The 144,179-nt window shown below is 43.1% G+C and overlaps 4 protein-coding genes across 12 annotated transcripts; 2 read left to right on the plus strand and 2 right to left on the minus strand.

Annotated features, from left to right (window-relative positions):
- Positions 1-322: 322 nt before the first annotated feature.
- On the minus strand, positions 323-21,849 carry kcnj5 (potassium inwardly rectifying channel subfamily J member 5). Of its 2 annotated transcripts, XM_047594940.1 has the most exons (5): positions 21,674-21,849; positions 12,525-12,604; positions 9,540-9,928; positions 9,055-9,332; positions 323-2,654 (listed from the first exon to the last, which is right to left on the minus strand). In XM_047594940.1, the coding sequence occupies exons 2-5, from the start codon at positions 12,585-12,587 to the stop codon at positions 2,269-2,271; spliced, it is 1,116 nt and encodes a 371-aa protein (XP_047450896.1). In that variant the 5' UTR covers positions 12,588-12,604; positions 21,674-21,849; the 3' UTR covers positions 323-2,268. The 2 variants fall into 2 exon arrangements, with proteins under 2 accessions (XP_047450896.1, XP_047450895.1); XM_047594939.1 differs by having other exon boundaries at positions 9,055-9,928.
- Positions 21,850-30,184: 8,335 nt separating this feature from the next.
- Positions 30,185-34,339, plus strand: kcnj1a.1 (potassium inwardly rectifying channel subfamily J member 1a, tandem duplicate 1). Its single transcript, XM_047593522.1, has 2 exons — positions 30,185-30,571; positions 32,343-34,339. Exon 2 carries the CDS (start codon positions 32,360-32,362, stop codon positions 33,479-33,481), a length of 1,122 nt encoding a protein of 373 aa, XP_047449478.1. The 5' UTR covers positions 30,185-30,571; positions 32,343-32,359; the 3' UTR covers positions 33,482-34,339.
- Positions 34,340-36,029: 1,690 nt separating this feature from the next.
- On the minus strand, positions 36,030-65,529 carry fli1 (Fli-1 proto-oncogene, ETS transcription factor). Of its 7 annotated transcripts, none has more exons than XM_047593516.1 (10): positions 65,316-65,529; positions 63,566-63,677; positions 54,215-54,426; positions 53,800-53,951; positions 52,883-53,086; positions 46,598-46,666; positions 40,399-40,458; positions 39,917-39,976; positions 39,336-39,383; positions 36,030-39,226 (listed from the first exon to the last, which is right to left on the minus strand). In XM_047593516.1, the coding sequence occupies exons 2-10, from the start codon at positions 63,629-63,631 to the stop codon at positions 38,697-38,699; spliced, it is 1,401 nt and encodes a 466-aa protein (XP_047449472.1). In that variant the 5' UTR covers positions 63,632-63,677; positions 65,316-65,529; the 3' UTR covers positions 36,030-38,696. The 7 variants fall into 7 exon arrangements, with proteins under 7 accessions (XP_047449472.1, XP_047449474.1, XP_047449471.1 ...); XM_047593518.1 differs by having other exon boundaries at positions 63,593-63,677; positions 65,316-65,528; XM_047593515.1 differs by having other exon boundaries at positions 53,800-53,954; positions 65,316-65,526.
- Positions 65,530-78,088: 12,559 nt separating this feature from the next.
- On the plus strand, positions 78,089-113,959 carry ets1 (v-ets avian erythroblastosis virus E26 oncogene homolog 1). Of its 2 annotated transcripts, XM_047593951.1 has the most exons (10): positions 78,089-78,107; positions 79,462-79,538; positions 83,778-83,925; positions 103,247-103,366; positions 103,917-104,117; positions 104,394-104,471; positions 104,952-105,197; positions 106,475-106,735; positions 110,412-110,530; positions 110,779-113,959. In XM_047593951.1, exons 2-10 carry the CDS (start codon positions 79,470-79,472, stop codon positions 110,992-110,994), a joined length of 1,458 nt encoding a protein of 485 aa, XP_047449907.1. In that variant the 5' UTR covers positions 78,089-78,107; positions 79,462-79,469; the 3' UTR covers positions 110,995-113,959. The 2 variants fall into 2 exon arrangements, with proteins under 2 accessions (XP_047449907.1, XP_047449909.1); XM_047593953.1 differs by lacking the exons at positions 78,089-78,107; positions 79,462-79,538; positions 83,778-83,925 and adding an exon at positions 91,551-91,910.
- The last annotated feature ends 30,220 nt before the right edge of the window (positions 113,960-144,179 follow it).

The raw sequence follows: 144,179 nt of genomic DNA on the forward strand, positions 1-144,179 counted from the left end.
CAGTATTTGCCTCAGGCGTTGGTGTGAGACAAGATCGTTCTGTGCTGATAATTAAAGGTTGCTTAAGTTTCCTTTTCATGATTTGATGCACAGCTAATCCAGTTTTCAAGCAGCATGTGTGCAAGACACAGTGGCTTTACGCCGAGACACACGAGTTAAATTAGCCCTTTTGTCGCAGCGCAACACATAGAGAACCGTGTCTGCCTAAATGAGTGTCCCTACAAATCCTCTGTTGCAAAGTTAAGTGCAAAAACGACTCCACAGTCGCACAATATCGTACATCCGGTCATGCATGCACACATCATCTAAAAGGAACATGGTGTTCTTTGAGCCATATTATGTTTATTCCCATGAGAACACACAGAAAACAGATGACATTCCAGCAATGAAAGATGATCTCTCTCTAATGACAAACGTATTGTTAGCAGATGGTATACATAGTAAGGTGCAAAATGTCACAGTGAAAATAAAAACACTGAATGGACGAACAAAGTTCAGTTTTTTTTAAAAAAACAAACAAAAACAAATGCAATTTAAACATTTTTAATGACAGGAGGGAGATTGAAGTATCAAGGATCTTTTTTTCTTTCAACAAGTAATGACTTGATATGAATACATTAGCGGATAATATACTGTAGAAATCTCATAATTTGCATGCCTAGAAAATACCCTGTATTTGTTTCTGCATTGAACTGAACGAAGGGGGAGACGAGGGCTGATTTGTGCATGCAAACTCTTCCTTTAAATTAAAGTTTTAAAAAAATACTGTAGATCATGGCCCTTGTAGGTCATCTTAGAATTAGTAGTCAAGGCTAACAAAATACTGCATATCAAGCAAAATCTCAAGAGTTGGTTTGTGGAACAGGGCCAGCGTGCATATTCAACCAAGTGTATGTTGATAAAAGAGACTTCAAATCATAAGGCGAAAGCTAAAAGTGGTGATCGTAACCAAAAAAAGGCAAGTGTTGAGATGGCCGGATACTAAAATAAGACTGAAAACCTGTTCCTATCATCAGCCACACTCTGCTCCAAGTGAAAAATATCCACAATGAATCTCTTAAATATTTAAAACTAAAGCAAAACAAACATAAAATAATACGTGGAGGATTTCGTTTAGCTTGTGGAGCATTTGAAATATTCATCCGTACGGCGTATAAAAATCAAGAACGTTTCAAATAGAAGTTGAGCATAAATATTCCATATAAATATTTGAATCTACATTTGAATGCCACGTTTAACTAGGACTGACATGCATTAGCCGGTGGGTTGGTGGATGGTTAGGTCAGCGTTGGGGAACCCTCATGGGAAATTGTGCTTTATGTGCCAAGAAAAAGGGTCAAAATGAATATTTCAGCTGTGATGGGAAGGGGAATTAAATCTTTAACCAGCTATAAACTTTTCAAAAGAGTCAAGTGAGCCGCAAAGATATCTTTTACCAGCATTTGCCTAGTTCTTAATGTCAATTTAAAACCCTGAAAATGAGTATAAAATGAGGTACTAGCTGGTTTCTTTTGGGTCAAGGCTCCCTGTGTGTTGGGTACTCTATCAGACACACACAATGAGAGCGCTTACGACAGTACAACTGTGTGGAAAGGTGGCGGCAAAGAAAACAAAAGGCCTCTCGCCCTCTCTTGAAAACTAGAAGCCTTGTACATTTCCTGAATGGGTGAATGGGATTTTCTGACACAGAGTAACAACACCGACAGAGACAGGAAATAATAATAGTCTCCCACACTGAAAAAAGAAAGAAAAGGAACCCTTCAGTAGTGAGGCTCCGTTACCTAGCAGAAGCTGCTGTCAGACACATGAGCTGAGTTACAAGACTCTCCCCTAATGAAGCTGAATTAACACACTCTAAAATGAGAATATTGGAGTATCCATAATAAGCCCGTGATGCGCTGTCATGGCTACCGGTTTCAGCTCAAGTTTACATTATACAACTTGAGCTGCTGTGTTTATAGCAGTAAGTGGTCGTTACGATTATAAAAAGGCAACCCGAACCACGAACGTTTCAGATATAGATACTGTACATTTCTCTGTATGTGCACTTACTTGTCTACAAAACCAATCTATACTATAGATTGCCACTCTAGTGGAGGAGTATTGCATGAGTTGGGAGCTGGAGACAGGTTTCTTATATCTCCACGAGCTGCAATGGAACAAGCTGGCCATTGACTAAATGAAGCATTATGTTGTCACGTCCTCTCGTCCAGTCCTGTTTTTTTTTTTTTTTTGTAGTTATTCTTTTTTATTTGCTGACGTGGCCAGTCAAGCAGGCAGTCCGTCAGCAAGGGGCGGCTCCTCCAAAGCAGCTGCTGAGCCATTGGTTTCTCCTCTGTCACCCACTGAATCCCTCTCCTCCTTCTCCTCATCCTGGCTTAGCGGATCCTGCTTCGACAGGCGGTTCAGGGGGTCAAAAGTATGCATTTTAGGCTCGGGGCTGAGGAGCGACAGCTGAGGCAATAGCGGCCCATCTCGAAGCTTGGCTGCTAGCTCCTTGGCGCTGCAGGTGGGGGTGTTGGTCTCATAGACATCGTGGAAGTTGTTGTAGTCTACCTCATAGAAGCCCTTCTCCAGGGACAGAACCGGCGTGAAGCGGTGGCCCCACAGCACTTCAGTGTCAAGATAGGAGCTCCTTGCCTGACATGTCATCCCTGTCGCAGGTATGGGCAAGCATATGTGTCCACAAGCACACACAATGGGAGTGGACAGGAAAACACACGCACACACAGATGGAAAGATGTGTAGGGAGGAAGAAAGACCGCATCAGTTAATTATTCATGGCTACACAATAAGTACACACAGTGTCTTCTCTAAACCTTTCAGAAAATTTTAAACAGAAAAGTTTTTAGAAACTTTCGGCTGCTAAAATGTCACGTCAACTTTGCACACAAATTGTGAATATTTATCTCCTTAAGTGGCTCATTTGCCTACTCAGTTTTGCAGCTGCAATTGCTTTGCAACTGGAAAGACAGAAAGACTTTGCTTCGACCAATTTAAATCCACAACTTTACTGTTTGTTTTTCATTTCTACTTTTACATTTACCATTTACCTATGGGTGATCGCCATCTTTTAAAAGTAGTCTCAATAGTTAGCCTGGTTGGCAACTATGAACAACAGATCTTCTAACAGCAGACAGTTTGGCTTGAATTTAAAACAATTGCAGTCAATTTAGTGGGATCTAATCCAAGATCCTGGTATAGCTGAGCCACTGCCGTACTGGAACAATGAATGGAATGGTGCCACTGTTCATGAAGTTTGTATAATCCGTGCTTTTGAACATGCTGACCTAAGCGGACCCACAGTGGTTATCAGGGTTATTAGTTACACCTGTGTTTTTCCTGCAGTGACAAAATATGTGGTGCGTAATGGAGAATTGGTGAAGAAGCTGAGCTGCAGAAAGCCAACCATGTAGCTAATGGCTTACAGTGAAACAAATAAGCACAATAATAGCAAACGGTGAAAGAAAATGCACGCCATGAATCCCAAATAAATCCCCATTCTTATGTAAAGTAAGAATCTTAGTGGGTGTAAGAGATGCTCTCACTCTCTTCTGTGTTGCAGATTCAACATTAGCATGAATAATAAAATATTTATCTGGAAACAATCTATAACTTCCTTGGTACTTTGAAATGTCAGCCTTATTCCATTTCTCACTCCTTGCTTTCACATGACCTAATTAGATTTATAGCTCTCAAAGTCTCCACAAAGTTACCGCAAAAACAGCTTACACAGCTCTCACCCTTGCAAGTATTTAAAACAGTGTTTAATCACTTAAACTGCCCTTCCCTTAGATGCTTTATTCACCCAGCTGTTGAGTTACGTAATCTCCAAGTGCACAACAGCCCATATAACATCCAGGTCTTAAACAGGCGTAGATGCCAAATTGGTGTGGACATGAGTGGCCTAGTTTCCACTTTTAACCTTATCTTCCTAATGGATGTGTTTCGATGGTGTCTTTTACAGTTGCTGCCATTTAATCTAAAGTGTGGGTTTTGAAATTCTTAGTTTAACTGTCCAAATGCGTAAAGCTGATTCCATAGAGTGCTTATTAAAAAAAAAGTCCAGTTCCTTTTGACTTAACGCTTTTAAATTACATCCATATTTTGCGAATGCTTTGCAAAAATAAAGAGCTTGCTCAAGCCGCTGAGCCAATTCACAGTTATGGACTACAGGCTATCTTGCTGGATGCTAAATGTGCTAGAGATCTATAGTAGCACAGTTAACGTTTTTTTTTTTTTGTTTTCCCTCTGAGCAGAAGCAAACATTCACTGGCAATGTGTCCCTTTTTCCTTTTCCATTTACTAAGCTCTTGACTACAGAATAGTGGTTTGTCTCTTTCCTCTTGCATCCTTTGTGAAAAATCCACGTTTTTATTTTTGATTCATGCGGCCTGCTGCGGGCTGTTGTGATCACTGGGACGCTTGCGCCGTGATGTGTTTGTATGCTTCGGGATTTGACAGTTGGCAGATGTGCAGCAGCCATTATAATGAATAAATGTTACAGCATCCGCGCAGGCTTATTATTATATGTATACGTGTGCTCGACCTAAGTGCTTTTTTTTATCGCAATTGCTGTCATCAGCGGACGCAAAGCAAGGAACCACGAGCAAACAAGGGTGCCTTAAAGGAGATAATGTGTATGGATGCCTCTTGACTTACAAAAAGCTGGGGATTTCCACAGCATGCAAACCACACTGAGCTTATAGTCACCTATACAACCAGAGCAGCCAGAAAGCTTTTCTAGACCAAATGCAGTAAGCAGGATGAAGCTTACCAAGCTCAATACTTGTATGCAAATGAACAGTGCAACCATGACACAGTAGCTTTCTCTCAACATGCATTACCGCATGTCGAACACAAGATGTCTTTAATTACTCAAATAATGGCTGCTTTGTCACTTCCAGGATATTGGAACTGGTGCAAGTGGAAAGTTACACCCATGCTCTACGCATGTTGCTGTAGCAAAATGTCAGAGCGTCATTGCTGGTGTAGCTGTTTCCATAGCGTGCTGTTGCCACTGTCGTAGAATTTCGTAAACCCCGCCCAACGTCCACCTGTATGTGGTGACTAAATCCTCCTGGGGCAAAGTTTTGGTTGTCCCTCCCCAAGTTTTGCTGTGCTGAAGTTGACATGTCCTTGCAGATACTGTTGGGCCAGTCAGTGGTTGGGGTCTTGAAGCTTGGTATTAACTGTACAGAGTGTGAATTCATAAAGGGCCCCAGGTGAGGTGACTAAATTGCTCTTAGTCATTAACACCTTGGGATGTTCTGCTCAAAAATGACTGCAGAAGAAGAAGAAGAAAACCATGTTTTAATACTATTTTGTTTTTTTAAAAAAAATAGTTTCAGACAAGCACTCCATGAAAAACTTTAAATACTGCTGAGACCGGTGCTCTTTGGCATGAAGGAGACACAGACTGAAAACAAAGATTTCTCTCTCGTTTTGTCTCCACCACTTTTGTGAAGAGACATCTAATCTATAAAGGGCTAATGTTCATTTGTTGTTGGCTAGAGATGTGGTTAATGATTATCACAAAATAAAGTAATTGGAGAGGACATTTCAGGTCCTCCATCTGAAGAATCAGTTCATTTGTTCTTGCTTTATTTTGCTCTTGTGTTTTGTGGTGCCTTTTGTTATTTTTTTCCTCGAGGCTTCCTGTCTGTGTTTGCATGTCCTGTGCTGACTACGCATTGAATCTGCACGTAATCTGGCAGCCTGACACGATGCTGAGGGTCTGTAAAGTGACTTCTGTTTTTTTCCTTGTCTTACTGCGTGAACTGTAATGAAACCTGCTACCTGACTAGAAGGACAGCCTGAGAGGACAGAGGACACATAGTAACAAGTGTGAAGTCTTCTCAAAATGCACAGGAGTGACAACTGTTCAGTTTTGAATTGTAAACTCTAGACCAGCAGTTACCAGTGGTGATAGGTGGATTAAACAGAAAATAATCTAACCAGCAAAAAACATCTTTAACAGGAGTCATAATGAAAATGTATTGCCAGCATATTCACGGTTAATATTACGGTTTTAATGTTTCATTTTGATGGTAGCTCTATATGCATTTAGAAAATATATCTTTGGCCCCTATATATTGTACATTCATACTCGGTTTTCTTTGTGGATAAACCGTGGCTAGCAGCTAATTACAGAGCCCTGCATCAGGCGTCTGTTTGAATGGATTTTCCTCAAAGTTATAAAATAAAAAAATAAAAAACTCAGACAATCTTGTTTATACAGCAACTATACTAATGCAAGATGCGTTTTGTTTTCTGAGAAATGGCATGAAAAGAACTTGTTTCATATATAAATAACTAACTGTAAAAGAAAGCGGGCACAAAAGCTCAGTTCAGAGACACCTAAATAATGAAAACAAGGTCTGTTGTCAGCAACACTGGCACACATGACTGTCCCTGCGGAACAGCTGAAGAAGCACCAGAAATGTTGCAATAAACTGTAGCTTAATCATGATTTGCATAGAGCAAAATGTGAAACGTTAAAAAGCAATTATCCTCTTAAAGATGCCAGTGTATATGCATATACATCTAGAGTCTGTTATTTGTGGATGGCTGTGATATAAGAGAATTTAATTTGGTTGTTGCCAAGGCATCCATGGAGAAAGAACTAATGTTCTGTCAAATGCAGTGCAGCGCCTTGGCAAATTTTTGAGAAAATTGTGAATAATATATATTCTTCTTTGACTTATATTTGTACTTTATATGTGCCTTATATAAAAGGGAGTCAGCAAAATGAAGTGTAAATTAAATCAGTCTGAAAGATGAATTCTGTACATTGCCCTTTGTGGCAGCTGACTGCTACAGCGAAGGAAAGCAATTTTGAAATAAAACCTAAAACTAAACATTCAATATAAAGGTTTGATTAGATTCTTCTTATTATTATTATTATTATTTTTTATTTGTCTCAAAGTTGTGTAAGAGGTTTTTATACTGTGTTGCATGATGATAAATGCAGAGTCTATTAAGCACATGAATGCAATCTAACTGCTTAATTGATTGCATTGGGAAGTTTTATAACTCTTTCATTAACCGCGAACATGTAATTGAGTGTGTTGTATGTTGCCTCCGTCTGACTCCATGATTCTTCATTAGTGCAATTACAGTGTGGCGTCAAGTAGGAGGGCAGAGCGTTCTTTAACAAGTCATCCTCTTGTTTTACTTTTTTTTACCACACATGCGCTGGGAGGCCCTGTTGTTAGTGATTTCCAGAGTCACAATTATGTGGAAACCACAGGCTCTTCACAAAGCAGCAAACAAACAAAGGAGAGAACTATGACATTCACCACCCACTTATCTGTCACTACCCAAATATGTGACAGCATCCTGACTTTGAAGCAGCAGATATTTCAGCGTTTGCTTGCGACGTTTAACGCCCGGGAAATGAATAGAAATCGTCATTGGATGCAGTCCTGAATATTTCCCAGATGGCATAAATGTATGAGATCATTACTCACTGCATATTGAGCCATAGACGTTTATTCTTCACGATGTTTGGCTCCACATTTAAATATTTACAACCTAACATTATGATGTATCTATGATGTGATGTTTTGCAAGGTGGAAGTATCATCAGTTAAAGCTGAGGGACACTTATGAAAGTAAAATGGTATGGGAAACTGCTGTGAATAAATAATTCCAGGATTTATGCTCTTTTAATAAGTCTCATTGGGGTTAGCAGAGAAAGGAAGTGTAAGTGAACGGTCTGATGAGTTGCATTGCCCTCCGGTCAAGGGCGGTGACTACATAACCGCTGCACGATACCGTGGCCTCTGCCGGTAATAATAAATGCCTGAGTCAAGTATCTAGTGGCGTGAGCAAGAAGAATGATGACGACTGTTGCTCCGGAGGGAAGAAAAAAAAAGGAGTAAAATAATAATAATAAAAAAATAAAAATGAAAAAAAAAATGAAATAAAATAGAGCAGAAGTATTCATATGAATGCAAAGCCGTGTCCGACCATGTCAGGGAGTTTGGTGGTTTGGCTGTGTATATCTATGTGTCCGTGAGCCTGACAGCTTCTAATCGACCAGTGTTTGTGATTTACTCATGCAAAGTACGATGAAGTCCAGTAAAGTAAATTAATAGCATGTATAATGCATTGTATTTAAAATGAGAGGATTATAATTAGTCTCACAACAAAGACCATTAAACAATGCAGCTTAAGCATACAAACAATACTTGATTTAGCCAGTGCCACGCAGAAAACAAATTAGATAGCTGTGGGCCAACATGCTGTTAAGGTTTCTGTATTGAATGTTGAGGCAGTTCCATTTCTCTCCTTTGAAGCCTTGACTATAGTCGAAAGCTGGGAAACGGGAGCTTTGTGGAACTTTACAGAAACACCTAGTCATGTCTACCACATGTAAATGTAACCAGCCTTAAGCACTCTCCAGGACTGCCCTGTCTTTACCCAAAACACAGACCAGCGGTGTGGGTAGCTACACTTCATTCATTTGGAAATAAACAGTATCAAAGACATAACCTTGAAGTAGCAACAGTGGAAATGGGGGCACACATGTGAAGGTGGTTGTCTCTATGTCTCACAAGCCAGCCGCCTCGGATGATCTACCAAATACTAAAATATATATCACATTTATATATATATAGAAATAAAAAATGTGTAGCTGAAGACTGAATTGTAGAATTTATGCAATGAACTATCATCATCTTTCAAAAAGAATTTGCTTTAATCTGTCAGCTGTGATGGAATTATTAAAATAAAAATGCTCATTTAAATCTGCACTCTGAAGTGAAATGCATTAATATCATTTATGCCTCACTTAGTGCGTCACTTAGTCTTTTGTCTTTCCATCCATTACAGTGTTTCCAATCTGCAGCACTTACAAGTACCTCACCTTTACAAAATAAATCTTAACATGTAAACCTCTTTTGCTTTACCATCCATTCATCCATCCTCCATTGCATCTAACATTTCCTGTTTTCTCTCCGTCCATTTATCCATCATCTTTATGTTTTCCCATTCTACTTATCTCCCTCTCTTATCCATTTCCTTCCATAGTTTTAACCCTCTTCATACCTGTGGCTTCCACCATGCCCTCGAGGATAACCACGATCTCAAACTCCTCCTTCTCCATTTGTGCCAGGGACATCTCCCAGAAGGGGCTCTTCTCGTTGATCTCATGAGAGATGATAAGTGGTGACACCAGGAACAGTCGGTCGTCTCCCGTGTCGAAGCCGATGTTGATGTCAGTCTGGTTGAGCGGGATGAACTCCCCCTCCTTGGTCTGCTGCGAGCGGATCAGCTTTGCTCTGATTGACGCCTCCACAATGTGAGAGTTCCTCAGGTCGCCCACCCTAAACATCAGGCACATCTTGTTATCTCGTACCGATATGACGGCGTTGTGTGAGAACATGAGGGTCTCGGCACGGTTCTTTGGCTGTGAGATCTTGACAAACATGCAGCCCACCATCATGGCGTTAACAATGGAACCCAAGATGGCCTGCACCAATAGCAGTATAATACCTTCAGGGCATTTTTCTGTGATTACACGATAACCGTACCCGATGGTGGTCTCCGTTTCAATGGAGAATAGGAAGGCTGAGACAAAACTGTTAAGGTTCTCCACGCAGGGGGTCCAGCCCTCCTCGTCACCGTGTACCAGGTCTCCGCGGATGAGCGCGATCAGCCACCACAGAAACCCAAAGAAAAGCCAGTTGACAACGTAGACCAGTGTGAAAATGAAGAGACTAAGACGCCAGCGTAGGTCCACCAACGTAGTGAACAAGTCACTGAGGTAACGGTAGGTCTCTTGCACGTTTCCGTGGTGAACGTTGCACTTTCCATCTTTCTGCACGTACCGCTGACGTGGCTTCTTTGCAGGGTCAGAAATCAAGTGGGTTCGCTCTGTTGAGATCTGAGCCTCCCTCAAGTGTTTGGGAAGCTTCTTCACCTATGTTGGAGAAGAAAGATAAAGACAGAGAGTGGCACAGAAAGGGAGAGAGGGAAGGTCAAAAAAGTCGCTACGCAAAGAGGATAAAAGTATAGAACTGTAAAAAGAACATAAGGTTTTCATTTCTGCTGTAATGAATTTGTACTGGAGGATGCAGGTGTTAACCTTTTCTTATGTGATTTTTTTTTTTTTTTTTTTTTTCCAGACTTCACCAAATCACGTTGCTGTGAGTTGCTGCCAGGCAGGCAAATCAAATTATGAGCAAGTCACGTCTCTGTGCTGCTCGACAATGACATTGTAGGTGGCGGTGCATGTATTCATACATACAGGGCAAAAAAAAGGAAACACAGAGTAAGGACACAACAGGAACACAAGGACACACAGGTCTTTGTCCATGTTGGCCCTGCTCCAGCGAGGCGATCTGGCTCCACAGCTGTGCCCTGTCTCCCTGCCTGTCCCCTGTGTTCCCTCCCCTCGTTCGCTATGAGGCATTGGCAGGCCTGGATAGGAACACATCCTCCATCCTTCCCCAATAGATGCTATCCTTTAAAATTATATATATATCCAGGGATACACGATGCACTCCTCTAGAGAGTAGCTTTCTTGTACATACAGGTGTGAAAAAGTGTGTCTCTGTCCATCAACGACTTGAAGACAGTTTCTTTATCTTCTCTGCCATCCTTATGGCTGGACATGTTCATTCATACAGCCATAAAGGGCTAAACTACCGCAAACTTGAAAGGGACCTCTTCAAACAGTCCAAGGACATTGACAGTTTCCAGTCTCACTTGATAATTGAAATGCTTTGTGCCAGGGCAAGAAAACATCTCATGTGCCCTCCAAGCCTCTCGCTGCTAATCGGACACCTGTGATCCATTTCCCTCCGGAGTCTCGCTCACATCACCAGGAAAGGTACATCCTATTGTGCTTGCACTGGCTGCTCCTCTGCTTTATCACTAGCATGATCGCTCCCACAGTTCAGGAAGGGAAGAACATTATCTAAGGCTCCACACCACCACTGCCCTTGCACTGCCCTCGAATGTAGAGCTTGCACAGGACAGGTTTATTAACAACACAGTAGTTTCATTGAGATGTCAGGCTGGGTGCTTCTGCATGTACAGCATGCATCGATTTTTCAGATATTGATTTGAAGTGATCCAGTTCAAGAAACATTTTAACCAAGAAGAACTGAAAGACAATTCCTATTGACCTGCATTGCAATTAGTGGCTTGATGACAATGCATTCACTAAATGTCATCAGCTCCCTCATTACAGACCATTCTCTGGGATACTCGATCAAACAGAGATTCAGGGCACAGTTTGAATCACATTTGGAGTCAGATTTTTTCCACTGATCATGTATGTAACTGCTTTCTGAATTATTTTTAATCGCTAGTGCATACCTTTTAAATGAAAGAAAGTCAAATAGTCCCGTACGTTCCCACACTACGCCACGGGCTAATTGACTGATGGATGAACTGTCACAAGCAGTGCTGCTCGGCCTTTGGCCTTTGTTGTCAATACAGTCCCTAGGGGTGATGGTCCATAAACAAATTCATTAGCTGTCTGCATGGCAACAGTAAGTGGTGGGGGTTTTCTCTCATTGAGTCTTTCTGGTCAGGCTTGAGCAGACTGTATAAGTTCCAATCAGCAGGGAAATCAGGACAGATAACACGCACAACTCCACCATCTGTTACTGGAAGGGAGTGTGGAGTCTTTTCCTTATCATCTCCACTGCCATGCAAACTTTATTGTGCACTCATCTCCCCGACTGAAACAAATCTGGTCACGCCTTGTAGGGCTAAGATTTAGTCTGTAGATCTTATTTAACCTGTGAAGTTTCTCTGCCGCACATCTACTGTGTACCTAGCAGCCCTTTAACCAGTCGTTACATCAATTTGTCACTCACATGTTTGTCCCTACCAATCATTCTTATTTCTCTCTATCTTCTCCATCTGTTTTTCTATATATAGTCTTAGTGGAGACCCACCACTGCGCAACCTTTCATTCACCATTTCCCCCAAATGATTTGCAGTTGGTTCAGGTACGCGCCTCGGAGGAGTGTGCAGGAGGTAGGACGTGCACACACTCTCATTGTGAATTCTTTGGAGGATTACCTTCTCTATTCACACCAAGCAGCAGCCTCTGGTGCTCAGAAATTGAGCCACAGTGGAAATAACTGCAGTTTCTCAACTGAATAACTTATTCATGATTCGTTATTCACGATTCGTTAAAATGTCACATTTTACAGCAGAAACACACATGATATATAACACTTTGAGTGACATTTGCTTGCTGTGTGCTCAGGTGTTCCCTTTAAACTCAATTCCACATCTTCACTTCTTTTCGAGTGCTGGAGCAGAGGTTCAAAACCTCTCTTCAGAAAACCTATGGCTGGCAGTCCATGATTCACCCATGGTCTTAATCAGATATTAAATTAACTATTGTGTTCTCAGTTACAGCTCCTCTGTGCAATGTTGAAATGATTTCAGACCACTTCTCAGCTCTCTCATAGTTCAAATCTCGTCTCTCTTAGTTATGCAAATACTGTATTAAGTATTGCAGTTAGGTCAAATATATTGGCTACACAGTTTACCTGTTCAGGTGTCACTCCTATCTCCATGTTGTGGTCCATTAGGACTTGAGAGTCTCCTGCCATCCTCAGCTGAAGCTCACCTGTAGGACACAAGAGAGTATATTAGCCACTCAAAGTTAGGCTTTAAAATGTTCCCATTTATAATGTATTGCATGAATGAGGCCGACATGTGCAGTATTAGTTTATGTCTCAACAACATTAACCAATACAACAGGCACAAAGGTCAAATCTACAGTATTATCAGAGCACGAATGCAAACCTAATCCATTAGACCTTCAACCTTTTAACCCTCTGCCGTCTCAATAACAGGCTTTGCTTAAATAGTACACGTTTTGTCTGAACTACCTGTATTGTATTGATATACCATGTCACCTCCAAGCACGTTATTTTCTACCTGTCATTTAAATTGCATTAATTTGCCAATATGTCACTATTTGCCAGCCGGTATAATCAGAACTAATAGAAACCCGTTAGAGCTGACTGAACTGTGAGGTTTCAAAGGTCAGGTGTTTGACTTTGTGTTGGTTTTAACATTTAGTACAAATACACATTTCTGTCATACAGACCTTTTCAGGGAGTTTCTATTACGCCCTGACTGCCCCAAATCACGTGTTGAGGTTTAAATAAAATTTTCACAGCTTTAACCAAAAATCAGGTAGAGTCTGCAACATAATCTGACAAGAGACATTCATTAAAAAAAAATGTCCTCATTTCTAAAACTCACTACAATCCATTTAACCATGAATGACAGTCTGTATGTTAATGAAAGATCTGACTCAGCTCTCTCTTATAATACAGCTACATTCTAACTACACTTGTCAGTCATCATTTTTATGACCACCTTCCTAATCTAGTGTAGGTCACCTCCAAAACAGTTGTGTCTCCTCAGAGAATGGACATGGGTCTTCTGAGGTCTCCTATGGTGTCAACAGAATGTTGTTAGTGGGGGTCTTTGGGTCTTATGGGTTGAGTGGAGGTGAATCACCCCACAGATACATGATCAGTTTGGGATCTAGTGAATTTGGAGGCCAGGTTGACACTGTGCTCTTTTTCTTCATTTTTGAGTTGTTCAAGCAGTGTCCTCGCTATGGGGTTGGGGTGTCTGGTCTGGTCTAGGTGGCTGCTTCATGTCTGAGTAACATCCTCATGAATGCAAGATCCGAAAGTTTCCCAGCAAAACATTGCACTGTCATAGGATGGTCAATGTTATTAACTTCTACTGTCATAATGTTAACTGCCACAGTAACAGTTGTCACAGTCACATCAAAACCACATGAGTGGCTGATCATTTTTATCAAGACACGTTCAGGGACTTCTGATGATAAAATTCTCTGTCGATCTAGTCACTCTTTCATCCATTTTTATTTGCTTATCTGAAGTCCTGTTTTGGTGCCAACAGGCTAAGCATGGTACTCCAGATGTCCATCTCCCTAGCAACGCATTCTAGTTCCTCATGATGAATCCCAAGGCGTTCCCAGGTCATTTTAGAGTAATGTGGATTTTATAATCCCTCTAATGGATTCTGGGGTTTCTCCCAGTGGGCCATCCCTGGGAAACCTCCAGAGGTAGGCGTCCCCTTCAGACGTGTGAACTCAACTCAGCTGACCCCTTTTAACACGAAGGTACAAGAGATAACAAGAGGTTAAATATATTTATTTCAGCTTTTCCTTCAGCACCACCATCATCATTTCCTAAACTAGTATCTATATTTGAAAAATGCTGTACATACTGCTATCAATATGCTAGCTTTGCCACAGTGAGGAGTTAAGCACGGTGGCAGTAATCCGTAAGCAGTGCTGTGATATTTCACTTGTTCTCTGAACAGCATCCACAGTGGTAATAATACGTGATTGAGATTTTCACTGAACTGGTTCAGGTTAGGGAACGTTTGGCAGAACTGAATCAGGAGACAGAGTGAGAAATTGCGTTGCCTAAACCTAACCATGCGTGGGACTAATGACATAAACTTGCTCGAGGCGCGCAAATTGTTATTTCCAAGAGTTGCAACAAATTAATCAAAGTTAGTTTTTTGGAGATGGAGTTGCTGCTGTCTCACAATCCAATGCAAATAAGGTATTAGCTGACAACAACATATGGGAGATGACCTAGTGTCAGCTGTAATTTGCTCTGCAATGATGCAGGCTCCTTTTTTATGGTATAATGTTCCCAAAAGGCTCTTTATTTCCAGCCTTGCCTTGTTGCAACTAAATGTGCCCCCCTCACACATATAGACATGTAGACGCACAGCTCCCTGCATACAAACAGCTCTCACACTTCTCCAGCATGGCCACAGTGTCCTTCCAGTGAAAGGCAGTGATTGCAATCTTAATCATTTGGAAAGAGGAAAAACAAATACCCTGTCACAGCAAAATCCAGTTGTCGCGTACCTTACATTTGATCTAATATGAAACAAGTGTACATCTGAGGTTGTTTTTAGCTCCACTGGAGCGCCTAGATGGTGTGCTGACAGTCACGTTGTAGTGGGATATGAGTAGTTCTCTTCTCCTGAGTTTTATGCTGAAGCATGTATTTTTAAACATCTGTTATGTGAGGTCCAAAGTGACAGCAGAAGTAGAAAGGGAACACTTTCATTGTCTCCTGAATGACATGGGATTTAATAACAGCCACGGCTGTAGCCATAGAGGAGAGTGGGGGTGTGAGTGTGTGTGTGAAGAGGCTCAGATAAAGCCCTAATTTTAGCAGCTATCTTACAACACCTCTGGATCTCCACAAGAGGCAATTATCTTATAGAGCCCCTGGGTGTTGTTTGAAAATCAACTACTTTTAATTTACTAAAACAACAAGGGGATGCAGGGGGGCTTGAAACCGCCCAAGCGAAAGAGAGTGGGTAAATTACTTTTATCACTGGTTCCTGACCTCAACAACATCTGACATTTCTTTGTCATCTGTCTTTGATGTTACTCTATTTGATCACTGACAAGCGAGCGGAGGGAATTCAAAAGCGAGCGTGGAGAAGTGAGAGGACTGCGTCACAAATCAGATCCACACAGGAATGTAGTGTTGACATGGATGGTCCAAAGCAAAGGGCAGAGTGACGTGACAGGCATCTGAGCAGGGGGGGGAAAAAAGACAGACAGCAGAGGAGCGGGACGCACACAAAGCCTTCCACAAAACCTTGCAGAATACGTTAAAGGGGTCGCAAGGTCCCGCTTTCTGACTCGTTTTACGCTCTCTCATGAATTAAACATGACTCCCCGGAGATTTCCAGACCTGTGTGTATTTTCAGCAACGCTATAATTATGGTGTCTATTCGCGGTAGCTAGATTCAACAAGCCCAAATGAGAGGTGTTCGAACATGGGTACCAGCTGGGGTGGTTTATCTCTGTGCTTTAAGAGGATAACAAGCATTTATCGTGTTACCAGGAGAGTGACAGGACGCTTTGGCTGAATTGTGTTTGTGTCCTGATAACAAGAGCACTCTTCCATTGTGCTTAAAGCCAAGAGCTACTAGTAAACCAGCGAACTTGCATCCTAAGGGATATCTAGAGTACATATATTGCCCTTATTTGCTGACGCTGCACGCTGCAGACAATGATCTGTACAGAGCACAGCGAAATGTTCCTTTTTTCTCTCTAACCTGTGGCAAGAGCTATAATTTCCCCCCAGGGTCTCAGCCCTTGTAGTGAACAGCGCTCGCTTTGTGATTTAATTTTCTAATTTTCTGAACTTCCCGAAACTTGTGTCGTCAGCTCTGCGTGCAGTCCTGAAAACTCAGAGCGACCTTGTAATTGAGCCAGTAGCGGATCTTTTTATCAATACTAATCACCAACTCACCAATAAAGCTACTGAAACAGATTAATTACAAGTTGTGCAGGGATACTTCTTTCATTCTGTGAATTACTTTTCCTATTTCCCATTATATGGAGACTTTCGCTTCAGCTTTTCCTGTCGGTGGGGACGCAACTTCTTTCCTGTCTGTAATTTCCACAGAAGTGCCTCTTTTGCAAATGCTGAGCATGCTGCTTTCTGCCGCCGGGTATAACTATTCATCAGACTTTCCACTAAATATATCTAAAATATATTCCTTTCAGATACAGATGAGACTCTCGTCTGATGTTTTTTTTCTGTTCCTCTGTTTGGTGGTGACCCTGCCACTGCGTAAGGCAGGGTTACAAATGGCAGGACGATGCTGCACACTCAGCTGTATCCCTCATAGTTTACAATACAAGTCTGACTATTAGTGGGCACTCATCCATATATTTTGAGGTCATGGCTTGCCATTTTCTGTTGGTTCATCAAATACGGTGCTGACACTGGAAAGGCGGAGAAAAATAGATAGCGAGAGGGGAGAGAATAGTAAAAGATTTTTGGATTACTAAAATATCAACCATCTCTCCAAGTTCACTCCTTAAGATGTATATCTTTCTCCATGGTAGTGCTAGAACTTTCTGTTTCCTTCATTCCTTAGCCTCCTTTCATCCTTCCCTTGAGTCATCATTACTGGACCTGTCATGATTATGTCCCGGGCTAAGATTGTCCCATAAAATAACATGGCTTCATCCCTATCGCTGCTCACTTATGACACTTTGAGGTCGGGTGGGTCAAATGACTAAAAACGTCCCCAGCTAGTTTGGCTCCAGGCCCGGCAAAGACACACGCAGACACTCACGCACACACAACCTTAACATCCCCCCTCTCCCTCCTCTCCTGCCATTTTCCCATTTGCCCGATAGTGAGCTGAGTGTATCCAGTTGTGTCCTTCTCTTGAACGACCTTCTCTGGAGTGACACTGCCGCACCGAGACGTTTGACTCACACTGGAGAAACAATTTCCCTAATGATATGTCCATCTCCCCCTCTCTCTCTCTCTTGTTCTCCGTCTCGCACTCGCGTACATCCTCTTCCTCGCGCGCCGTTCAGTCGCAGGCTTACAGTGCATTGTGCACAGTTCCTTGGAGAACGCGTAGAGTTTTTCCAAGCCAAGAATTGCTCTTATGCATTTCGGGATCTTGGTTCGATGAAGTCTAAAAAAAGAAGCGGTGGCTATAATTTCCCATTTCTGATAGAGTGGGAGTGGATGGGATTAAAACCCAACACCTGCTAGGACTAAGTAACACCCTCTTCAAACATGCTGGCCCGGAGCGCGAGAGACGTGACGGAGTAAGACATAGGACGTGCGAGGCTGGGTGGGTGGACACGCTCGCCGACGCCTCATTTGTTCTCCTGAACAAACTTATCTGTTGATTGCTTAGAAATTAGATCCACTTATACAGATCCTCTGCATCAAACTTAATCCTGTTACGCCGCACACAGTTCATTAATCTGCTCCACCTTGATGCAGAGGACGGGAGAGCAGGGGAAGATGGGAGGATGGGAGGCTGTGGGCAGAGTGAGGCGGGGCTGCAGAGCCAAGCAGCGCATGGCGAATCCTGGAGGAGCCAAAGGTCAAATGATCTTGATTGGAATTCCTGACATGCTTCGCTGTGTCCCCGCGCTTGTCCCTTTGAGGACCCTCCGTCTCTATAGTCAGCACATACCACGTCAGACAGAAACGAGGTTATTATCCTGTTAAATTTTGTTAATGTTGTTTGACGGAGCAGCGGAGTAACGCGCTCTGTGTTCAGGTGTCCTGCTGTGATGAGCTTAGACCTCGGTTGCTTGCAGCGGATGACATGGTGCAAATAAGCCTTATGAGGTTATATAAATGTGAGGGGTTGAAAAAAGGCGTTCAGAGATCGCTTCACTTTTGGATAAACACGTCAGATTAAAACAAAACAAAGCAAAACAAAAGAACACATCTTTTAACTGGGAAGCATTTTGCTTATCCGTCTGTGTTAATGAACTGCAAATGCACGGTGAAGTGTTTCCCCCTGGGTGACAGATGTTCACTTTTCAAACGTGTCCCACACATCTTGTCTCCAGATGTAGCGTGGACCTGCAAGCACATGTGTTTGCATGTGTTATGATGCTGCACTGATTAGCAAAATCCTAGCTTAATGTGCATGTAGGAACAGGATGTTCTCCGCTGTTTAATGTATGCGGAGCTAAATCATCCACTTATAGTGATTTTGATTAATGTACATTGGTTCTGGGAAAATTAAAAAAAATGTCATTGAATAATATGAATTGCTGTGTACCATGACGTGAGTGGAGCTGTCATTCTGTCTCAGTGTATGCAAATCACGGCATTTGTTATACTGGCCAATTAGCGTGGTTGAAGTGTTTTTAATTAAGTCATTCAAGAAATTAAGTCATACAAGAAATTACACTGTATCCATATCTGCATGTGTATATGGGGTCTGCACTGCACAGTATGTATGTATGAATGCAGCACATCATCACGCAGTAACCCCTTGTGTGATTTAGTTCAGCTGGCCTGACGACTATGCTTATTAGCTGGTCATGAAAAATCACCGCATATCGGCCATTGTCTGCAGTGATTAACACTACAAGGGATCCTCCACGCTTAAAATAACTCCAGATACAGGCTGGTTTAGCCCCACCGGATATGCCCGGAGCAATGCTGAGATGCTGTAAAACTTTCATTCTGTGGAATAAAACCTGCTGCTGACAGATAAGAGCTGGGGCCATTGTGAACATTCTTCAGAGCCAGTTAACCTGTAGGATGTGATGTACTGTATATCCCAGAATGCAATTTCACATTTGTCAAAATGGAAACCGGGTAGTTTTGTTCCATGAATGCCATGCCTTCCAAACCAGCTGACGCACTGACTGGTGCCAAGACCAAGGTGACCCGAGACAAGCTTATTTTATACCATTACAAGTGCAGAATCTAGCCAGATAGTAGTTCATGGGCCTTTGTGGATGTGCGCGCATATCAAGCCCCCTTGTGTTGGTGAAGGTGTGGAGGAAAAACTAAAGACCAAATGTGAAACAAACATCTCAGCCGAACAGGAGGCGGAAGTTTGTTTGTGCTGCATGTAGGCCGGAGCAGAATCTCTCTTCACTGTATCAGCTCTATGTGCGGCAGGACCGTCGGGGGAAATACGTGCGTTGTTAAGTTGCAGCTGGAGCGGTGAGTGGGCTGCACCATAAATTTGGTTTGTAAGCATCGTGGGCGACACTTTAAAATACAGTAGTCACAAACCAATTTGAACTGGCTACAGATTTATGAGGGCATAAACAGAGTGATTTACCTTGGGGTAACACGAGGCTGCATAAGAAATGTTACGCTGCTTATCTTTGCAAAGCGCGAGATTGAATTGCGTTCACGGACGTCTCACAAAGTGCAAGGCTACGACTTTTGAACAGATGACAACTTACTCAATATGGCTGCATAATTAAGGGATTTGCATGTAGGCCCAACAGCCCCACAGCATCCTGTATTTTTGACATGCACATTTCCCGAAAGGCTAAACACAAAAAAAAAAAACAAAGCTTCACGCCTGGCTAAGCTCTTGACACAAACGTCTCGCTGCGGTATTAGCGAATGTGGATCTGCTTGAAGACTGGAGCTTTTCCTGAACATCCCCTAGAGAAAAACAGCCTTGACTAAATAAACAGATCCCATTAATTAGCCTCCATCAGGTCCTGCTATGCATTACACCTGCCCTTTGCCCTCCTTTGTCCACTTGTTAGGGACGTCAGAACGGCAGAGCAGGAGGTGAGCAGCCTTGAGGTGTGGCTACAATGGTAGCGCTGATAGTAAGGTCAAAAGGCCATCTGCCAAAGAGCGTTACGTGCCTTTGATTGTGTCAACACCCCCCGTGCACTCTTTAAATCACAGTTCAGCTGTGGGCACGGTCCCGTTAGATTACAGTGATAAACGTAGCGTGGCGTGTGGCAGACGGGCAGGTTTTGGTGCAAAGCTGGCATTAAGAAATCACCCTGTCAGAGGGGACTGCCCTCTTTTCTTTAGCTCTGCTGGCTTTGACTTTATGCGATTTGTAAAAATGTGGTTAACGATGAGAGCAGAGGTGGCTCGCACTTAGTCATTCCTCCTCCTGGTGCCCAAGAGCAGATATTAAAAAATGATGAGTGAATCCGCACACTGCCTTGACACCATCCTGACATGCCTGCGAAGAGGTAATAATAGGACGGGCTGGAGCTCTGGGGGAACTGCGCCCCGTCGACGCGGCCGCTAAGTCCACCGCATTGTCATCAAAGTTTTACAGCAACAACTCCGGAGACGTGCGTCCTGCGGAAGCGCACTGAACTGGAGCTACCGTAGTTTCACTGCACGTATAAGCGGGCGCCCCTAATCCTCAAGGCAGAGGAGAGTGTTTCAAGGGAATCAATACAAATGATTTTCTCTCAATGCTTTCGGTGTAGAGTACAATATTCATGAAAAGCCCGCCAGCAGCCATCATCACCCTGCGCCCGTCGCTTTGCCTCCCGCTTTTATTGAACGTAGGAAAACACACAAGGGTTAAAACGTGCTGCGCTGTGTGTCAGCGGTGCAGGACCCCCATCCTCCACCCATGCACTCACAGTGACCCGCGGATGCACGTTCACTTTAGGTTCGCTCCTGCTGCTGCTGCTGCGCTTGTGAAACTCCTGCATGGCGGTGAGGGAACTACAGCGCGGCGCAAACAGCACGAGTGTTGACAGGCTTTTCTCCGCTTGCGTCAGAGAAATTCATCGCCTTTTTGAGTGCCCTGCCCCCGCCGCGAGGGCAAGGGGATGCATGTTGATGATCTATGAATCTCTGCAGTGACATGAGATGAAAGAGGCGAGATGCGATGATATAGGTTGTGTGGCTGATGGAGGAGGTGGAGGAAGAGGAGTAGGAGGAGGAGGAGGAGGGCTATCCAGACACTTTTTCTCCAGCAACACTTTCCTTTTCGTTCTCTCTGGCTCTTGAAGCGCCTCGCATTATCTCACATCTCCTCCCGCTATCTGCCGTTGTGCCGTGGTTTCTACATATCTCACGCTCACAGTTCATGATCTGTCCTCAAGTAACGCACACTTTTGACTCGGCGACCCACTCCAAATGGGATCTCTCACTCTGCAACGACACACATAATGCAGTCACAGCATGCAAGGCAGTCCACAGTCAAATGGAGAGGAGGCAGCGTGGATGCGGTGCCACGGTCGTGTTATGCATCAGCGGCTTTGCAAAAAAAAAAAAAAAACAACCTCCCCTCTCCTCTTTTGCCTTCCTCTCTCTGTCTCTTCTTTTTTTTTTTTTTTTTGTTCCCCTCTCCATCGGCAGTGCACGAGTCTTACCTTCAGGTCTCTGCAGGAGTTGCTGGCGGGCTCCCTTCCAGGCATTTCACAGCTGCTTTTCTCCCCAGGACTGCGCACTCCTCTCCTGGCTTTGTTCAATCACAATCGGCGCTCCTGCCTTCCTCCTGCCATCCAGCTCCTTCTGCTCCTCGCTGCTCTCTATCTACTCGAGTGTGAGAGGGGGGTCTGGCTGTGCTGGTGTGTGAGCGAGAGAGAGAGAGAGAGAGAGAGAGAGAGGGAGAGAGTGTGAGAGTGGATGCAAGAAGAGATGGAAAGGATCTCAATATGCATGTGTTCTCATTTATACAAGAGAACCGATTTGCATAGAGCACCAGTGTGTGTCTATACAGTATATATGTGTGTGTGTGTGTGTGTGTATGTGTGTGTGTGTGTGTGTATCACATGTTTTTGTTTCTTTGCTACAAAGCCAGAGAGAAATTGTGCTCAGAAAATTCAAGGAGAGTGGTACAGTAAGAGGTAGGTAAACAGAGAGATGTGTGTGTACGTGTGTTGGACCTGCAGTCCGGAAAAGAGCAACGGTGGAGAGGAGTATGGTATAATCAATTGCTCTAAAACTGCAGTTGAAGAAAATCCCCGGGGGTTTGCGAGAGATATAAAGCGGAGGCAGAGGAAAGCACGCGGGGCGAGACAAAGAGAGAGCAGGAGGGGAACAAAGATGTACAAGAGCTGAGCGAAAGGGATGCGGTAAAAGAGGGACAGGGGACCTTTTGACCCAGAATATTAGTTCCAAAGTTTCTTGCAAATCGAGGGTGGTGTCCAGCTCCTCACAAGGCAGAACGTATAATTCACTAAAAGATGCCTACAGAAAAAATCTGAAATATACCTTTGCAGTGTTTTCTTTGTGGTTTTTGCTTTTGAATTTTTATCAACCAGGAAGTGGATGCAATCAGGTGTATAGTAAACACATGCAGACGGATGAGTACTTGACACTGAGATGTTATTAGCATGATATAGAGAAAAAATTATACTGACTCAACGTAACAGAGGAGGAGTAATGACAGTGAGATCCAAGTGGAAGATAGTGAGATAATGACAAGTGGGGGAGGAGTAACAGAAGCAGCCATCGCAAGAATGGCGCTTCGTGTGCTTCCTGCATTTGAGTCTGGAAGATTGATGACCGCGCAGGCCATCTTCTTTTCTGTTCCTATACGTTCTTGGCCCCCTATTGAGTCCCGGGAGCGTGGGGATATGCTTCTTTCTTTCACCAACCTCCACCAACCGGGGAGTCGATGACAGCGGATTATGGAACATCAAGGAGTGAGGCTGCAATAATGAGGAGCCTGGGATTTGGCCGCGGGATATGAGTTCTGGGCCACGCTCACTCTGGCTCCCTGTGGTAGCAGTGCTAATCTCAGCAGTGATCACAAAGTGTTGGCCATCTTTATTATGGAAAAATATATATATATATAAACACACATACATATATATATATATGTACGTATGTGTGTATATACATATATATATATATATACATACTGTGTATTTTTCAGGTTCTTCAGCAGCGCTGCAAGGATCCTGTCCGTGGATCAGCCCTGCGCGGCTACAAGTTGTTCAGATCTGGAGCATGTGTAATTATTTCCCCTCCTGAGGTTACGCCATTATCGATCAAAGTAGAGCCCCGTCCACCTTATTCCCACTGTCGTTCATCCTGTGGCGAAATCCATTCAGTTGACTGTAAACGCCCCACATAAATCACAGATCATACATTAATAAAGCTTCTTGGCACATTTATTATGGCGAGTGCTTGGGGTGTGTATTATAGATAGAATCATTTACATAATGCGAGCACGAAACAACATAATAATCTTTTCATTGCTCCTTGTTATAGATGATCCCAGAGAAGTTACAAACGACATCATCCTGCTGAGGTGAACTGCAGGATGAAGATGACTAATGTGAACAGAGTTGTGTTTGTTCCGGGTCTGGTTTTTATATTCATCAGTGCAGAAATTTCCATATGAAATAGAATGAGTGGCATCTTCTGTGCACACTGTGGGCATGTGCTATTCTTGATATTCTTCCAGCTGACTGAAAATAAATACGCAGTGCACGCCGCATGTAATCTGCGGCTTAAATCTTTACATTTCTAGAGATTGCAACAGTGACATGCATCGTGTTCAAATAATCGAGTTCCCCATTCCTCTGCGATGGAATGACGGACTCAGGGGTCGGCAAAGTGTCAAACCGCGAACAATCTGCCACAGCAACCTGTGCCAGATCTGCAATTTAGACCATCGCCATTGGGTGAAGAAATGATCATTCCAGGGGTCATAAGTGAGGGAAGAGGAATCGGTTCTTCCTCGCATGGAATGAGGAGGTGAGAAGGAATTGTCATTTTTCTTAATCCCCTCTCTGCTCCCTTGGCTCTAGTATTTATTTTATTTTTATTTCCTCCAGCAAACCGTACGCTCTCCCCCCAGCTCACCCCGTCCTCACTTCACCACCAACTCCCCTACTTCAGCTCTGTCCCTCTTTGCTTTTTCTCTCACCTCCTCCCAGGCTTCATTAGCTCTGATTGATCCTCTTGTCAGAGCGTATGGCACAGCGACGAACTGCATTGTTGCTATCAGCGTGGAACAAAAAGGAGCGGCAAAGAAAATCAGACGACCACAATAAACATGTCACCACAAGGGCGAAATGGAGAGAGCTGCTTGTGCGTGTGTGCGGTAGTCCTTAAGCAAATTTGTACAAAGTCCGTTACACTTTTGTCCTCAGCACTGGATGAATTAACAGAAAAGACAGAAATGTCTTCATAAAATATTGTGCTGCTCAGTCGAGTGCATAGTTTGCGTTTGATGTTACACACAGTGCAGAGTTGTAGGGCTGCGTTTAAAAGTGTGGAAAACTGGTGGATGCATAAAGAGGCAATGCATGTTCCCAGTGCTATACATGTAAATTATTAAATGAGCTAACTAGGAGAGCTGGTGCAGCTTTAAATTGTACAAATTCATTAGCATCATCATATCGGCCAAACATATTATTATGAAGACAAAAATAAAGCATTAGGGCCACAGCAGCAAATGTTTTATTTCCCTATTTTTCACATATGCAGTATATATACAGCATTAAGGTGCCATTCACTTTATGGGATGGCTCCATCTATTAGTGTTAAATTATAAATTATCAGAGTGCAAAAAAACTACAGCACAGCGCTGTGCCTGTTATCTGTGAATGCATAATTTAGAAATACTGTAACATGGTTTTAGCGTGTGCACAGAGCGGCCAGAATAAAGCAGAAGGCATGGTATACGAGTGCATTCAGTGACCAATGAACTGAACTCTGTCTCAGCATCCAAGACTGATACACTTAGCGTAATGGATCGGCTGCAAAGCCTTGACTGCTTCCCATCGGCTCGACAAATGTTGTGATTTACAACATACGAGGCAAATCCGGCTTCTCGGAATTCAGTTTCACATGATAAGAAATTCATCATGTGAAACAGTGTTACATTGCTGCTGGCTCACGCTTATGTTTTGCCACAAATATTTCCAGGTATATTAACATTTTAAATTGAGTCTTTGTTGTGTAGATGCCATTGAGCTCATTAGTGCAAAAATCAGAAATGCCCCACTGCTGTTTTATGTTCTTAATGAGGTGGGAAGAAGGTGATTGATCCTTGCCTCGAGACCACCGCACAGCCCAGGCACAGCGACACTGTGTGGAGGAAACGGGTATAGCAGGGAATGAATGACAGCTGCTCCGTGCTCAGGAGAAGTTCAGTCACTGCAGCCGTGTTAAATCCTTGCTATTATGGTAGAGGGAGGAACATAAGGCAGTTTGCTACTGTTTGATACAGCACAATCTTTATCTCAAGATATATTTGGTATATATGGTATACTGTCTTGTGATAAATCCTGCACGTTCCTCTGTATTGATGTGTCATGTCGCTTTTTTTGGTGGGAACCACGTCCTTCACATGTGTGGCTTCATTTTACCAATTAAAATATTTATGAGAAATCATTTTAATATCAATGTGAATTCTTGGAAGCAAACGCACAGTGAATACGTGCTGGAATGTTTGTGCCCAGTAGCCCACCGGTTGATATTTCCTGCTAAGCATCCAAGAGAGAGAGAGTCCAAGGCCATCATCATCAAAAAGCGCATACCCTTCAGAGCAGCCCTTGTCTCTCTCTCTAATGGCTTCACGATAAACAAATAAATATTCCCCAGGGAATAACTGTCAGATTAATTCAATTCAAATTAATTTTGAGACCTCTGGCACTGGTGCGGGGCTGAAATGGTGAAGGAATTAAAAGCAAGACCACCTTCTCTTTAAACAGGGCTGTACTTTAACAGTCAAGAAAGCCCTGTCAGGTCCTCATTATATGCACTGCATAGTGGAGATTAGTCTTTGTCACACCATAATCCGTTTTGTGATACAGAAAAATAATAATGAAGTAGCCGATGAAGAAGGATAAAGAACAGTGAAAACGAATGAAATGTGATACAGTCACTGTACAGCGTCCGCAAACGGATGGAGGGCGGAATTGCTCGAGTGGAACAATACTCCAGCGTTCTCTTGCGAATTTTGTCCCCAGGTGTCTTTTTACATTGTACGAGTGTAAATTCGCTCTTGTTCCTCATATGCCTGCCGACTGTGCTGTAGTGGAGTGGCGAGGATGAGAAGAATGGGTGAATGAGAAGAAAAGATTTTAGGCTCCTAAAAGGGGTTTTGTGTTTTCTTTCCCTTTCACTGAGTTTATTATTCAGGCTACTGCTTAATCAGGCTGAAGTCCTTTGAGTAGTGGGTGTATGACAGGGAGACAAGCCATAATGTGAGCTGAGAATATTGAGAGTGTGGACATTTTTACCCTATAATACAATTAAAATTGAATTCATCGCGTATATGCCTTTTATTGTGTTGTAATTTAGTTTGTGATTGGTGTTTATTTTCCACAGGACAAACTGAATAAAACACTCCGTTTCAGGGATACAAAGAAACACATATGTCAGAGGTATCATGCTGCACTCGATCACTTTAAATGTGTATGCCATGCTTTTCATCTTCGACTTCATTGCCTACATCCTGCAATCAAATCCCAACCATCTGCTGGAGCGGAAATAGGTGTTAGAGAGCAACTGTGTGGTGAAATATGGCACGGTGAACGCATACAGGAGTTCATTAGTTCATGGCTAAGCCCGATACTTTGTGGACAAACCACCGAGGTGTCCCAAACAAATGGAGTTCTGTAGTGGAAAATCCCCACGAACCTCGCTGACCTGGTTTCATGCTGTTTGTCCTGATTGAGGCCTGATAGGCGTGGTCCGCGCCTTCTATTGATATGCATATTGCACCCAAAGGCATCAATACTTGATGCACAGATCACAGCTGCTTGTTTTTTTCCTACAGAATTTTCCGGATGAGACGGTCTTGCACAAATGCGTGTTGATGACAAATCCAGCCAAGTGAGGTAGAAAACGCTCCGTAGCTTTCATTTGGGTTGTCACAAGAGGAAAACGCGTCGGCTTGGCATTTTTGATGGATGTGGAATACGAATGCTCGGTGACACGACGGCCCGGCAAAATGGCTGCCATCAGTGTGTCCCTCCCTTGTCCCCATTTCTGCCCACATGCACACACGCACAGTGCAGACACGCATAGTACACAAACACAACCATCGTCTCCAGAATGCTTCATCTGTTCAGACCAGGTGACATATGACGGTGCGCAGTGAGCATTAAAAGTGCGTCTGAATCGCAAATCAGAAAAGCAAAGCAACAAGCCCTTTATATAAGTTTTCAGTGGAATCAGTTAAAATAATTAAGCCTAGTGCTCACATCTACTTTCAGAATGTTGTCACTGAATTGTCATTAAACTCTAAACAGGGTGAATAGTTGGTTTACTGGGAAAAAAAATAGTAATGTGTGTCCTAATCAAATCCTTTCCTTTCACCAAAATCGACTCACTGACTTTTCAAAGTGTTGGGGACCCAACTTGTTGCATGAGTAAGGGAACCAACAAGAAGTGAACCAACCTCAAAGTGCTACACCAGCCTGTTGAACGTTTAACTGCCTTCTCTCTTCTTGCCTTTTCTATGTATATCTGCCAGTATGCAGTTTGTAGTGGAATGCAAGAGGGACACAATAAAACAGCTGTTGTTTCGGACCAACATAAAGTGACGGTAATGCGAACCGACTAAATAACAACAGATCACATAACTATACGTGTGTGTGCACGTATGTTTATGAACTCAAAGAATTATCACCCTATACCCTGCAGCCCAACCCTCCACTATTATCTTAAAGCTTTTTGTGTTTCTCAATTCACTGCTTTAGTTCTGTGACCTGCACCTTCACAGCTCTGGTTCAGTCTTAAACTTGGTTCATATTTCAAGGTTGAACCTATGTTGAGTTTACATCATGGTCTACGCAAGCGGCCTGTGTCACGCCTCTAGTCCGTAGCGTTTTCTGTGCTCAGTGTTCTCAATTTCTCATTAATTCAAACAATGGCAGCTGCAACTGAACAGGTCACGTTGGAGGTGATGAAGCAACCGAGACAGACGTTTTTGCATATGTCCGGCCACTGATGAGTGGGCAGATCTGTGCGTTGCTGTGATGTGAAGTTATTTCTCTGCAAAGGTGCATTTTGGCCTAAGGCACAGGCTATGCAACTTTATTCGACCACTGTAGTTTCTGGGTGCAGCACTCTAGCAACAACAAAAAAGCTTAATGGCGACTGCCTGGTTAGCAAAACGTAATATTTAGCAGCTGAAGAATTGGTCCTATACTACTCTGTGCCTGTATCTTGGTATATTAATATAAAAGAGGATAAAACCTCACCGCTCAAATGATTTCAAGAGTAATTATTTATTATTATTCAAGTTATAATTATTTCAAGTAAAATAAGGGACGTCTGTCATTTGATTGCATAATCTATGGGTAAAAGTGATATCAAACACTAAAATCTACTGAACACTTACATCATAATGGCAGAGCTGTTATAAAACAGTCTATTTACTTAAAATATATGTGTATATGTGAATGAGAAACAACATGTGGTGACAAATCTCCATTTTATCGGTTTCATCTTGTTGTTAAGTACTTCTCACCTTGTACACTGACTGGCGGCTGCTAATCTCTTTGATTTGCAGATACTGCCAGAGAAACCAGCATTGTTCATGTGAGTGTCCTAATTGATGCACACAGAAACTGCCATTGTCTCCTATCACTGCGAGACAAGCACTGACATCAGAAAACAAGCACAGATCCTTTAAACATTTAATTTCAATCAATCAAGGTCAATCAAGACCTGAGATGCAAATGTTGTTTTCCACTTCAGCATAAGTGCAAAGGTAGATGTCAAATCTGTCGTCACTGTGTTACTGCAGACTGCACCAGTGGATGTGAATGAGTAGCCACCAAAAATACGTACATTAATGCAAAATACATTATTGTCTTATGTCCTCACATATATTACTTGTTCTACACTTACATATATGTAAATAAATAAATACAAATAGAGTCTTATGTTTGTTACAGATTCATTTTTAGGTTTCATAAAATTACAGTATAATATATAATGTATATAGGGTTACGCCCTCGTATGTTGAATGACATACAATGTTAAAATTGTAATCTGATGATTGAAAGCTCTTACAGTATGTCATTTTGTAGTTTTTCAGTGGCACTTAAGATATCAGACTGCATCACAATTAACTAAATGTAACCTCCGCAGCTCTTAAGTTGCCAAACCAGCCCAACAATCAGTAGAGCTATGTGGCTATTCACCAGCCTTTTGTCTGAAATAAAAGGTGTAAAACAAAGGAGCTACTTAAACAAACGTTTTGAATAAGAAAAAAGTCCTCAAATACAACAAACCTTATCTTTCAGAGTTTGGACTTTGGAAAAAGTGATATAATAATGGTTAACATTAATATATCCATTTTTACACCTTGTAACGTAATAGTGCTGCATTTTTTTTTTTTACCAGGAACAATAGGATTGAAAAACGACTCCCATGACAATTCACACCTGTTCTCCCCTCAGCATTCAGAGCATCTTTGGCTCCAGAGCTCACATGGGTCCTGTCTGACCCTTGACAGCTATCTGTTTGGATCTACAGCATTTTCTTTGCAGCTTCTATTGTCTCCCTCTATCACCTTTTTATGTTCTACGGCTCCCCATATTTCATCGCAGCTGCACCGAGCAGGAAAAATGTTTGTGCTGTAGCTTCAAGAAAGAAAACATACAGGGCTCCAGGGTGAAGAAAAGGGGCTGCTCCTTCTTCAATATGATTCACATCGTCTTTTGTGCTAACATCTTTATGAGTGTCCAGAGCAAAAAAAAAAAAGATTTCACCAAGACAGCGTCAATAAAACTCTCTGTGTGTGTACATGTTTACACACTAAATAATGCCACACAGTCTGTTCGTCAATGAGACGCAGAGAAGCGGAACCACGTACAGATACAGTACACAGGGTTCGTAATTTACACTGTCAACATTCAGTCGACTAATTTTCTGGCCTGAGTGCAAGTTCACATAAGCTGAAATTCAAACCAGCCACTGTGCATCAAAAGCAATTCCTAAACTACCGGACTGGGAATGCGTCAGAAAGAGGTCAGCTCGGCCCTCGGTGCTAGGTGTCAATGGGTGAAAGAAAACCCGTGAAGATATGCATTTGTGTGTCTGTTTGTGTTTGTGTGTGTGTGTGTGTCTCGGGGCAGAGGGACGCTTGATGTGTCTGTGGGTGTAAACATCACCTGACTGATTCAAGCATACCGAGACAGGACAGTATAAAGGCACACAGGTGGCGGTCAACAGGGATAAGGGGAGGACACACCTAGGCTGCCTCAATCAGCTGTGAACAAGAACGGCAGAGACTGAGAAGGGAAGACTACCATTCACCAACCTTTGGAAGTGTGGAACTTTTCACTAGGGTGAGTTTGGGCTACATAAAATACTTTATTTTGAAATTCTTATTTTTTATTATTATTTTTTTTTACTCTGCAAATATTTAGGGGAACAGAAAATTATAATTTTTCATTGATTTTACCTCAGTGGATTTTATAATATTAGATAGAGTGGATCAATGGAACAAAAATAAACTGTAAATTTCAAATTAAAAAAAAAACAGTGAAATTCAATGTGTTCAAAATAAAACCAGTACAGAAAGACACTTTACTGTAATGGGTGTATTCTGGCTGTAACATTTTAATCACATGAAAAATGTCTCAGTGCTTTCAGTGAGTGCAGCAGCTAATACAAATTCAGAAGGTCTGTGCCAGGCAGCAATTTGCACATGGAGGCATTACAAATTTATTACATTTAAGGTGCGCTTTTGAGTCTGAATATTGCTCCAGTTGACGGAATTGTCGAGGCTGTAATTTATGGCAGTAAAACTCCCTTGATCTAACTTTAAAGTTACACATGTCCCTCAAGTCTATCTTTCCAAACGCCATCTCCATTCATTGATGTAGTTGTTTTCTAATGCAAATAATAATTTGGAGTCACTAATCGTGCGTGCAGTTCATAAATCCATAAATAACTGAAATTACTTCAGCACATACATTGTTACAACATAGAAAACATGCTGACCTAATTATTAGGTGTGGAATGACTACGTCCAAAGGGATTAAAGCTCGCAAACAGAAGGTGTGATTATCAGATTTCCTCTGGCAAAATAACTGCATGTGAGATTTGAGGGCTGCAAACAAAAACATAAAGTCACTGCACCGATCATTTTGTACTAATTCACATGCGCTAACAAGCACGCTATGATCCAAATGGCTGTCTGCATGACTTGGCGAGAACAGAGGCTATACTTATTTGGAAACCTCTGTACGGGTAATGCTGCCAGTTACCATCCATCAAGTACCAGACTTATGAGAACTTGAAGGCTGAATAAAGACAGGGAGTGCTATGTCTGTGAGCAGCTGCCCTTCTGGCTGGGTTTGTCCAAATTATTTTAATACCACATTTAGTGTTGCTGCATTGAAACACAGCAAGCAAACAAAAATGACCCTTGTGTTGAGACACTTGTGCTGACCAAAATTCCCAAATTATTTGGTTTATTTGGAGCACCTACAGTATGTGTGACGCTTCGGTGGAAACTTTATTTCTCATTAACTTGGACCCTGGATTATAGCCTTTCAGTGATAATTAAAACTGCCGTGGCACAGAGAGCTTGCTTGGAACATGTGAGACACGTATAAGCAGCCCACAGTGAGACTCAGCTATGTAACTACGGGGAGAGCAGAAACAAGAATATTAAGTTAATACAGAAGTGTACGACAACAAGACTTCACTGGAATTTGCTTCTGAATCAAAATACCTTTTCCTCTATAAGTGCTAAACCTTGTTGCATAAAAAGCATATGCTGTATATCTTTGGTATAAAAAGTTGTTGGCTACCATTGATTTTTATTTTCACATCAACCTTTTGTGCCTATCAGATGTTTTGAAGTAACATTTCCATATTTATATAAAATTGATATCCATTGTTGATATGCAGTCTTCCAAAGTGAGAACCAGAAGTGAGCTATGTGTCTGCTATTATGCTTTAAAAGTTTGCATTCTGTTTTTTTTTTTCATTTTGTTTTCATTTTGACACTAAATGAAAATAAAAATATTTTTTTTGCTCACTCAGCTGCTCTTTTTCTTACACTGCGTATAAATGCTAAACGTATTCTCCTGTTTTATTGTTTCACAGGTTCTCGACTTGCAAAAATGTGTGGATCCATTAAAAAACGCATCGAGGACCGTCTGGCAGAAAGAAGAAGTCAGAGGACCAGACTAGTAACCAAAGATGGCCGCTGTAACATTGAGTATGGAAACATCAAGTACAGCAATCACTTTGCCTTCCTGGCCGACTTCTGGACCACCTTTGTGGAGATCCGGTGGCGGTTCGTCCTCTTCTTTTTCATTGCCTCATTCACCCTCAGCTGGTTCATTTTCGGCCTTCTGTGGTACTGGATTGCCCGCAGTAATGGAGACCTGACTTGGCAAAACCCACCTTCAGACCACACTCCATGTGTTGACAACGTTGGAGGACTCACCACCGCATTCCTCTACTCCCTTGAAACACAGACCACTATTGGTTACGGTGGGCGAGCACTCACCCCTGTCTGCCCCGGTGCTGTGGCCCTCCTCATCATCCAGTCGCTCATCGGTGCAATTATCAACTGCTTCATGTGTGGAGTCATCCTGTCCAAGATCTCTTTGCCTAAAAAGAGGGCTAAGACCATCTCATTTAGTGACATGGCTGTCATCAGCCCCAAAAATGGCTCTCTTTGTCTGTCAATTAGAGTTGCCAATTTGCGTAAAACCCTGATGATTGGAAGTCAGATCTATGGCAAGCTGTTGAGGACAACCGTCACGCCAGATGGGGAGACAATCATCATGGATCAAGTGAACATTGAGTTCATGGTGGACGCCGGGAAGGACAACCTCTTCTTCATATGCCCACTCACGCTGTACCACGTCATTGACAAGAGCAGCCCCTTTTTCGAGATGGCCGTGGACACACTCCACACGCGAGAGTTTGAGCTGGTTGTTTTCCTAGACGGCACAGCTGAGTCCACAAGCTCGTCCTGCCAAGTGCGAACCTCCTTTATTCCTCAGGAGATTATGTGGGGCTACAACTTCTTGCCCATCATCTCCAAAAGCAAGGAGGGCAAATATAGAGTTGATTTCTCAAACTTCTCCAAAGTGGTTCCAGTGGCCACTGCACACTGTGCCTACTGTTTCCATAACATCAAGGGTCACCATCACTACTCCATAGATGGAAATGACAACCAGGGATTTGAGGTAATTGAAATCGGCGATCCTCCAAATGTCACAAAGATGTGAGATGGCGGAGTCACTGAAACTGAGACTGGTAGAGGTTTGAAACTCTCAATAATAAGTCCCTCAAGGACAGGTGCTGGAGGCCGACAGAGTTATGGCCGACTTATGGAATGGACTTATGGAATTTAAATATGAAGTAAAGAAGCCTACGTATTTGTTGTACTTTTGTGTTTAACACAGATAAGAAAGACGTTTGTGGAGTCAGGAGAGTTAATGCTGAGTTGTTTATATGTAAAAGCACACCTGCCACTGTGCTGACTGAAAACCTGCTTTCGAAAGGGAGGCCAGGTCATCTAAGATGGTGAATTCTCAATGGATGATGAACGGACACAACGTTTTCCCAATGACTTGCACATGAAATAGTCACAGATGCTGTGTGCTCTATTTTTTTATGAAGATGATTGATATATAGAGTATGCAAAAGTAGAAATCCTAAGGACATGTATTATCCTCTGTGTATATCTTACTTGAAGTATCAGTGTTGGGAGCCGTGCTAGTGTCATTGGTGAGAATGGGATTTGGAATTTTGTTCAGTGTCTTTAATTTAGCCTTAAACTGCTGTGAACAAGTAACACACTTGAACTTAACTCATTCTAATATGCTCAACTATTCAGATACTGAAGCACTACCAGAGGTCGGGCTGCGGGTCCAGTCTTTTCAAACAGTGTGATGTAAAGTGATACAGTTGCGATTTTGTACTTGAGTGGAGACACTGTGAGAGATCAAAGCCCTCAGGAAACACTTAAAATATGGCTGCAAGAACTACAGTATGAAACTCAGTTCTGTTTGTAAAGTCTTTGTTTTGTATCAAACTCAGGGTGGAAAATAAACTGAAATAAAAGCTATTTTTGCATTCAAGAAGATATGCCTTTGCTGTGCTGATTATTACTTTTTTGCATAAATGAAATGAAATTTCATGTGAGAACTGAAATCAGAAAGGTCAAAGCAACAAACTGACAGGTGCCAGCCCTTATCGGGGCTTTTCACCTGTAAACAAAGCGAAGTTGTGACAGTAAACATCTGACAACAGCATACGAAGTGTGTGTGCATGTGCAGATGAACGCTGATTGTCGATTATTAAGCCTGCGGGTTCTGAACATGAAACCAGAACTCTCCATTTGGAGAAATAACAGCACATACTGAATGCTAGCATGAGGCTTTAACAGGTTTCATTACAGCGGACCTCCCACTACGACCTCTCTAATGAATTGCATATGCTGGGAGACTTATGTACGAGCCTGCACTCATGGTTGATGCTGTGACAAGTGTAACAAACAAGGCTGCGGTAAGGGATCGTGAATATTATTATTGCTGTAGATTACATAAAGATGATGCATGTTTCCTGTGTTTCAGGAGGATAATTAAATAACCAACAACAACTGCATGTGCAGTTGAGGTAACATTAAGTATGTATATTAATTTGGAATGTGACACTTACGAACGGCATTTGTGTCATTTACATAAGACACATTTGTTAAATGTACCTGAGTGGTGCAAGCCAGTGCACGCAGTTTGAGATATAAACACATGTAATCGAATAATATAAGGTTTTAGGTAACTGTTAAGTGGTGATTGGTTTACAATCTGAGTGGCCTAAGTATTTGTCCAGCCTTTCAAAATGACTGTAAATATTATGAAGTCAAAAGTTAAGTCAAAAAATGTCTCTTTATTGTTCCTGTAACTGCAAACTGATTATTTGTTCACAGCTTGGGTCCTTGTAAGTTGATTCAAAGTTTGCAAAGTGTTTTTTTTGTTCTTTTTTTGCAGTGCAATGTTATGTTGATCTTCATGGCAAGAAAAGAAAAAAGACAGCCTTGGCAGCTTCATTTGCATTCCACATAAACTAGTTTGTTAGCTTATGAAGTACAGTCATCATTTTTCCATCATTATCCAGCCTTATGTTTCCATCCAACAGTCAAGTATGATACAGTTATTTAGCCATCCAGTTTAACAACACTACAAACTCTAAAATTAATCAAGGCCACACAACATATGTACATTATAACGTTTGTGAAGATTGTATTGAACTACAAAACTGTGCATTGTCATAGCAGGACACAAAATCTTGACAGTGCCTGTCATGATTATATTGCATTGAGACAGCAAGCCTTCCAAGAATAAAACGTAAAAAATTGGTTTGAAAATTGGTGATATCTATTTTAACTTTGCATGAATAATGTGATTTAAAGTAATAATAACAATGAAAATAGTTACACATAAAGGACTGTAGTCCTAGTGTGTAGTGTGATGTAATACAGAAAAAGCAGGAAAAGCAGTTATCATTAAATGAATGTAACACATTTTTACTGCTTTAAATGTGCAAATAGGCCACGGAGTAATAGATCTGAATGTGTGTAATGAGCAGTCACAAACTCAAGGCCGATTCATTTTCAGCCCTTTACACAACAGAGTCAAGCACCGTGCAAACTTGCACGTCACTATCGCGACAGTGCCCTGTTCTTTTGCACACCTGATTTCTTTGTTCTCTGTTTTCACTGGTGATGACATAATGGTGAAACCGAAGTCAGCGAGTGGATGAATGGAACATCGCTTGAGAGGTAAAAACATTTATTTTGTCACATTTTCCTATACAAAAGCCCTTTTTCAAAAGGTATTACTTCATACATTGCAGGATTGACAACAATAATAATAATAATACACTGGTTAATTGTAAAATTATACACAGACATATATATATATTTATATATTTATATATTTGATATCCAAAATACATTGCATATATGAAGTAGCACAGAGCCCTTTCCATTGATGCTTGTGAAACATGAACATTAAGGGTACATTATAATCATTTCTTTATGCTACAAATTAAATGTTCCCTTTTAATTTGTTCTTTTAAAGCTATAAATCTTCAATAGAAGCTGTTTGTGGATATTAATACTGTTGGTATCATTCTGCATAAAATACCTGAAAAAAAAAATCTTTAATGCACAGGAAAAGCAAACAATTCCAGGGAAATTTGGCATGAAAAGTGATTGACACGGATGGAAACGATCCATCGCTATCACATGTTGCATATAGAGTAAAGAGATCCCTGGTTATTGGATTAAAGCAGGCACGGGTGGTTTCGGGAATACAAGAAAATATCCTTTACACTTAGAGGCACTTAGCATGTTACAACCGAATTTCAGAAATAATAACAATAACAAGAAAAAAAAAAGTTAAAATGTATTGCCCAAATGTACAGATATAAAAACGCTTCAAATGCTCAACAAACTACTTAGCAGAAATGGACTCAAAAGGTTTGCATTTTTGACCGAGGTCAACTCGTATTAATTCTCTTGACTTTTTATACTGTGTCACATATGAAAATAACTCTGCATAATTTATACAGTAAGTTGCTTTAATGCCTAGTTGACTGATGCTTATAAAATAATAAAAAATAGGTCTGACAAACGCACAGCGCTTGCGAATCTGAGGATTTCTTTGTTTCATCTCGACATACTTTATTGATTTTGTTCTCTGGTAAACTACTTAGCCCCAAGTAATTCATTTTCAAGTGTCCATTTTCAGTTAGGAATACTTTTGATATTAACAGCTTTGAACACCTGAAGATGGATATGTTTTTGACATACTGTTACATGGTGATGATGAAATCCTGACTTGAGATTCATGTGCATTTTGTCGGGCTTTAAGATCAGTGAGAAACTAACATTCAAACACACATGCTGCTCTCAAACTAGGATCCAGCCCTGATTTAAAAAAAAAATGCAACTTGACTTACTGTTAAGCCACTTCTCTGTGCTGACCTAAACGGTCTGGACTGGCCTACAAAGAGGAAAGAGACACCGTGGCAGCCGTTATTGTCAGAGTGCAAAATCAAAAATTGCCAGATTTTTGGTGGCATAATTTATCGCATGTATTTTAAGATGTAGTGCCGTCTCATCTTTAATTAATAGAAATGATATGGTGTAAATCAGCAGTTAAGGCATGGCACTAAGTCTGTGTGAGTTAGGGCTTTTAATTCTTATTACAGCACATATTAAAACTCGATGGCTACTCACCCACCCACTAAACGACAGTAGACAATATCTACACGGGATCACATCTGCCAAAAGGCACTTCCATGTTTTAGATGAACATATCTGACAACTTTTGATTTCACTAAAGGGTGTCTCTTTTTTTTTTTTTTTTTTTACGCTTGTTTCACAAACCAGAAGACATTCACATTAATACTGACATGGTCGAGCAACAAAACATCTGGAAATGGCGTGGTTGAAAGGCAGCAACATGGCAGACATTTAATAGCCTAGTGTGTGGCCCACTGAACAACAGCCTGACCTGGGTAGAGTTATTGTAGCAAATTGCTGCGATTATAGCTTGAATAAGCCTCCCCGACTCAGTCGACTGTACGCATCGGCCATCTTGAACCCCGCAGGCAACACACAGCAAAAACATTTTAAGCATCTTGAGTTGACCCAGGTCAGCAAAACATACAGCGCTTCCTTCTCCGGCATTTACCTCTTCTCTAGCCTTCCAGTTTGGAGGATAAATTAAATGGCATATTGAATGGCATATTCCAGTTGCCAAATTTCATTCAGTGCTGAGAAAAGTCCATCTCACCGAGAGCTCCCCTTTGTCCAGCGAATTTAAGAAGACTCTCCACACACGCACATCAAAGGATGCAGATGAACAGACAAGCAGACAGAGACAGTGAGAGTGAGGCTGTAGGTGAGCAGAAAAGACAGATGCTTTAAAGCAAAAATGTACAGAATGTACTGAGAAGGATGTAGTTTGAGACCCATAACTAATAGGCCCATGTCTGGTACTGTAGCAGGGCAAGGAGAAAGACAGGCTTGGGTTCATCTCCTGTCTTCAGGCTTTGGTCTGGCAAGGTTTCAGACAGGACACCTACTTTCTTGCAGGTGCAGCTTTCAGGAGGGTGGGAAGGAGAGGCACAGGAAACTCAGACACATGTCTGTAAAACATTAACAAACAGTCACTAGTATTGTAAAGGTAAGTAGTATTCCATTTTGGACCGTAGCATCCAGTTGTTTATATAATTTTACAAAAAGAAAAAACAAAATCCTTCAATTTAATCATCCTTCATTCAGGAGCAGAATTTCTTCAGAGAACAAAGCACCTCTGTCAGTTCAGTCTTCATTGGTTTGGCATCATCTGAGTGCAGGCAAAAAACTGTGGACTTCGTTTGTTCGGAAAAGGGGCACTTTCGAGCGTGGATGGTCAGAAATGGTTGGTTTTAATAATAACTGCCGAGGTGGGATGGCACGTGAGTGTTAGGATGGCGGGGGACGTTTGGGTTGGGGTAGATGCCTGCAGTAGGCGAGCTCCAGTACTGAGCTGTGGGTCCAAAGAAGTTGGAGGAGGTGACTGGCATGGATGGAGGGTGCGGGGACACAAAGTTGACCTTCTGCTGGTGGGCGTGGTAGGAAGGCACATAGGCTAGGTCCGAGGGGTATTTATACATAGAGGACTCAGTGGGGTGCGGCTGTAGCGCCTGAGCGATGCCATGGAAGTCGAACTTGTAGGCGTAGCGCTTGCCGTGCACCTTGGTCATGATATTTTTGTCATAGTAGTAGCGCAGCGCACGGCTCAGCTTGTCGTAGTTCATGTTGGGCTTGCTCTTACGCTCGCCCCAGCGCCGCGCCACCTCATCTGGATCTGTCATCTTGAACTCGCCATTAGTGCCCTCCCAGGTGATGCAGCCTGCGTTGGCACTGTCGGACAAGAGCTCCAGGAGGAACTGCCAAAGTTGGATCTGACCCGATCCTGATGGTGGACACAAACGAACGATCTTGGTCAGTTACATTGCTCGGTACACACTGACTGAAGCTTGTTGAGGAACTGACACAGCAGCTGATTCGTTATGAAGTCTTACCTGGGTTAGCTAAGCGACTACTGGTGGGACCCAGAATCTGGTAAGGATCTGCAAACGACGGAGAGCATTGTTAATCTACACCGTAATTGCTGTGACAACACATAATATAACAACATGTGGCCCATGGTAATTAGTATGGGTATGGGAGACTGTTGTCACTGAGGGACTGTTCATGATATATTTTAATGCTAGTAATACGAGCAGTTAATTAAATACAGCTGAATATGCAATACACTGGAAAAAAAAAACAATACTAGAAGTTACAGTGCTGTGTAACCTCTAAATAATGAGGTGACCATGAAAATCAATTACACATGGCTGAGCAGTAAAGAAGAAAAGGCAAGAGTAAACATTCTGCTGACTGTATTATTAAATATTTCTAAATTAAGTTTTAGTAGAAACAATTGAATGCAACCAAATAAAAATAGTACAAATATCATACACTTCTATTGAGAACACTGAGCAATTTATACTCAACTGTGTTGACCATGCACAGACAGAGGAGGAAATCTGTCAGCTGGTGCAAAGGGAGCCCAACGGTATACTACAGCGACCAAGGAAAACATAGAATAAATAGTTACCTGGCTGAGCTCTGGGCTGCTCAGTGGACTTGGTCACATTCTGGGTAACCACTGGTGAGCCTTCAGAGAGAGAGAGAAGAAATCAGTGAGGGACAAGAAAGACAGGGAGAAAGAGACATGGAAAAGTTCAGAGAAAACATCAGTCGGGTGGCCACAGATAAGCGTGCTGCACATCTCAAAGGCATGCCAGCAGAGGTCCAAAGTAAACAAGGCAGTAGCTGTTGGCCGGACTGCCTGCTCTTGCCTGTCTAATCTTTAGGAGTCAGTCCCACACGTCTAGACTGTGGACGCTGGAACTGCCTCTAGTGTGATGCGGACTCAAGTTACACACATTATTGCACATTATTTGGTGGTGCTCAGCATACCAAAAATTTAAATTTAACCAAGTGGGGTGAAATGTGAACCCCTTCTCTTGGGGTTGGTTTCATTCATATTTACCAGCACTGTCTAGTCAAACAAGCAACTGATTTCTGTGTCCTCACCTTTGCCGCTGTGCATGTTGTTGGACCATCCTGTCCGCCGAACAGCATCATATGAAGGGTCTGATGAAGAGAAAGCACAGGCCAACTCTGAGCACCTTTGAAATGGTTGTTGTTTATTTCTAAGATAATATGGAATTCAGACAAAGAGCTAGTGGATGCTGCGTTTTGGTCTAATTACACTCGCAGAGTTTGCCCACATGTACGTGACTCCAGTAAATGTCTCATCTCATCGTGGGCCAACTCCGAGAGCGCAACCGGTACAGAGGGCCGGTGCCAAATGGCATTCATAAATCTATCAAAACACAACTGAAACCATTTTACAGGATATCTGGACTTGGTAATGTGGGTTTGTTCGGCACGCTGTGGTCGCCAACATGTAGATGGCACAATCTTTGACAGAGAGTGCAGTTGGCTGAGCAGCTTGCAAAACCCTCACCACAAATAAAAGGACTGATGCAAATGAACGCTCAACGGAGAGGCGCGCACTAAGACAACGCGTGCACGTGATATCCACTCTCGTCTCACCCACACACACAAGCTGCTTTCATGAAACCTTGACAAACAGCCAAACTGGCCCAGTTTGCAGGAGTCCTACCTGCTGTGTGTCTGCGGTTCCAACCTGACTGAGTGTGAAGCTGCCAGCTTCCATAACAATCAATCACTCTGACACAAGCAGATAAAACACACAAGCTGTATCGTTCCCCTGGCAATGTCTCAAAAACACCCTGGTACACTCACAGTGCACCTGGCCAGCACCCTTCACGGTTTGTATTATTAAAGGCTAAAACAGTTCAAACAGTTGCCAGAAAGCAGGGAAATATGATGCGTATTGTGGCCAGATATGCCATTCACAGTCTTATCATAATCTGCAAATCTTTTTTTTTTTTTTTTTTTTTTTGTCAGCAGTGTTGCTCCCAGAGGATAACACATACAGACAGTGATGACAGGGGTTGTTGATGCAATCGGCAAGCTGTTAGAAGGTCAAGAGGCAATTCCATTTCCCATCAGTGCGGCCTGAATTTTTGAGAAGCAGTCTAAGTGACAGTTGACGCCCCTGCTGTGGTTGGCATCGCGGGCGTTTATCAATACCAGGTTCAGTTCTAAAGTACAGACTCTGGTGGATGGTCACTCTAAACTTGCACAACAACCTATTTTAAATGCATTCTGGGAAGCCACACATGCTACCTCCCATCGCATCCTCAATAAAACACTAGGGAATGTCAGAGAAGAACAGTTCTTGGGCAGTGACCTTTTTAACAAGTTCACAAGAAGAAGAACCGGAGTACAGGCAGGGATGCACATTGATAAACGCCCCACGTATCATGACTGAATTTATTCACTGCAGTGATTGGTAAAGATGTGACCGAAGGCTGTGCCTGTGTAGATATATCCGACCGTAATAGTGTGGTTCTAAACACAGCAGCGGATTCTTACTGTAATCTATAACCCAGGTGTCTCTAGAAGATGTTGTGGCAAAGAGTCCTTATCTCGAGCACAAAGAAAATGTGTGGTTTATTGCATTTTCTTTTTCCACTTATGACTATAAATGCACTCTCACGTGTGCTTTTCATTGTAGGGTTTTATTCTTCACACATGGATACACATTATTTGTATCTGTCAGAGGCAGATGAGATATCACCGCAACGTAAGTCTTTGCATTAATTCAAATCATATATTCATTTCGATGCCAGCCACAAGTAAACAGTCGCTTATTGTAAGCGTGCCAGGCATTGTTAATGTATCCAAAACGTTGTGGTTGTTTTCACTCAGTTTATCTTTGGGTGCCAAGCAGGCCACCCATTTGACCTCATAGGGCCACACCAGACGAACGTCTAATGACATTAAATTCATCACCAGCTTCCACAACAGGCCCATACATTTTCTAAACATTGTGCAACACTGCCCTCTTGTGGACGAGAACCGGTTGACGTCTAGGTTTCCTTCTAATAATGAACAGATAATAAATTATTTTAAACCAGCTATTATTCCTTCTTTCAGCACTTCCAGTTTCAAATCACAATGCAACCATAAAAAATGAATAAATCTGACGGGAGACTTGCCCCACATAGTTTTTGGTTGAAAATGCAAAAATTAACTGACGCTCGGGGCTCCCTACGTTTCGTTCACCGATTTCTAACTTTACAACTTTTAACCCCCATCTCTTAAGAGTAGGCGTTTCTACTATGGAGGGAGCAGGACATGAGGAAAAAAAAAAGTGGAAGACAATACAAGTGATGGGGCTTGTTAAAGTGAAATGAATGCTTGTAACCCCCCCCCCCCCAAAAAAAAATCAAATAAATGAAAGAAAACTGCAGGTAAAAGGATAAAAAAAAGACAAAAAGAGGGAGAGGAGGGACAAATAACAAGCAGGCTGCCGTGGCTCAGCAGGGCTGTCAGGTTCAATCTGGTGTGGGCCAGCAGGATAGCCAAGGAGCAGTGACTGGGGGAGAGTCCTGGGAGACTTGCGTTTCCTGCCTGCTTTGCCTGCAGACAACCTCTCTTTGTTTTACTGGCCCTTTTTTCCCCTCTGCTCACCGCCAGCCAGCCCCCACCCCACCCCACCCACTCCATCCACCCTACACCATCCCCAAAAAAACACAACGGGGCTACCTCCATCTACGTGCAGAGTGGGGTTTTTGGAGACGGCGAGGGAGGGAGGGGGGCTGGGGAGCGAGATGAATGAAGGAGGGATGAGAGAGAAGGCGAAGAAATCACAGAAAGAGAGACAGAGAAGCTGACAGATGAAGGTACACGGATGGAATGAGTAAGTGCACAAAATGGCAAGAAGGCGGGAAAAAATACTGAGTCAGACGAAACACAACTTTGGAATTTGAAAAGAAAATAATGGCGACCAACTCAGCTACTGTCTGGTAATGGCGTTGGGCAGATGTCCGGTTATATGGACTAGATGCGCTCAACACAAACTCAGACAGGATTTCCTCCTAAAATCCGGACAAGCATTCACAATTTGAACTTGTCGACAATATAGCCTCTTTTTGTTTCTGATGACCGTGCTGGAGGAAAAGTGGGGAAGTGGAAGTGAAAGTGCGGAACAAGGAAGAAGCAGCAGCGCACAACGTACAAAGCCCACGCAGACACAGAGCATCGAATGTGCACACGCAGACCGGCCTCTATCCTCCCCACCTCTCCCCCAACCCGCCCGCCTTCATTTTTCCAGGCTTCGCTTTGACTGCGACTTGAGCCAGTTTCCACTCTGGTCTGGGGTGTGGTGCACGCTCCTGGGAGACTTCAACTGCAGGACCAGTTAGTCAAAACAAGGCCCGAGCGCTAGACAGAGGGGAAGAGAGAGGCAGAGAGACAAAGAGAGAGAGGAAAGACAGAGGGAGACAGAGAGAGAAGGGAAGAGAGAGCAAGTGAGCAGACAGGCTGAGAAAGAGTGAGAAAAGAGAAGGAGAGAGTGGACTGTTTTTAACCCAGAGTCTGGGCCAAGGAGAGAGACCCAGACAGAGTAAACTTTTTTTTAATACCTATAATACAGGTGCTTTAAAAGCCATCTGTGTGAAGAGGGAGCCGTAAGAGGAGGATGACGACGGCAAAACAGGAGACAGACAGAGGGGGCACAACAGCAGAGACCCACCTGAAAATAACTTTGCTAGCCTTTTTAAAGGGGCCGCCTTTCATTTGTTTTCAGTAAATGCACACAGCAGTTATATGTAAGTTCGTATTGCTCTATTTGAACCCACTTGCTTTTCACCGGGCAGCAAAATGAGCGCTTTCAAAAAAGGTGAATCATCATCTGACTTCATTCACGAGAGGCTGGAAAAAAAAGCGAGTGTCCTTTCTGCGAATTATGAATTTCCAAAACGTGCTAGTGGGACTAAAAATAATACATATTTGTGCCGCTGTTATGAGAAAATGTACAAAAAAAAAAAGAAAAGTAGACAACGGCCAGACCTGTCAAAAACCTTCATATATGTGTGTGTGTGTGTGTGTGTGTGTGTGTGTATTTCCCAGCACACCACCATCCAAACCTGTAACTTCTATACTCATGAATAACAGCATAAGCAGTCAAAAGAAACATGCGTAGTGTAATACATGCCGCACTAAGACATTCAAAAACCCACCCACACACACACAGGCCTATCCACAGGCACAGCAGACATACACTTTAGATTCACACAGACAGCCACACATACACACACACATCTGCACACACACGCACACACCCTTTCATAGCTGCTGCATTCCGTGTTTTATATGCTCTCTTTTATTCATAACATTGCATTTTACACCACAGAGTCTGGAGCAGATTAAGGGTTGTCTCCTGCTGTATGCTCGTGCTTACTCTACCCCAAAGAGCCTGTATGGTATTTGACTGTTCTCAAAAGGCAATATGAAGTTGAACATCTGGCAGCGCTGATCTGAGCAAATGCTGATAAAGGCTTCTCCTGAAGGAAGACACCTTTTATTGTCAAGTCAGAGACTCCCGGCTTCCAAGTTTCAACTTTTTCGCACTCCTCTTGCTTTTCTCTTTTCGCGCATGAGAGTAACACGTCGTACGCGTGGCGTGATTACGTTTTAAACAGATCGAACCGATAACATCGGTTCACATCCTAAATCTTGAAAAGTTAAGTTGTTGGAGGCACAAGTATTTTTTTTTCCTGTTTTTTTTTTTTTTTTTTCAGACAGCCACTGGGATCTGGGCCCGTTATAGAAATCACCTCTTGTGAAAGGGAAATGCTGCTGAAGGGAGTGACCCCTCTATTCCTGCCAGTCAAAATACCTGCCGCTGAGAACCAGGAAGACCAGGGTCGAGGGTGACGGAGCAGAATCTTATCTGGCCTGCCCATTGGTCTATTAGTTAGACGCTGGGCGAGAACAAGTACGTGGCCGGCTAACTCTCACCATAGGGGAAGATAGAGAGAAGCAGGGGTCATTCTCTGACACTTATCAGACCTAGTGTTTCCTCTGCCGCTGCCTTGATAGGGCCCCTCATCCTGTGTGCAAGGCTATCAATGTTATTGCAGTCCTTTCTCCAGTCTGTGATGGTGGCACCATATAGCCGACGAATGTAAAGAATGTTTAGCTTGATTTTTTCAGTCTTTTTTTTTTTGTCAGATACACAACCTTTGTCTGCTCAACTTGTGTCAGCACAAAACCCTGTTTGTAGAGTGAAAAGGTATCGAGAGGAAAGGGACAGTCATCCTGGAGCTTTATTCTTAGAAACCCTGCTTAGCTTCCTTAATTTTTCCCTATTTTACAGCAAATTTCATCATGTAAATATTGATTCGGTCATTAAATCGGATTCTCATTTTGGTCACACAACTTCCTTTGTCGAAAAGGTATATTGCGTTAAAGAAATAGTTACAAAAAATTAATTATAGTGGATTATTTGTGTGTATTTACTGCTCCTCTTGTAAGAACGAGTGCCTCGTGCTAGCATGATCTGTGTGTCATATGGTAACAAAGCAGCGCAAGCACAAGAGATGACATTTTTTTATAAAAAGTCTAAAATGACACGCAGCGCCCTGTCACTCCAAACAACATTTTCACCTCTCTTCCATTAACTCACTCACACACATTCACTCCTTTCCACTCCACTCTGGTCTGAAGCAGCCAATCAGCCTCCTTGTTAATGTTTACCCCACACATTGTCGCTTCTGCACCTGTCTGTGATGTCTGCCTTTCCAATAAACAGCCTCATTCGCGTCTCCTCTTTTTTTTTTCCCTCCCCATAATCGCCACATTTGCAGTCTCTTCATGCCCCCGCTGCGATGGAAACAACTCATCAGCGCTCTGCCTTTGTCTAGCTGTTAATAGGCCTCTATTCTCTTACTACTCCCCTGAGCTGCTGTGTTTTGTCACAGCTTTCAGGTACAGCAGTACTCAATCGCACGGTCTGCTGCAGCAGCTCGGCCTTGACTATCGGTTTTAACGGCACAAAGGGTGCACCTGCCCGTGGCTTTGTCAGGGGGGCAATCAGCAACTGCATATGCTTCGGTTTTGCGAGTGGCCCGTGTTCTCAAGTGTGTGTGCGCTTTGTGCGTATGCGTGCGCACTTGATGCTGGCCGGTATTTTATGTTTTTTTAAAAGGTTTTTTATCCTCTATTATTGCCTCTGTCTTCAGTAGCTACATTTTCCCAGTTGGCGTTTTTGCATCACCCCTAATGTACAGTACACACAGATATCTGGATAAAGCAATAAAGATGAAAGAGGGGGGAAAAAAAGTGTTCCTACCCTCTTTGGCAGCCAGGCGCGGGGATTGGTCTGTGTGAGATGGTGTATTGTAGGATAATGATGAGCTACCTGCAAAGAGACAAAAGAAAGTAGAAAAAGATGAAAACAAGAAAACAAGAAAAAGGAATAACAGCCATGATGAATTAAAACCCGGATAAAAGTAGTGTAATTTTACAAAAAAAAAATAATAATTACAATTTACAATGCAAGACATCCTTGCACTCTTATTGTTTGATTTATAATAAGCAGTATTTAAAATATATTGAAGCATTTGCAGGCTAATCATTACTAATTTACTGTCAAAGAAACTGTAATCCAGATTAACACCATTGTACTCAAGAAACTCAAATGGTTTAACAGCAGCCAGCAGATGGCAGTAGACAGTCCAGCTCAACTACTGTCAAGCAACCCCGTTTCATTTCTTGACTTGTGCTCCTGTTTTGTCTTAAAAATAATCTCAAATGGAACACAATTAATGACAAAAAAAAACAACAAAAAAAAAAAAAAAACGAATTCCATCCCAGCACACACACAGTCTTTGTCAACCCTTTTCACGACAGCATTTTGACTGCGAGTGCTACTCCAGAGTGTGGCAAGACTCGGAGGCGAGAGTCGTCGTATGGCTGCCTATTCATTTCACCTTATGGAGCAGAACTCTGCGCTGCATTCCTCCACTTACACAGGCATCCTGGGCGGCACCAAAATGCTCTCTTAATTTTAGCTGCCCCCAGGCATAAATCAGCGAGTGGAAAAACAGACCCAAAAATGCACAGAGAAAACACAAGGGCAGTTACTACACAGGGAGCGTGGAGTAGATTTAGTAGACGGCTACGGGAAGCTGCTGAGTAGGGAGGATACCTTTTCTGAATGGACCAGCTGGAAGACAAGCTGAAACGCAAATGGAACCGAAAAATCCTTATTTTGTGGAGTTTTCTGGTTTCTTACCTAACAAGCTTGGCGGCTGCTACTGCTGCTGGAGGGGTTGGGGCCCACAGTGGCAGACTAGGGGTCTGTTTTTTTAGGGGGTGGCTGTAGAAGGGGGGGGTGTGGGGTGTTCCACAAATGTATTCTAACCTCCCAACACCCCACCGTTTCCAGTTCTACCTTCTCCGTGGCACCCCCAAGGCTCTGGGCCTAGTTTAGAAAGCTGGGGGCCTCAGAACAGGGGAGCCATTGTATAAGGACGGGTCCCTGCACAGCAATCAAATGCAGCTCCCCGTACAAAAATAATTCCACACGCCGAGTGTAAGCACGCGGGGGCAAGCGAGCCACCAAAGCGCAATCTGTGGAATAAGGGTGAAAGTGTAAGAGGAAGATGAACAGACGGGGAACGGAGGAAGGAGAAAGCGGCTGTTAACCCTTTTCCTACTGTGTGCCACATATGTGGGCTGACCCAGACAGGCAAACAGGCAGCATTGCTGAGAAAACCTCAAACCATCCCACAGAGAAATTCAGGGCTGCTGCACGGGAGAGAGTGAGAGTGAGCAAGAGCGTAGGGGTGAGTGAGTAAGAGAGAGACACCACAGCTGATAGTTTGGTGGATGGAGTCTTGGTCGTGCTGCCTATTTATTTGGACGGCCTCTTCCTCCCTCGGAAAACAAACACGTCCCGGTAATCTGACAGCGCAGTGGGAGGACTGGCGAGTGCTCAGCCCCTAAGACCCTCACTCTCGCTTTCCCTCTCCGCTCACATCTGCTCAGAGTCTGTTAGATTACATAACGTCCACAAACAATTTTCTTTTCTCTCCTTGCTATGACTGATGGCTCTTTCAAAAGCTCCGTCCCCCCGGTTTGAAGTGCCCGTATTATTGATGGATAGATTTTCGGGGCTTGTTCCGGATCGCGATGGACCTCCAGCAGCGCCCTGCTGTTTATTCTGTCAAGCCATATGATACCATTGCCTCAAACATGTGGTCTGAGCTTTGTCAACAAACTGAAAGCACCAGTCACCCAGTTTTGGGCGTCCTGCCACCTAAAGGGGAGGGTGAAATGGGCTCCAGCTTCATTTCAGATCCATAGGATAAAGCTGCAAGTGAGAAATCCTCCAAAACAACAACAACAACAACAAAAAAAAAATCATCAACTGGCATTTTCCAAACTAAAAACCCTACTTTCAAAATGACATCGTCGGTTAGCAGTGTTGTTTTTTTGTTTTTGTTTTTTTTTAAATAAAAGTATGCATTACTCATAGTATGACTTCCACAGACTGCGTCTAGATTTTCAGCAGCGGCACTAAAATCTCACTTCTGCTGTTCCCTTCTTTGCTGCACAAGCTGTGCTGTTCGCCCACATGTAAAGACTGTGGAAGTGCTGGATTTAAACCATTGTTTTGCTGTGGACAAAGATCTAACTTCCTCCCCGCACCTCCAGCTTTTAGAACAAACTAACATTTACCACACCAGTCTGCCAACTACAGGAAGGCAAAAGGATCTTTCATTAAACCCTCTGCAAAACACTGGGTAACCCCACTTGCAACATGTTAAATCAACAAAGTAACAAAGAACAGCAGGTGGAATACAAGCGCTGAATTTTCTAATTACTGTGATGTAGTAGACTTTATAGACTTATAGTCTTTTTTCATATAGCTGTGACGCGTTCTGGAGTGGACGATGTTTTCACATAAAGGACGCATTTCTTTCCAAATTCCAAGTCGCAAAATTGTCCAACGCTAAAGGAATTCCAAAGTACACTGGCCTGAAAGCTTTCCATTAAAGGCTGCCTCCATCACAAAGAGAAACAACACAACGGCCTGTTTGTTTAAAGACATTAGTGTGATGTTGTTGTAGCTCAACAAAGGCTTTTGCGGTGTATGGACGGATTCACAAAGCGTTTGAACTTGGCCCGAAGGTTACATCCCATCTCCTACCGACAGGCAGCGTCCTTTTCACAGACCGAAACTTAACCTTGATCTTAAGACTGGACCTTACGATGCCTGAAAAGAAAAGTGTTGTCATATAGCTGTGAGGGTTTTCCTGAATAATGGTGCAAACATCGGACCAGTTGCTGTTTAGGTTTAGGTATCGGAGCGGTTCACTTACCCAATTAGCACTTCTGTTGGCCTATACTGACACCGAAGCAAAATTAGAACCATAGTTCATTTCCAGTGACCACAGCGGTCCTCTTTAACCATGTAGTTGCCATGAACAACTACTGCCTGCTGCAAGCTCAGTTATTATGCACATCTAAGCATCTATCTTCAAATGCAGCTCAGCTCATCTTAGTGTTTACATGAATAGCAACTGCTTATTATCCCCGTCCACTTATGCTAATGCTATATACATAAATTGCTGCAGAAGTATGTCTGCACCCCAGCAGTCAAGTGAGCAGCCGCAGACTGCTCCGTAATGGTGGCTAACGGCAGACAGCTAACAGTAAAGGGCGCGGAGCCAGGTCGTTGAGCCCCTCTGCACCAGTGATAATCTGCCAATAGAAAGGACTAATGCAAGGGGAGCTCAATAAAAATGTTGTGAGGGAAGAAAGGGTGGGGGGTTGGGGAGGGGGGGCTGAGAGAGAGAGAGAGAGAGGGAGAGAGGGAGAAAGAGAGCTCTCCAGACCTCCTTTTTCCCTACTCAGCCTGCGAGCCCAGATGTTTATGGTCTGTATAAACTATTGAGGGCTCGAGAATGTCCCCCACTCTGAAGCGAGCAGCAGCAGTGCAGGAGCCCAGACTTATCGCTCTCTCTCTCCCTCTCTCTCTCTGTCTTGACTCCCTTACTGTAAATCCATCCAGACACACAAGCAATGGCGACAGCTGGGAAACAGAACTATTGCTATTCTCCAACGGCACTCAATCACGACCATCTCGGCCCGTTTCCACGCACTTCTGAAAAATAGCTCAGCCCCCAACTTTTATTTTCAACTTCACACTCCCTTTCTATAACAGCTTCTCTTGCTCACACCCTCCAGCCCTCTCCCTCAAACAACTACTGCAGGGTCTATCTGTCATGGATGTGGATCACTGTTTCTACCGTGGCATCTCTTCAGATCGACTTATTCGTCCTCAATCCTCTTCCTCGGCACATTCCCTCCTCAATCCCTCCTTTGTTCCATTCTCATCTGTTCCATCTCCCCTGTCTTTCTCCCTCTCTCGTCTTGCATCTCTGTGTGTCTTAAGATACAGTGTCTCGTTGTCTGAGGTTTGTTGCTCTGCTCCGTTTCCAGCACATGTGGTATCAAACCGACCTACATGGGTGCGATAAAGCAAACAGTCCGCGGTCCCTCCCTGACAGACTAATTTGAACAAATTCTCAAATTGCACTCCAAATTGAAAGCACATTGGGGTGTGGGCGGCCATCACTTATAAAAATCTGGATAAGTGACCAACAATGAGGCCAAAATAATGCATGGGCAACTACCCTTGTTACCTCAAGCAGCTGCGTAGCCAGACAGATGTTCAGGTTGTGCCCGCCGTTTGCACCAGTGTGGGTGCCTGAACAATACATCAGCTCATGACGTGGCAGGAATGTTTTGTTATGGTATGGCTGTAGGGTGGGGAAGTGTGTCCCTGCCCTTCGCCAAGCGTACATACAAGGCTTAATGACTGCGAGGAATGTTAATCAGAGGTTCAATAAACAGAACGGAAAGCACACATGGCGCACACACATGTGTATGAAATGATTGCGCTACCCGCTCGGACCATTCATTTTTTGGAGGAGGATGGGGGGTAATGTTGGTGAGGTGAATGGAGTTGGAGGAAGACACCGCATGACCTGCAATCACTAATACTTCCAGGGCTTGGCTCAGCTTTTCCACATTTTTTCTCTTTCTCTGCATTCTGGAAACTTGCCCCAGCTCAAGCTCTCATGAGCGTAGCCAGAGGTCTATTTTCTGGACGGGGTTACTCCTCAACCATGATTGTGTTTGTTTGTGCTGTGGGGGGAGAAGAGAGAATGGCTTCAGTTTCCAAATCATCAGCCCTGCAGGGTCTATGCAGCCCCAACTCTCTTCCCCAGTGGTGGTTTTGAGCCTACCTTAGACCTCGACTCTCTAACATGGTTCTTTTGACCCTCACGTTCCCATTGTTAATAATTCACACCGCTTGCATCTCTAAGAGTGGCCCCCAAACAGGTCACTCACCCCGTGAGAGGACCATTCATCTTTCTGATCACTCGGAATGAATCCAAAGCAATTTCAATTGGCAAGTGGAGAGGATTCCCAAGACATCTTTCCTGTCTCCAAAACACACAAGGTCTAAATCAAAAGAGGACAGCAATGGGCAGAGTCACGATGCAGCACGCCTAAGCCGTGGCTAAGTCCCGCAGCCAGTGGCCATAATGAAAACTGCTCTGCGGAGTGTGCCCAGTGGCGGTCAGACAGATCCACCCGCTGCAGCGCTGCACAATGAGGCTGTTATGCTCATGACAAGCATCTCTCTCTGCCCAGACGCAGTGCATAGAGAAAACTGTTGACACCCACAAAATACAGTACCCATTACGTCACACAGAGGCCCATCACAATTTTTAGAGAGTAATGTTAAATATAGTTGAGCCATCAGTCACTCCACCCAGCGTGCTGTCATGATATTCTGCAGCCGCAGCAGAAGCAGCCCTCACTGTTCCGAAGTGCAGAATCCGATTAAAAAAAAATGGAATGATCTGTTTTCTGTAACTGTGCAACGATCACAGTTATGGTTTTTCTAGTAAACAGGCATACCCAGTGTCTGAACTGTGTATTCAAACCATAGCCACACCAGATGTTACATCTTATATTCAAATGCCATTTGCATACTGCCTCAGAAAATTGGCTTCGTCTCCCCGCAGAAACATATGAACCAGGATTACGCCGAGGTACTCTTCAAAGGTAAGAGGCTCAAATTTAGTTGCCTCCATTGCAGATTGCAGATCAACTTTCTGTGCTGCGCATACAAGGCTAGCGTGATTCCTGAGGCAATGCACCTGGGCTTCATCTTTCTGTGGACCATGTGGAATAAGGCACTGCAAAGTGTAGTGGGGGATGTAGTTGATGGTTATCTTGAGAGGGGAAAGAAACCTGCGTGGCTTGCACAGCTCTGCTTAAGATGGGGTCCACTTTATGGAGAAATGAGGTTCCACAAAGCGATTTCATTGTTTGTTATTGGTAATTTTAACATGGTGTGGTTTTACAGGTTTGTCAAAAAAAAGTATTATCACATCTTCAGTACAATCAGCAGGATGTACAGCAATACGGGCTTCGTGCAGGAACATTACTGTTATTTTCTTGCTTAATAACCACAAATGTCTTTGGAAGATTTACTTAACATGTGCCTCTTTGTTGGTTCCTACACTTAACAGGCACAGCGTGTACTTACTTTCCCTGAGGTAATTGAGATGAGAGAGAAGCACTTCTGCATTGTACATGGTGGTGAGCCGCAGGAAGTCGTCCTTGCTCATCTTGCACAGCTCTTTGCCGTCTGTGTTTTGAAACATCGCCGTGTCAATGTCTAACAGGCTGTACTCCTTGATGGCCCACTCAAGCCACTGGCGCACATGGTCCTGGGACCACAGCGACGGGTCTGCGGAGGGAAGACAGAAGAAGAGAGAGGAAGTTTATGGACTGCAAAATGCATAGCTGTCGACAGACGCTTGCAGGAAGACATCTGGGAAACTTGCATATCTCACCATGGTAAAGGGAGTGGGAGAAATAAAAATGCCGAAATCAGAATTTATTATCAGTATCTGATTCCAATAGAATAGTAAAAACTGGTTTCCCAATTCTTAATCGCTGGAGTGCCATTTTGCTAGAGTACAATGCCGCACATTAACGTTCAGGTAAGTCATCTGTTGCAAAGCAGTGTTCAGTTTCAAATTCCTCCCTGTGATTTTATATGTTTTGTGGCACTTCTATGACAACGAAACCAATAACTAGCAAACAAAGTACTTGTTGCTTGACCCAATCTGCACAGTCATATTGGAAAGTAAAGCCCACATCTCATATTAGGTTAACAGAGCAACAGTTTAGCACTGGAATAGCATGGAACGTGGAAAATTTACCAAGAGTCTCTTCAATTCTAATTTAAAAGAACGGCATGTGACTGTTTACAGTCACACCCTCAACCCTAAAACTGAAATTGTTAACCTGAACAGTGTGGCCAACATTTTGACCTGCACTGATTTTGGTAAAACACATGGTACATTTGAAATCTAAAATATTTACAGCACTGTAATTATACCAAACCCAGGAAATCATTGTGTAATTCTGTCAAAAACTGTAAAACTGTTGTTATACCTGCAGGTACAATGACTCTCCGCTCATTGGTGGTCATGTTGGGGGGAGGAGCGTTCTTCTCGTCCATGTAGTTTCCATAGGTCATCTGAGATGTGTCGTTACCCCCCACCAGCTTATTGCATTTACCCACACTGCAGTCCACTGGAGACTCCCTGCTACACAAACATGCAGACAAAACTTGTAAAAATATTATCAGCAGATAAATTGGGTGTTGTTAGTTTCTGGGCATTGACTTTGGCAGGGGACATTTAAGCCGTACACTTGCGTGGGCCAAGCATATCAAAGATTAGCAGCAAAAGTAAGTTGCTGCAAATAAATGGCCTGTTAAATGACAAGTGACAACAGCAGCAACGCTCTGTCTAATAAAGGCTGAAAAATGTTCATCTCGCAGAACACGACCTACGTTGTCTCGTACCTGGATCCGTTCATGTGCTCATATTCTCTCTTGACATTGACCCGCACTGGCTGGTTGATCCACTCCTGCTGTGGGGGCAAGGGGTTGATTTTGTGGGTCTGGCCGTAGTCCTGTGTGCCAGATGCAGTCATGTCTGTTTTGGGGAGAGGGGCAGCAGCAGCGTACGGAGGCTCAAATAGGGACTGGTCTTCACTCACCACTGATAGCGCCTCCTAGAGGGGGACGGAAAAAAATAACCCACATGTTGAGTCTTTCTTATGATTCTGAGAATATTTTAAAAATGACATACATTGTTAGATTAGACAATTATTAAAGTATGAACCTGCAGCCAGCATCAGTCCTGGCTCTGTCTGAAACAAGAAACAAGCGCCTGTGGAACTAAGACCCAATACCAGTCACAGACACTTATATCTTCATGTTAAAGAGATCCTTCATCTCATACCACTTTGCAGTGGACTAAGCTACAGCCATAGAATCTAGGGTTATAATAAGTAACCAAAGTTACAGGTAGGTAGGCAGCAACAGTAGGTGGCAGTAATGCCCCTGTACGCTGGTTTGCCAACTGCCAGCAAGAAAAAAGACAGAAGTAGGCAAGTAACCTGGCTGAGAAGTGTTAAAATAGCCGGGTATTGAGGCATCCAAGTCCACAATTTTGTCAGCTTTAAAGATGTCGCTAGGAGTGTTTTTTTTTTTAATGTTTAGACAGTGAAGCTGGTAACTTCCCCCTGCCTTTCTTTCTTGCGTAATGTTAATATGATAACGATCATCCGGCTGCGGGTTCATATTTATCCCACAGATATCACAGCGGTATCATGTAACTCTCACAAACACGAGCAAATACAACTGAAGTCTTTCATTTGACACTTCCCAGAAACTTGTGATGCCGATTTTCAATCTCTTGTGTATTTTTGTTTACAGCAATTATGTGCAGTTATGGGTCATATCGCAGTCTGGCATCCTCAGTAGTTTACAGCTCACGAAGCAACTTCAGCTTCCTGTTGATGTTAGGGTGACTTCAATCATGCCCACAGTGGTTTAAGACAGAGTTGTAAAACAGGGTGCTGGAGGAGTCGGTCGTAATTCACTGTAATCGAATATCTACAGCTACCAGATTCAACAATTGGTTTACACACACACACAAAAAAAAACACACACACAAAGGAGACTTCTTATAAGTCCATGATTCCTGATGTGTGTATTATATCTCATGACTCATATCTTTGTGATTTATAATTTTAAATTCCGCTGTCAGGCCTCGGTATGTCTGTCTGGTCTAAGTGTTGGGCTTCCCTCCACAGCTGAAGACTCAACAGAAGCAGGGGGGGTCACGGCTGCACTGACCTCTCTGCTGTGGCTCAGCTGGAGCAATGTAATTTTATTAAAGAAAACAAACGCAGAAACTCGGGGCCGGCCATGATATTGCGTGTTTTCAACACGCTCCTCGTGTAATGTCTTGGAAGTAAAACATGACTCATAATTGAGTTGTTACTTTTTAACATGCACCAATTTAGACCTGTGCCAGTCACAGACATGTGCAGAATGCTGCTTAACAATAACTTGATAAGTCCTGTTCCGTTCCCCACTGTTAAAAAAAATGGAGCACAAAGTACAAAAAAGAAAAGCAATAAGTCAAAATATTACGTGAAATCATTACAGTCATATGCCTGCGAGGATTAGGCTCGGGCCTGATGCACATCTGGCTCTGATAGGATCTGATGGCACAGCTTAGACCGAGACGTGTCTAATCCCTGAGGACTGAATTATTTCATTCCAACATGCCACATATCTGCTTCAGGGGGAAAATGCTACTTGATATTCACTGATCAATATTTCCAACATGTAGCCGTTGCATTCCCCAAAATGTTGCTTTTATGAAAGTGAAATCCTCATGATCTCACATAACTTCAGCGCTGTTCCCTTCTAAGACATTTCATGTGAGTGGAAGGTTTTCACTTATCCTTATTTGAACGCTTAATGTCTTTTTATAGCAGACACTTTCCTTTTCGGTGCGACTGGATAGTTACTTCGGTGTGGAAATGATACATACATATATTAAAGAACAATAAAATGACTACAAATGCAGCGTATTATGTTGCCAGCTCCATTTTAACACAGTGCTTAGAAAAGCAGCACATCTACATTTTCTTTACTTAAAAGTGTCTTGTACATGAACTGTAGCTGTGTTCTACAATACAAACACAAGTAAAATCTTTGTACTTTGTTTATATTTTGTATTATTATGTACTATGTAAAGGGGTACATAAATGTATTTTCTAGATATTTTTATATTCATCCACCAACTTTTGCTTTTCTAATTACTACAGTACACTGCAGTGGGAAAAATAGATATATTTCAAACCAATCCAAGAACTTTATGTGAAACGGATCAAAATGATGCAATATATAGTCAAAATGATTTTATTTGCACTATTGTGCCTTCTGCCTGACTACTGGCTGTGTTTACAGAAGTAAAGTACAATTTGGAATGACAGAGTTTCAGCTGGGAATGCTCTGGAAAGCTAAATAACTGCTTTTACACATTTGTTTGTACTTTGGAATGAAAGGTACAGTATGTGCGTGTATTCAGTTTTTACAGCAACGTGAATCTTTTTTTTTCTTTCTTTTTCTTTTTTAAGTTAAACTTCTCCATAAATGTTTTCTTTTCCTTACACGAGAACAAGTACATAGAAACTGCAAGGCTAAGCCCAACTGTTCAGGTTAAGAGGTGGACAAAAAAACCTGAACCTCTCCAGAGCGTTTAACCCTGTGCCAGAATTAGATTTTCCAGTGATTTCATCAGTGGATCCATCAAAGTCTGAACACTGGCAGCGAGACGCGATATCTGAGCAGAGCACAGCAGCTTGTCTGTGGATGATAAAGCGCAAAAGAGTGAGGGACCGTCTCATCAGGGCCTGATAAGGGGCTTTGAGAACTATTATGACTGTTGTACGTTATATTTACAGTGACATATCGGCCTGCGCAATTAGAACCATGACTGACAAGTGGTGTGTGCCTATCAAGATTGCAATGGGTTGCTTTTAAAAATAGGAGCACACCACTCTCAGAGAGGAGCCGCGAGGATGACAGAGCAGTGCCAATTTGTTTTTGTCTTTCCAGTATCTGCAAGAAACACACACATACTAGCAGTTACAGCCGCAGGCGGTTACACTGAGTTTTCTGTCTGCCTCAAAGTGTCAGAAGATATTTTGTGATATTTGTGTCACAGATGCACTTCTCCCAGAGATATAAAATCATAATAAACTTCAGAAATTATTATTTCCTCAAGCATGAATAAGACTCAGACTCTGGGTTTGCTGTATATCTTTCTGCAGTGCTCCAGACAAAGGGGAAACAGCAAATAACACATGGCTCAGTGGTGAATGAGCAAGCCCCACTATATGCATTGTGCGAGTGTGACACCTGCTGGGAGCCACCTCTGTTCTGTTTACATCAACCAAGTCTATCTCCCCAAATGCGTCACGACGCGTCTGGAGCGGGCTGGATATATGCAGTAGCTCCACATCCAGACTACACGTGTATCTGTTTGGCGTTCACACACAGCCATCTAGCAGGAGCCACCCAGGGGGGGCATTCCTGTCTTTTGTTTAAGGAGGAAGAGGAAACCTGTCAGGAAAAGATTGTGTAGAACAGGAAGCTCTCATGGCTAGAGAGCCCTTCCTTTCTTTTCGCGAGCATGAATGCAGCTAACAGCCAGTCATTTACACCCAAGTAGTCAATTATGATTACATTAATTGTCACAACTTCTTGCTTTGTTTCCAAATAAATAATCCAGCCATGCCCTGGGGCAGCATGGCATTCACCCCCCAGTGCATAACAAAACACAGCGCTGTGCGCGATGAGCGACGATTTCACTGGGCTATATGTAGCCTGACATTTTTGTCTTGCCAACGTTTACACTCTTCCAAAACTCACACCACACCCAGCCGCCACAAACCAGCTACTTTAAATTTCCAAAAGAAAACAAGTCCCATCACTTTTCAGCGACAAGAGTAAATACAGATGCTGTATTCTTCTGAGCTTACACTTGTTAACCGGAGGACACAGGCTGAACGCATCGAACTAATAAGGACTCGCCATTCAACATCTGGTGACTACAGCCATAATGCATCTGGAATTTAACTGTCGGCAGCCAGTAGCCAATGTAGACCAGCGCTCTGCCACTACCAGCATACCATTTCAAAATAGTTGTGTAACTATATAAGGAGCAAGCCAAGGTATCATTGTGAAGCTTTGTGGTTTGAAGTGTTGCAAACTGTGCAGTTGCCGCACGAAGTTACTAAATGACAGCTTTCCTTACACTTTGACAAAACTCTCTGCCTGGAAGCGGAGGGAAAAGTTACAACAATCAACCGAAACACACAGATAATGATGATTTCTTCAGAAAATACCCAACCATTAAAAGCTCGTTTGACCCACGACAGGATCAACGGACCGACCCGGGCGACGTGCCACACCGCTGTTGCGCAGCTCGACACATCGTATCCAGCGGTTCGTCACGGCTATTGCTCAATCCCAGGCTAAACCAAATCGTTGTATTCGCGGATTATTTTTACCTATAGGAAAATGAAGTCTACGCTTTTTTTGCCTGAAACAATTAACAACTCCTTTGTGCCTTTCCAAACGTGCGTAATTGTGCGCTTGGTCCCCCCCAAAATCCAAAACGTGATTCAGATTTAGGCTTAAATCCGCACCATAGCGTATCCTCTCGACCAGGCAGCTTATTGAAAAGCCTCGGCTTTCAAAGAAAGAATAAAAGAAAGAAATCGGGTTACCGCTTTCAGACCGAGAGAAAAACGCCGCTCATCGTCGCCAGATTGGATGTCCCAGCTCACAGACCGACACAGAGGGGCATTTCAACCCATTGCTTTAAAAAAAGGAGGCGCAACTCCGAAAAAGCAGTCTCCCACAAACTCATACACCCCGTTCTCCACCCTTACCTTAATAGTTCCGTCCATTTTGCGCAATATTCAGCGGACCCCGACAATATCCCAAACATGACACGCTCCTGAATTAATTCCAGTCCCCCGGTATGTGGCGGAGAGAAAGAGACACTTTTTACCGGATTGAGTTTTTTCTTTCCTCTAAATTTGGGAAGTGAAGTCACCACTGTTGAGAAGGTTGAGAAGGAAGCTGTGTGTCACCGAAAGCCCTGCCTTCAAAAAAGCAGGATACTGTCCCAGAGAGATAAGCAGGGAAAACAATTGAGTGTTCGCTCCGCTGTTATGTTTTTCTGCTCGGAAATATTTACAGGATGGCTGCCTGCGTTGTGCACAGCCATTGCTGTGTAGCCCGCTGTAGAATAGTGTTGTGTCTTTTGCTTTCCCAGTAATGTCACAGATGGTGTGGAGGGGTTTACTATTTGTCCGGCTCGTGAATTATTTCTGCACACATTTAACCGAGGTTTTCTGGAATGAGGTTTACTGTCGCAGGACACTCTCAACTTATGTGATCGCATGTTTTAGAACGCTTTTGGCTCACGCCTACGCCTCAGACTTTAATTTGGCCATGCCTCCATCCCTCTGCAAATCAGACTATTCACTGGTTTATTCTGCATTTTACAGTGCGGGTGATAAACTTTATCTCTGAGCTCGGACCCACGTTTCTCTCAAACCGGAGTTCTAAATCAAAACTAGGGAGAAACGTGAACACCTACAGACATGTTGCAACCTCTTTTCCTTTTTTTTCTCCTTTTTTTTTGTTACAGCTCTCTCTGAAGGCTATGAAGTGTTCCTGAGACACCATTAATAAAATCCAAGCATTCAGCTCCTAACCGCACTGTAATCTGAGGGTCTGCGCTACACGTGTGCGTCTGCTGCTCCGCACAGCCCTGACTGGATGAAATAGAGTCTGCGTCAACAAAAACGAACCAGAAAGTGGACATAAACGTTTTATTGACACTATTATGAATATTTTCCTGTTGTTGTTACCTTTACATTTTATATTCTTAGTCAAAGATTTCTCCCAGCTCTCTTACTCGATTGAGCATTGAAAAGAAATCCCCTTGCCCCCACCCCCACATAGGTATTTTTTTTCCTCTCTAAGTCTACCCTATGAAATTGCCCTCATCAATTCAGGCACAATTTTAGTGCAGATGCTAGACGTGGAGCCAGGGCTGAAAGTGAGCGGGACAATAACACTGCAAGAAAAGTCCACTTTCACGAACGTATTGCTTCATCCAGAATTTCTTAAGTCGCGTGAAACAAATTCAGTTGAGGAGATCATGATACTTTATGGCGTCCACTTGGGTTCAGACTTTAGTCATTCCTCAGGTGATTTTTTAAGCATGGTTAGCCCTGACCTAACAAAAATACAGCCCATTCCACCAATATCCAAGAATATGTATTAGAAAAAAATATGCTCTGGGTAAAACTGAATTCATCCCATTGATTTGAAATACCATTTAGTGAATGGTGGACACTTTTTGCAGTGTTAGGGTCCTGCCTCGGGGAATGGCCTCAGAGCGGCCGAACATGAGATTGCGCCGCCGTAACGACTGACAGCAGGGCCGGCCTGTCTGCTCTCGACTTGGGGGTCTGGTGGAGCCATGGGCCCCCACCCTTGGGACCACCACATCTGGATCCTGCTAAGGGTCAAGGCTTCTCCTGCCTGAGGCCAGTTGAGACTCGTGTAATTAAGGGAGACACCTTGTTTAACTCTTCAGTGACTGCCTTGGTTTTGTTTTTCTATGCATTCCACCGTCTGGGGTTTTCATAACGTTTTATTGTAGAGAGTGTGATAAACGGGCGAATTAGAGAGGGGGCCATGCTTGTGTTCAGCTTGAGTTGATGAGTTACCCCGCGGGCCTTTATGATCAACAATAGAAACAAGAACAGATCTCTTAAAACACTGTCACTGTTTCACCAGTACATGACACTGTTCTAATATTCTTATTACAAAGCCACATTTATCCTCCACTTATCTCTTGAGTTTAGGCTGTGTAAATAATCCAAAATAAGCTTGTAAAATGTGACTCCATATGCACCGGATGCTTATCAAATGACACAAAACGTGAGATTTTCTGATCTAACAATATCCCACTCGGACCGTAAGTGATTACTGCCCATCTGTATCCACGTACCTGCCAGCCCTTAAGTCATAAAGCATATCGGGAAGACTGAGTGGGCAGGATCTACCATGATCATAATGAATACAGTGGTAACAAACATTTTGGAAGGCCAATAAACAGATGCAAGTTGGTTTACACAGTGAACCACTGAACATCTGGCTCGACGCTGGAACTAGACAGCCAGACATTTCTTCTACACCACGAGCCAGTAGCTCCTCTGTCTCTCCGCTGGGGCATGGAGCCAGAGGTGGGCGGACACTATGGTGAGTTTATGTACAGCAGACTTTCAATTGTTAGGCCCATCCTTTCTTCGTATGGATCTGCTGAGATTGAACGTATGGGTTTACAGTATGCAGTAAGCATTGGCGGTTTATTTGCCATCAGAAGTTAGGGAATAAGCGTTTAACAAGAGGGCATGCCGTTTCAGAGAACAGGTTTACGTACATTGTCACAAACATATATTTGTATGTCTTATTTAAAAGTTTTTTTTCTTTTCTTTACAGTGGATCTATAAGTTCTTACATTTTTGAACACCCGCTGGTAACTCTCTCCTCACTGACATGCGCATGGAAACCTCATTCGGTGGAATTACATATCTAGAAGTGAGTGAAACTTCAGTGTTATTCCAAAGAAGAAACGGTCCCGGTCCATGAGGGCCTGCGTGCTGTTTATTAGATTGCAGACTTGTATTCTGATCATTCCTTCTCTCGGGCTAAAAAGACAGCCTGAGTCAAAATACTGAGGGCAAGAAGTGGAGTCTGCTGCGCATATAAGCACGAACTGTCTGGCCCCTCGCTCTAGGCCATAATTAATTTGAGATTTATTTTTATTGGAGAGTTCCAGTCTCGCCTGGCCTTAACCAAACAAAACCAAATGTTGGGCCGTGGATTCGCTTGAACGGGGAATATTTCTTTTAAATTTTCTATTGAGGCGTGCCACATTCTGACCAACATCTCCCTGAAAGTGAGTGCATGACTTGCGTAAAAAAAAAGAAGAAGAAAAAAAGAAAATACACGCAAAACCTGGACCCAGGCAGAAGAAAAACAGAAATAATCTAGGATGCATTTCCACATCAAATAAAAGAAACTACGAGATGTAAGGAAGGTGAAATGGAAATTTAACTCCAAAAATCGCCCTTGATCCCTTGATGGCCTCCTGCTTTTTTTCTTCTTCTTCTCCTCTTTTTTTCTTTTTTTTCTTTCTTTTTTTTTTTTTTTTTAGGAGCAGAAAGACTCGTTTAACACTTGTATTTTCTCCTTAAACATTCCCCGCTATTCAAGTCTCTCACAACAAATCAGGAATTGTTCTGAGCCCTGAAACGCAAGGGTCTCTCAGCAGTGCCACAAACGCTGCGCCTGGATGAAAGGAGCCCTTATTCAAAGGGGGAATAAGTCTTCAAAACATTAACAAGTCGCCCTTGGAAAATACCTTGATTATGAAGATATTACCAAAGCTCGCCTCCGCACAATGGCTCATTTTAATGAGGCACAATCAGAGCAGTCAACCTCGGCAGATTATTGATGGATGTGAGCGAGCGTCATGCACCCCCTCCGCCCCAATTCACTGACACTTGTTGACATTATATATTCATATATATATGTGCGTTATAAAAATATATAACAGAAACATTTAATGGCTTCACTGCCTCAGACATGCAGCAGTTGCAGGTATTCACGCTGCGCCATATGTGACGCGATGCAGGTTTTATGTGAAAACCAGATGTGCGCTGTTTGCTTTATTTACATTCTCGGGACCGTGGCGAAGAGAGAGGGAGAGAGAGAGAGAGAGAGAGAGAGAGAGAGAGAGAGAGAGAGAGAGAGAGGTTCATGACGTCAAACAGGATAATGAGCCATAACAGCAGCATTTTTGGACTGGAGACAAAAAAACCAAATCGATCTTGGCACATCAGATGGACCACATTTCAACAGTGACTTTAGACTATAAACATGTAGGCATTTCCAACCAGAGGGGAAAATAACACGGCGGCTATCGAATGCAATAAGCCTGTAGAAAAGCCACAGGTGTTGAAGTTACTTGTACTATAATATCGCAAAAAAAAATTCAGTAGAAAATGCCATGCAAAAAAAAAAAAAAAAAAAAAAGGCAACGAGGATAGAAAGTAAATACTGTTCTGATTGTTTCAGTCAGTCCCAGACGAGGACTAAATAGTCACAATTTAGATTTGTTAGAAAATCGGATCACACTCGACAAGGGTAACAAAAAAGAAAAAAAGAAAGTAAGTTTGTCCCTCCATCCAACATTACCTGATCCAAGAGACGGTGGTGTCTTACCTTTACGTAAGACGACGTGTCAGGGACAGTTTGAAACATGTCTACTTGACAGACAGGCCCAAGGGTGATCAGCGTCCAATGGGCCCTGAAAAGGAAAGATGATTAATTAAAAAACACATGGTTATTATATTATTTATATTCATAATATTATTATTTTATTGAGAGCGTACTATTTATGCAGCTACGGCTACTGCAAACAGCTACTGCAAATGTAACTGGTTCTGTGAACTTCCACATAGGGCAATCGTGGGTTACCACTTCCACCAAAATAAAGGGAAAGTCAACTTTGCTTAATGACCCCCCCAATACGGCACGCCAGACTCCACACAGGATTCATTCATAACCCCCCTCCTGTGGCATTAGATAAAGTTTTGCCCACAACACCAATAGATGGAAATTACACCAGTGACCTACTGCTAACATGGATGAATTGGTCCAAGTCGCCCAATAGGAACTGGGCAGCAATGAAAAAAAAAGAAGAAGAAGAAGAGGGCCCCATCCCAACCCCCATCACGTTTTCCCCCTAAAGCTTACCACATATTGAAACACTTTTCGCTTTAATAAGTGCAGCTTACAAAGTCTAGGGTGAAAGGGCACTTGGAGGACGGTGTTTCTAGTCCTTCCCTCCCTCTGCAATTATTAGGAAGGCAGTGGCACATCATCACAAATGTTATATAGACTGTGTGATAAAGCAAATGAATGTACCTCTATATTAGCAATTCTGGATGAAGCATTCAAGTCCAACGTGTGGGACATTTTTGTTCTCTTCAGCGCATAGCGTGCTCTGACCTGCCAGGGTTGTCAATATGTTCTCGTTTTTATTTTTGTATATTCGTAGTTTGTGATCTGAAGAAAATGCGCATAGAAATTCAGTTAAGAAAAACGAAAGAACAAAAGACCTTACTCGGAGGTTTAAGAGCACCACATATTTTACTGCGTAATTTCAGGTCTTTTTTTACGCATTTAATTCCTGCCCCGTGATAAATTATCCAAGGAAGAAGGGATTATATGTATGGACGTTGCACGGTTTAAGTGCATGTAGGGTACCACTTTTTCTCCCTCTTTCCCTTCTCGGCTCCTTCAGACAAACGCAGGACTCGCCTCATAAAGTTCCCCAAATGCATTCAATTTCTACGCGGTAAAAAGCGCAGAGGACACCGCATCTGCAGCCAATTAGGCAGAGGAGGACTAGTGAATAACGGCGTGAACCTTCCTCCGAGACAGCCCCGTGGGCCGGGACCCCTCTAGTGTTACATTTTAAGCATCTTACCTTGCTGTTATCCATCATAAACGAGAGTCAACTCATTTTCAGCTAATACGCATTCGGGTTTTTTTTTTCGTTTACTTTACCCTGAAGTGAGACAGAGGAGAAGTGAGTCGAGAAAAAGTCAGCAGACTGTTTTTTTTCGATTGCAAAAAACAAAATTAATAAGTCTTTAAATACGTTAAAACTTTGGACAACGAGTCTGATGCAATGAGACGCAAGCATTAACACAGCGGCTGAGAACAAGGCGACTGTTTCATTTCGCTGTCTGAGACATTTCGAAACGTCCACTCTTTGTTTTTGATCTATTGAGGTGCAAACCAAGACAACCCGAATGGCCACCAATAAAAGAAATAAAACGAGTTGCAGTAATTTATCGCCTCCTTGCATGCACACCTACGCCGCAGAGCTCGCAGCGCTTCGATAAACGCGAACCAGTTTGTTATTTTTCTCACTCACCTGTCGTTTCTGCTGCGCAGGTCGCTGGATCGATATTTGGATTTTTTTTTTTTTTTTTTTTTCGATTCTGGCTAATCACTCCTTCCTCAATTTTTAATAATTAGTCCCGTCCGGGCAAAGCCGTTTTCCGAAAGATGATGACAGTGAGTTATTTTTGAAAGGGGCGAAAAAATGAGCGCCTGGTGTATGAATGGAAATGTTAGTGAGATGGGAACGCTGCGACCAATGAGCAGCGAGAGAAAACCTCCCCTTGCCTGCAGTGTGAGGCCACTGAACCATGAAATAAGGGAAAAGCGTAGAGAGAGAGCGAGAAAGAGCGTCATAAATCTGATTTATAAACTGTTTTGTCGGAGAATTCTGTCGATAAAAATGCAAAATATATTTTGAGCCGTTTTTATTGTTTATTGGGATTAAGGCACAGCGCTATAAATGCCTGAGCAGCGGTGCGCAAACTCTTGTGTGACCAGAGGACTTGCAAAGCAACACAGACATCACTTCATACACGTTTTATTTTGGTCCAAGAAACCGTGATTGTGTGTTTTCCTACATGTTATCTCTCTAAATAAAAGGGTGAACAAAGCTTTATTGTTGGATTTAGTCCCCATCATTTTACCAGACGTATTGTAAGTGATAAAAATAATATATATATATATATATATATATAATTAGGATCAAACCTGGTGAGGAATATTTCAAGGCTGAGAATCTTAAATATTCACATTTTTCCTCTAGAAAATAGCCCATCACCAAGCCTTCCCATTGAATAAAGTCTAATTTCATGCAGAACGAATGCAGATGCTCTAAATGATCATTCCTACATCCAGCGGGTGTCCATGAAAATATTCATTCATGTTCCCGTCTGTCCTCGTGGTGACAGTTCCCGCAGGAATACAACAGCAACACAAGTTCCTCTGCAGCGGGGTTTGTCTTTTCCTGCTCCGCTGACCCCACTCAGTTCACTAACTTCATTTCCTTCACGTTGCAGCCCTCATCTTCGACCGAGGGTCCCCCTCCCCAAAGGATGTGGGGCAATTCACGGTGAGGAGAGTCGCCCAACCATGCCATTTTACAGCCTCATCAAGGTCGCTGTTTCATGCGGAGCAACCAAAGTGAAGCAGACAAGTCGCCCGTAACTTGTTGCATGGGAAAGCCTGCATGCAAATCGTGTTAAAGATCAGCATGAAGTGTGGGATCAGTTTGCTTCTGACATATTTCATATGTGCGTTTCATATGTAGAAAAACAATTCGTTCATTTTTATTATTATTATTTTTTGCATTTATTCCGAAGAAATTCAGTAGTTGCAATTTATTATGCAAAACAAGCACTTACACAAACAAAACATCCATAGACGCAACATACTCACTGACTTAACTGATTCTTATTTCTTTTACAGTGGTGGGGTCATCTGGTAAAAAGGTCGTCTTTCATCAACGACTAAACCCTCTGTTTGTTGCACCGCTTCCTAATGCAATGATTAAGAACAACAACACTGATAATAGTGTTCCCAGCACGAAACAATGGACGGAAATCCTAACATCCGTTTTACTGAAAAATGGCATTCATGCGCCTGCTGTGCTGCCTTCCTCAGGATACAGCAGAAGACGTTTTCTAACACATTTAAACAGCAACTATTAAATTCTCAACAAAAAAAGAACAATGTAATGTGGTGCTTGAGCTCAAAGCTATGAAAGGCAGAAACATTCGGCTGCGTCAATGACTCGCCAAGTCATAAGAAATATGTGTATAGATTCAACCAGAGACATCTTGTGAAGTTTAATGATATTCGTGGCTTTCTTGTCAGAACTCACCCTTGAATGAGCCGTCGGTGTGGAACACATCACATATTCGACCCGGAGAACTGACACCCAGCTTGTATACCCAGACCAGGCAAATTAATACCTGAATAAGTGGAATAAATCATAACTTTTGGTAGCAGGAACAATTCAAATGGCACCAGTTGCTTGAGGTTTCTACCACGTGGAAAACATATTCCTTTTTTTAAAGATTTTTAAAAAATAACTGAATATTCTTGCGAAGACTTTAGATCCTCTAACTGTTTCATCAACTCTTACATCATCCAGCGCTTCTTCTTTTTTTCCATGGCGTTGTCATTAAGATGTGGAATGTGGCCTTGATATGATTATGCCTCTTGTTGATCGCTCACACGTGCATCCTGACAGCCTCGCGTGTCTCGGGGTTCTTTAACGTAGCGTGCATGCTTTAATATTCTTGTGTGAGCTTTAATAAGCAGACATAATTTCACTCTGCAGCGATGCCAAACAATCTGCCATCAGCAGTTTGCCATGTGCACTCAACTGCTAGTCTCTCCTCGCTGCTATGTTAACATTTCAGAGCACCTTCTCTTGGGATTCCACTAAAAACACTTGTATTTGTGATGATGTGGGCAACCTACAGACATCTGTGATTACATCGCCTGGAGTAAATGAAGCTCCTTACTCTGAACTGTAATGAGTTATTTATTTAGTTGAAGGGGCTACCGAGAGATGATCTGGAGATGGCGAATGGTCCCATTCCAACCCTGTTTTTTTCTTTTTCCCTCCTCAGGGAGGGAGAAAATGGTAGTGTGGCACCAGGGAAGGCAGGGCAGAGTATCAAATCTTTTCACGCACGCTCCCAGGCAGTTATGACCCAGACATGGAACAGCCTGTGTTCAAAACGAGCCAAAGAAGTCATCTCACCTTACGAGCGGCAGCATTTTTCATGTACTGCAGTTACAGTTACAGTCTGAGCGATTTAAGGGAGGCACGAGGCTCTTGCATGAAGGCCGTAACCAATATAACCTTTCGGAAAACTTTCTAGGGGTGATTGATACGTTTCTGACCTAAGGTAGAGGGAAGCAATTTTAGAAAACCACGCGCATTTATTTGTCGACATATTTGAGCTCTTACTCTAATGCTTGTGGAGCAATTATCCTGAGGTCACGGTGGCCGACCTTCCACGACTTGGGGCGTCGTCTTTCCCGCAGCCCACTTCTTTGCCACGCTGCAAGAAGGGCCGTCATCCCCGAGTGTTGCCACCTTGTACTTGTGAACCCTCTTCGTGACAATCCCTTAAGACAGAGGTAGCGCACGACCATGCAAAGGCCGAGTTGTCCGTTTTCTGTTCAAACCTTTTTACAATCGCTCAAACAGTTGAGCTGCATGTGCATGTAAGAGACGCGCAACTCTTATCTTTGGCCATGAACTTCTAAATCACCCCCCTCTCACATACAGCAAACTGCTGCAACTGAAAGGGTTTAAAGTGTTTGCAAGTCTAGACACTGAGCCGACACTAGGATATGGAAAAAGGACTCCAAGAAACTCAGCTCACACAATGCGGAGAGCAGACAGCAGCCCGCTTGTGTGTGCAGTGATAATTAGCAAGGGGAAGTATTAAATTAAAGCGAGGCAGTCATTTTATGAGGGAAGCATTTATGAAGGTAATAGCATCCCTATAAATTAACGACCTCCCAATGCCTCCTGATGTGTTGCCACTCATCAGGTCCGGGGCAAACCGCTGATACGTCAGCTGACCTCATCTGTTCAGTCTCGGTATTTTTGCCCGCGGGGTATAATACTGAGATGGGGGCTTTGCAGAGTGGAGAAGGACATGTGGTGTCGAGACAAAGCGCAGGTTGTCATTACATACAATATGGTTTGGTATGCACTTAATCAAAAGAAAGAAAAGCGTGTTTGGGTCAGCGTCTGTGAGTGTGAGAGATTTATGCATCGAAATGTGTGTACCCACATAATCACTTTTCACAACACCGCAAAGGACTGGGAATTTTTTAGGGTATGTGTGTCTGTGTGTCTTCCAGCCAACCTATCTTATGTCAATTAAGTTCTAAGTGCAGACACACCCCGCCTTTTAGCCCAGACCGGGCATGAGAAGCCAAGGTGCTCCCTTTATATTTTAAATCAGTCTCCACTGGCAAGGGGAGTCACCCTTACATGAACAACACAAGGCTGAAATAAAGCACCCCGAAAATGACTGCTCCCGTGGAAAAAAAAGCAGTGAGAGCAAGAGCAGCAGGAAAGCAATGCCATTCAGAAAGCCTAAATCATCCCCTGAACTATAAATCCACTGACCGCTCATCATTCAGCAGCATTTTAAAAAGCCCTTAAAGAAAAACACAGAGTGAAATGAATATGCTGTCACCTCTCATTTGGGTCTGGCCTGCCGACTCAATAAGAAAAGTGTTGTTCCCTGGAAGGCTGCTAGCCCGAGCTGAGCTCTCAGGTTTAGGGTTTACCCCTGTCCTGCATTTTCAAGGCTTTTTACTTTGAGGCCAGAGTCTCTCTTTCCTCCCCCACGTCCCCCCAGACATGTCTGACAGGCTGAACTCGATGTGGGCTGCTCACCAGACTACAAAAATCATTCATCTGTGCCTTCAGACGGTCAAATCTGGATCTAATAAAGGGAGCCTGCCTATTGATCCTATTCATAGGGAGAGGTAGTGCCAACTCTCACCACTTGAGGGCTCTCTGGCTCAAGCTAGAGGTGGCTCATTGAGGACCTGGGTACACCCTTGTTAAGGTCTGAGAGAAGATACACTTTAACGATTCTAAATGTTTGTTTTCTTATTTGTGTTTGTGTTAAATACCAAGTCACATGTAAACCGGTTTTATTTTGTTTCTCACAGATGCAGAAGACAGTGACATCTGCAAGATAAGATGCTGGTCACAGGCCTTGTGAGGCCAAAGATAACAACTTCCGTTTTCACCTGTGGCACAAATGCATGACACAGGCACATGCTGTGCAATTGGCACTGTGGCAACCAGATGAGGGCAAGAGATTGTTTTCTTTTAAAGACAAGGATCGGGCAGATTGAAGGAGCAGGCCACAAAACAACCCGAGAACCATCCTTGCACGGGGCGGACAAGGCCATAGAAGCGCTGGAGAATGAAGGAGAGAAGAGTGAGAATGAGTCACTTTTAGGGTTGTGTTTATGTGTGGGTGAGGGCACTACCCCAAACGCCTGAGCAAACCACAGCATTCCACGCCGGGTCTTAAAGAGACAGAGCGACGCTGTCATCCCGGGTATCTGGGGAGTAAAGTGTTAACATATGGCGAGGGCTATTTGAGACAGCTGGTGAGGTGCATAGAAATCAGTAGGAGGCCAGTACAGTGTACCAGCTTCAACTATGTGGCAGGTATTCTTTGATAATAAGCATAACTATTCTTTTTTTATTCTTTTTGTTTGTTTGTTTGTTTCAGTTTTTCTAAGGTGACACAAACTAATAAAATGAAACAAAAAAGTTGCAAATTTTAATTCAAGATTTTTTATTTTCTGGTTAAAAGCTTAACACTTCTGGTTTGTGTCTTGCCACAGCTAAAAATGACATTGCACTGCGTGTGCACTTCAGACATCCAGTGATAGAGGGCACAGTTGAGCTGTGAAACAAGTGTGGCTCGTTGCTTATGTTGGAAACTTCCCTATGCAAATTGCAAAACCTCTGACTGAAGCAGTGCTTGCGTCAAAGTCTCCTCAGCGAACCTTCAGCATTGTTGTCATACTATTCTCTGGAGCTCCACAAAATACTTGTTCCCATTGAAACAGCTTCTTTTGAAGCAAGGTCACATGGATTATTGTTCACGGTTCATAGTTTTAATTACAGTTTTCTACAACTTGACAAAAGTGATTCCAAACAAACAGTGTAGCATTCAAAAAAAACAAACAAAAAAAACAACAACAAAAAATGAAGACTTGTATGAGTAGTTTGAAAGTTAATTCAGATTGTTACAACTGTTGCCTCATCATTTTCTTCTGGTTTCTGGACATCAAACACCTGCTGTTTTTAATTCGATACGCTATATAAGCTGCCACATCGAAAGTATCTCTGATCCGCCGATAGAGCGGCTGATTATTCTGAAAGATGACAGGCCTGGACCGAGTAGAGAAAGGAAAAAAAAACAAAAAAAACTCATTGCTAGGAAGAGCACAAATGAAGACAAGAAAGAGAGAATGAGAAAACAAGACAACTGTGTAGGTGTGAGGTGAGAGCACAGCGGTGGTGGTGTGCTGACAATCAGTTGGTTAGAGAGAGAGGACTAAGGAGAAAGAGAAAGTGTGTTGGGGTGGCGGGGGGAAAGGGGGTGCGTTGAGAGGGTTTCTGAGAAGGAAAGAGAGGATGCAGAGAAGGAAATGAATGGAAGTGAGCGGGCGAAAAGAGAAACAGCCTGTTTCCTCGCTGAAAATCCAGGGCACAATATGGACTGACCATCCTTAAACCATCAACAGAGCTCTAAAAATAACCCCCTTTCTGCACAGTAAGAGTTGGGAGTGGGGGGTGTGGGTGAGTAGGGGCGGCTGGCTGGCAGTAGGAAATGGGACTCAGAGCATGGAGGTGTGTGTAAGAATCTGGGGAGAAACAAAGAAAAAAAAAAGACAGGCTGCCAGACAGCAGTGGAAGAGGGACAGGTCAGCGGTTGTGATGCGAGTGTAGAAGGTAGAGACTGAAAGTGGAAGAGAGGAGACACCAATAAAGAGCCCATCCGAAACACTGTTCTGGAAAACTGAATTTGGCATGCATGATCATTCCTGTTTTCTGACATGGGACGTCCAAGTTGTTGACGTTGTATATGCAGAAATGTGTTGAATGTAAGAACCCCTTTGTCCAAACATGGCACATTTTAAACTTAACGTTTTGCCACTTGCAGCCTGCAACATCTATTGACCTTGTTGACTGAATGTTTGCACCATACAAACACCTTACATCTTGTTTCTAGGCCCCGCGCTGTTTCCGCAAATTTGCCAAGTTTATTCCAGCCAGCTACTGCTCTGAGGCGCTCCTTCCTCGTCGATGCGTCGTTAATTGAATGCGTAACGCGTATCGATAAGTTAATGTGAGTGAATTTCACCAAGCGCCATTAAGCTGGCGAGTTAAGTGACCCCTCGGATCTGTGTTTAGTTGAGCCGCGTGGAGGATTGATGGATGGGAAACATGTGTCTGGTTCCGTGCTGTTCCTTATCTGTCATCCTGAACCATATACAATTGTGTAGGCTATTGGTAATTTGCACAAGCCCGTCTCAGATGCAGTGCACTGGGGAATTTCTTTTTGTCAACTAGCATTGTGTCAAAATGCTAACGAAACCAATAGCGCAAAAGTCCTGCCCCTGGACAGAAGGCATCAGATATAGTCTGATCAGTCATGAAAGAAGTTATTATCAGTCGGCTCAGACCCAGTCTAACTATTGTTTTAAAAGAGCTGCTACCTTGTATAGGCTGATTGCATTGTTTCAGATTGGGACACGTTGCGTTGTCTGGTAAAAGAACATTTCCAGAAGTCACAACACCCGTGCTCTTATAAATTCATACAGAGGAAGTAAACCTTAACAACAGCGGCATATGGATTTTAAGAGCGAGCATACAGCAAATGCATGAAATCTTGTAGATGATTAAAACAGAAGGCTACTATGTTAAACCTATTTTGCCAGACTGTTAAGGTAGTCTGGGTGAAATTAATAAATCTTCATTACTGGAGCTCCATGTTCATTCTTCCCTTAATTTTCTGTAACCCCTTGCCCTCTGGAGGGTCGCGGGAGGGCTAGAGCCTATCCCAGCTGTCTATGGGCCGAGGGGCGGGGTACACCCTGGAGAGGTTGCTAGTCATTCACAGGGCTGACACAGAGAGACAGACAACCATTCACACTTGCATGTACACTTATGACCAATTTAGCATCACCTATTAAATTGAACCCACAACTTTCTTGCTGTGAGGCACCGGTGCTGCACCACTACACGGCCCGAGCTCCATGGTGTTAGGGGTCATGGCGTCAGTAAAAGCCTCTATACAGAAGCATTGAGTTATTTTCAGACTTGTTGTGAACCACCTGCCACTTGAATGGGGTGAAGAAACAAAGCACACAAAGGTGTCTTCAAACATGTTCTGACCCATATTTAGTGTCTCTATATATAAGACAGGAAAGGACACCAGACTCAAGACACAACACAGACTCCATTGTAATTCAGCCACTGACAAGCAGCTCCTTTTTTCCTCTCGTCGCTCTGATAAGCCGTCCTCTGTAGCCTGGAACCACACCTTGTCAGGGGCTGACTGGACTGAGCGAAGCCGACAGGTCCGCCCGTGGCGCTCATGTTGCTATCAGTGTGAACACAACAGGGATGTAAGTGGAGCTAATGATGCCCTTGAGTCACCGAAAGTGACCAGAGGAACATTGACTTTTTCACTTCCCTCCCGCGTTGGATGGAGCCTGATTAGGAGAGAGGAGTAATGTCAGGTTACGTATGTAAAAGGCGCATGGAAGGAGATAGTGACAGAGGACGTCTGACATCTTTTCCTCTTGAGAGGAGATTGCCATTTCGGTAAACACAAACACATTTCTGCAAACACAGTACAACATGTCAGCAACATATTTGTGTCTACCTTAAAATGTTAAGCAAAGGTCGGCCTGAATGTCTTTCACAGACTTTATGAATATTAATGAGAATACCAGTTGACTGAGGTAAAGCCTCGTAATTTCGTCCAGACAAAGTCATGTCTCTAGCCGGTGCACTCAAGTCAGAAATCTCGCCTGCAAGTTTCTTTTTTTTCTTGCTGCTCTAAACACTTTTTATTTTCCCCGTGGTCTCCCTGTCCCTGTGTCTTTCTCCCTCCCCATCTGTCTCGCTGATTGCTCTCCCTCTACGTGCCTCCCTGGCCTTGCCACTCCCGCCTCCTCCCTTCTCCCGTTCCAGCCATCTCTCACTTCTCTAATGAGAGTGTGTGTTACGCAGGCATTCAGAAAACCTCCTCTGCTAATTACATGACAAGCATCTCGTTCTGGGACTCTAATGAAGAGGAATAGCGAGCTGGAGACGCCACTGCACTGGTGGTAGTTGTGTGTGTGTGGGGTGGGGTGGGCTTGGGGTGGGGGTGGGGGTGGTTTAAGCTCACAGCTGGGTGGGGTGCTTGAGCTTGCGTTTGTGTGAGGATGTGTGTGTATTTTTTGAAGGGGGGAGTACTCTGGCGCCAGGCCAGCAGCTTATCAACCAGGGCAAGTTGGACTCAACATTTACTTCTCTCCCTCCATCCTCAGACTGCTTTCTCCTTTCATCTCTCACTCTCATCTTTTTTTTTCCCCCGTTCACAAAGGTTCAGTGTAAGAGTAAAAGATCAGTGTGTTTCCCCGAGTAATGTTACATTTACATTTATTAAAAACGCTACGAGCTTTCAAAAAAGCTTTGAAGTGTGACATAAAATACATGCAAATCCATGATCTGCCGGCTCACGACGTGCAGCGGTGGAATCAGCTGGTAACGGACACGCTGTTAATTAAACACAGTATTGGCTGACTGAAGCAAAAACTACAGTCCGCGCACACGCTTAGCCCACAGATAAACCCACACACACACAGCGGAGACAGAAAACAAGAAGGAAGAGAGAGGCAGAGAGCGACCCAGGCAGAAATCCAACGGCTCAGCATGTGATTTGGAGGAACTCGCTCTGTCAAGAGGCACACTCGAACAGAAGATCGCTGTCCCGTACCATCCCTCGTGAAACGCTTGAGAAACACAAACCATCTGGAGGCTATAGGGCTCACTCTCAACCCATCAAATATTGAGGATGTTTGTCTGATTTACAGGGCCTATTTAGAGCTGTTTGGACAACTTGGCTGAAGGATTGGTGCTTTAATTAAAAATAATATCAAGAGCTAATATTGCCCCCAAGACCTTTGCCTCGCAGTCAACAGTGCAACAGAGTCGCGGCTCTGTGGTTGAGGGTGAGGGTCTGCGCCACGAACTCTTCTAAATGAATATAGCCAGGGCCGATACAAAGGCCTCTCCATGTTCTTGATTTCACTGAGGTCACTGCCCCACACCTCCCCCTTTCTCTCAGCCAATGCCAATAGCAATGTAGACTGTTTCAGGCCCGGGCCCACCGCAGTGATGGCATATTGACACTGTCATAAAATATTACATCCTCGCTTTATTCATTAGAACTGGCCTTTAATCTAAAAATATCACGGGCAGCGAATAAAACAGAGTTTTCAGCAGCAGAAAGATTAGGCCTGAACTTCTCTCGCTGAGCGCCTCGGCTCGGAAACACAGAGGCCCAAAATAGATGTTCTTCTCATAAAGGGCTCCTTCTTTGTAGTCAGCATACAGCAACAACATCTGCAGGGCAGTTTCTATGGGGGAACAGATTCGGGCAGGCTATCAAAGAGAGAGGCGATCTCCTGTGAGAAGCGGTGGGTGGAGGACTTCCATATTCTCTCTCCCCTTTTTCCTTTTTTTCCCCCCTCCTCCCATTCTCCTGCTCTCTCTCCCTCTATCTTGTGCTTCCAAAAATCTGTAGCAATCAGGACGATGCTAATAAAAGACCATTAATATCACCTGTCAGCGCTATCTTTGGAAGATCCAAAATGAGAAAATGAGACAAAAGGATTCACGGTCTGGAGCTGTTCAGGGTGCTGGTGGTGGACAGACAGCAGTATGGTTCCGTCTGTTGATTTAAATAAAGCAATGGAGTGACAGCGATCCATCAAGAAAGGTGTTAAGATATTAAGAAGTGAAGTAAAACATTAGGTTTGAGGAATTTGGTCAGATGTGACAGTTCCTATTTGAGTGGAAATTCGGAAGTGTTTGTTAGGACTGTTAGATCTGAACCGATGTCAATTATAGAACATGACCACTACGTGACTCTTCTAAAGCAGTCAATGACACTTTGACCAAAAATGCTCTATAAAGGCTGATCATGGTTTCAAACTAGCACGTCTTGGGATGAGCAATGTGGTTGTCATCCACGAAAACATGAAGCGTGAAGATGTTCAAGCATCAGTTTAAATATTATAGATGCAGAAATAAACCCCACCTGAGTTTAGTCCGGTACTAGAAGTACAGTTTTTCGCTAAGAGGGCGACGGTGAGGGCCGTAAACCCCTTCAGGTCTTTTGACTGATGGTTTTTACAGGCTGTGATGGCAGGGCGTTCACTATCTGTTTAATGTAAAACATGAGCACAGGCTGCAGACGGACGGGGGCTCTGAGAGGAAAAAAAAAGATGGCACCATAATGGGAAAGGTGAAAGGCAAGGGGGCAAACGGGATGATAGTGGCTTCATGCGGAGCAGAAGTGTATCGAGGGCCTCGCCTTTGAACTGGTGAGCCAGCTAATTGAAACAGCATTGCCGGGGCATCGGCTGTGGGTCTGGATCGCATTTATCCCCGCTTTTATTCAATTTGGTCTCATCACAGGGGCGCGTCCCATGCTCTTTCTCTCCACGCGGCAATAAGTCAAAGCCTCGCCTTTTGCCCCCGACGTGTTGCCCATCTGTGTCCCCTGGGGGCCCAGGGTGCTGAGGCCCACGGAACCCAGAGGGTTTCAGATGATGTCTTGAGAAAACGCAGGCTGCCTGCCACTGAGCCCCTTATGGTACTTCTTCACGCCTCTCACCTTGGACTTGACCCCCCCCCCACCCCCTCCTTCCGCAGCTCTTCACTCACTCACACACACATACACACACACCTCTTTACCCCCAGACTTAAGATTTACTGGTAAGAGCAGTGGCTGTCAGGAGGTTTAAACCGTGCACTTTCTAATTCAAACAAATGCCGCGCTGGGGTCACGGAATTATCATGGAGCCACAAGGTGTTTCAGATGACTCGCAAGTGTTGAGTGTTAAGCTGATAGAGAGAGGGAGGGAAGAAGAGAGCGAGAGATGGTGCTCCGCGGTGCTAGGTAGCCATGGAGTGGAAAGCTCGTGGGGGCCTCCGGCGTGGAAATAAATAAACGATTAAAGCGATAAATAAGCAAATCGACGAGATAAACCTCCTCACTCTTACCTGGCTATCGCCACGCTGCATCAGAGCAGGTGGGTGTAGATCTTGCGTCGTACTTCTCATTTCGCAGAAGAGTGGTCAACGTTTTCTGTCGTCGGTTTAATCAGCACCTCACACACTGGCTGTTGCTTGCTGTTAGGATCCAGGAGGTGGAGGGCGATATGACAGTCAGCGATGTACGGTAAATAAATATGCAAGAGGGGATACTTCTCAGGTGCATTCGTATAAAACTTGAGGCAAATTGATTTGACTGGCACAGTTCCTTCAAGAGTTCATTTCAGCCTGGTTTGGTGTGCTTCAGGGGTCCAACATGTGGTCCACGCAAAGGAAGCTGTTAAGAATTTTGTCACTTTATTAAATGCCTGACTGGTGTTTTTTTCACCACAGTTGATACACGTTTTTATTTTTTTGTTTGTTTCGTTACAGATGACAGGATCACAGGAAGATCAGTCACTGAAATCACGCCCTTCTCCGTATGATGTTTTCCTGCTTCTTTCCTGTCGTTTTCCTGTCAGAGGAAATCAACAGAATAAAAAAAGGACAAATTCAGTTGAGCATTTATTGAATTCAGACATAAGATAAGAAAGTCCTTTAATTTCTCCCACTCCCTGCTAAATAATCATTACATACGGCATATATAGATCAGACACTGGCTAGTTTACCTGTAAACACCCTGCAACATTCATCTGTTTATTACTGGATAAAGGCTCTTGACTGATAAGATTTTGGGATACTACAGTTTAGTAGGAAGTCAAGTTCACACCTGCACTCTCTGGCTGCATGTGAAGCACATCTGCATGTGGAGTCCAAAGACTACAGGCAGAGGAAAAATGGGATTTGGAGAGGATCACCGTGAGGGATTGAGGGAGGGACTAAAAGTGTGCATAATATTCCTTCCTCTGCGGGACTCGCTGCGAGCAGGTACAGCATCTCTGCAGTCCACCGCTCAGCTGTCACACTCAGCTGTCCAGCGCTTCCAGCTCACAGGAAACTTCTCGCACACCGCAGTCGGTAAGTGTAAAGTTTTTATCGTACGCACATTTACTGCAAGTCTGTGATAGTATTAGATGGCGTGGTCGTAACATCTCTTCTACTTTGATGCACAAGGGTGAAAGTGTTGACTCTAAACTTTCCTTTAGGAATTCCCATAAAGCCTTAAGCGCCTTTTTTCCCCCGATGCGCTGTTTTAGAGCTCTTCCATCTATGCTTTTTTTTCTTATTTTGCGCACAAAACGCTTGAAGAAGGAGAAGCTGCATGCGGATCCTTTTAATTTCTTTTCAAAAATGAACTTTTCCCCCAACATTCCTGTCAGTTTCCTTCAGTTTATAGACTTCAAATAAAGCCCTCGGAATATAGCGTGGTATATAAATAGGATCTATTTATAGCTCAAAATGCATAATTAGGGCTATATGAATGCTTTTACTCTTTCAACCAGTGCCTTTTTTTCTCCCTCACCAAATCAGTTACATTTAAAAGGCTAAAGGTAGTGCACGCATTTGAATGAAGTGATTTGAGTATTATTCACTTTGTGTATGGGTACTTTTCCCCCACCGAAACAAGAGCGTCTGAATCTTTTTGAGCTGCTGAACATCTGCAAGCATTGAGCACTGGCGCATCTTCCCGCAGTCAGTCAGCAGCTGCCACAGACTGGATATGCCAAATTGCTTAACATATGAATGTGAGGAAGATGGGACCTGTGTGCGACGTGAAACTGCCCATGTACGCCGATTCTCCCCTCTATAATGTGACGATCGGCTCAGTTTCCACTTTCTTTTGTCAGTGCCGCTTCTAGTAAACAATGTTAAGTGACAAGCAAAGTGAGGAGAGGAAGGAGAGGAAGGGGAAGGAGAGGAGGAGGAGAAAGAGGAGGATAAGGAGAAAGAATTGAGACAGATGAAAGGAGGAGGCATAATGTGGAGGGAGGGAGACAGGGGAAGAACTGATGGAAATGTTAAGTTGATTCTGAGTGGATTTGCTTCAGCTCAAATAATTTTTTCTTTTCAAGTAAAAAAAATAAAAAAATACCACAAGCTCTGTTAAATAAATTAGGCATATTTCAGGTGTCACGTTTTTGTTTTCACCTTTCTAAACAGAGGAGCTGACGATTGCAGGTTATTGAAACCCACTTCAAATGTCTTCCTCTCCCTTTCTTTCCCTCTTCTATCCCTTCCCTCTCCCTCTTTCTCCTCTCTCTCACACCTACACATATATACACACAAAACACCACACTAACCAAAACACACACACGCACACAGTTTCTGCACACCCAAAGTATAAACAGTGTGTGATAGATAGGTCGCTCCGCCCCGCCTCGGCTGTTTGCGTGTTGATCCCTTCAGCAGGCCCTGCTTCTCCTGTCCACAGCCCCCGTGATGAGTTACTACATGGATCCAGTTTCTTCCTACCCAGCCCTTCACCCCTGTGACCGTCTGGGCGCAATGGTAAGACCTCCCTCATAAATAATCTGCCTCAGCTACCTACCACGCTGCTGTCCAGGAGTGTGAGGGAGTGAGAATTTGTGTGTGGGTACATGTGCTCGGATGCTAGGCTGTGAGGGAATGTGCGCAGGAGCACCGGAGTGGTGTTCTTGTTTTAGCAACTCTGGATTCCATCACCACACAGGAGCACACTTTTCCTGTTGAGCGCGGTCCAGCCGAGTTGCACTAATAATGCCCCGTATCTGTACATGCTGTTCTTCAATATTTCACCAAAAGTGAGGAAACAAGGCTGTTGAACAAGATCTTCTACAGGGCTGTGAAATCCTGACCTTCTCTGTGTTGCACAACCGCCCTACCGTGTCGTGCACTTCTCTTTAAGCAGTATTGTAAATAATGAGACCTGCAACTCTGCAGCCTCGCCACTAACTAGCCAAACTGTAGTCAGACAGTCCCTGCCGACTGATGCTTTCCTCAGCTGAGTTGCCGCAGTCTCTTAGCCTCTTAGCGCTTTCCAAATGAGAGAGCCGGGTACAGAATCAGAGGCCGTGGTAGCTGGGAACATTGGGATTCTTGTCAGGTGAGCGTTTGAGGGGTGAAGGCCAAGAAGCCGCAAAATAAATGCATCCATTTGTATGCAGAGCGCCGGCGCATTAGGATAATAGACTGGGGTTACATGCAAATGGCAACCCCACCCCAGCCTGGTAGAAAACACAGAAGAACACGGCTCCCTGGGTCCTAATTGGCTCAGGTGGTGGGGCTTGCCTTTGAAATTGAGACTACTGTACACCGGGGCAGCTCGGTCAAAAGGTGAACCGGTGTCACCTCGGTAGCTCCATTCTCGTGAATTTACATGAATTATTGGGGAAAAGCAGATGGTCTGGTGTGTTTTCTTCTTTGTTATGTTTGCCATGACGACCTTGTCCGTGTCTTATATGCTTCAAGTAAGACGGTGTGCAAAGAATAGTCAAATAGCAAAGTCAGACCTTCCAGTAGTCACTCCAAGCTAAAGGTAATTAGTTCAATTTATATGAGAAAAAAAAAAACAAACAAAAAAAAGGTCGGGCCTTTCCTTCACTTAATCTGCAAATGTTTAGCTTCTCCACACAGTTTCGGTTTGTATTTGCATGTTTAATAGTCTTGCATTGTTATACCTGTATTGAAACGGCTTTACAGACACACACACACCTAGCCATTTGTTGACACAAGCTCACACACTTTCACACAACAATGCCAAACACTGGAAGCAACTTGAGGTTCAAGGTTTCGCTCAAGGACACTTTCCCGTGCAGTTCTTGGATTGAACCACTAACCCTCTAGTTTGTGGACAGCCCACACTATCTACCTTAGCCACAGCGGAGCAAAAAATATCAAGCACAAACACCATCAAAGACGCCCGCATTACTGCAGAGAAACACAACAAGCGACTGCCTGTGAACAAAATCTCTCCCCTCGTTCAGTCGTTCAGCAACTGCCTCAATATGTAGATGCTCAAGAGTTAATTGGGTTTAGTTTAGTGTTGTTACGTTTTTGTTCTACTGTAAGCCGTCCTACATGTGTGTGCATGTATAGAACATTGGACCTATTGCCACACTGGAGGGCGAGGTGGGCTGCTTTATTTTGGACTATTTGTAATTTCCTTTCTTTCTTAGCTGAATTCAACCACACATCAGGGCAGTATTACTGCTAATTACTGCCAACCCCCTCCCCATTTCCCTCATTATACTATCTATATGTGATGACCATGATAAATGACTGTCCTAGGTGACGCCAAGTAATTTTATTTCATCCACCTGTTCAATTTGTGTTCCTCCTAATGAAATATTTAACTTTGGTTTTGTCTGTGTTGTGAGCCTAATACCACACACTAAATGTTTAATACCAGACTATTGTTTTTTTTTTTTTTATCCAATCTGCTACTTGTTGTTACTCTTTGTTGAGAGCCACAGACAAATCCTCCTTGGTAGTAAACTGTTTGACATTCATGAATCATAAAACTTTTATCTGAGGGGAAATGTTTACGTCCCCTACTGCTGCAAGTTGTCATTACAGAATATGTTTCTAAACCGTTAGGCTTGGTGGTTACTACACCAACAGTTGCCTAGCAGCAACGTTCTCATGCAAATGCTTGAACGGGAAGCCTTTTTGTGAGCACAAATTTTGCCATGTTGTAATCAGGAGCTCACGAGTTCCATTTCAAGGCAGCAGGTGTTTCCCTGTTCCATGAACATGACTTCCAACAAGGAAGTGTGTTGCATTTTATAAATTCAGAGATCCCAGTCAGTGGTGGCCGTAAGAAACCTCGCAATTACAGTGCTCACCAGCATTAAATGAACTTTAATGGTCATTTCTGAAAAATATTTGCATGTTACATGAATGGTTTTTATGTGGCCTCTTTTTTTGTGAACAGTCAACATATATTTAATTCTGCTACCTCAAGACACTGCAATTCCCCTTAAAACCACTAGAGGGTGGATATAGAAAACGCAACAGCAAACAAATTAATGACTGTCAATAATAATTCATTCATTCATACATTCTGTAATGTTCAATCAAATCAATGGCTTGCCATGCATGTGAATTTCCGTAGTTTTGACATATGCACTGTGCGTTTTGCGATCCCACATTGCAAAACATGTTCAGGCGATGATGAAACATGGCTTCAAAGTTACAGTATGTACCCTTCTACAGTTACAATTGTGCTGAGGCTTTACTGGAATTTTGAAACTTAATGAGCGGGGAATCAAAAAACGATCTGACACTTACACAAGACAGGACACACAATCTCTAACATAAATACTGCAGCCCATTCCACATTTGTTTAGTCCCACTGTTTGGATTTACACAAGAGGGGTCTGAATTATCATAATGACAAAACCGCGGTGCAATCAGTGTGCAAGCTGAGACTGTCTTTCTTATTCAAAAGCTGCACTATTACCGTAAAACAATCAAAGTTTCAACGTTAGTATTACCAGACAGATTTATAGTTCAAATTTTAGTGTGTTTACTGTGAATATATGTGAAATTCTGTGCTCGTACTATAGTTCAAAAGCCATACCAGGCTCCTCCAAATTGCAGACCAACCTCTGCATTTAATGTTGCTCCACACTTGAACTGATCAAAGAATATGATATGTTATCTCCGTTGTTATCTAAGACAGTCTATCCGTCTAATCCATAAATCACCCATGTGGCTCCTTCCCTGCCTATCTAACTTTCCCCCCTTGCTGACTGGCTTGATAGGAGCTGGCAGCGCCACATGCAAACCTCTAAAGAACCTCGTAAAGCGGCCTCCCTGATCCTGTGGTCATGTTAGCCATCCATAAAGCTGGACGGCTACTGATAAATGCTGCGCTTAAGCGGGGGGCTGCTTATCAGATCGGCAGTCACTCTGTCTGCCAGGCTGTCTCTTACACCTATGACACGTAGCATATAGAAGCTTCCATGAAATGAGCGTAGAGCAAATTTCAATTTTGTGATTGCATCTATATTGAGAATATCCACAGTCAGCTTGATATCAGTATCAAAAACTTTATCGCGAAAGGTTTTTGGACAGAATTTTACATAGTTCTAAAAAAAAGAAGTTTAAGTAGTTAAGTTTTATCTGTTCTTTGTTGTCCTACTGTGGCTTTACTAAAATGGCTATCTAAAGGTTCCTCCCTGCTCTTTCGAGTATGTACACAGAATTTCATATCTCTTCTGGCTCCACTGTCAAGTGCTGACTTCAGACTTCCCCTTCAGCGCAACGAGAACGCTTGTATGATAAGCAGAATAAAACAACACAGCAGAGATAAACCGAATGAGTTAAATATAGCTGTGCGGGTTATCTGCATGTGAAAACAATGAAAAACAAAAATATGTCCTCAAAATCCACGGTTACTCTTTCAGAAGCCAGTAGACAGTTTGAGGGGTTGTTTTCAGCTTTATCGCCCACGCTCGAAGACAGATGGTTTTAATTGGTTAACCTGTTTTGTTCAAAAACATTCGGTAAAATCATTGTTTTGAGGGTGTTCATGGTATTAACAAACAGATTCAAACACGTTATTTTTTTACTCTTGTGATTCAGTTGGAGGTTTTTGGTTGGAGCCATTTTCATAACTGTCTCATTGATTGATGCTAGTTGAGCTGAACTGGCATTATGAATCATCACAGTGTTTCACCAAGTGCTTACACGGTGTGCATCTATTAATCCATGCTCTTCAGTTCATTTTTTGACTCAGCCATGCGGTGTGCTTTTCATCCCCAGAGGCAGAGTGGAGGAGTGGCGGTTGGTCCTCAGACTCAGCTCCCAGGTGTGGTTCACCCTCAGCAGCAGTACTACCCATCACAGCCCCTTTACCCCCACGATATACCCCTGCAGGAGGTACCTGACGGACACGATGTGTGCCCTACAGGTAAGAATGACTCACCATGCTACTTATCATATATTCCATAGTCAGTTCTCCATATTTGACATTTGATAGATCTTTGAAACCAAAAGATACAAATCAAAGTACGGTTTCTTCTTTTTTACTCATACTATTCTTGTTTTGGTCATCCGTTATAAATAAACAACTCCGAGCGGATGAACGAGTTTGTGTAACATTGAACAGCCACCACTATTGTCACTCAGTCAAATGCTTGCATAAATGTCTGAAGTCAGTTTGCTGTCATAAACTCCCTCATGCACTCACACACACACACACACATGCACGCACGCATGCATGCACATATACGCACACACAGGCACGTACACACACACACACGCACACGCACACACACACACACACCAAATCAACCATCGGTTCAGATGACATCCCTCCAGCTTAGATTCATTTCCTGTAAACTTGCCTCAGCCCCAACCATAACTGCTTTGCTATTCCTAATCTTGACATAACAAGTCCTCACATTAGCCTCCATAACAGAGGTGAGTCCTCACATTGTAACAGATAAACCCGCCAAGCAAACCCACATGCGCACACAAACACCCACGAAGTCTCAGCTTGGCCTGCTGTTGTGCATGTGCTCCTCAAGTGTTGTTGGTGATGCTGACCCTGAGGGCAATGCCTTTACCAGACCTCTGTGTTTTTTTTCCCCTCTCTGACTCGCTCCCACTCCTCTTCTGGGGACAACCACATGCCTTGCATTTTTCTGCATACAGTCCACTGTTTTTCAGTTGCTCCTCGCATTGTTTTTCGAATAAATTTTATTTTAAACTGGAACATTCCTTCCAGTGCATTTGCCTGCGTTTGACTCTGGCCTCTTGTGGTCCTCAAAAGTGATTGATGCCGGTGGACTGGGACACACGCCACAGGAGTCGGGCAGGGGTGCTGGGGGGTACAAGCTCTCTTCCGTCACCTCCCCGAGCTGGATGCAGGGGGCAAGACAGGGGGCCAAAGGGCGGCCATCTTTTTCCCAAGCCTCCAGCTCGGTCTCTTGAGAGGTGGAGGGGGGCCTAAGAGTGCGTATTTTGCGTGTGTTTGTGTGTGTGCGTCTGTATGAGAGGGAGTCAGGATTTGATGGGATTTGCTGATGTTTGTTGCCAGAGACACACTCCTTTGGAGCCCTCACTCCATTCCTCCCAGCACTAACCGTTGACATAAACATTGCTGAGTGGAAAAAAATGACCGAGTGCTGACCTTTTTTTTTTTTTTTTTCTCATCTGTCTCCTAAATCCAGGCAGGCCACAGGTCTTAGAGCATGCGAGGCACCTGGAGATGTTGTTAGAGTCATTTAGTGCTTATCATATAGGGCTGCTGAGGTTTCTGTGCTAACAGTACACGCCTTTATGAGTTGCTGCTAACCTCAAAGGCGGCTAAATAAACTCTGACACAGTCTTCACACCTCGAGCCGTTGCTTTGACTCATTTCTTTCAAACAGTCTTCCCCGTATTACATTTGCATTTGCAATTTCAGAATAAGCTGAGGTACAAACAATTTTAATGCGGTGTAAGTAATTTTGCACTTTTGAGGTTTCTATCTTGAATACATACCTTGATTTTGACAACTGAGGCTGTGCAAATTTGAAACATCTATCAGTCAACTAGGAAATATCATTTCAACCAGCTGAAGGTTTGATGAATCACAAATATTTCACATCTATAGGCTCCTCTTTATGAAAAGCCATGAAATCAAATAAATTCAAACCGACATTTAAATACTTGCTTTGACTGACAGTAAAACTTGACTGAGGTTGAAATTCTGCCATTTGAATCTGCCTCTTTCAAATATTTTATAGTCCAAATAAATCCCAGCACGACAATCGTCAATAAAATCAGTTACTGTGCTCAGTTGTCATCATTGCCATTTATCTCCTGAACAAAACCGTCTTGGGTATATGAGATGATGTATTTTATTTACCTTTTAAAGTGGGTATCCTGGGAGTTTCCCAGCAGAAGTCACTTTGCTTCACTGTGGATAGATGGGGTGTGTTAAAATGAAATGTGTTAGTGTGAGAAAGAAAGAAGTGCACAGCAGATGTTGGATGTTACAGGACCATCGCATGTTTGGCTCACAGCCCAATGTCACACACAGTGCTTCCTGACAACAGCCATGCCATGGCCGTGTTTACACTAAGCCAGCTTTACTCTTCCCTGTCCTACCCTCACGCCACAGGACCTGTTGTAAACTCTCATTGTGGAAATTTGCTATATATACTGTATATAGTGTGTGTGTGTGTGAGTGAGTGAGTGTGTGGGAAAATCGGAGTGTGTGTTTCTGTGCGACCTCATTCAAATCCAGGGGCAGATATCACACACATGCATACACACTCCACAAACATCCTGGAGTGATGCACACTCCACATATTCATTCATTAAATTCACACCCAGCACTATGGTGTGTATTGTATTACAGCATCCTCCCATTCAATAAAACAGACGTGCATGCACACACGTACACACACACACGTACACCCACACACACACACACACACATGCATCCACTCCCAGGCACTCATGAGTTCACTGTACATTTAAACATGCACTCCCATTTAGTACACGCAGACACAGCTGTGATCTGGCACTCAGGGACCATTGGCCTGTGTTTTATTTGATGTGATTTGACAGCTGGACAGTTGGAAGAGGAGGGGACTGGGGTGGAAGGCAAAAGAGAGTGGGTGGAATACAGTTTGAGGAGAGAAGACGGATAAGGAAAGGGATAAGTCACAGGACTGGGACTGCGATGGTGGGAGGAGAGGAGACGAGGGGAGGAGGATCTGAGATGTGGAGCCTTGGGTGGGAAGGAGGGGGGGGGGCTTCGCCTCTGATGAGGGGCACGTCCTCACGGGCGCAGGCCCATTTTTTATTTCTAAAAGTAAACAGGCAGCCTGCGGGGGTCTGGGGGGTTATGGGAAAGGAGGAAACAGTGATGCTAATCAGGCCGGCGCACACTTCCCCCTCCAACAATAAAACAAAACAAGAGTGGAAACACGGAAAAGCGACAGACAACTGTGGAGGAATGGGCTACACAACAGCCATGGCCCTTTATTTGAACTGCATGGTATGATGATAGTGCTGAGGCAAGAGTTAGTCAATAAACAGAGGAAAGGGATGATCTGTTACTACGCCACTGTTCATTTGGAGACCTTATTTTTAGAGGTTTGAACTGTATGTTTCCAGTTTAGACTTCCGGGAGCTAGTTGAATTGTGTGTCAAAATTAATTTACAATAGGGCCGCTCTGGAATTTCTGCCCTATCTCAAAAGGCTGCTTTGGTGAACTTCTGTTGCCTTTCCTTTGATAAGCCATTTATTTGAGCATTTCTCTAAATAAATACTCTTGACCCTAAGAAATCCATTTTTTTCCCATCACTAACAGCTTCTGGCTGCATACCCTGCCTTATTTTCTTGTTAGCACATACAACACATGGTCCGTGTACCCAGTGTTTAAACTTCCCTTTCAGAGTTCGAAAAGCTTTACTTCTAGGAAGTGTCGTGGTAAGTTCCTCTTGACAGCCCGGTGACTAATTACATGCCATTTCATTTGGAGAACATACAGTTCTGAAAGAAACGCAATCAGTGATGATGCAACAGATGCCAACTCATCAGGAAAGGTGGCGATTTAATGAATCCTAGGAAAGGCCCCCCATTGTTTTAATGTTTGTATTGTGAGCTTAGCAATATTCACAGGCTGTTAACTGCGGTGACTGTATGCCAGTAATTGTGCTGATATGTCTCACTGGGTCCCGTAATTTGCGTTTATTGAGGTCAATTCACTGTAATCATTCAATATAAAGAGACTATATATAGACAAAAAACATTCCATGCCGTTGTCAGCCATTGCGTTTTTATTTTGAGTACACTATTCTTTGGAGTGGCGTCTGTACTGTCTACAACACACCGCCCTCATTTATTCAACGAGAAATGACGAAAAAAACATACTTGTGTATTTTCCCTTTTAAGCTGTGAGGACTAGTGGAGCTTTCTCCCGAGACCCTGGCGCTAACGGAGAGGAGGGAGGGGGAGAGAGGGAGGACAAGACGAGGAGAGGGAGGTCTGGGAGGCAAAGAGACTCGCAGGGGGGTGGGGATAATTGAATTATCTGCACAATGGAGTGATGGGGGGCACGTGGTGCCGCTAATGGAGGAAGAGATGTCCTTTTTAGCGAAGCTAATTGTTCAGAAAAGAGCTGAGCCTTTGTTCAGGGAGGCCCCGCTACTTTCCCAGTGCACTTACATGCACACAATTGAGTAAAGCGCGCACGCATGTACACACACAACTCGCTCTCGGAAGACACTTTGGAATGTGAGGCGCGGGAAGGAGGTGTACACATGCACAGGCACACAAGCACAGGGATACACCTCTCCTGTCCCAGCTAACCCTCTGATCTCAGCAGGAGTGCATCCAGCCTGTGGCACCTTCAGGCAGCATCAGCCACAGATAGAGCTGAGACTGAGCTGCTAGACAGAGGCCACAAGGACCCCACTGTTTTACTGTGTGACTGTCTGCTCTCTCCCTCTCTCTCTCTCTCTCTCTCTCTGTGTGTGTGTTTGTTTCCACCACCCATCTGTGCGTGTGCTTGAGTGCTTGTAAATGAGTGACTGATTGATTACGCGCTAAATGCCGCCTATTCAGGCAACATACCAAACCCGTCAGGTCATATTCACTGTCTGAGATGTATTCCACTCCGACTTTTCCCTTCGACTAAGTCATCATTTGAGGTTTTGTGCATGCGAAGGAAAGCATAATGTTGAAACGCTAAAGGCTCGGAGCAACCAAAACTCTCGCCGCTCTTCGCTGCGAGGGCGCCAACATCAAAGACAAATATCACTTGACAGCTGTATGGATTGCTCTAAATCGAATAACCTTTCAGTTAACTCTGTGAAAAGTAGCAGGTGCAACGGTTACATCTAAGGATTATAGACAGGCAGACAACACAGATGTGCCAGTGAGAGACAGACAACGAGCGGCAGAGAGCAGCGAGGAGAGAGAGAGAGAGAGAGAGAGAGAGAGAGAGAGATACTTTAGCTGGGTGAGCTATGCTTCGACACAAATGAGTGAAGCCAGCTAACTGTCAAAACCATGGAAACAGCATTTGCCAGGTGAAGGCAAGAAATACTGAAACCAAAACTTGTTTGATCTAGGACATGAGTCCTCAAGTGTACTGGTAACCCTATATACTCTGTCTGGTTGCTTTGTGAGTGCTTGACAATTAACAACGTCTCTGTCTAAAAGGGAAATTACACTTTACACTTGGTGTGGTGTGTGTGTTTTGAATGTATTTTTTTTTTTTTTGTATTCATATTGTGCAAAAATCTGACACAATCACTCTTTACTGGTGATGTAGAGATTTCTATGAAGATAAGCTGGTTCTTTAGTAACCATAGTTTTGTTGTTGTTTTGTTTTGTTTTGATGTTTCCCTCATGTTAGTGCTCTGTTCATAAGAAAATATGTGTTTTTCTTCAGGGTCATTGTACACCAGACTGCGCAAGGGCATTTGAAATGGTCACTGTTCTGAGAAACAGATAGTAATGTACTGAACAGAAATAGATGTGGGCTGTCAACAGGAATTTAAAGAAACACGGCCTTTGTAATCTCTTTTAACAAACTGACGGTTTACATTTGGAAGATTTTGGTTAATTAATGCAAAAGCAAACCTAAACTGAAATGGGCTACAGTGACTCCAGATATTAGTCAGTAACTAAACGGTTGCCCTCGGGCACAAAAGGACCTGAGCTGTCCTTTTAAGAACAGATAGGGGGGAGTTCATTAACAGAAAACAAAGAGGTTCAGTCACAGAGAGAGAGAGAGAGAGAGAGACTCTGGTGCTTTGTGACTGGCCGGGATGAAGCGAGAGGTACCGTTCCTCCTTCCATTCTCCTCCTCCTCCACCATCACCCTTCTACTTTGCCCCTGGTGAGGCAGCTCCTCTCACCGCAGAACCCACCAGCACTCCTCCCAGATGAGGCTCCTATCAGGCCAATGAAACCTGATCCGGGGCTGCTAATGGAGCCGGTGAAGTACCACCGGTTTAAAAATCCATGCGTGATCAATATCCCTGGCTCCCCGGCCTCCTTCCACATCATCCCATTTAGACGTACATGCATACAGAACATGCAGAAGTGCCATATCGACGTGCATCATAGGTTGTGCCATGTGACTCAGTCTAACTGGGTGTCTTATGACATGGTTGGATATACGGACAAAGAGATACAGTTTGCATAGTTTCATTCATGAATATATAAAAAAAAAGACATTTTTGCATTAACCTGGGTCCACACTGTCCCTTCAGATTTCTTGCTTTTGTTAAAGCAATAGTATTATAATCTGTTATTACTTTTTCTGTTGCCATGGGAGATGTTCCCTAATGGCAGCGGCTTGTACAGAGCGGGGTCTTACTGTGGCTAAAAAGCCCAATCTTTTCCTTCTCTTTGTTCTTTTTCAGTGGCAGAACAAATTCTTGATTCAATTTCCAGTGAGGCATGGTCATTGTCTCTGATTATTGTAGATAAGAAAGCACAAAAGCAAAAAAAAAAAAAAAAAAAAAAAAAACTAAACAAACAAAACTCAAAACCTGAGCTATAGTAACTGAGAATAAGACAGTTACTATAGTAAGGTGGGCTGGAAGCGCCTTTTTCAACTCACATTGTTAGCGATGGCCTTGGTGACGAGGGATACGGCTTTTGATTCGTTTTAAATATGTGCAACCAGACTATTTTAAACCTTGCACTATATACACACCTTATTCTGTATAATGCCACACCGACTCGACATCAGTTGCAAGTGCCTGACACAGCAGTGCAAAGAAAATAGACGTGGTAGATTTTTATTGATCAGCACGAGGTGAACAGGAAATACTCTGAGGTGTTTACGAGGGTGAGTTACAAGTTATGAGGAAACCTGGGCCTGCGGAATATAGGACAGAGACAGCCCAGACTGTCTTTTTAACTCCCTGTTGGTGTTTTTTTTTTTTTTTTTTTTTTTTTTACATGTAAACTACGTGTCAACTGCTCGGATAACTGCTTTAAACTCCATAACTATCTCGGAGTAGCTTTATTTTTAAATAGCATAATGCTCTGCCCCTGAAAGCATCAGATGGCAACTATATTGTGCTGTTTTCGTGCCCCTTTTATGCCTGAGACATTCATCTAGACGCTAAAAGTAATTCAACATATTATTTGGCAAGAAATGTGTAGTTTCGAGTCAACTTATTTTCAATTTTGACTGTGGCTGCCAAAAAAAAAAAAAGTGGTTTGCCGTTACATGTGAGGCTTCTCAGGTCTCACTTCTTTGTAGTGGTTTCTCATCCCTGTAAGCAATTGTCGGGAACATGTGGACTACTCGCTGCGTCTAATGACGCAAAGGGGTCTTGGCACAAGTAGGTTCTCACAGAGGAAAGGGAGGTGGTACAAGACTAGATGCATGACCGTGAGTGTGTGTGTGTGTGTGTGTTTGTGTGTACTGTGTGGAAGGGTGGGGATGGGGGGGGGGGGGGGGGGGGGGGGGGGCATTGTAATTGAATTGTGAATCAACTGGCAAGTCAGTCCCCCCCTCCCTAACGCCGCCCCTCGCTGTCGTCGCACTCTGCTTTGCAATGCAACGCCCATAACCAGAGATAGAGAGGAAGGAGTGAGTGTGTGAGTGAGTGAGTAAGAAAGAACGAGGAAAAGAGGGAGAGTGCGTGTGTACGGAGAGGGAGAGAGGGAAAAAGAGACACAAGTTTAGGACTCAGAGAATCTCAGCGGCTTTTTTTTTAGTGTGGGAGGAAAGATAGTCCAAACAGTGAATCGACCGGTTGAGCCGCGGGAAGAGAAGACGCCCCCTCCTCCTTATACTGTGCTTTTGGAGCGGTCAGAATTAAAGAGGGACGCGGCGTTTTTGACTCACGCTGATCTGATGGTCATGACGGCAGCTGTCGATATGAAACCGACGTTAACCATCATAAAGGCTGAAAAAATGGACGGTGAGTAGTACAACTCTTCTGTACGGGCTTCGGCGGTTAGACGCGAAACTGACATCATTCCCAAGTGTTTCCTTGTGGCAGAGCGGCGTTGATTTATTGGCGAGTAGATGCGCTCAGAGGGACATAGAGTCCTGAGCGCGTTCCGCCGTGAGTGAGGACGGCGTGGATTGCTCAATGTTGGACAACACGCACGCGAGAATATGCCGTCACGCCGCAGGCTACATGCATGTAATAGGCTTCTCTGTTAAGGTGTGTGATATGTACTTACTACTGATGAATCAGCCTCTCGCCGGTGTGCATTACGGGGTTGTAATACGATTTGCGTGGAACCTACGTGCCACGATGGAAGCAAAGACAAAAAAAAAAAAGTTTGTACATTCACCGAAGAAGTATGCTCAGTGATGGGTTGCAGGGTTGGGAAACTGTCACAGCGTCAAAAAAGTTTACACAAAACCGGTGTGATGTTTTCAGTTGTTACACAGCTGTCAAGATCATTGAGATTGTCTTATCCTTAAACTGTTGTGTAAGTTTATTTTTTCTTTTTGATATGTGTTGCCTCGGTAGACTGCTAAATTGACTTGTGGGTTTGTTGTGCAAACGCTATCCCTCTCTCTCTTTTAACCTTCTTTGATCTCAGTGGAAATCTGTCACCCCCTTCTCTCCCTCCCTTCTAATCGGCCATCTCTGACCCATATATTCCTTGCCATGCAGGGGGGAGCCGGGGGAGTCTGCCCATGGGAGACGGGCAGCGGTGCCCACCATCTCCCCTCCCTGCCAACCCCACTGTCTCCTCTGCCCCCCTTCTCCTTTCTTCTCCGCTCCCCCCTCCTTCTCCTCCTTCCTCCTCCTCCTCAGTCGCTGAAACTGACTTTCCAGGGAAGGCAGGCTGAGGTGATGAATCTGCAGTGCTGAGGCTTGCCTCTCTTAACTCTGCTGCCCGGAACACTTGGCTTGCTCCAGGGGTAGTCCATGGCACACACACACACACACGCAAGGAAGGAAGGCCGCAACTGTAAGCTGCTTTCGTGTTGGGGTTTAAACCTTTGGTTGGTTTCACTTCTCATTTTTACGCACGCCTGTGTTACACATGGTGGCATGTTTGGGTGATTTGCATTTGGCAGCTTTTCACATTAACTAATCCCCTGTGTTTTTGAAGCTCAGGTGGCACTGAGCTCGCGAGCAGATCGGCGAGCAGCATCGATGCGCTGCGGAAATTTGATACTAATTGCTAGCGTTGATCCGCTAAAGGGCTTGTGACTAACCACAATAACCATCTTCTCCTACCTGCAGAGCATAGATTCGTACGTGCGCATGTCACAGAACGCGCAAAATGTGCTGACAGCTGCAGTTGTGTTGCCAGAGCGTAGCTATATCTTGCAAAACCGTTTCGCAACGCTCGCTCCTGCTTACGCTCAATCCTGCGCGTTCGGGTCAAACTGAGGCTGCCAAGGAGCAGCTCACAACTTCACACAGCACATCTTTTCTCTGAATCTCTCTCTCTCTCTCTCTCTCTCTCTCTCTCTCGCTCACACACACACACACACACACATACACATAGAAACTGTTCTGTTTACTTCTTGGTATTACCACGCATACAAGATGAATGTGCTACCAAATGTCCAAGGCTGTTCCTAATCCTAATAAGACATAACAGACTTGCAGGCATGGGGAGCATTATAACAGGCCCATTCCTTACAACTCACTGAAAGAGATAAGCCCTCCACTCAAAGCCAGGATACATTTGTTGATGTGTTGAACTCTGACTAGCGGGACTGCCACTGGGAGAAGCAGCTCGCCTAGTGGATGTAGCTCTTCGCGAGCGAGCGCGGAGCTGTGCCACTGTGCAAAGTACAGCTGTGTTATTTTTTCTTTCTTTCTCCGCACACCTGCAAACACATGCTGCAGGATCACGCATACCCAGCTAACAGGCTTAAGTGGCTTCCAGCCCACCTTACTATAGTGTTTGTTTTGTTTTGCGACGGAAGTGCGGCTAGAGTCGGCTTACCCGAGGCCTATCCTCACTCTCCAGCTGAGGTAATTCCTTTAAAAGTGCTCACACCCCGCCAGGGTCAGAGGTGCTCCCAAACATAGCTTCTAATGTTCCACCAAGCTGTTATTTGTCTATTCAGTGTTACAGTAGTCAATTCTTGGCACAGTGCACTTAGTTCATTGTAAACCAGACGGTGCAGGCATATTGTTGAAAGAATTATGTAGCCATAACAAAACTCAGCTCTACAAGAAGTCTTAAAGATTAAGCGGAGGACATTACAGGGAGTCTTACTGTACATTCGCGCAACATTGGACATGTTTGTCCAATTAATACTCAACTAAGTTGCCAATTATTTACAATACAAGTTTGTTTTAGACTCAGGTGGGCTGTCACTCTTTCACTTTAATTCTGTTTCATCAGGCCTTAAGGTCGGGCTTCAGTGACTGACAGGAATGCTTGTGAGCATGCCCTGCTGGGTGGCGTGCATGGGAGCATAGAAAGAGCTTGAAGGGAGCCTGACGTTTATCTGATCAAAACGCAGCAGTTTGTTGTAACTGGCAGTTCTGGTGCATCTGCAGAGAGGCCTTATTTGGCGTCTCGTTCCGCGCCTGCCACGTACAGTGCACTCATACAGGCCGCGCCGCATGAACGACTCTAAGAAGGAGTTTCTTTTTAATTTTGCCTCCCATGTTGGTACAGAGCGGAGAGGGGCGGCTTGTGTCGGGACAGAGGGAGTTACATAAGCTTCAGGTTCTTGCTTTGGTAGGTTTGTGTCAGCACTGGCTCAGTAGTGCAGTGTAATATATGCCAATGTTTGAGTGCGCGGGGCTGCCTGGCAGCTGTGCAAACACTGTTTGGGCGATCCGGGTTTCTCTTGATGTGGTGTCAATGAATCGGTCCAAACAGGTCAGTGTTTCATCTGATGTGCGCCGTGTCAAATGGAGGAGGTGCTGGTCTGCGAGATCTAAACTTGATTAGTCAGTGCTGTGTTCAGTGCATCAGCCATGTGACATTAGGTAGTGTTTGACCAGGCCATGTCTGTGCCCAGAGGGCAACAGATACCAGCTTCCTCAATGGGCCTCCCTGTGCTGGACAGAATTGTCAACATGGGCAGACACCAATGAAGTGGATGTCTGTGAGTTTCCACAAGAGCCCTGTCTTCTTTCTTTCTTGCTTGCTTTCTTTCCCGCTCTGTTCAGTTATACCACTGTGTTACCTCAAATGGGTTTCCCCCCACCGTTCAGCTAACGTTTCATTCATTGCTCCTCCATTCAGCCTGTCATCTGCCGCGTTGCCCATATAAACGTAAAGCTAATATACTGCGTGGGCCATTTCTCAATGCTTTTCTGGTGACTACACGCCTTAATCTTTGCTTATAAAGCTTAGTCATAAAGTAAGGCGTGTTAGCACCAGATACAGCCGTCTGCTAAATAACAAGCATATGGTGAGAGAGGGGTTGAGGAAGGTGTGTTCAGCGTGGTGGTGGTACATAGTCTAAAAGAATATAGATGAAAATGATTGAGTGCCTCTCCTAGCTCTTCTCATTTTACTCCCATTCCCCAAAAGGCCAATGACCAAAACAATGGAAAATATAGTCCTTGGCCGGGAAAATAAAGCATTAGCTTGTAATATTTGTAACGGACTATTCTTTTCAGTCATTCAACCACCCACTCACACACACAGTTCCTCATCTGCTATTCCTCCCCGTCCTTTCCCTTTCTCCCTCTGTTTCCATGCCTTTCTGCCGGCCACATGGGCTTCTGTCATGACACCTTGATGTGGTGTATAGTGAGTTCGTGGTGAGTGCACTTTGTCCCATCCACAGTGATTCCTAGCTTGTAATTCCTGAGTCATGGAACTAGACGCCTGCAGCACCACACGCCACTGGCTGCTTGACTGTGTGTCTCCACAGGCCTCTCCCCTCCCTGACGTACCAGACCGTTCGCGAACCCTAACTGTTTTCACACTGCCCCTAAAATGGCTCCACGTCTGCCCACGCATCTCAGCCTAGTCTTGAGTGCTTCTCAAACTTTTTTTCTCCGTCCTCTTACTCTGTTTCTGTTTTATGGCTCCACATTTAGGAGCAGTGTTTCCTATAATGAAATGGAAACTGGGCAAGTTTGGATACACGCCTGCTTTGAAAATCGGTACACTGTCCTGAAAGGCAGTGGGGTCTGTTTCACCACGGATGTTCAGCTGTCCACAACGAGGTCATGTCACTCATTTTGTTCGGTGCACGTTCCAGATTTTCTTCCTTTCATTTTCTCCTTTGTCTGCATTTTGCAGCCCGCCACCTGTTTTTGGAGTCGGCGTGCATTGTGCGGTGCTTTTGTAATCAGGTGAACAAATGGAGCATAGCCGCCGACTGTCTGTGTGTCAGACCTACAGCATCACGGTCGTATTGATCTTCTGGTCTGCCAAAGGAAATAACGCTCGAGAAGGGTGTGTTTGTGTGTGTGGAGTCTACTGTGTAGGTGCAACTCTTAAGCACTCATGGGAGGCACATGTGCCAAGGAGGAGGCTGCAAAAGCAGACTCATTGTGCATTTTTGGCATTTGTTGGTGCTCCAAAAGTAGAAACAGCTGACTGACATCTGCAAATAATGAGACCTCTACTTTGACAACATTTGCTTACAGAAATTATGTTTGTGGAAGATTATCATTTGGCCTCACGTGAATGCTCATTAGTGAGACGATTTTGTTTGCGGCCCAGGAACATGTGTTTGTTTTCTGCTTGGTTACAAGGTAACAGTGAACAAACCTTGAGTCATTAAGCAGGAATTTTACAAGATATGGTCATTGCTTATATCATGACCAGTCACAGTGTCAGATGAAGCCGAACGATATCCCCTGAAGTCCAGTCATTCTTTGATGGAATGAGTCACAGCCTGTCTGTGCGTGCCGTTGTGTGTGTATGGGCAAGAGTGACGGAGAACGAAAACTACAGAGGACATTTCCATCTTTTTATTGCAAAACACAGAGTAATTTTCCATATCATGCTACCACGGCTTACACATCTTTTAATCAGCGCAGTCAGGCGAATTTAAGGTGCTTTCGCATCATGATTAGAAAACACACAGGTTTTACAAGATAAAGGCACAGAGATGTGGGCAGATGTTTGACGTTTTATGCTCCTATTACCCATGGTGCCGACACTGAGCTTAAAATAGCAGGGTAATTCATCATCCAGAGCTGAAACCATTTTGCCACTTAGACCACAAGTCATTTTTGGTCACATTAGAGGAAAACAAGAAAGCTGTGAGAAGCACATTAGTGATTGTAAAACAGAGGTGGAATGTGAGGCACGCAACATGAAAACACTGCGGTCTTGTGAGAATTTATTTATCAAGTATCCATCTGCGGCCCATAGCTTGCCTTCAAACAAGCAACAGTCTCTTTATATATGTATGATGTATAATTGGATCCAGCCATTACAAGGCTTACATACATACTCGCTGCACCAAAGAAGGGAGAACAGTTCCATCAGTGTGCGTGAATGTGTGGCTGCACATTGTCTCACATAATTCATACTCATATCAGGAACCTGATTGCGGAATGTATCAGTTTGGACTAAAAATGGGCCAGGCACCGTATTTCGTGGAAAAAATGCAACACAGAGAGTAAACTGTTTGTCAGATATGTCGTGTGTTTGGTTTAACAGCTAAACACTTCCCCCAGAGCATCCCATGTCTGTTTATAACAGGGACGGAGCCTGGGAGGGCAGCTAGCCTGAACACGGCTAGGCTAACACCACCTGCACACTCCAGAAGCGCTCGCCTGTCGTCTCCTTTTTTTTTTTCCTCGCCACTACGCGAGCTAGCACTGATGGATGAAACAAGACAGTCAAAGCCCTTTGGACTGAGTATGGCTTTGATTATAAATATTTAACATGTATGGATTCCGATTTCCCAGATCTCCGCTTCTATCTTGTGTCTGCAGTATAAAGCATGTTCCCAGCATCATTCATTTGCCTCCTCAAAGCAACAGATAACTTAGAGGTCGTGCAATGAGCTGTTGTGCATTGCAGTTGCTCAATCTTTAACACTTGAGGCGTACCTAAAAGCCAGATCTTTTCACACCGTTAAAGATCAGAGCGCAACAAAGCTCGCTGGCAGTTATAAAAAAAAAAAAAATAACAACAACAGAGAGCCAAGTCCTGCTGCAAGCGATTTGTCTTTGTTCCCCTCGTAGTCCTGGAAAAGGAAAGAGTTTCCATCAAGCTTTTAGCAAAAATATGTTTAGTGTCTGTTGCTGATGGCGCGGATCATTTCAAACCCAATGTCATATCAAGCGCTGAGACTTTGGCATAAACAGTGGAGTTAATGCACTTTCACATCATAAGCTAATATGATTTCAGAGATGCAGGGAGTGGGAGAAAGAAAGACAGAAAGACAGCTATGGGGTATTAGTCTGACTTATTGTCTGCTTCGGTAGCCAGTGTGTCTGTGGTGGTGGTGGTGATCCTGGGCAACTCTACTTTCATGGCCAAAGACAGATGTCAGCAGTAGTGGCTGCGTCCCATACAACAGCCTTACACCACCACAGGCTTGTGTTTCAGGAGGGCAGCCAGAAGTCAGCGGCGAAGCACTAAGAATAAAACCCATGTTTCAGCACTGTTGGTGGGATTGTCCTGGTTTGTGCGTTGGATTACTTCAGCTTAACGCAGCTTGGAGCATGCTTGGGCCTCTGTCTGGTTTGACTTCATCGCCACTCCTGCACTTCAGTTCCTCATCCTTGGCATCGAGATGGAAATCTAAACAGCGCGGCTGACTGAACAAGCAGTCCTCTTAAAACCAAACTGTCCGCCCGTCCTCCTCCTCTTGGTCCACTGCAGCCCTCAGTCACCACTTTATCACCCTGGGTGACTCTGAATGGACTCCCTTCATAGTGGCCGTGTTTATGACCCCGCGTTCCCAGACCAGGGGTCCAGATATGGATTTCCATCAAAGGCTCTCTCAGATACCACTGTCACCTCTGGTCTGCTGTGGTTAGGCCGGTCGGCCTTAAAGAACCGATTATAAGCCCTTGGCCAGTGACCAAGACCTCCTCTCATTTTCCCCCCACCTTGCTGTGACCCTGCTGATATGTACCTACGTGCGTGTATATTCAGGAAGAATATACGACTGCAGTGGTAGCTATGAAATGTCTGACCTTCACCTGAACCTACAACTCACCTCACTTCCCACAGGAAGTGGCAACCTAGCCGCAGGAAACGGACTATTCACATATTTATAAAAAGCCCACCATACAATCAGATACAGAGTGGCAAAGAGCAGGAGACTGAATTTGCCACTATTTGACAGAGTTGAAATAAATTACTATTTGATCCCTAACTAATTAAAAACACACCTTTTAATTGCCTTTGAAATGCCCCTTATTTTCATCACAGTCCACTCTCCTGCCTTCACAGCAGCACACGCCCACTCACAAACTCTATAGAGCTATTTATATCTCGATTGCATGATAGAAAGCATATTGTCCCTTATTTGTTGGGTCTGGTTGCCTGCTCTGCTTGTATCATTGCATCATTCTGAGTGGAGGCAGCAGTCCAGGCTTTATGAATGAACTGAGTCTCCGCCAGAGGCTGGGAGATGGCACCGATCCCACTGTGATGTCACTCCAGAGACAAGGAGAAGAGAGGGAGCCTTATGAAACCTCCCATTCATTTGTCTCTCTCCCTCTTTTTCTCTTCGTGCCCACTCCCCTGATCCTCTTGTCCTGTGATGGGCTCATATTACAGGCTGGTGACTCACTCCCGCCCTTGCCCACTCGAAATGATCCCTTTGCTATCTTCCCCCGGCCTTGTCCTGCCCTGCCCAGCCCTGCTTGTTCCAGCCCAACAGACTTTGGCCCTCGGCCGCAAAATTCCCAATTTCACACCCACGCTCTGGCGCGCAGGCGAAGACGGCTGCTAATTTAGTTTGTGTGTGTGTGTGTGTGTTTATATGTGTCAGTTTAACAGCCTAAGGTGCCAAACGGAACCTCCATCTAAGGTTTTGGGCGGGTCTTGCTGATAAGGGCAGGACTGTAAAGGTGCGCAGCATGTCGGTGAGAATCCCTTTGGGCAAATATTGTTGTCGCACTCAGCAGCTTGCGCATTACTCGCATCATGGCAAGAGGGGAGTGGCTAATCAATACCTTTTACTGTACACCCAGACTAAACATCAGTCTGACTTCATCAGTGATTCCCAGAATAGATGGACTTATTATATTTTCTATATCATTATAGAGATGCTCTCGTTTTATAGTTTTCAGCGCAGACATTTGTTTTTTAGTTTTTTTTGTTTTGTTTTTTTGAATCTTGTTAGCAAAATGCGAATGCCTTAATGTTGCCTATGGTTTACAACCACTCCCACATTTCGTGAGCTAAGTGGATGGTACTCATTTTGCGGACAGACCCACACTGTCTAATGTGGAAAGTGATGACTTGTGGATGCTCTAACTCTCGGTGCATACTGACCATGCTGCGTCTAATGGGACTCGCAGGCATTGAAATCGTATCAGGACTTCATCATTTACTAGAGATTGTCTAGATTCGTGCTCGCCTCTTCCACTAATGGATGCACATTGTACATTAGCACTGCCGCAGATAACTTTCATATGGATCATTCACCATGGATACTGCTCTATTATCGCTTCACTTTGAGTGTTTGCCTTTCAGCATCGCTGTGCCCTCTGCTTTTTTTTAAGATTTCAACTTGGTTCACTCTATATAAAGAAAGCCATCTATGTCATTGACATGGAATTGCACCTAACAGTCCAAACTTAGAACACATTTGCGGCGCTTTGAATTGCTGCTAGACAGTAAACAGAAATCCCACTTCAAACTGATTTTTAGCTGGGGAAACAAGTAATTCAAAAACAAAAGAAATTACACAAATTGCAGTGCACGTTTCTATTCCCACTATAATCATGGTTCATATATTTCTCTCTTCAGAGTGTCTCAAGTTCTCATGCACCGTGGTGTTGAGTGTCTTTGATGGAGGATTTAGTGCTAAAGTGGGTTCAAGTCTGTGCGGGCGGGAAAACGCTGGGGCCGGGTTGATAAAAGCGTCGCGGAGGGAGGGGCGTAAACGGTTCGAAAGTGCAGACAAACTCCACTCGATCCAGCTTAAATAAACTGCCACATTTTGCCTTTGCCTACACATCAAAGCACAGACTGTCTGAGCCCCGGCCCCATCTCAGTTTGCAGCCCTTTGCAAGGCTAGTGTCTGCAACATGTACGTTTTTGCACTACCAACGCGACTTGAAAAGAAAAATGAGCTCGAGCTGGAACAGCCTCGCTGGCAGGGGCAGCTTTGCTCAAAGACAGCTTGCTCAGGCCTTACTTTATTTTACAAAACGACACGGTTTATTTTGACATGCAAGCTGCATCTGACAATAGCTAACTGATGTCTGATACGACACTATAAAAGCATGTTTATTCTCTGCTCTTCGGCCTTGCTTTTCCTTCTGTTAACTTTATGTTTGTTCACCAGTGTAACAAGGAGCGATATATTATTACAGGCCTAATTGAATCACATGAAGAAGCAAAGGACTGTGTGTCTTCTGTGTCTGCAAGGTTTCTTTCTTTAGAGAGAAAGAGCAAGAGGGGGAAAAAAGAGGGAAAAACTCCTAAAGACAGTTTTAAAAAAAAAACTCGGAGACCTAATTTTGCTAACAGCCAGACAGACATTGGTTACATGGGCAAAGGGGGGGACAGCTGCTGTGCATTCCAGACGGGGTCGAGACGTCAGCGAGTGGTGAAAACAAGCTTGAACTGTACGTCGCCCTAGTGTTCTGCTGGCAGATAAAACCACCAGCCGGCGGAGATGCCAGAACATCTGGGTTCGGCGAGAAGGGAGCGACGCAACTTTTCCTCGCGGCTAATTTGCCCTGAGCCCTTTTGTGATCTGGCTGTTAATGATTTAAACTGACGCGGTGAAGAAAGATGAGCTCAGGAGATAGGCACGTTGCAGAAGATGAGGCCTGATTGAAAACTTGATTTAAACCTCTGGAGGCACAGTGTGACCCATTGCGGTCTGTAACTTCTGCCTTCCACACTTTGCCCTCCAAATCAGGCGAGATAACAATATCGCATCACGCTGCACACCAACAGTGCAGACAGATGCCAGCGTTTGCTGCGTAAGTGCGTATGGGCACTCTGCAGATTGAATGATAAAAAGCGCCGGTTAATTGGAGCTCTGTGGAGCACTTTTGTTTCTATTTACAAGTCATTTGTCGAGTCGTGGGTTTTTGGCCGTCTATTCTAGTATTAATTGCCCGGGGGGTCTTTTCCCCTTCTCCCCTAGTCATCTCCTCGGCTTTGCCCCCTTATCCCACACTTCTGCAGCCTGCTCAGTCTAATTAGATGAGTGCGAGTCATCAGGCACTGTTTAAAGTCATCAAAGGGAGCTCTGTTCCCCACTGGGTGCCCACTGGCTGTGAGCAGGGAACAGTAACTCTAGTGTGTGACCGAAACCCTCGAGACGGCCCACCCCCCCCTCCACCACCCCTCTAAGTCTCCAAGCCACCCGCCGGCAGCCGCGGTGACATCATCACCTCATCCCTTGACCCCTGACCTGCCAGAATGTTTGACCCCGCGCTCAGTCCAGTGACAGTAGGCCCACTGTGTAGGGGCAACATGGTAGGAGGGCCGGCAGGGGTCACGGTGTCGCTGATGGGCACCAGACGCTGCTTTCCCACCCAGGATGCGCGAGTAGGAGAGAGGGTAGTGTTTGAAGTGTTTGTAAATAAACTTGCACGTCTGTTTTAAAGCGGAGTGCCAGATGAGTGGGATTTGCCGAAGGGTTCCATCAGTGCTGGAAAGAAAGTGTGTTTGAAAACTGCTTTAACACCGAGCGCGTTTTTTCTAAAAAATATTAGAATTAGATGGAAACATGCACACTGTGTTTTACATCCATTGCTGCCTTGCTTTTTTTTTTTGTTTTTAAATTTTTATTTTATTATATCCAAAGCTGTGACAGTTGTTTATATAGATTGGATCTGATATGGAGACAGCATCTGTCTAGACAGAATGTAATTGTTGAACTTTATTGTTGATCACGGTGGACCTAAATGTGTTGATTTTGTTTGTGTGTGCGTGGCTGCATTTGTGTGAATAACCGAACCACATTCACAAGGCTCTCTTTCCTGCCCTCTCTCTGTCTCAATTCAATTTTCCGTTCAGTGAGCTTTATCGGCATGAAATATAATACAGGATGCATTGCCGAAGCTTGGGTTGTCAATAAGAATTCATGCAGTGTGCGATTTTGCCGTATTAGTATTTCAAATGTCAAATGAAATGGATAATGGTCTTACTCCGAATAACATTATAATCCACATTGTTTGTCTTTTGTGATTGGCAGATCCGGAGTGTGGAGATGTGCCACTGCTAACTCCAGGAAGTAAAGAGATGATGTCCCAGGCTCTGAAGGCGACTTTCAGCGGCTTCACGAAGGAACAGCAGCAACTGGGTATTCCCAAAGGTAACACTGTCGGGTTGCTTGTGTTCTCATTAGCCTCTGTTAACATTTCCAGCGTGGAAATCAAATCTCATCAGTAAACCACGAGTACTCAAATCCAGCTCTGTGTGTCACATGTCAGGCGCGCTCGTCCCGGATCCTTTCACACTAGCACCCTGCTTTGGGGCATTCGGCGAAGAGAGGCATTTCTTCGAAAGATTGGCTGAAAACAGTAGTAGAGCCAGACTGGCTGCCTGCAGCATCCAGAGAATCTAGACAGTGAACTAATGAGTTCGTAAACTGAAGCAACCACACCGCTTTGTGCTGCTGCTCGGGAACAGCAGGATTTTCAGAATCTCTAACAGTGGATTCGACTTTTCCTTTCATTACCACTTCTGTTAACATGCGCTGCCGTCGCCTCATTTGTTTGTGAGCGCTGGGAGTACGTTTCAAGGCTGAACAAAGTATAGCACATTAAGCCTTTGTTGTCATATTAGTCACAGGTTTGAGTAAAGTGTGTAGTACACAAAGATGATATATGATGGCAAATATTAACAACTGTAATCCTCCTCAGATCCCAGGCAGTGGACAGAAAACCACGTGGCTGCATGGCTAGCGTGGACAGTGAATGAGTTCAGCCTGAAGAACGTTGACTTTGACAAATTCGGCATGAACGGAGCCAGCCTGTGCGCCATGGGGAAGGAGCGCTTCTTGGACTTAGCGCCCGACTTTGTCGGTGACATCCTTTGGGAACATTTAGAAATGCTTCAGAAAGGTAAGGCCACGGAGCATATTCAGTGTACTGACTTAAAGATGATTTAAAAAATAAGAGACTAAGATAATAATAAAAAAATAGTTTAATTAACAGATACCTCATAGGGTGATATCATTCCTTACTCCAGTTTGATATTTGCTTTAGTAACAGGAGCTAAACAGGAAGACACCATTTAGCGCAGGTCATTAATTTTTGATAATGCTGGATGCAGTTACATGATACGTGAAATCAATGACGAGGTCACTGACGCTCGCTCTCTATCTATTTTTCATGAAGAGGATACAAAGCATTACCCCAACAATGGACTGACCTCCAACTTCCAGGAATCCCGCTATACCTCAGACTATTTTGTCAGTAAGTACTCACCACAGTCCTTCTTAGTCACTCTGTCTAATATCTCGCTTTATGTATGAATGGAATGATGGAAAGTGGTTCCGTGAATACAGTAAGTGCATACATTTGGATTTAGTAGCAGACTTAGTCATTACATTTTTGCTTTATTTTCTTGATATTGAGCCACAATGCACCTTTCCGGGTTAATATAGTACATGCTGACCATATATCCTAGAAAATGATAAAAAAAAAAAAATCCCAAAATCCTAGGCAAGATTGGGTATAATCAAAACTTGTCCTTAAAATCTCCAAAATTTGTCTTACACACTCAATGCTGTGTTTTGTTACAGGCTAGTCACACTCTAAGCACTTGGGCAGCAGTTCAGCACAAGAGGGATAATGACTCCACTTTTCAAAGATTGATCTTCCTCCTCTGTTTTGCTCCTTGTTTTCCTTCCCCCGCTCCCTGTCTACACCCCCCGTCCCCCTTTGTGTCTGCAGGCTATGGTGTTGAGCATGCTCAGTGTGTCCCTCCTTCTGAATACTCAGAGCCCGGCTTCATCACGGAGTCCTACCAGACACTTCATCCCATCAGCTCGGAGGAATTGTTGACGCTCAAGTATGAGAGTGAATACCCTGCAGTCATCCTGCGAGACACGGCCCTAAACTCCATGCAGGGCGACTATTTTACTGTGAAGCAGGAGGTGGTGTCCCCTGACAACATGTGTGTGGGACGCCTCAGCAGAGGTGAGGGCGTCATGTGCTGATTGTGGAGAATGTAACTGATTTAATGAGACGTTAAAAGTATAGCCCTGCAGTGACAAATGCGTTGCACATAGATCAGATTCAACAGTTTGTTCGTGGTGCCTGCGTACGGAGCACACCTACATTTGCATGCCTGCGTTCGTGTCAATGCATGTGAATGTTGAGGGTTTCTGTGGGTGTTAGTCGGCGTGTGATTGTGCTCAAGCTAGCAGAATCTTGTCATGCCACACCAGCGTGCAAGTATTAGAAGAGAAGAAAAGCAGGCCCTCTGGTTTGTGGTTCAAGCAAACCTGCATGATACACTCTAGAGTTAGTTGGGAAAAAAAAAAAAAATACATTGTTTTCGTCAGGGTGATATACTAACCAAAAGCCGCAGGGTGTTCTCTTCTTGCCGCCCGTCCTCCATGTAAAGCAGTTCAAGTGGCGTAACCTTCAAGAACATTTTTTTTTCTCTTGTTTTTGTTGGCTCTTTTTCTTGAAGGTTCTGCGTAAGGAGATAGAGGTGTCATCCTCAGATGGCGAGCGTTGGGTTTTCTCATGAAACCGTTTGCTTTTCTGAATGTGCGGGCTTGTTTTCCCTCCCAGTTATTGTTTACCGAGGAATTAGCAGCATGGTTTACATTTAGAGACATAAAGCCAGGGTTTTCTCCTCACAAATCTCCAGCTGTATAAATGAATAGCATGTGCCACGTACACCATACAAGCCTCCTTGCAGCATTTTGCGCGTTCGCCCACAAGGTCTGAGGTCCAATCTTCCTGCATCACGCATACCAAGCTTTCGAGCGTTGCGTTGTTCCCTCTCGACGTGGGAAAGTATTTTTGTAGCACTACTGATATCCACATGTGGCTTCAATTTAACCAGTTGTAGATTTCGGCATCAGCAGAGGCATTAGCTGTCATTTGTTAAAAGACTTGCCATTGAAAAGGCTCCTCTTATCTTTCACGAGGGCAAAAGAAAAAAAAATAACAAGACAATTTGCATGATTGTCTTCCATTTATAATCAAATCCAAATGGTGGTTGTAAAACCGAAATGAGGTGTGAAATGGAGAGAGATGCTGCACAACACGGATCACTATAGCTTAGCTTATGTCACTCACGTCGTATCAGGCGGTGGTGGAGAAACATGCCAAACTAAGTCACCTTCTCAAAGATAAAACATTTTAAATTCGTACGTGACGTAAATTTAAGCTTTAATAAAGTCTTCTGAAATGAGGTAGATTTTTTTCTAAAACAAGTCTTTCTTCCCATCTCCTCCCAGGTAAGCTCGGAGGCCAGGACTCCTTTGAGAGCATCGAGAGCTTTGAGAGCTGCGACCGACTGACCCAGTCATGGAGCAGCCAGTCATCGTTCAACAGCCTGCAGCGGGTACCGTCTTACGACAGCTTTGACTCGGAAGACTACCCCACCGCCTTGCACGGCCACAAGCCTAAGGGCACCTTCAAAGACTATGTGAGGGAGCGCTCAGACCTCAGCAAGGATAAACCCGTCATCCCAGCAGCGGCACTGGCAGGATACACAGGTAAGACGTCTGGAAAGTCATACTCCGTGAATAATAATTTTGTACGAGCTCACCTTGAGCTTGAAACGGTGGTTCAACATTTTATTGGCCATAATGTGGGATTTCTCTCAAACAAATGACACTTTCTAATTAGTTTCCAATTATTCCCTGTGGTTTCTGCATGCCATCGAATATGAACTCAGGTCTACGAGTAACGCGACTCAGTGCACAGCTGTAACACACTTGTTGATGCTCTGCAAAAGCCCCAGATGTGAAGGTGCCTTGATGCACCACTTTTGAGACCGAAGGTAGAAAGAAAAAAAAGAAAAAAAACGTCAAAAAAGAAACACCTATTTCACACAAGCAGCCCAAGTTATGCACTTCACAGGAAACAAAATAGATTTTGCTCATGCCTCCTTTTTTTTTCTTCTTTTCTCTCGCTCTCTTGTTCTGTCTCCACTTCTCATCTACCTCCTTGTTATCTGCTGCCCGCATCTCAACCTATTTTTTCCAGGTCGTCCTAGCAACGCTGGTGAAACATAGAAATTATGCCTGCCCCTGCACATAACACCAGAGTAAAATTATCTCTTCATCTCGCGAAGCGTCTTCGTACTCATACATGCTCGAGAAGCGGCACTGTGCGTTTGTGTGCGTGTGTGTGTGCGTGTGTGTTCTTCTCGTTGATTAAGATGTGGAGATATTTGCAGGATCTTCTGAAGCAGATGCACTGTTTTAGCATCTGTCATGGTTTTTTTGGTAAGAGGAAGGAGTAAAGGCTGCCACTGTTGCTGCTCTATTTGGGGGTATGCATTAACACACTGAGCCACAAGTGCTATGTTTATGATTATATGAGCTCAGGAAACTGACAAAAATAACTTCAAGGTTTTTCTCTCACTGAGTTAACATTAAACACTGTAGCAACACACAAAGGAGATGCCCCTCGCATCACGTGTTGCATACCTTTCTTGGTGATTTGTTTAGTTAAAACTGCTCCAGATCAAAGCTGGATAATAAGGACAGCTGAACACTGCAGACACTGATGTGAAGCCTAACAACGAAATGCTAGGGACTTTTTTTTTTCGTCTTGTTTAAATTATAGTCACAAGGCTGCAAGATTGCCAGCGCTGGAAAAGGGGGAACTCCGAGCATAATTTATAACGTCACAAACAATGCATACATCAGATCCCAACAGAATGCCCAAAGAAGTTGGTATGCACACATCAATTGGTCATCTGTGTGGTTATTAGTTCAAAAGCCACTTAAAGAACAATGACTCATTCATTTGTAACGATGTTGGAAAGATGTCGTAATGTATTTCTAATCAAATAATAGGGACTGAGACGTGGTCTAAAAGCCCTCTAGAAGCATTAGAGGCTGTGCTGCTGCTCCCTGATACAGCAGACTAAAAATAAATGTATGCAAACAGTATTATGTCTTGCAAACTGTTCTTAAACAAGCTTCTACCTCGATGGAGGTTCGGATGGAACTGTAAGGCCGAGTATTTGGAAAAATGTTACTCCCTAACCTTTCCAAATGAACATTTAGACCCTATTTAACATTTGAATCATGGCCTGGCATGTACTTATTACAACAGAGTGGACCTCCAAATAGCTTGTTCGTGATACCATGTCAACTTTTCAGCCTGATGCACAGTAATGCAGTCTTACTCAGTCTTACGGAGCTTTTTGCTGAATGGAAAGAGGGGAACATGAAAAGAAAAAAAGAAATCATCCTGTAACACCCCACTTTTCTGAATGAGGAAAATGCCCAACAGTCTGCTGGGGTCTTCTCTGTGTTTAAGAGCAGTGTAGTACTGCAAAGACACCGGCACTTTTGTGTGTACATGTAATTTTAAAAGCGATGTTTATGACAGCTCGACCTGCTCGGCTTCCTGTCCCAGTCACGGGGTGACAGGTGACGCTTAGCGAGGACAGGGAGCCTGATAAGGCTGCAGAGAGATAAGTGAGGCTCCAGTTGTCATCTCCGTGGTTTCCTGTGACAATTCAACATTTACACCTCTGTCTAGTCTAACATCAGACTGCCTTTCAGCAGCCTATAACTCTCTATTTGAATCATAGCACTTTGCTTTGCCACTTCTCTGTTTCTCTGTCTCACAAGTACAAGTCTATGCACACGTAAGGCTCTCTTTTTTTATATTTGCTTTAAAACTCTGTTTAGTCAAGTTGAATTTAATTTTAAATCGATAATGAAATGCTTAACATGTCCGTTGTCTTAACACGTCGCATATTAACAACCAACGTTTTAATCACGTGTTTAACTTGTCTTTTTTAGCTACATGTACCAAACGTTCTTCCCACCCTTTTACCACACTCTGTGCTTTTTCAATGAGGCCTATTGTGCATGAAGATTGAAACATATTTTTGGAAACTTTTTTGTGTGTGTGTGAGTTAAGGGGTCGCCTACATTCTGGCATGAGAGCACAGGGCGCTGGTATCATTCTCATGTGGGCTCGCTGTTACAGTAGCAGACTTTTGGAATGCAAGTCGTTCTGTCTGAAAGGGACCCAGTGTTGCAGAGCCACTTATTTTTCCAAACTCGGAGCGGCTGTTGTCATGCACCTTCTTTAGCGCTCGCAGGGGAAAAGAGGGCTCCGAAATGCCATTTCGAGTGTTCAGCCCACACGCCTGTTTCCCTGAAAGCTTTTGTTTGTTTTGTGTAAGGGTACATTTAGGTTTTCTGAGGCACTCGAGAGAGGTGACTTATGCTTAGCTCCAGTTTTGCTGAGGCGGTGCGCTGCATAGGCAGGTGTGATTTCAACATGCGAGCCTCAAAGGTGGGTGGGTTCGTGTATGCGCTGAGAAACCACACGATCAAAGTGCACTGAAGTGAATCTAGTTCAGAGATAAAAACCAACCTCTTTTGATTGTCTTTGTTCTGCTTTCCCCCATTTTCCGTGAGCTGTATTAAACTCTTGTAATAACAGTAGCATTAGGTTTTAACAAGTTATTCAATTTCTCTTTATTCTTAAAAGATGCGTGCAGTTTACAGACGACTTAGCAACTGCTCTCTCACACACACACACACACACACACACGCACACACACACACAGCCTGTATTCGAGTTCTAAAGATGTGCTGCTAAGGTCTAAAGGCAGCAGCTCTTATTTTAAAATGGTGATTTCATCAGTATGGAACTCCTACAGACACAGGCTCTAGATTCACATACTGCACAGGGCAACTGCCAGACAAGGGGATACATGATGAATGGGACTGTTGTATTTAGGAGGACATTTGGTTCCACTGCTGTGCTTCAGTCTGACCCATATTAGAGGGTTTACTTTGTCACCCTTCAGATACAAGTGAATAATTTGCATGAATATTTAACGCTTTCATATATAGCAGAATTGTTGCAAGAGACATAGTACTCTCTTGTCCTGTACTTCTTTCAGCTCTTTTCCAAACAGCCTGTTCCTCTTACACTGCTGTGCATTAACAAATAATGTCTGGTTCTAAAACATTTCAGTTTGTTGTCAGTCAGTTACGCAGAAAAGTGTCTCATCGTGCGTAACCTCTTGGGTTACATTTGGCATTAGATCTCGTTGCCACAAACTCCCACACCTCGAATGATTCCCCCACTAACCAGCGTCTGCACGAACAACAATGGGTCCCTCACAGTGTAAACAGCTCTTCTATAAATGAACACCTTCTCTCTCCCCCTCTTCCATCTGCTCTGCAGGCAGCGGCCCCATCCAGCTGTGGCAGTTTCTTCTGGAGCTGCTGACCGACAAGTCTTGCCAGTCCTTCATCAGCTGGACAGGCGACGGCTGGGAGTTCAAGCTTTCTGACCCAGATGAGGTGAGAGGTTGTGACCCTGCTGGTCCACTGGCACACATGCTGGGAGGTCCTAAGTAGTTAGCCAGATGAACAAGACGTCTTCTTTGTTAAGGAATAAATTCAAATGGTTGAATGCCTTTCACAAAGTGTATCTGATGTAGTTTTGCATCAGGTACAGCTTCTAAATATCTTTCCCAAACGCGCAGCTTGATTTGCCTTGATTTTAATCCTTGCAGCACATGTTGATTTTTTTGCCTGTGCTTTTTCAGGTTGCCCGGAGGTGGGGCAAAAGAAAAAACAAGCCCAAGATGAATTATGAGAAGCTGAGCCGCGGTCTACGTTACTACTATGACAAGAACATCATCCACAAGACATCTGGGAAACGCTACGTCTACCGCTTTGTCTGTGACTTAAAAAGCCTGCTGGGGTACACTCCTGAGGAGCTGCACGCAATGTTGGACGTAAAGCCCGACACGGACGAGTGAATGCGGAGGCGAGAAAGGAAGTGAAGACAAAAAGTTAAGGAGCCACACAGACTTGAGGCTCACAAAGTGGTCTTAACTGTTTGATAGAGTCGGTAAACCATTTTTTGGGGGGACCAAAATGTTTTTAATGACTAACTGTGGTCTTTGTCACCTTTGAGCTCCTGTCTCTCAGACCATATTTTAAAAAGAAGGCAGCAGCCAAAACACCTGTATTCAAACCCCGTTGCATTTGTGTGCGCGTGCATGTGTGAGTGAGTGTGCGATATGTGTGATATATGCCGGTATTATTTAGCAGCCTGAGGCAGACGAAGCGCTGCCGGGTAGAGTTCAGGTTCTGTTCTGTCTAAGTAGCAAAGTGGGGAAAGCCGGGGTAACCAAGACACAACGTGTGAGACAGAGAGAGAGAGAGAGAGAAATATAAAGGATTCACGTCACTGTTGGGTTAAACAGAAAGCAGGCGGAAAGTTCCCGCTCAGAAAGCGGTTGCCAAAATATAAAAACTGAATCGAGGAAGGTGTAACATCTTACATCTCTCTTTGTCTGGGACAGAGTTTTCAGCTAGGACCAAAAACGTGTAATTTATAATTTGTGCCAGTATTAAGACCCAGTGTAAACCTACTTGGTGGATATTAGAAGTAGTATTTTTGTCATGTTGTCAGTGAAGGTATTACAGGAAAACGAAACATTGGATGCCAAGTTTGACTGTTCTGTTCTCAAGGGGCCTTTAAGAGAAATGTGCTGATTAGTTATCAGACAACACTATAGACACTGGCCCTGTGCTTTGTAGTGTGTGAGGACCTGATGAGATTACTCATACGCAAAGTGTCTGAAAGGCGTCTGAAAGTAGCCGTTGCTTTTGAAACTGATGCTTTCACCTTTATGAACACGTTTGCCACCTTGTCAGAGACACATATTGTGACTGAAACTTATGCATTTTTGCATATACCACCAGTATTAGCAAACTGTAGACAATCTATGTGGGGAAATTCAGGAGTCTTCGGGTGAGACGAGACCTTTTGATGTGCAGATTAGATGCACCAATTTGTCAGTGCACTGTCCATATTAGCGTTGCTTTAAAAGTGTTTGAGTAGACCTGTTAGTTAATTACCCAAGAGAGTGACTTCGTAAAATCCGAAGAATGTTGGGTTTGTTTTGTTTTGTTTTACATATTGGCCACTAGGAAGCAGCTGCAGTGTAGTGTTGAGTGTTGGTACCGTGTAGGAAAGAGAAAATGTTCAGGCAATAGTAAATGTTGACTATAGAGAATCGGACTCTGTATGAGGTGGACGAAGGTGACTGAAAGGAATCTGTGGGCAGTGCAGGTGACGATCCCTTGTGAAGTATGACAGAAGTGATGCAACTCGGCTTGCTCGGGACATATAGGACTAGTGGCAAACGTACGGTATGTAGTTCAACATCGAGTTTGTGTGCTACTCATCTGTGAACAAAATAATATTCGGTTCAGAATGAGTAACTCGTGTGTGATTCCACCTATATTTGCTCAGAATACATAACAAGTCACTGGTTACATTTAAGCAAATTGGCAGCGGTTTCCTCCCAACAGTGGGAACAGTGGCTGTACACTGGCCTTATGGGAAATGCCAAAGTTGAATATTATCATAGAATACAATGTTATTGTTTACAGTGGCTGAATGTTACCCATATGGATGAAAATAGCTTTTGAGATGTCTATTTGTACAGATTGTATTTCATAATGCTTTATTGAGACCCGGATTACACAAATAAGCAAAAGACAAAGCAGGAATAATAACCAAAACCCAATGTGAGGTCTTTGGCCACGGTGCTTCGGGTATCGTCCACAATGTTAGAAGACAGGGACCAGAAAGCTCTCACGTATTTGGAAAGTGTTGTCTTTTATCTTTTGTTTAACATGTTGGAAAGCAAGCACACAGCTTTAGGACAAAGAGAAACGCCTTTGCTGATCTGGTTTTCCCACTGAGTGCAGAAAAGAGATGCTGTATATGTTCATGATGTCTAACTGACAACAAGCCTTTCTGTTGTTACTGAGCACAGGCCTATCTAACATCGAGCTGCACTGTACGTTCATTGACGCCAATGTTCCAAAACACTGTGTTTTTTTTTTTCCTCTAAAGTTTCTCATTTATTTTTCCTGTTGTCACTGTTTTATGTTAAAATGAGCTTTACAGATTTTTTTTTTTTTTTTTTTTGTCATACTTGGAATGAAACATTCTCTCCATACCCTGCCCCCCTTCCCGCCTCCACACCCCAAACACGAAGTCATAATGTTACTATGGTTAGCTTCATATGATTAATGTGCTTGAAGAAAACATTCAAATAGTAAAAAAAAATAAAAATAAAAATAAAAAAAAATGATATTTTGAAAATCATTTTATCAGGAAGATATACTGTTATTAAATGTCAGACTACAATCTACTGCAGGTCTTATGTGTTGATGAATCTTAGTCAGGCAAGTGTATACATACCAATATTTTGTGGCATATGCATATCTCAGAATGGATTCAGAAGGAAAACCTTATTGTTTTTTGGATGTTGTTGTTGTTGTCATTTTTTGTATATTTTATAGTGTCTCTGTATTTTTGTTATGAGATCATTTTTATTGTATTTAGTTCACAAACATTTGAATATTTTTCAATAATTTATATTTTATAAAAGACAAGAGACGCAGACAGCTGGTGCTTTCATGGGAATTTAAAGGTAGCGCAGGACAAAATAATGTAGCGATTTTTTTTGTTTGTTTGATTTGTTTTTCTTTCTTTTTTCATTCTTTGTTTCTTTTCTTTTCTTTCCTTTTTTTTTTTTTTTTTTTACATAGAAAATAGACCTGTCTGCTAGAGGAAAAAAAGGCTGATGCTGGCCCATCAATGATTTCTGCTGGAAAGGTTTTATAAACTGTAGCTTCTATTTCTAAAATGTACTTAATGTACTTCAAAATGTTATAAAATATATGTGAAGAAAGATTTTATCCCTCTGTGTGGTGTTTTGATTTGTGTCGGTTCATTAAGGTTATAATTATACTACGTAGTAAATTAGTGTGTACTATATGCTAAATTACTATTGTCCTCCATGCAATACTGTTATGTAGTGTTTACATATTCTTTGTCAGTTTTACAGTTTTGATTGGCAGCATGGCGTTGCGATGCAGAGCCATCAAACTGTTTGATATAGCTCTTCATAAGAGCCATCAGACATCCCAGGAGCCGCTGGCAACACACTGTGTGATCAATGAGGGACTGGGAACAGATACCGGAACCTATTAATTCATTTCTTAATAGAAAAACAGATTCAGGCGTGCACGCGTAACACTGATAAATGGTTTCAGTGAAGGATTGATTCTGCAATAATCTGGTTGTAATGATTCACAATGAATCTGTCCATTGTCCAGGTTGCCATGGTCCCTCCTAAAGTTTCTTTTGAAATACATACGGGCCTTGGTTTGTCCCGCTTTTAACAAGTGCGTCCCATGCGCACTGATGAGGTGATGTAAAAATGGAATGAGCACACTGGAGCCCATTCATGTGCTCCTAACCCCTCATATAAATTCCACTGCAGATAGAAAACATGCAGGGCCGTGGCCTGTTGCCCCGAACTGCACATCTGTTTGGCCCCGCTGCAGCGGACTAGCAACAAGACACAAAAATACAAGTCCAATATAACAGCGTGTCTTTTTATGTTTTAGAAAATGACAGGCAGAATGGATTAATAGAAGTGCAAGCCTACATGAAAGCATCTTTAACATACTGTAGATATTAATATGTCAACATGGTGTGTGTATTTAGTTTGGAGCAAGTTCAGATATGTAATATTTTAAAATGTAAAAAAAAAAAAAAAAAACATAAATTGATGCCGATCAAATAAGAAACACATACTATATAAATCACATGAAACAGAATACACTCATGACTGATTTAACTTCACGTGTAGCCCAACACAAACACGGGCTGTCTTCTGTCAAATTCAGGCACATGTTCTCATGTTGGATCTGTTGGTGGTGTTCTTGGCAAAGGGCAGGCTGAGGTTACCCAGGTGGTTCTTCTCCCATTCCACCTCCTTCACTCTGACTGGGCTGATGATCCAGACCAGACGTGATAGCTGGGCAGGTTTTAAAATACTTCCCCCAGACGGTGCATGTTCCAACAGACCTGGAACAAAATCCAAATCATTATGATACCACTCATACCTGCCTACTCCACGTCCAAACACAGACACAAAACTGGCTCGCGCAGACACACTTAGCTCATTTTTTTTCCGCCCTTTGTGCTTCATTGAGTGAAACCTTCCCTTGATTTAAATCATGTTGAAATGTCGAAGAAAAGAGAAAAAAAAGGAGAAGAAAAAAAGACAACGCGAAGAGGAAGTCTGTGCAGAAAGTGAGAACTGTCACACCTGCATTCGCGGATGATTATACCTCTCCTGACAAAAGACTATCACCTCCTGTCATCAGCAACGAGCTGCTCTCTTGACGCTGGAGTGTGGCAGATTTCAAACTTAAATATTTATCCGAAGGGTCTGACCAAGCTACATCTGTCTCCTGCATGTACGCTTTAACATGACTGAGAAAAGACACAAGGAGATTAAGTGATGGACCACTGTAGTGGCCAAAAAGTTGGGAACTACTGGCCCATTCAGCAACAGCTGAACTGTATGATTTGAAATCGCACGTAAAAGGTTATGATCATTGCACCCACACATTCATTTCATCTTTCTAGTGCACCAAATTATGTGCTTCGTAGGACAGGACATGCATTAAAAGACAGAAGTGTGTGGAGTATTCTCTACGCTGGCACATTTTTAACAAGAACCCATTACCACATAGTACGCAGATTAGGTGTATTATATATTTAGCACTTGTTCATTGTTGTTTAACACTTTTTTCTCTCTAAAACTCTATGACCTAAATCTTCATAGTAATACTAAAAGAGAGGTTTCCTAGCATAGGATGCAACCACTTAAACTGCCACTTTCAAAAGAAAAACGCAATTGCTTTACTAAGAAAAGGTAGCATGCAAATAGCTCTAATGGCACTTATCTGATGCAAAATTGACATTTGACTTAGCGCAATAACTATTTAAGGGTATTCCTGTGGTGCTGCGTTTAAAAACAGATGACAAAAGTGAACAGGCTCATTATAGATGTGAGACTAGTAGCAGCACCTCTACGTCTGATCAGATCAGATAGTTTGTCTCTGTGTGGATATACATTCTGCAGACGTTTGCCCTGACTTGATCATCTTCTAGTCAGTGCTGCCAATAAAGTCTGAAAAGAAATAAAAACATAACGTCGTCATTGTGCACGTGAAGCTATATTCTGGTTGATATTTTGGGCGATGCAATTGCACATATCTCATTAGATTGCTTGCATTTAACATCCATGATTTCATACATCGTCCATGCAAGCTCCACCTAAGATGGAAGGTCCGGGAGAAGCAACAGATATGGTCATTCTTACTTTCTAACTCATGCTTTTGAGAATCTGACAGAAGTATTTCATACAGTTTTAATATTTCAAGCTCAGCAACAGAGCATTCTGTAGCTCTCTGTTGCTTTCCAGACATGCACTCTGTGTGTCCTTTGGCGCAGATCAAGTTTTAATTAACAGCATAACATCTAAGTGAAATAATAGGCAGAACTGTGGCTGTACCGAATTATGGAATCAGTCTTAATAAATACTGAATACTAAAGTGCAAACATGTGACAGCTTGCAGCAAAATGTTTTGTGGTCCTCATAGTAATTTGTAATAGACTTAGTAAATCAGTCCTCGCGATTCCTAAACCAGTCACACTTGTCAGCTTTAGTGAATAGTAGCAGAGAAATCCGCTTTGTGCGTGTAGTTCATGTAAGCTGTAAATCTCTTAAGTTACTAAGTGTCCATGCCCGAGTATGTGTGTGTCATCTAAATGAGCTGTAAAGATCAGTGCAGGGACATTTGTGATACAAAAAAAAACTCACATTGGAGGATACAGTGCTACATAGTCTACTGCACATTATAGTAACGTTACACTGGAAAAGCTCTGTCAACTTGGAGCTTCTGCTATGGATGGAACATGTCTTGATCTATCCTGCCTTAAATTAACGTCCTCTTCATCAAAAGAGAATCCCTGTGACGCACAAGAGACTAACTCAATGGTTCCATTACGCAGAGAAGTTGTGAAATATGACCAATGTGTCCCAGAGGACCCCAATGGCCCAACTTAAGACGCAGTTGCCTTGGGATACATCCATGTTCAATTGTCCTTCATGGTTGGCCTCACTTGGGCCAGTATAGACTCCCGTGCTGTCTGGGGACTACCATAAACAGAGTTAGAGCTCAAGTGTCTTCCCATGTGACACACATCATGGGTTCGGACAAAGTTAAAGACAAACTCTTTCATGTATATTTCTCTACTAATTTGATGGTAAGCCATAGTTTTGGGATTCTCAACATTAGAACACTTGTGTTATCATTAACACTGAATGGCATGGCCTAATGCCCCATCTCTCTGGAACAGGGTAAATCTGGACTCGTCAGACCACATGAGTCCAATCTTTATACTCTCTAGCAAATTGAAGCCTTTTTTTCCCAGTTAGCCTCATTGATTAGTGGTTTTCTTAAGGCTACACAGCTGTTCAGTCCCACTCCCCTGAGTTCCCTTCACATCATACAAGTGGAAATGCTCTTACTTTCACTATTAAACATAGCTCTGAGTTCTACTGTTCTTTTTCCTTCACTTCAATTTCACCAAACGCTTAAGTGGTCGCCAATCACATGAATCAGGATTTTTTCCCCACCATTTCTTCCTGGGAGACGATGGTTCCCCACTATCCTTCCAATTTTAAACATGCGTTGTAGAGTTCTTAACCCAGTTTTAGTAGTTTCTGCTTCAATCCCCTTAGATGTTTTCTCTGCTTGATGCATGCCAATGATTTGACCCTTCTGAAACATCATCAATCACACATCTTTTCACCACGACATGTGTCTTTACACATGGTCGTTTAAAAGATGAGAAGCTACTCATTGCATCAGTTGGGGTTTAATAACTTCCAACCACCTGGAAGATAATCTTCCATGTAATAATTTTCCAATAGGTGGCTCACTATTTGCTTAGTAAATTCAGGTGTTTTTTTGTTTGTTTGTTTTGTTTTTGTTTTTTTCCCAATCAGCGTATTTGCTTTCAGACATTAGCCATTAGTTACTAGAGTTTACCATTTGTTTGGACACCATCTTTAAACAGCATAGCCACTTGTCTTCCATAACCTTCAGAAGACTGGTGGCACAGGAGACCTGATATTTCTATCTCACATTAAATATTGTCAGCCTGATGCCAGGTAACAGTCTCCATTATATGAACACAAGGATTTAAAGATTAAATTGTGGCTGATTTTCATGGTCCAGGGTTTTGTTGCATTTCTGAAGAGGTGAGCATCCTGTCGTATCTAATCGTTCATCTAGTTGCCCATTGTGGCATTCCTGTCCCACTTCTAAACAGGATTTTGCGTCATACAAAGAGTTTAAGACATTACAAATACTGTATACTGTTTGATAGCTTATATTAGTTTTTTTGTTAAACCCAAAACAAATTGAACACAATGGGGACTTTATAACAAATCACCAACAACTAACAGAGATAAAAACATCTAAAGCCAAAGACACTATGATCTTGAGGTTGGGTACATACTCTCTTGTCTCTCTTTTCCTCTCATTCATTGCATTGTTGTGTCTGAGATGTGTTGAACCGCATGTCTTGGCAGGTGTGGTGACTGTATTATCCAGGCTTATGAAGGGCAGATCCAGGCCATTCCCTGCTTTGGCTGGTAATTTGCATTTTTATTGCCGTTGTCACATCCTCAGTTAATACACCATTGACTCCCAGAGCCACCCTTGCACCTAACGGCATCACCTTGCTATCCCACCTGAAATGAGAGAGTCTGCTGGCCCCGGGATCTACATTGGCTGAAGCTCAGGTACCAGTCGACCTGGCATTCTGGGACGGAAATGGAGTGTCCTCTCATGTTAATGTGGACTTTCCATTAGGAAAGATGATTGATTTGTGCTGTGGTCTTGCTGTGAATAGGAAATAGACAGGCACAATGAAAGAGTGAGATGGGGCTTTGTGTGCAGGTGAGGCCATATGTGAACTAGAGTGTGACTGAATCAGGGTGCTGATGATGGGGGGGGGAGGGAAGAGGGGGCGGTTTGAAGACGGAGACGAAGAAAGATGAGAGATGGAATAGAAAGTTGAATGCGGGAGGGTGAAGGTTAGGAGGTGAAAAGGGGCAGAGGAACAGTGGAGGGTTTAGAAGTGTGAAGGGACGGGGAGATGAGTGGTGGGCGATGGCAAAGGTGTCGAAGCTCTTGACTGCAGTCTTTTCAAATGTTGACATTACACTGGATAAAAGAAAACCACACAAAAGAAAAAGAAGTCTGCTTTCTTACTAAATATTATTAATTTTTTGTGAAGTCGTTGAGTGAGTATATGAAAACTAGTCCGTCTGAAAGTCTATATGTAGAACCTTCAGAAACATGGTCGTATTTTAAAAGCAGAGGGAGTTCAGCTGGATTAAAGCAGGCTTTGGTCACTGTCCAGTTCAACAAGCAAATGTTTTCGCTTTTCTTTTACTGTGAGTCGAGTGGGATTCAGCAACTTTCCCAGGACATCTGCTCCCAACGCCCACGTTCGCCTCTCCATCCAATAGAAGTGCTTCTTCCACCCCAAAGACCAGTGGGTGCTTTGCAGCAATTGGCTGCCCGGGCCAGGGCCCAGAAAGGGAAGGCTGAGCCCTGAGAATTTTCCGAAACATTTTCTTCTCTGTCTTGGCTTTCGCCAACATCTGCTTCCAATCAATGTTAGTGAAAAGGCCGCTTTTCTTTCTCCCCGCTGTCTAGGTTACGCATACACACGCACAGACACACACACACTCAAGATAACCTTGTTTCCTGAAAACCTTGTTCTTGTAACATTGAGGCAATTTTATGTTTTAGGACATATTAAACAAAACATTGTCCACATTTATGTATTTTTTTGTCTTTGTAGATGACTAACTTAACATGCGCTAAGAGGTTGACATTTAACTGCAGACAGTGATACATTATTGTTCATTGCATGAATCGGACCTGACTGAGATAAGAGCCATGAGATGGGTTAAAAGTCAGGTATTTAATTAATATCCTTATAACGACTGTCCTCAGTACCTCAATCCCACCCTTATCATGAGAAAAATACTAAAGGTCAGCTTCCTTGTCCGCACACCCCAGTTTTTGTGATTGCTTCTTCTTTCTTTATTTCTTCATTTCATTCACAGCTCTGCCCTCCTGTGTGGTCATGGCTGTTGTTCCTATTGCGTGACTTTCAGCCACGACAAGTCAACAAACTGCAGAAAACCCTGCTTATTATAGCAGGTACTTTCCACACATATTCCGAAATAAGCATGGTGATTCACTGTAGCCAAAGAGAAACACACAATGTAAGCATCAGTTACCCCAGTTCTTAGCAACAGTCCGCTATTAGTAAAGGCTGCCTGTGTGGTTCCTGCCAGCAAACTGCTTAACAGGCTTTGGCCCCACGGCTAAACAATCATGGGAGAAATAACTTGGAGGTTATGAGGCTGGTCAAGTGAAATTTAGGAGTTATTACTAACAGTTCTGTGCGGCAGCTGGGCCAAAGTGTAGAGGCCAGTCATTCACAAATGTAAACATTTTTTACACATTGGAAAAATAAAGTGCTGACCATCGAGAATCCCCTTAGTTCCTGTTATATTTTGCATAACAAACATTTGACAGTGTCAGAAATCTAAATATAAGTCTGTTGTTAATATAAGAGCTGTTCATAAAGATGTAACTTGCGGCTGCTGGATGGGATTGTGAGCTTCCTCTCATTGACCTGTGACCCTGAACACCACTGACTTTGCAGTCCTGCTCCTGCTGAGTCGAGCCTAATTTACAGCGCAGCAGTGCTTCCTGGTCTTCAAAAGTAATCCTGGGTCAGAGTGAGATAATAAATTTCCAGAGTGCCAGTTCTTTCTGTGTTTCTCGTCATTTCTGATCCCTAAAACTTACTCGTCACTGTCTTTGTGTAATTAAGTAGCTTCATGTGAATCAGGAATGGCAGGATAACTTTAAGATGTTCTCACAACACTTGTGTTACTGTTACTATATTACCGTTATAGAGTTTAAGTGTCGTCTATAAATTTTATCTGCACAAGCTCAGTATAGATCAGCACCGTGGGAATATTTCCCTGTGCTGTTAATGTTCACAACACATGTCACTGACTGTGTTTTACACCAGACGCGTGTTTTAAAATAAGACTTTATCCTGTGAATAGCAGGGGGTGGGAATGGGAGGGATCAGAAAGAAAGTTGCATAATGCACAACACCAGCATGAACAATATGTGCACAGTGGAACACATTTTCAATTTCGCCATTGCCATTCACAGCTACAGCGGTTGCGGAAAAGGAGATCTTACCTCCTACTCCATAGAATAGCATATAATCATGCCAATTATGAATTGTATTTTCACTTCGTCTTTATTTCGCTGTCAGTCTCTCTCCAGTCTGCCTTGCATAAAAAAGATCAATTACCTTTGCCCTCACCAGGCATTTTGCAGATGAATACAGAAAGATGGAGGGGGTGATGATGGTGGATAATAAAGCATAAGTCATCAGGCAAGTTTGAGATGACCACCACCACCGCCACCACTGATATACTTAAGTTATGTGCTCCACTGATTTCCACCCATCATACTTCCAGTTCATAATTAATTCCCACTGCTACCATATCAGTGGTGTCAGTCTTGTTGTAGTTGCATTTATTTGCCCACTGCTTTTGACCGTCTTCTTTTCTGTTGGTGTCAGCTAGCCGTTCACTGGTGCGCTGATGGCTGCTCTAGAACTAATCAGGCATAACTCACACCAGTGAGTGCTTACTCTGTGTACTTACAATTGCTATTTTGAGGACTATGGTGCACTTGTAGCGGACAAAAATTTGAGTCCGGAACACTTGGCATTGTTACTCCTCAGTGGTTGCCATCTTGACTAAGAAGTGGATGAGGAGCTCATTTTCAACTTGTGTTTCTTTTGTCATTTTGTGGTTAGTGCACACTTGTGTGTTCTCAACTTTGTAACACTGGTCTGTCACACTGAATGAAATACATGAGTAAGTAGTGTACACCATGTACTACATGTAAGTATACTAATCAGACACTCTGCCGGCTGTAGTTGCTCCTTCTGACACAGGTTACAATACAAAAAGTAAATCTGGTCGCAGCAAATAGGCTGTAAGAACGGAGAAGCAGCCTTTGGGAGAAAAAAAACCCAAAAGCTGCACCTGCAGTTCCACATTTTACAGTGAGTCATGAGAACTGGCTGATGATGTGCTCCATGACATGTTGCATGCTCTGTTTTGGCTTACCTTTTGGTCAAGGGCGCAGAGTAACTGCCTCGCACGGACGAGCTCAGGCTGTGATTTGTACAAGATTAATTGGAATGGCACTGTGAAATGCCGAAACTAAAGGAAAAAACAGAGCAATTGTTTGAGTATCTTGTTCATTCCGTGGTTTGGAAAATTTAAGCACATCACCCTCCGCAGAGAGCACAGAGAGTGAAGTACGTTCCAGCCTTTGGCGCTTCAGAGGTCAAAGTTTTGTGGGAAAGGACAGAAACGCTCATGGTGTGTGTGAAGGGATGTGTATACAACATGAAGGAGCTATTTTTGTTGCAATAAAGTAAGGAATGGCGTAAGAAGTAAGGGTAGCTCCCCTGGTATGTACTCAGGCAGAAGACTGCTGAGGAATGCCAGAGAAGCAGACAGATCAAGACGTAGTAAGGTGGAATTAGAGCTGTTAAAAATAAAAGCCGTCATCAAGTTGTGAAAAACCTAGTACATTTTCATCAATAAATAAAAACTAAATCATCTCAAAGACAGATGAATGCACCCATGAAACTAGTGACTCACTGTTTCAGTACAGTCTTTATTGAGCAACCTGATCTTACGCGGTATCACGTGACTCCAGCATGTCTGCTTGGGGTACAGGCTATGTCCTATTAAGTAAAACTGTGTCCTCCTAGCATTAAAAAAAAAAAAAACATTCTTCCACTTCTACGAGTAATGTAAAATGATCGTACTAGTTTTTGGAAGAATGATTTAATAGTTTTTTAATGAACAGTTGAGCAAATTACTGTCAGAAGTAGTTGGCGCGCTAATGCTAATGAGTCCTGATTAAACTGTTTATTTATAACCTAATGGTTGGATTTAGGAGAGCCTGTCAGCAACTGCACAGTTACTGCAAAGCAGGCGCAATTGTTTGTGGTTTTTATTCCACAAATATAATCCTTGCGACAAAAGACAATGACGGCTGTACCCATGCTTTACCCAACAAAGATGGTGACAGCTGTAACCTCAAACTGAAACTAACATATATCATGTGACCAAAAAATAGAGCACATTTTTTGTCAAAAGATTCAGACTAGAAAAAGACTAAAAAGTTTATGGCTTTCAGTTTGGACCTTGTTAAGATAATTTTGCATTTGAAAGTGGTGGGTCAACCGACAGACCACCTGTCCGTGCTGCGAACAGTTCTGGGAGGGCCCAGGCAAAGACATATAAGCTAATTCAGTTAGTGTCCAAACCAATATTCACTCCAAGCTTGTGAAACTGGTCGGTCATAGGGTCGACGAAAGGGGGGCGTTGTGGAGTATTGCCAGTTCACTGTAGGGGCTTCATATGTTTAATTTTGTCACTACAAAATATTCCCAAAGGTAGCCATCTGGGGGCCCCCTTTCTCATTTATTTTGGCACTGGTTCCCAAACAATAGCTTGGTTTGCCTGTCCTAATGGGGCGCCCCTGCTTGGCACAGACATTTATATTCCCCAGAGGTTGAATTGGAATAACATCTCCGACTCTTGCATGGTTAATGGGATTCTGAGTGTCATGTCTAAACAGCTAGATAGTTTCTTGTCTGCTAATGTGAGTCTTTAAAACACTTAATTTAATAAATAGCCTCTCAGCATGATAAAAACGAAACTTCAATATTTACTTAATGTTAAAAAAAAAGAAAAATATAGAAGTCTGTACATCTGAACTTTTTGCTGCTAGATTTTGCTTTCTTGCTTTTTGCCCTATTATTTGGTAAGATTTTTTTTCACGAACATCAATGGAAGGAAAATTCGAGACATTCAGTCGTCTGGATCATAGCTGAACCGTAAAAAAAAAGGAACTTTCCCAAGCTAATAACGTCTAAATTATTTGTGTTCTCTGTAAACTTATGTAAGCATACTGTCTGATCGTGTTCCAGTGGATGATTTGGAACAATTACAAAGTTCAATGATTCACTCTAAGTAAATCTACCATGCTGACTATGCTAACTTTGAGATAAACCTATCTTGGAAAAGCTTGTGCATGATTATTCTTCATCCTGGAGCTTTTTATTTTGAGGTTTGCTATCAATGTTAAGCTTTTATAATGAACTGAATAAGCATTTTACAAATAATATTCTATTCTCTTAAAGTTCTCTTCAGCAAAAAGAAAAATGAAAATGTCTACTGAATATTAGTAATATTAGTAAGTGACATCACCCCTTTTTCTGCCTTAATCATGACCACAGAACAACATCATCTCTGTATTATTAAATGAGCAGCAAATATACTGGAAACCCACAGAGTCAACAGCATCTCACCTATATTTACATAAACGGGCTAAAAACTCTCTGTGGTTGCTATGTAATGTGTTTACTGTGACTCTGCAGCAGTGATATTTTTTTCCATAATAAAACAGTTGGTGTGCTCACATCCCCCTTTTCTCTCACAGTGTGAGATAGACTGTAGTCGTATGATGTGCCAAAAGAGACCCCGCTCACATAACCACAAACCAATCCCCCTTGCCCCACCTCGCAGTCTCTCTCTCACACACGCACACACACACACACACACACACACTGACTCTAGCAATCCTTGCTTACGCTCAGACTCTGACGTTGCATATATCTCGCAAGATCCAAGATGAAAAGCAGGCAAATAAACTGAAAGAAAAAAATATTTCACTCACGGCTGTTTTCCCAAGCGCCCTTCTCTTAGTCTGTATAAACGGGGTCTCCTCGTGACTCGGTGCTAATGTAAAGCAGGCACAGGGTGGTCCCATGCCAGCTGCTCACTACTCCACTGAGACAACGAAAACTTAAAGATGACTAAAGAAAACAATGTTTAGTATGACGAGGCAGAGGCTGTGGAAGAGGAGCGTGGGGAAACGGAGGGAGGAGAGTGGCTGTTCACACGCTGCGGAGCGCTCAACGGGTCACGGAGTTTCTCATCCAAAGATCAGCTCCCAAACACATGGACACTGATTCACTGAAGGAGTGCAAAAACTTGCAGCTGACAAAGGGTGTGCATGTGAACGTATAGTGATCGTAACCAAAAAATAAATAAATAAATGAATAAAAATTGCGCTGCTCTGCTTGATTTCGTTTCAGATAAACATACTGTAACAGAGGAGGTGTAAGCTGTAGAACAACATTCCCATTCCCATGCCAAGGACCATGACTGGAGACATTTTAAGGGTCTTAAAATGCACTATAATCCTAGATGAAGGTCAATGATCTCTCTTTATTTCTCTCTTTCTTCATACTTTGGCATTCTTATCTTCTGGACTGGTGTAAGGTTGTTTTATCTGTGCATGTGCGAGCATGTGTGTGAGTGTGTGTTTGACTCGCCACGGGATTTGACACTACACAGGCCCTCCTGCGTTTTATCAGCAGCACAAGGGAACTTGCTCGAGATTACTCACGAAGCCACCACGTGGTCCCTCTCGCTTACTGTGGACATTGTGTAATTCTCACAATTTGACCGCGTAGCTGGAGCCATTACACTTAAAGTGGTTGTTAAAGGACTATTCATTATGTCTGTGTAGGCATAGAGACAAAGAACAATTGCAAGTAAGACACACAAAAAAAAAGTATGGAAAACAAGATGTGTCACTCAATAGGTCACTCGTAACCGTTACAAAGAAGCCAAACTGATGTTTACGCACATCTTTTCAAGTGGCAGCAAAAAGTCATGACTTGCTGCTCCAATCCAACCTCACCAACTCCCACTGCAACTTGTGTGGCACGGTCTGTTTGGTGTGAGGTAAGGTGAAACAACACTGCAAAGAAAAACACCCGTGAAGTGTGCTACAGTTAGGCCCAGAAATATCTGGACAGTGACACAGTCTTCATGATTTGGGCTCTGCATGCCACCACATTAAATTTGAAATGAAACGACTGAGATGCAATGGGAGAACGGACTTTCAGGATTAATTCAAGTGGTTAAACAAAAATATTCCATGAAAAGTTGAGAAATAGCAACCATTTTTAAACAAAGTCTCCTCATTTCAGGGCATAGGCGTGTCTAGCCCATTTTGTAACCCTAACCCTAAGCCTTACCGTAAACTCTGTCCCAGCACCCCAAAAAATTATTGAATTGAATTGGAGAATGTTTTTTAAAGGTTTGTCTATGACACAATGACCAAAAAAAACAAAACAACAACAAAAAAAAAAAAACAGTGGAAAGTAAGTGGCCTAAATGTAGTGTGCGTGTGTGTCGGGGAGCAGGGTTGTTTTGCACTTATTCATCTTCTCATTAAAATGCAATTTTTTTTGTCTTCATTTTTTAAACCGAATGATTGTGGTTTCAGGGGCATGGTAATTAACATTACCATGAGTGAAATGTTTATTTTTAAGTATTGCTGAGAGTCCTTCTCAGGCAATCACTGCCTGAAGCCTAGAACCCATGGACATCACCAAACACTGGATTTCCTCCTTTGTGATGCTTTGCCAGGCCTTTACTGCAGCTGTCTTCAGTAGTTGCTGGTGTGTGAGCCTTCCTGCCTAAAGTTTTCTCTTAAGCAACTGAAATGCATGTTCGATTGGATGGAGATCTGGTGATTGACTCAGACATTAGAGAATATTCTACTTCTTTGCCGTAAAAAAACTCCTGGGTTGCTTTTGCAGTATAGTAGTTTTTGGGGTGATTGTCCATTAGTACTGAGAAGCACTGTCCAAGCAGTATATCTTTGAGCAGAAAATATATCCCTGTACACTTCAGTACTCGCCTTGTTGATCCTGTCTTCTGTCACATCATCAATAAAACACTAGTGACCCAGCGCAGTTGGAATCCCTGCATGTCCATGCATCACACTGCATACTTTCTACTTTCCATTATTCTGGCACAGGTCAGCCTTAAATTGATCTGTCCAAAAAATGCTGTCACTGGGCTGGTGTCTTTTGATGTTTGTTCACAAAGTCAAATCTGTTCTTTCTATTTTTGAGGCTGATTGATGGTTTGCACCTTGTGGTTAACCCTCTGTATTCACTCTTGTGAAGTCATCTCTATTTGATATACTTAGATGCTGATACACCTACTTCCTGGAGAGTGTTCTTCTTTTGGTTGGATGTTGTGTTGGTGTTCATTGTGTCTTTGCAATTAATAACATGTTACCGTGCGTGGGCTATCAAATGCATAATACCGATTAAATAGTTAACACAGCAGCAAAACAAACATCTCCTACAATATACAGAGTTACATCAGTTACAGGCACACTCTATTGTTTTATGTATATTATGCAGGTTTAGTTTGTCCCTTACTGAATGTATGACACTCAGCGCATGTTTCAGGTGTGATTTATGCTGCACGTCATGATCTCTAGTTTTATCTGACACATGTTTCAAATTCACAATTTCTTGTTGGGTTCATGCTGTATCTCCTCCAAAAAGCAGGCCAGTCCTTTCTTTCAAAACAAGTAGCACAAATTGTGTCGTTTGTCCCTTTGGGTTATTTGACCATCATTTGGTCAGTGTGATCACAGTCTCTTAATTTCCAGCTTTTCCTCTAAAGACTTTGAGAAAAATGGATTAGAAAGCCAGTAATCCACCTCGTTCATGCTAACGCCGCCATAGCTGAACTTCCTCTCCCACCTCTAACTCTGGCTGACTGGATTTAGCCCAAATGGTCAGTGAATGAAGGGGGGTGCAACATGATACCGGTCAATCACTTACAAGAATTAAATGAATGACAGCAGACTCTATGCGCTGGTGCTGTAAAACAAACAAACAAACAAAAAAAACTGCTCATTTATTGATACTCTACGTTTTTCTTTTGACTTTTTGGTGGTGTTGCTAGGGTTCCGTGGGTTCACCAAAGCTTAAAACAATCTGTTGTAAGCTCCTCTTTTTTTATGTGTGCTTGGGTGGGTTCCTTCCTTCCTTTTTTGAGACGCTGATTTATTTGATAAGTGGACGACGTTACTTGTACCCTGATATGTCTCGGTGGAAACATGCACCTTCCTCGCAAGTGCCACTGATGGTAGGGGACGTGATCTTATCAGCTGATGTTACTGAGGCATGACCATCCTGTCAGTTTTGACACCTGTCAATGTGACAAGATGCTCACGCCTCCCGTTGTCCATTCGGACTCTAGGACGCTGCTCCACGTGTGCAAGAGCATGAAGACTCCCTCGCCTCTCCTCATCGTCTGCTTAAAATATGAAGGATTAACAAGGAAATAGCTCATGCAGCCCATGAAACAGCTTTTGAGTCAACAACCGAATTACTTTTGGTCCCTGGAAAAAGAGGCAGCTACACATTAAATAGCTTTAATACATGTGGACTTAACTGTATTTTGAACAAGACTCAGCCTGGCCAGAGTGGTGCTGTGAATGGAGAGGGCGTCAGCGCTAGGTTTGGAGCCTGGGACGAGTGCCTGAGCACACTCAGTGGGACACCCTCCCAGGCTTTTCCCACATCACTGGGGGCCAGGGGGCTGAGGCGAGAGGTGGGCTCCTCGCTTCACAGTAATCTTCTGGGCTGTGGCTGGGAAAGGCAATGTCCCACTGTTCTCAACCCCCCTCCCCGCACCAACGAGCCCAGCACAGAGAGAGAGAGAGAGGGAAAGAGGGACAGAGAGACATGGAAGGGATGACAAGTGACATTGCTCATAAATTTGGGGTAAATGTTTATCGTGATAGCAGATGAATTAGATTAACATGGATGTTTTCCTGTTGTTGAAATTGTGTGTGTGCGTGTGTGTGTGTGTGTGTGTAGTTCTTTCCATATCCAAAGCTCAACTGAAGTCATCCATTTCAAATGAATCATCAGACAACTGCTTAACATTAACAAGTCAACGTGCCTACGCAGCATGTGGAGCTCATGCTTACAATTTAGCATGCATTCAGTGTCTAAGCATTGTTTAATTAACACCAGAAACTGATTTTGTTTGACTTCGTCTTAATTTACTCTCTCCGTTTGCTTGCATGTAGTGTTGCACTACAAAATGTAGCGGGAGAATAATATATATACTTATTTACGACTACTGACAACAAGAGACAAGTAGAAAGGTGCAATTGAACAGCTGTATAACATTTTAATACCATTTGCTCCCAAACATCTCTTTTAGTGGTTCACAAAGACATGAAGTTCACCTTGATCTGAGGAAACTCCCAAATTTGAGGTCTTAATCCCTATTACTGACTTCCTGTTCTTATTCAAAGCCCTACGTGACGTCCAGTGTGTGGATTGAGTAACTGAAAATAGTGGAAAAGTTAAAGTAATAAATACTTTGAGAAAGACGTCAGATAGAGAGAGGACAGTCGTACTCTTGACATCTTAAATGAACGTGTAAGCCGCAGCACTTTCAGTTTCTGCACACTCAGTCATCCCTCCTTGTTAGCGGATGAGAACGAGTGGGCGGCAGTGGCAGCAGAGATAAGGCCCAGCGAGCAGGAGGAAGATGGAGGGAGGCGGCCTGTTTTGAGGGTCATTGACCAGGCAACCATTAGCAACCCGTTTTGCAGTTGTAAACACAGTGCATTAGAAGTGGAGTGGTCACACATGCATATCAGCATGCACATGTCCCTCTATTCATGGACAGACAGACAGACAGGCAGACAGACACACAGACAGACACACACACACACGCGCGCGCACAAACACACACACACACACACACACTAAAATGACCAAGAGGATACACTCTGCTGATTTGACAGTTCTCTCCACTTTCCGTTTAGCTGGAACTGCTCTCCTCAATAGTTTTCTTTCTCTCTCACTCACACATACACACACGTACACTCACTTGCTAAAAGAAGCAAACGCAGGAAACCACCTTTATCAGAAACTCCACCCCAGAAGTTTTTTTTTCTATACCCGCAGTGCTAAACACCTTCAAAACAACTTCGCACCATGTTCATCACTGAAACAACTGCAGAAAAAAAAGAACTGTTTTATCTTTTATTGAACTTTGACTTATAAAATCTCACTCTCACTCACTGTCATACAGCATGTTGAGGCACTTAAAAATATTGAGGCTTCCAGATCATTTATTTCTTTATTTTCGCAAGTTGATGAAATGTTGAACTAATTTAGGAACAAAGTTCCAAAAGCTGCGTTGCTCATTACATTCAGCAGCGAGGAAGACGGCTCACCACAATTATGTCTTTACTTTCAAAAGAGGTTGCTTCCTACCTACGGGCCCCTCACAGCAGCTGAACTGAAAGTAAGATATGAGTCCCACTGACAATACGGGGTGCATTTATTAACACATAATATTACTGATGACATATCTACTGTCTTTGCATTGCTCTACTAAATGTAAATCTATATTTAAATATTAAATCTAAATGTTAAATGTTAAAAATAAATGTAAATGTTAAATCTAAATTTAAATGTTAAATCTGAATGTAAATATTGAATCTAAATGTAAATGTTAGCCTAAATATTAAATGTTAAATCTAAATGTTAAATGTAGTGCTTGGCGAAACTAAATATTTAGCTAATATGACGCTTATTGACGCTGCCGTTCAGCCAAAATACCAAAAGCTTCATCCTGAACAGTGTTGTGATGGGGCCGCACCTCTGTCGGAGGTTTCTCTCTCCGTGCTGCCCTTCCCTGGCTGACTGACTGACTGCATGTCCCTGATTCACTGGAAAATGTTGCAAGAGCAATTTTTGACTGAAATTCAGACTTTCATCAATGTGTGCAGCGCAGTACTGTCTGCTGGACATTTACAATCCACATCATCACCCTCAGGGCGACAGATTATGACCATCTGCATAATTTGCGTAAGTCTCCCTTGTGTTTCCAAAACAGTTATCTATTTTCTTCAACTTCATAATTTGACTCCACTACATTACAAAAACAAATATTAAGTGTTTAGTCACAATTGAGAGTTAGGTACTTTAACTTTATCCCCAGGCGGAAATTCACAAGTCCTCTAGCAGTGTATGAAACTGTTGAAATTACCCCTATAGAATTATTATTCATTATTTTATGGTCTTGGTCTTGCATTTTTGTAGCGCTTTCTACCCACTGCTATGCAAAGCACTTCACAGTCACAGTGACACATCTACCCAAACTCTGGAGCAACTTTGAGCAATTTTAGGCACACACGGTTTTCAGTGTCTTGTGATGAGCAAACTCACTTGCTGTACTTTCTGCGTGGTGAGATGATGAGATAATAGATTGACTGCAACTTTAGTGTGCTTGAGGAAAATTTAAATGGGACTTTTACTTCAAACAAGCTATTTCTACACTATATTATTTCTAAGAACTCTTAATTCTTAAGCCAGGGTAACAAGCTTGACAGCAAAGCCTGAAGAAAACTCCAGACTTATCAGAAAGCATATTTTTGTTTTTGGCAGTGGCTGATCGTCTCCCCCAACCTCCATCCCCTCTCAAGCACAACACGTCTAGACCAGTGTATCCTATGAGTTCATAGAAATAACATTTATATAAACTTCCCACATAATTTCTGCTAAGACAGCTAACAAGCCAGGCTTAAAAAATGTGAAAGAATAAGAGCAGCTCTATTAAGTGTCCCAGTAACTACAGAATCACTGAATTACACAAAACCAGAAATTTTGAAATGAGACCATGTTGCCAGGCAAGTATGTCCGGTTGACATAAATACTCATTACATGTGCAGTTTTGTGTGGGGCTGTGTATAAGTTCGAGGAGTGAGTAAGAGAGCAGCATTGCCCGAAAGGAAACTCGCTTGGGGTTTTCAATGAGCTGACAAAACAGGGCTCTCACATTGTTGCATGTTTCATACCTTGTTAAATAGAATTAGGTGAAGAAATCTGAACAGAATACATTCGGCACGTCCAGTGAGTAAATGTTTTAAAAGTCCCAGTGTTGATAGGAGTCCTAAAGAAGCCTATGGAGACATTGTGAGTTTGCATGGATGTGGAGCTACTTGAGCAGCTGTAAGTGCTAAAATGTGTATTTTGAATCCTGATGAGATCCTGTCAGATGGCCACATGTGAGTGTTTGCACTGACAGAAGTTTGTTACTAAGAGAGGATGTAATAGAAAGACAAAGAGCTTAGCTTCTGTTATTCAAACTAGATTTAAATACATCCAATGACCTTTCAGTGAAAATATTTTACTAAGGTCTGTTTGGAGCTTGGTGCCCATGTACCAAATTATTTAGATATGCTATATATGTTTCATAGAATGACTGTATACTATACTCTTAATACAGAATAACTAGACGCATACACATACAACTGCAACACAGATAAAAATCATCCCTCGGGTCTAACTGTAGAAGCAGTTTATAAATTATTGTGTTACACTCAGGCCAGGAAGACATTAATGCAGAGCATCTGTGGGTGTCAGGGAGTAGATCTATGTGTTTCTGAGAACAGCCATGTTTCTTTATTTATCTATGGATGAATAAAGAGATGATTTATCAATTCACCTCTTGTGTTCCCCACTCTCTCACTCCACTCCTCTGGAGAATGAATCATTCCCTGGGAGAGAGGGGTCGGGGGGATAAGGCTGGCACGAGTCAAATTGGAAACATATCCTTTCAACATGTCCTATCTGAGCATTTTATCAGTGAAAAGAGGCACTGGGGGGAAGACCTCGCTGGTTCAAAGGCATGACTTAGTTCAATGATGAAACTATGGCACACTCCTCGGCAACTGAACCAACTGGATCGGTTATGCGGTGATGGAGGTGTAGGGCAAAACTGGTTTTGCAACACCTTCAAACTGTTCAAGATTATAATACAATTCAGTAAATGAGCTTGGGTGAGTCTCAAGGACATACAGAGCTAGGAGCCACATATCACTGGTCCCCCTTTGAAGAAGGAGAAGGACTGGTGAGCCTATCACCCTGCCTCTATTTTTATCTGGGCCCAGGTGGGATTGAATCCAGATGGGGCACCTGGACACTTCTCCCTCTCTCTCTCTGTCTCTTTCTTTCTCTTCTTCCCTCTATCCTTTGGGCTGGACTTGCTCACGTCTAACCCTTCCAATGCCAGTCACACTTCATGCTTTGGAAACTAGGTGAAGCTGAGCTACAGATTGAATCAATATGTGTGCATCTGAACAAGTGTATGTTCCAATAATGATATGGAAATTCAATAACTGGGTGACATGTGTTTTCAGGCTACAAACAAGACATTAACTAGCTCAGCTTGTTTGGAATAAGATCTTCCCAATCCATCTCACAAATCACCTGCTCTTTGCGACTGACAACAGTGGTAACCACGGCGTTAAAATGACATGGGCTCTGGTGGCTCATGTTTCCATGTAAGTATGAAAATACTATACTGTACGAAAAAAAAATGTTTGGTGGTGATTGTGCAGCTTGGCTGCATTATGGGCCCATTCATTTTAAGTGTTAGGGCAACAGGGGGGTCATGTCTTATGATCCACTGGCAGGCTAGAATACCCCAGACCCAGTGGGTTAACCTAACAGGAAACCTGGAGGATACACCCTATTAGGCCTCTACTTCCTGCTACTTCGAGGCATGTACAATTTATGAGCCCAGAGGTACGGCGCACCACTGCAGATCTGATGGATTTCCTCTTTCGTTCTCCAAAAAAGACTGAGCCGGTGCGTTTTATGAAAGAAAAATGGGAAAAAATAGAAAAGAGCCAGATAAGGTGAATAAAAGAACCATCTGCAGGGCATTCTGCAAAGCCATGTGCCAAACGGTCTGGAAAGAATCACACATCCTGGCAGTACACCCTATAAATAAGCTCTGATCCTTATAATTCAAAAGAAATGTAGGAGGATATTAAATAGATCCTATTGCCTGAAAGCCAACACACATCAGTGCCAATGATGTGAGTACAGTCACACATCAGAAAAAGGTTACTTACTAGAAATAACTCAAAATTGATAACAGATTTGCATAGAGGGCTTTAGATAGGCTGTAACCTCTGATACACTGTCGCACACATATCTGTCATTTTGACAGTTGCTCATGTGCGTACACAGTACTCATGGCTGAGGTAGTTTTTTCTTTGTAAATGCTTCAAATGAGCAAGCAGGAGAAATGACATAACTCCAGCATCACAGTGATGTAAGAATGAAAAACCACAACGCCAAACAGAGCCAAACAATGCAAAACCTTGGTTACCCAGTGGCTTATTGCTTAACATTTACGTGCTAACGTTCTACCACTGCAAAGGGACATCAGTCCTCTTGAGTACAATCCCTCTGCAGATCCTCTTCTGAAAGTTTTTGTAACCTGCAGTGAAGAAAAAAAAAATCTGCATAAACCGCTATCTATAGGGTTCAGGGTTTGTGTGTGTGGGTGAAGAGTAACTTAGTGGCACTTACGCATTTACAAAACCATCAAAGACTGTCTCTGCTATCTGTCTGTAGGCTTCAGACACTTTCTACATGACATAATGCTCATTTCGCAGGGTAGCAGTCTGCTGTGGCAGACACATTGTGCATTGCATTCATATGCGTGTTATTTTCCAATCACAGAACTGAATGCGCTGTACAAAAATGTCACAATTCATAGAATGGGGAAAGGGTGGTTGATTAAATAGTCTTAATAAATAATAATAATGATTGTTTAAGAAAAAATAATAACACGTTGATTAACTTAATTACACTATATTCCACTGAGAATAGACGAAGAAAAGAAGCATGAGAGAAGGAAGTGCGGGAGGAGCGAGGTTAAGATGAGTTCGGGGTGGGATTTAACAGGGAGGACAGCTGAATGGAGAGTTGTGAAAAGAAGCATATCGGGAAGAGGAGGATGAGACAGGAGATAGGCAAGCAGTCTCCACAGCTGTCAGAGATGATAGAGCAACTCAGCATCTTCCAAGAGGCTGTCTCCCACGGTTATCTAGCTGCAGTAAAACACTGATCCCAGAGTTGTTCTGATACAAACCCTGTTTCCTTCTTGCCACTGAAGTGGAAGATCAAAGACTGGGACAGTCAATGGGGGCACTTTAAACAGTAACTAACAGCCCTCATTAGACATTCTTCAAGGAAGACATTTTGTCATATCGGGAAAGTCCAAGTGCATTGTAGTGTTGTGCTGACTCAGCTCCATTAAGTGTCCCAGTAAGTGACATCTTTACTGGCATCCACAAAAGTATCTCCAGGGTGCTGCTTTAATAGGGCTGTGATTTCCCTATTATGACAAAACAATATGCCTACTATGGGAAACACTCAGTTACTCCAGTGCTTATACATGCACATGTAATTGTAAACTGCAGAGTTATCCTCAAAAGTGTATTGTAACAAGGGTGAAAAAATCCAAAAAGCAGTGCAAATATCTCAGAAAAATACTGCAAATCTGTTAATATTGTTGGGTGATCCTGTTATTCAGAATTAGGTATCATTAGGAAAGTGGACCCATAGACTGTATATAAATGATAGACTTGACCACAGTCACTTCTGCTATTGCTTTGAAGCCTCAAAACTTCCAAAAGTTTTTATACTGGATGGGGAAACGGGTGGTGGATCTGACCAAGAACCATACACAAAAAGGTTTCTTTGATGCCTAATAGTTACTTAATTATGGAATAACTTTCCAAAAGCGAGCTGATCAAAAGATGTGAATCTAGCTAATGTTATCATAATGACATGTGGGAAAGAAAAATGTATTGAAAGAAGTTGTTGATTTTTGGGTCCTCTCTCAGCCCTCTCTGGTTAGGTTAGCCTAAGAAATGTTCCATGACTGGGTTTTGTGGGCAGTCACAACTGAATTAATCAATATCAGCTTGACATATCAGCTCTAACTGGTACAAAACTGTTTACAATATGAAAGAAAGAAAAACATGTCTATTCTATATTTTCTACATTCGCTATTACAATTTTATAGTTGCTGAATCTTCGTGCAGTTGCTTATACTGGCTAAAAATATTAGGCAACTAATAATAACTGGGGACAGGAGGAATTAAAAATGATGCATTCTTAGGACACACTGGAGTAAACGTACAGAAACACTGCTAACTCACATTATTGTCCATATGTAATCACCTGTTTATTATCATGTGTGTTGGTGTCCACCAGCTCTGAACAAAATAGGACTTTTGAAATATCCATTATATATCCCATTATTTCAACCACGCCTGCTAAATTTGTCTTTGTAAAACAGATGTCTTTTATGAATGACTGACACTGATGGGAGTTGTGAGAATCTACCAATACGTCAAAGTGGCAGGTTGTAAAACCAACACAATGAAATGAGGAAACCTTTAAAGGTCCATAGACCTGAGGGCAGCTGCAGGGTTGGGTGACAATGGAGGGTGGGTTTACACGACTAACAATAAAGCCTTAACTTATTAAAATCATAAAAAAAAGAAAAAAAAAAGATTTTTTCAACTGGCTCAGCAGTCATTCCTGCTTCACACTGTTTACGTAATTACTCTTTACTGGTACCTAATCACTTGTCCAGTTTCTCTCCACCCTCAACAACAAAGGGGGAAGTACAGACAATCAAAAATAATACGTCTGTGTACGTGTATCAAATATTACATCAGATATAACTGTACGTATGAAGTAATTTTCCATGTTTCAGTGTAAAGGTGGCTTGGCTGTCATCCAAACTGTCTCTTAAAAAAAACAAAGGACATACTTAGGCACTCAAATGAGCGAATAGTGATCATAGTCACGTAGGCCTGAATGTCTAAACTGGATCTGGCTGATGATCACATTTGACCGTCTATTTTAACTGCACCTTGGTACACCATATGTACAGTGTACAAATGCATAACATCCTTTGGATAAGAAAGTTCTCAGTGAAAAATCCTCCCATTTGTGCCTTTTGAAGGCCACAGCGCTTGCCCTGTATCAAAAATAACTCGCCTCTCCCACTAACAGATGATGACATTTGGAATACGATTTAGCCCTGTCGCCAAGTTACTATCAGCGTGGGGCCTTAGGTAAACACATTTGATGGGACCCAAAGGTCTAGCACCAGCGCTAGGCTGGGAGGACAAGCAAGTGTGCAGGCCCTTGGCCCTGCTAAGAATCAGCAGAAGCCAAGCAGGAAACATCTGGAAGACCCAGTGCAAACAGATGTCGGAATGAGATAAGAGCCCCTGAGTTAGAGTTCAGCCTCCCATCTCTGTATGATGAGGCTTTGTAATATCCAGGTGGGCCGTAGCCGTGGCTCCAACAGCTCAAAGGTCCAAATAATCAAACTGCAGGGTTTTTTTCTCACACTAGCATCTGGTCGAGGCTGTGAATGTTGTCAGTAACTTGTGTACCATTGTTCTTAGCCTCATTTTCATCCATTGTCAACCAGACTCTCAAGAGACTCCCTTTATACAATGTTTTTGCTTCTCCGGGTCACCATTTACATCATATCCTGCCATAGTTTTAACATCGGTTGGGCAACAAAGTGAAGTATGCATGAATAGTTTGCCATTCACTTAAAATGCCCACACTTCAGCTCATTGTTTGATACCAAATTGCAGTGTCAACTGTATTGTTTATTTTCAATTGCTCATCTAAACAGTCGAGGCCATGGTTTGCAAAAACAAAAAACTGGCACCAAATTTGCAGAGCTGTGAATGCATGAGATTGTAAACTAGACTTTAAGATGTAAAGTATCATTGTGCTCCAGTTTTAACCCTTTGCCCCGCCGTCACCGCAAAGATATACTCACCCTTTCCTTATGGATGTTGATTACTTTGCGCAGGGGACATAAAACAGAAGAGAAAGTAACAGAGATAAATTATAAAGAAAACTATGTCATTCGCACAGATGAGTAGAACCCACAGGGGAGGACTGGTTCCTGTTAAACTATAAAAAGGTCCCTCTTGGGACATGAGATCTGAAGTGGAGCTCACAGATTGTTCTGCAATCAGAGGCAAATGCACACCACCCGCCTGGATCTTCATAAACTGATAAATAATGGGCCCTTGGTGGCAGAGAAAAGTTATAGAAAAGTTACCCAGAGAATGAATGTGAAAAGATCATTTCATATGGATATATTATAAAGTTAACATTAACCTTTTTTCTCCATACCAAATTCCGCTTATAAGGATAGCTAAATATATTTAAAAGAGGAAGTAGTTTCAACTTTAAAAGGGTTAGAGATTTTTTTTTTCCATTGGTAAGGCCTCACATTTCTTGTATCTCTTTTAAGATTGTATGACTAACTGATCTCTTATGTATAAATAACTCATCAAAGACATCAAAACCCTAACCCTGTGATAGCCTTATAGTAAACAGCATTGATCCGAATAGTTGTACGATTAGTTGTTTCGCAGGAATATGTTAAATGTTCTATATTTTCAGTACAGTGAACTTACTATAAGTAAGCGGTTCACCTTTCGCGGCTTCGCTGTTTCGCAGATTTTTTTTGCAGCTTTTTCTCTGTACAGCTTGCCAAATTTACGTTTGCAGATTTTCTCCATGACTAAACCCACAATGTCGACAAAACGTTTTGCACCGATAAAGGCACCAGCGGACGCGCCCAAAAGGCAGAGGAAGATGCTAACTATTGCAGAAAAAGTTTAACTTCTGGACATGCTGAAGAATGGAAGAAGCTATGCGGTTGTAGGGCGCCATTACGGAATAAATGAATCTTCGGGTCGTTCCATAAAGAAGGAGGAAAATAATAAAATTATTATTTTACAGTATTTCTAAAAACTATCAAGGTTATTTGTAAAAAAACACGTTTATATTTTTATTTCTTAAACAAATGCTTGGGCCTGAAAACAGGTTTTGATCTTTGGTTTCATTCTATAGTGCAGTACTGTATTGTATAATTATTGTAAAAAATAAAGCTGACTACTTCACGGATTTCGCCTATCACGGGTTGTTTTTGGAACGTAACCCCCGCGATCAACGAGGGTTCACTGTAAATTACGTTTCTACCAGTAGCTGTGGCTCAACTGTGACTCATCATCCTTTCCAGAGTCATTGAGCAAGACTCTGAACGTCAAGTTATTCCCAATGGACACTGTGAGAAATCAAAGGCACAATGAACAAAAGCATCATCCAAATGAGTGTATTGTGCTTTGATCCATTTACGGGGCTGTTGTGACTATATAGGATACAGACATGACTCAGATGGTCCACTCTGCGCTGCCTCAGCTACTCCCTTTTACCCGCAATAATTAAGAGGATTTACCAACTATCCTCGGGATGACCACTGGCCCGCCGCACAAACAGGAAGTAGAGAAGAGGTCAGTGAATGAAAGGAGGAAGCGCTGGCAAACAGCAACAATACAAGAGGAGGAAACCCCCCCCCATTATAAATAGGAACAGACCCCTGCAGTGCCGTGTTCGGGGTCACGACTGGGAGGGATGAGAGACAATAGGGGAACAAGGACGCTGGCTGACCAGCATTGGACTGATGTGTCTGTGCAGCTGAGATAGTAGAGCGTCAAGGGTCATGGGAGACATAAGCAAGCAGTGGCAAAACAAGGCCGAAGGGCACAATGATTTAAGACTACAGTGTTGGGAACAAACATTGTTTGCGCAGAAGCGATCTTATTGAAAGACTGCAGTGATTTAAATCTAATGCCAATTCTCTTGCAAACATGAACAAAAATAACTGTTGATGTAGTTAAAGAGTTTAGACATGACATTCATAAAGTTCAGTGGTAAAATGTACATTACATCTTTTGTCTGAATGGTCGCACGCATAGGGAATTTCACTCATCCAGTTGGCTCCCCAGTCTGGCATGTATGTGTGTGTGCCCATGTGTGTATATACATGGGCACAGTCACAGGGAAGAGGGCCTTCCTGCTCTTCCCCTGAAGCAGTCTGTTAAGCAGTTAAGCAGTGGACCTCCACCCAGTTTCAACGAAGCATCATCACAACTGCAGCCAGACACTTCCCAAAGGAAATCCTCTGCCAGGGCAGACACAACAGTATAATTATTATCACAATGTACCATCTGCCTGGACTTTTTTTTTATTTTTATTTTTTTACACAGGTTGAGTCAGAGTGAGAGTATATTGGGGGAAAAAAAAGGTACTGCTTGTGGTGGCAATTGTTGCCCAAATGAGGGCAAAATGTGGATCATGAGCTCGGTCAGACCAACCTTTTCTGTGTTTTCCGTGCTGATAAGGCAAGATTAAAGTGGTTACTATTCTGCCTGCTTCTTAACTTTCTATATGACTGGACACATCTACTGACATAGCTTCTAACAGTTAGGCATCTGAATTCTGGAGAATGTGTTAGTAAGAAGAGACACAGCCTCTAAAGAGAGTGGATTCAGGTTTTTCTTCCACCGTGCCAGTTGGCAGATGTGAAACAATGCAGTTTTGTAAAAGCTGTTCACAGAAATAAACAGAAGACACCCACACCAAACTAGTTTTGGGACCTAATCCTAAATTTAACAGCGAGTGAAAATAAAACTCAAGTCCAAACATTAAAAGAGACTCAGGAATAAAGTAATGGAAAATGGATGGAAAATTAAACCATTCTATTTATCAGTCAATTGCAAAGTTGGTACATAATGGCATCTACGTCAAAGCAGTTTTGACAATGTTGTTTCTTTTTTTCCCATCATGACTCAAATTAAAATATGGCTCTGGTTGTAGAGCATGTTGTCCCTGGACAACTGTAGACTGTCCGAAGTCTGCTTGTGCAACACTCTACACCCCAAGTTGCTCCAATTGGCAGGCGGGCACCTTGCATAGCGGCTCCCACCACAGTCTCAGAAAACTTTGCAAATCCATGGCAACTAAATGGGTGGCTCGCAGATTCAAATGTCAACTGCTCACGGCAACTGAGCTCAACCTAAATTTGCAGAGGTAAGTGGGTATTTGGGTTGAACCCCACCCTGACAGATATAAGGCTCCACCAAGATGAACTGTGCCTCGCCTAGACAGCGAACAAGAGCAGACGTCAGCACCAGTGGGCTGTGGCAGAGTTGGACAGTTTCTAGCAGTCGCACATGAAGTCCCAAAAACACACATCCTCTTAAACCAGTCAGACCTATATATCGATATATATATATAGCCAATCTTTAGTCTCTAATCACAGTGCAACCTACATTTTATGCAAATTCTACTGTAAATTAGCACTGCATCAGTTTGAGGCTGTATACACAACCTAACTTGTCACTGTCACAGATATTTAAACTGGGCTTCACACATGTACAGATATTATTTTAACAATCCTCACATCCCACTTACAATATGAAGTATAACTCATTATTTCAATACTGTAAGTATATTATACTAATTTAAAGTGCATTAGACCAGAACTGTGACATGTTCATGATCTGTTCTGGTGTATGAATGCATTCATTACACATTTATTGATGATAAGATAATATCAGGTATTATCAGCAAAACTTTCCACCACAAATGAAAAGTTCCGCACAACGTCATATTGTTGAGACAACATCTGGATCATCTTTCTGATTGCGTTGCTGTGTTTCAATGGCGTCAGAGTAAATTACCGTCAAGTAATACAAAAATCTAACCAGCATGCATCGCACTGTTCTCGCCAGCTTTCATTTCTTGACGATGGCTAGGTTAGCTGGCAAATTAATTCTTGATTCAACTGCTCTGCCTGCTTGCACTCATTTGTGATGAGAAATACACATAAGTGAATCTGTGTATGAAGATTATTCTTAATAAAGTTTTCCAGCTTTGCATACTAGAAAATGTAATTATCCTGAACAGTGGCTCTGTGGCTCTATGGTTAGCACTGATCCTCCCACCGAGGAGGTCCGGGTTTGAGTCCATCATGGACCTTTCTGGGTTTGCATGTTTTCCCTGCATAGGGTTTTCTCCAGGTACTCCAGTTTCCTCCCACCTCCAAAGACATGCTCGTTAGGCTAGATGGTTGTACCCGACTGTACCCCCACGATCCTGGTAGAAGATGGTATATATATATATGTATATATTGCATGTCTTTAAAACAAATGTGATCAAGTCAGTGGGGGGGTGAGGGGGCTGATGAGTCAAATTGAACTGACGGAGGAGACAAATCGCTCCTGTGGGAGAGGAACAACTGTTATCTTGAGAGACAAGTTCTCGGATAGAAAATGACAAGTGTAATTTTGACTAAAAGAGCACAGGGTCTTTGGGCCTGCAACGGATCACGCATCAATTACCACATTCGTATCGACATTGACAGGTTTAAATGCGGTACATAAGCAGATAATGATTTGAGAGATAATGGAAATTTCTCTGAGCAGAACACTGCCACACTGTCAAAAAGATAAATTGTCGGGTCAGGAAAAGGTCTTAAACAAAAGCTGAATATTTAGTTGACGAGTGTGCATATATTTGAATGATTAAAAGCTCACTTCCTCTACTGCAATCCATCATTTTATAGGTGTGTGTGTGTGTGTATGGGGGAAGGGTGTGTGGGGGTGGAGGTGTGTGTGTGTGTGTGGGGGGGGGGGGGGGGGGGGGGGGGTGTATTGATGCTTGAGACCTACTTGACACATGTGAATCAAGTAAACACTGTTGATGAAGTCCCTCACAAGAAAAGGTGTTAATTATCAGCAACATGTAAGATGTGTTAAACCAACTGCAAACCCCAGTTTCATAGTGTGCACAGGCAGTAATGTAATACCATAGCATACCTAGAGGACGGCATAAACTAGGCCTTGCATGCTAACGAGAGAACTGAGGAGGAGACTGAAGTCTCCAAGGAGTTGGCTAAGCCAGGGGAGTATGTAACATGGAGGGCTTAGGGCAGCGTCCGAGGCCTTTCACCTTGGAGCTGTTAACAGTCGGGCCTGTGATCCCAAGGCCCCAGTTAAAGACCCCCTTGAGTTTAGGACTGTAACCAGAGAGTTGGAATAACAGAGGAGGAAGGCAGCGCCATGCAGCGGAGCCCCATGTGGTGCAGTGGGCTCAACCCTACTCCCTGCTCGGGGCCTGGAGAGAGGTCACAGGGTAAGGGAACTTTTTTTTTCTCTCTCTCTCTCTCTCTCTCTCTCTCTCGCTTCCATTCCATCTCTCCTTTTCCTCCTTTTTCCTCTCTCTCTCTCTCTTTCTCAAACATAGATCAGCCAGGAGGAGGTCACAGCGAGGTGGGCTCCCTGGGGCTTGTGGTGGGTGGACACAGTGGCTAAGGTCAAAACAACCCCCCTCGTTGCAAGACATTTATCACCGAATGCCTTGCATGTGTGAAGGAATAGGCGTGTGGTCCATTTGTGTGCGTAAATCTGTATGTCACTGTACACGTGTGAGTGTGTGTACAGGTATTTCTGTATGTCATGTATGGCTTTTCTGAGAAAAACTCGCTGCACAGGCCTCTCGCTTGAAGGAATTGGTTAGTATCGCAATATGTAATATTCTTGTAGCACTTAGAAAAATGCACAGCCCTGTCTAAGCAGCTCTGTGGTGGAAATCCTGCCGTGCCAAAGTCTGCAGACACCCAGACTGAGTGTGGATGGCCAAAATGCTGAGCCACCCAAAAGCTGTTAACTCCTTTTCCAAGAAACTATTAAGACAACTGTCCAGTTACACTAAAATAACACACACCACGCACGCAAACACGCACACACGTGTATGTGTGTCTGCCTGTCTTTTTATCAGACTTAATTGCACAGGCAGGACTGTGAAGAACATCCTGGAGGACTATAAACCTAGCAGGTCCCTTAGATCTTCGGAAGAAGTCAGTTGGTGTTGCCTGGAGTCAGAGCCTCTAGCTAATATGCTGTTTCAGGTTTAAATTTTTAAATAAAAAAATAAATAAATAAAAATAAAAAAATGCTTGTTCTTTGGGGCAAGTGACCGAGCTTCTCTATGGTGTTTATTTTCTTTAACAGATTAATTCATTACTTGCCTGTAAGATACTATTCAAGATACTTTATTTTATTTCATTGTGAATTTAATCTTTTTTATTTTATTTTATTTTATTATGCTCTACTGCACTGCACTGCCTTTTGCAAAGCACACCATATGCATGTCTTGCCTTTTCTGTTTAATAAGTAAATAACTAGATAACAGAATAACCACATAAGTGCTACAAACCTCCACAGAACACCTACA

Source organism: Mugil cephalus, chromosome 9, assembly GCF_022458985.1.
Source record: "Mugil cephalus isolate CIBA_MC_2020 chromosome 9, CIBA_Mcephalus_1.1, whole genome shotgun sequence".
In the NCBI taxonomy this organism is placed as follows: domain Eukaryota; kingdom Metazoa; phylum Chordata; class Actinopteri; order Mugiliformes; family Mugilidae; genus Mugil; species Mugil cephalus.

What these genes read in the sequence shown, in the direction of transcription:
- kcnj5 (XM_047594939.1), bottom strand. Translation starts at nt 12,587, where the DNA reads ATGGCAGGAGACTCTCAAGTCCTAATGGACCACAACATGGAGATAGGA. An exon ending in TAGGAGTGACACCTGAACAG is followed by an intron (nt 9,929 to 12,524) that starts GTAAACTGTGTA and finishes TCTCCAACATAG; the next exon opens with GTGAAGAAGCTTCCCAAACA. An exon ending in GGGCATGGTGGAAGCCACAG is followed by an intron (nt 2,655 to 9,054) that starts GTATGAAGAGGG and finishes TACCTGCGACAG; the next exon opens with GGATGACATGTCAGGCAAGG.
- kcnj1a.1 (XM_047593522.1), top strand. Translation starts at nt 32,360, where the DNA reads ATGTGTGGATCCATTAAAAAACGCATCGAGGACCGTCTGGCAGAAAGA.
- fli1 (XM_047593515.1), bottom strand. Translation starts at nt 63,631, where the DNA reads ATGTTTCAAACTGTCCCTGACACGTCGTCTTACGTAAAGGTAAGACAC. An exon ending in GCGCCTGGCTGCCAAAGAGG is followed by an intron (nt 40,459 to 46,597) that starts GTAGGAACACTT and finishes TCTCTTCATCAG; the next exon opens with ACCCTTCATATGATGCTGTT. An exon ending in TAGTCGCTTAGCTAACCCAG is followed by an intron (nt 39,227 to 39,335) that starts GTAAGACTTCAT and finishes GTCCACCATCAG; the next exon opens with GATCGGGTCAGATCCAACTT.
- ets1 (XM_047593951.1), top strand. Translation starts at nt 79,470, where the DNA reads ATGAGTTACTACATGGATCCAGTTTCTTCCTACCCAGCCCTTCACCCC. An exon ending in TACCTCAGACTATTTTGTCA is followed by an intron (nt 104,472 to 104,951) that starts GTAAGTACTCAC and finishes TTGTGTCTGCAG; the next exon opens with GCTATGGTGTTGAGCATGCT. An exon ending in TGTGGGACGCCTCAGCAGAG is followed by an intron (nt 105,198 to 106,474) that starts GTGAGGGCGTCA and finishes ATCTCCTCCCAG; the next exon opens with GTAAGCTCGGAGGCCAGGAC.